This window comes from Grus americana, chromosome Z (genome assembly GCF_028858705.1).
Source record: "Grus americana isolate bGruAme1 chromosome Z, bGruAme1.mat, whole genome shotgun sequence".
Classification (NCBI taxonomy): Eukaryota; Metazoa; Chordata; class Aves; order Gruiformes; family Gruidae; genus Grus; species Grus americana.
This window is the reverse complement of record NC_072891.1, coordinates 13,694,460-13,838,638: the sequence shown is the minus strand read 5'-3', so window position 1 is coordinate 13,838,638 and position 144,179 is coordinate 13,694,460. Positions and strand designations below refer to the sequence as shown.

General features: G+C 39.1%; 1 protein-coding gene across 8 annotated transcripts; it reads left to right on the top strand.

Annotated features, from left to right (window-relative positions):
* The first annotated feature begins 48,635 nt into the window (after positions 1–48,635).
* On the top strand, positions 48,636–142,501 carry PRLR (prolactin receptor). Of its 8 annotated transcripts, XM_054809438.1 has the most exons (16): positions 48,636–48,735; positions 49,799–49,850; positions 111,644–111,715; positions 116,203–116,561; positions 117,099–117,212; positions 120,557–120,689; positions 122,804–122,973; positions 123,769–123,935; positions 125,526–125,667; positions 127,145–127,277; positions 128,503–128,672; positions 129,906–130,075; positions 131,052–131,196; positions 132,033–132,132; positions 133,082–133,151; positions 133,780–142,501. In XM_054809438.1, exons 5-16 carry the CDS (start codon positions 117,143–117,145, stop codon positions 134,773–134,775), a joined length of 2,466 nt encoding a protein of 821 aa, XP_054665413.1. In that variant the 5' UTR covers positions 48,636–48,735; positions 49,799–49,850; positions 111,644–111,715; positions 116,203–116,561; positions 117,099–117,142; the 3' UTR covers positions 134,776–142,501. The 8 variants fall into 8 exon arrangements, with proteins under 8 accessions (XP_054665413.1, XP_054665416.1, XP_054665417.1 ...); XM_054809442.1 differs by lacking the exons at positions 48,636–48,735; positions 49,799–49,850 and adding an exon at positions 94,262–94,291; XM_054809440.1 differs by lacking the exons at positions 48,636–48,735; positions 49,799–49,850 and adding an exon at positions 107,234–107,271.
* Positions 142,502–144,179: the final 1,678 nt, after the last annotated feature.

Genomic DNA, 144,179 nt, shown 5'->3' with positions numbered 1-144,179 from the left:
GTTAGCTGGCAAGATGCATATTATCACCATATGTGCTAGGAAAACCATTCAATTAAGGTCCTGACTGTAATAAGACAGCAATTGTGATCAACATGTTATTTTATTAGTAACTTGGTTTTTAGCATTGTTTTCCATAATTAGAATTAGCATAAATATATTTTAACATTTTATATAGTCATTCTTATGAATATTATTATAAGAACTTAGGGATTTGGAGTTGTTCTAGAGTGGGTGTAAACATGAACTACCATATACAAATCTTGTTGTTAAACATGAACTAACCCTGGATATGCTTGTATTTTTTCTGTTAATTAGTGTCTTTTCCTCTTTCTTATTCCTTCTGCTGTAGCAGAATGCCTTATATCCACTTAACATTGATTTTGCTTTTATCTTGAGAATACGTGCTAGCCTCCAAAAGCAAGGCTTTGTTGTTTATTCACTAGTCATTCTTTTTAAAGAATTTAAAAATTACGTTTGTCACATAAGTCATTATTCTTTTTTAAGCATTTGTAGTTATTATTTTCTGTGGTTTTAAGCTGATGTTTTTTAAGGTAGTTATGAAAATTAGATCCTTTCCTAACTATAGGGGGTTTAATCTGGTGTGGATGCAAAATACATGATGCAAATGCAGCTATGCAGTTACCATCTTTTTCAGAATTTCTAATAATTAACTCTGGGGCTTTTATATAGGTACATTTTTGTCTAATAAGATTAGCTGTCTGTTTAAATGTAGTTGTATTTCTTACAAAAGTCTTGCTCCTAGATGTGACTTCTGTTTCTGCATCATTAAGGTTTGAAATGGCTAATTAATGGTTTGGTTGTGTATTAACATTATTTTTAAATTTTTAAAAATATTTTATAATAGTTCACAGAGCATTGATAATGCAAGGTGCTCATAGTCTTTACAGACTGAACACTCTTTTTAGTAATACTTTAAACAGCCTTTCGCTTTCCAAAAGCCACTTTGTCTCTCTTCACTGTCTCACATCTGCACTATGCAAATTTTGTGTGGTTCGATCACCTGTGTAAGTAATACCTTTCTCAGAATTGAAAGGAGCAAATAATTAGTTATTAATAGTTTCACATAGGAAATATTTTAGTCAAAGTAAGTTTTCACAAGTTTACAGAAAAATACTAGTTTTTAGAATTTTTCTAACAAGTGAAACATGAGGACACTAAAGCACAGACAGAATTCAGCAAATGCTCTTTGTTTGATTAACTGTGGTTATTTTACTAGACCTACTATATCTTGCTTATAACTGTACTATCTTAGTATCTTAGAAAATTTTCTTCCCTGTGAGAGTGGTGAGGCACTGGCACAGGCTGCCCAGAGAAGCTGTGGATGCCCCATCCCTGGAAGTGTTCAAGGCCAGGTTGGATGGGGCTTTGGGCAACCTGGTCTAGTGGAGGGTGTCCCTGCCCATGGCGGGGGGGTTGGAACTAGATGATCTTTGAGGTCCCTTCCAACACAAACCATTCTGTGATTCTATGATTAAAATTGATATTGCCTTTCTTACTGCATTCTTTCAAAGGGCCCAATTTTCTTTACGAGTTATTTATTTAATATATATAATCTGTAGGAAAAAAAGTCAGTTTATACATTCTACATTTTATTCTGAAAGCAACAGAATTCATAGTTTTCCTGACTTCCCAGACATTGACAGATATGTGCCAGGCAGATAGAGAACACTTTCTATTGTATATTGGGTGTTTAAAAATAAAACTAAACAAAACCAAACACAACAAAAAAGCTCCCCCCAAAACTCCCAAACCCCATAATAATTTTCTTTACATTTTCAACTCCACTGTTCTTGAGGGTGGAAGGTAATTGTCATGGGAGCTTGTGTTCATAGTTGTGCTAACCTTTTCTGTCATGTAAGCTTGTACACTTGAGATATTTGAAAGGAAAAATTGAAAACTTGAATTTAACCATATTCAATAGCAGAACAATTATATCCGTTGAGTGATGTATTCTTGGTGGCCTGTGTTGCTAAGAAACAAACTGCTGTGTTCTCAGTTGATTAAATCCTTCTAAGTGTTTTTACCACATGGTATCTTGCAATGCCTTATTCAGGCTCAGACACCTTGAATCCATTGACTATGAGGTCATGCTATTATCTGCTTCTTTACTTACTTCGGTCTTGCTCCATCTAAACTAAAATCACTCAGACACCTCTCCATGAACATCTAGTATAAAGTTCCAGTTCAAAAGGGAACAAACCAAAACTCTTCCTATCTCCAGACTTACCTCCCTGTACTGTTTCTTGCCTTGATCCTGGTAATCTGTCTGTTACATGGTACTGGAGCCTGGGTCCCATCTTCAGCTCATTCTTGTCCCAGCAGCATTAGGACTGAATTTGCCTAGCGCAAGTTGAGTTAAAACACATGTGGGCACATAGTGCATTTCTGTCAAATTAGCACACAAGAAAAGATTTGTAACAGCTTTTTGGTTTTACATCTTATGTGGAATGATAGTTGGTATGTAGTCATATATAAAGTCTGCCGATACAAAGTTACGGTCAGCATAGTTTGAACAAATTTAAGCCAATAACTTTGATGTAGTACGAGGAATTATCTGGCTATATATACTTGGGTTTGGTTTTGGGGGGGGGTTTTGCCTATACTTACTTGAGAGTATTTCTAAAATAGCACCTTCCTTATTCAGCTGCAGAACTGATTTGTTTTCTCTTGTTTCACCATTTATCTTATTGTAAAATCCTTTTTCTGAAGTTTGAAAAATGTAGCCTTGTTCTATGTGTTTTTGTCTAAACTATTGCTGCAGTGTGTAGTTTGTCACCATCTCACTTCTATATCCACCTTTAAACCTGTTAGTAAACCTTTCACTTTGGACTCTCAATGCTTCCTCCCTGCCTCCCTCCCTCTCTTTCTATGCTAGCCATTATCACCCTCTTGTTAAATTTTCAAGTGCTATTTTTTTTGCTTTCTCTGTTATCTTTCCTATTAGATAGGAATTTGTGTAAACATTCAGTAATGCCTATATATTCCATGGCTTCTTACTATCACTTTTGCTCTGCTAGCTGCACAAAGTTCATAATGGTTAGATCAAGGTTTGCTGTCTATAATACCGATCACTGTATTCATTGCTGCCTTCTTCCCCACGTGTCTACATCCGTTTCTATCTTTCATCGCAGTTCTGCTCTTGACTTAGGTGAAACTGGAATTTTAATCCAAATATGTAAATGTAACCATTCGGAACAGCTCATGTATCCAGAGAAGATCCGATATTTATGAAGTCAATGAAACTGGTAGAATGTTATAAATTACAGCCTGCAACATCTTGGCCTTATCAGTTAGTGTTGTACGGCTGTGACACATCAGGCATTAAGCATTATCGTTCTATCTTTCCATGTTTTTCTTAACTTGATCTATTTCATTCATTATTGCCAGCTGTATATTCTCAGGTAGTACAAATTGTTTTATAGATCAGCTGTCACACAATCTCAACTACTTTTTACTGACCCTCACTTCCTATTCATTCTGAAATACTTTTAGGACACATATCAGAGACTTACTAGCTCTACTGATTTACAGTAGCAGTAATGCTCCTCCTTCTCAGAAAAAAAAAAATCCTGTGAAATTTTCATATTCCAGGCTAATTTGAAATTCTCAGCTTGTTTTATTAGACATGATTCAGTCATGACTTAGGGCACTAATTTGGATATATGGCTTATGAAATAATAGAGGATTTCTGGCTTCTACTTGCACAAACCATGCGTTTCTGGGTTTAAATTTTTCATTTGTTTCTCATTTTTAAATTCCATCACACTTATTTTGTTCTGCGGTTTCTGGATGGAAAAAAACACCATAGTACACTGTTATTGTTATTTCCAATGCTTCAAAGAGTCTAGATTTCATATTAGTTCTAAATTCAATAGAGGTTTGTTGGTCAGTCCTGCTGTTCACAATAAGATACTGCTTCACTGACAGTCAAATGCAGGACCACAACAACCTCCCAAGTTCTGTCAGAAGTTTTTGCCATGTGAGGTCTCACATCCTTGGTTATGTGAATGTTAGTAAGGTATACAGTGACAGAGAATTTCCCCCCCTCACTGGAAGTCAGTTGTCAATACTGTTTTATTATTTATACAAGGGAGTCTAGTTTTGCCCAGAACATTCCTAAAAATTTCCAAAGTTTGGGAGTTTATACAGGCTGTGGGTCATTCCCAGTTGTGAGTTCACTTGCAGACAACCTTTTTTGGAAGATAAAAGAGTTTAATAGTATTGTGTTCATCTGAGTGCCAGAGAGTGGTACTGGGCACAGTTAAGTTACGGAGTACAGCTGTAACCTCTGATTACCAAGTTTTATGTCTTGCTAAGCTTAAACTCAGTGGGAGACAGATTTTCAGTGTCCTTGCATTTCACAGAAACAACGTACATGTAATTAGCTGATCACTGGAACCTTGCGTGCATAGTTCTTGGGCGAGTCTGCTCTGTTTCCATGAAACTCAAGAATATGTGCATCTTTAAAATTGCTAGTGTAACAGATTTATTGTATGTTGACTTATTCTGAACACTTCTTTTCCCTGGTAACAAATTATAGATTATAATGCTATCATATTCTAATCAGCTTTTTTGTGTAGTACAGGGCTGTAGAATTTCCATGCATTTGTTGTTGTTTAAAGTAGCATGTATAACCTAGAAAGTCATCCAGAATTCATGGAATATTCCACACAGCCCTCCAGCAGTTATTTGAATGTCTAATTGTCAGTAATGTTGAAGTTCTGCACCTCACTTCTGTCCTCAGGGTGTCTGCCTACAACTTCTAACCAAAGGATATGATCATACTTCTCCTTCTGAAATCTTTGTGTATTGCCCAGTATCCACTTCCCATGGGATATAGAAGATGGTTTTCAGCAGCTGCATACATATACAACTAGCAGTTTCAACTCATCCCTGAAATTTCCAGGAAATGCTTAAATCCGCATGAATTACTGTCATGTGTAAGAGCTCCAGGAATATGTGGAATTCATTAAGCAAACCCACAAGTTAGGCAAGGTTACTGTGTCATGTAACTGATAAACACACTGTGAGCATTTGTAAATCAGATATCCTCTCTGTAATTCAGTGATAATAAAACAGCAGAAAGGAACTTCTCTGGGTCACTTTTCCTAATGCATTAGCTATTTCAGCAGAGAAAGCCCGTAGGTGGTTTTAATACCAAGTCATTACAGTGATACTGTTACGTGACAAGTCTTTTATTAGCATCAACAGGATAGACAGTTGACTACCTTCATTAAGATGTGAGGTGAGGCTTAAAAATAGGATAGGGTTTGCATGGTCTTGCATGTCAACTTCAAAACTAGTTCACTGGGTATAACGTATGTGAGTCACTTTTTTCAAAAACATTTCAAAAACTAAAAAAGTAAAAAAAAGTAAAACCATCTCCCTTTTTGTGATGTCATTAGTCATATTTCCACTTTCCAGACTATTACTGCATTTTCATATATGTTTCCTAATTCTGCTTGCCTTCTTATATCAGAAGCTGATGATTAATTCTTACTTGCGTATCACGCGCAAATGACATGCCTTTAATAAAGAACAACCTTAGACTATGTGCTCACCAAGACAAGAATATTCATGGCTCCTGAGTTTCAGAAATGTCCATCCCATATAGGAAATGGTTTTGTAAGTAATAGCAAAGGGCTTAGTATTAACAGAAGAAATAGAATGCAAGGAAGATTTTACACTGATTTTATTTTTAGCCTAAAATGACTTGTAGAAAATAGCATTGAATAGTATATTTTCAGCTGGACCATATCCTAAACCTGGACATCACATGTGGCTCTGGATGCTGTGGCAACTGCAACTGTGTTGTCAAGGAAACAGCTTTGTGCTCAGTGGGCAAAACCAATGAGGATTAAGCAAAGCTATATTATAGCTAAGCCTCGGTGACCTTATCAGGAAGAAACAAGATCTGTCTGTTATTCACTGTGCAGGTGTCCCTCAGGAGAGAGGGAGATATGCACAGGCAAAAACATACATGCAGTATACCTGATTTAAATTTCAGACCTGGATTATTCAAACAAGTGAATGCATTTCCCAGTTAGATGGATTAAAAGACTCCATTTGTGTAAGTAAAATGTTTATATAAAATAAAATTAAACAATAGACAAGAAAGTAATGTGACATGTTTTTCTGTAAGCTATGAAACGAGGAAGAGGTAATTGAAGTATGATGAACTCTGGAAGTCTTTTTGACTTTGTTGTACTTTTATAATCAGGCTAAAATTGACACACAAGTGTGTTACAACAATGTGTTAATTTCCCAATGATACGAAATAAAGTTTATAGAACACTGAGATACAGAACAGTTGTCAACAGTTTCAAGCAGAGAGCTCTTCTTTAGTAAAAAGAACTAATGCACGTGCCACCTAAGTAAACTCACACTCCAACATACATGTGTTATTTTATCCCAGGTTTTTGTACCTACAAGAATCAAAATCCAAATGGAGCTGAGATAAATAAGTGCAAGAGAAAAATGTTGCAAAAGTTTTCTGCTTAAACTTTAAAATATTATTCTCTTTTCGTCCTAAGGCAAAATAGAATGTTATGCTTTGGTTGAAGCTTCATAATAAATCAGAATGAGTGAACAAGCAACTAAATTTTACATGCTTTGGCAGAATCTCTGGAGTTTATTGTGCTTTTTTACATTATCACGTAACATCAAAGGTGATTAAATGTCTTTCTTAATTAACCCTATGCTCTAATTGATAATCTGGATTTATTTGTATTAACCATTTTATTTTTTCTTGTTTCAGTATCTCTTGTTGTGTTACATGCCCTTTAAAAAAATAAATAATCAATGTTAATTTATCTGCAGATGATGCCAGATGAACCTTTTACAATAGTGGTACTGTCCAGTGTCTTGTACAGAGAAGGGAGGAACTGAAGCAAACTGTGAAATGAGACACATCTGATTAGCATAGTGATTTTGCTTCTAACATTATCTTGTGATTTATATTCTTTCTTGGTGGGTTTTTTTCAAACAGAGGTTAATCTAAACTTGCCAAAGACAATGGATTTTGTCAGATTTAGATTATTCTTTTCTTGCATCCCACTCCTTTTTTTTCAGTGGTTCTGCATTTCTTTCTTTTTTGTATCTATTTAAAATATCTGATTTTTTCCAGACTTGCTGGAATTTTTTTTACCATTTCAACTATGTTACAGAAGAATTCTGTGTGTAAGATATTAGCTATTAAAGAGAGAAGTTCAGACATTTTGCAGCGTGTTTAAGGCCATTATAGAAAACTTGAAATTCACCTGATTTCATTGCTTCATTTCTGAGAGTTGCCACACTCCTGATAAGATTTTCTATCAGAACATCAGGGGAAGAAATGAAGCAAAGAGGACAGGGAAGACTTGGCCACTTCTGTGAGCTGAATATGTCAAGTCTTCTTAACTATGTAAAATGCGCAATAGAAAAGTTAGAGATGAGAGTGTATTTAATGCTTTCTTTTTTCTTTTTCTATCACTAAAATCTATGCTTTTGTTAAATAGTCTATCTTCTGTAAGAAGTTTGGTGTGAATTAAATTTAATTTTTAATCTAGAGCTCACTAATATGAATTAGCATGACCAGTTATCACTAATTTAGGGAGCAACTTTTTTTCTTTAAACCAACTAACTGCTTTAATAGCATGCCAGTAAATTACTGCAAGTTATCTACTTCCCTGCTACTTTCTGGGATAACCTGCAATCCTGAACAACAGGCAGAGCAGCAGCAGAATCTCCACTTGGGTTATTTGTGGACAAATAGGCAGATGAGGCTTTCCCTGCTTATGGAGTGAGTTAGACACATCCAGGACATGTCATGCCTCCTGTGCGTGTGCTGTGCAACGGATCGGTGTGTGCATAACAAGTCGAAGATATTTCTGGTGCTGTAGATTTACAGCAGGCCATCTGTGCATGCCCCAAAACCATGTGCCCACGTCTTCCAACTTATGTAATAGATATCTTTTCTTCCACGTGAAACACTGAAAAATACGATTTTCTCATTCCATTTTAAATTATTGGTGTAACTTTGGTCCATCTATTCTAAGTGCCTTGTACCAAGGAGATTTAATTTATTTGATCAAATTCAGACATGAATTCAGGAGTGGTCATTGGAAACATACCACTGTGAAATCAGATTAATTCCATAATATCATTATGGAAGAAATCAGAATTAGACCTACAGTATTCACGTCTAATTCTTCTTCATCTTTCGTCTTATGTAGCTATTTACAGTGTTTTACAGCGCTGTAAAATGGAAGAACAGTTTTATCAATTCAAAATGTTCACATTTGGCATATATTTAACATTGACATTAAAACCCCAGGAAAAATGAGACTGTGGAAGACCTCCAGTGTTTAGGCTACTATTGCCAAAGGGCTGAACAAAGAACTCTAGTTTTCACTGAAATAAATATGTAATATGAGCAAGTCAAATTAATTTATTCATATGTTCTTCTCGAATCTTTTCCATGTGAATTGTATACCCTTAGATTATAGTGCATTAATTTCATTGTTATTAAGAAATTATGTGTTTATAGGAATAAACCGTATTGTATTATTTTTGCAATTATTTTTGCAAAAATATTTTTAATATTTTCAATTTGGTTCATAAAACATACATACAAAAGTGTACCTCAGATGCTTTATTTTTCCTAACTTACCTTTAGATTTCTGATCTGATTTACACATTTAAAAGTAAGTTTCTCATGAGGGTAACTTAGTCGCCATAAATTATTTTCTGAACACGTTTTAATGGGTGAAACATTCAAACTTGAGCACAATTTTTCAGGTTATGAAATCCAGATTTTTTGGTGAGTATATTAATCAAGAGATGTGTACATTCTTCAAATAAATAACATTTAGCAATATGCTGTCACCCATCAGTTTTAAGTCAAAGACTGTCAGCCAAAGTAGCTATCTGTGTACAAGACAACTAAAGACACTTGTAGTATGTATCTTTGTACCACTGCAATAAAAGGTAGCAACAGATAATCCTTTTTTAATTCCTCTGCATACTTGACTGCATTTTTTAAATTTTTGTTTCCTCCTTTAGTACTTATAGTCTTTTCTATACAAAAATAATCAAACAAATAGAAAAATAGCCAACAGTAGGCTTTAAGATTTACAGATCTTTTTAAAAATCAATTCACTGTGAGTGTGTTTTTTGCATAAGTGTAAATAGTTTACATACTGATTTTCAATTTAGAACCCAGTTTAAACTTAGATGGAGAACCAAACCAAAATTTCAATTGTAAGACTGTTATCACTATGTTTCAATCCATTTCCTTGCTAAATTCAAATTGTTTGGCAGCAGCAGTAGTTAATCATATTTAAGATAATTTCACTGAGGCTTACTGTGATCCAACAAGCAGCCCACAAGCTGGACTGTGCTTAAAAATGCTCCCCTGTGTCTCACTGCCTCTTCCAGGAGACAGCAAATAGCTTTCAAGTAGTGAGTAGTAGCTGAATGCATTCTCCTTAGCTCAGAGAGCAAGGAGGCTGCTGCAGAGGTACAGAACTGTAAAGCAGTAGCTCTGCACTGGAGGAAAGGGAGGAGTGGCTTTCACTGCTGTCTTCTGCGTTTCATTTCAGAATCAAGGTAGTGTGGCTTAGTAACTTTTGGAAGCTGTGTAATACTTGCCAGGAATGCACAACTTACTACATCATTATTTCTTTCATTGTCAAACACCTTAAGAAAGAGGGCCTTTAGCGAGGGCTCAATGCCTGTTGGGTTTTTTGATCTCTTGATAAGTGTTGAGCACTTTTCCAGAATATTTATTGAAACAATGCACAACATGCATATTTTCCATTGCTACTTTTATTTAAAGCTCCAGTGTTTCAGTTTAATGTTGTAGAAGTTATAGAATGAAAGCCAAAAAATTATAAATAGAAAAATTGAGAAAAGAGGTTCAACTGATTTGCTAACATTCTTTGGTGTCTCCATTTAAAGTCTGCAATCTTGATAAAACCTGAGTAAATATTGGTGATGCCTCGCATTGAGAGCTACAACATTCTTTTGGAAGTAATAATGTTCATCTTTTTAACAGACCTTCGGGTTGGCTAGGAAGAACACACAGACAATCATTTTGATTACCAGTTCTATTTCTTTGAGGGTATTAACAGGCCCACATCCAAGAAGATTATTATTTCAGTGCTTGTTGCTTAGGATTTATACTGAGGCACATGGTTGCTAATGCAAAACTGTTGTGCTTCCTTAGGTGGTATTTAAGTCCTTTCACACAGAAGAACATAGAAATTGCTGTACTGGATCAAAGCTGTTATTCTTTTTTTCTGATATTCAGCCTATGATTTGAGTTGATAACCTGTTCTTCAGAGAAAAAGGCAAGAGTCTGTTGCATTTACAGAACAATCATCTTAATGAAGAAAATCTCATATTAGCTTCTCCCAGTCACTGCTTGTGAGGCTTGATTTATACGCAAAGACTGTGCTCTGTTGAGTTGGATGGAGAAAATGAAGGAAAGGTAAATGCTGCTGGGTAAAGGAAAACAGTAAGTCAGAGTGATAAAAGGAAGAGGAAAGACAGAGACCCAGAGATTGTAAATGACACAAGTAGCCGACAGTGTCTTCTGAATAGTCAGTATTTGATGGGTACTGCCTGAACAAGAATGGAGAAATTGGGTAGAATTCAGGATACAGTTTCAGGGAGAGGATACGACTGTGTCTGTTGTAAGTGTGGTGAGAACCTTGGATATATCATAAGGAGAAAGAAGAGGCTTTGGGGATATTTATTGATGCTAACTACATTTCCTGATACACAGCTTATTAGGTAACAGTTATAAGAGACCTATGTGTTATCTGAAGAGCTCCTGATGGTAAACAAGACAAGAACAAGAACTTTTCCCTTGAGAAAAAGGGAGCGTTAAGCACTTATTTTTGTCAATTTTCTATTTAATGGTTTTTGGTTTGAGAGTAATATTTTCATTGTATTGTTTTATTTGCCCTGATCATCATCTCCTTTCTAAATTACAGAGTCCAGCTTTTTTTTGTCCCTTTTGTATGGTAGTTTTTTCTATACCTCCTGTTATATTTTTAACGTATTTAAAATTCATGTCTGAACTTCTGCTGTTTTTGTATTCTTCCTGTTTTCTTTGGAACAGCTTGTTCTGGGGGTCATCAGTAAGAACGTGGAGAAGAAGGTTATCGGGAGTGGTCAACATGGATTCACCAGCAGGAAATCATGCCTGACCAATCTGATAGCCTTCTATGATGGCATGACCGGCTGGGTGGATGAAGGGAGAGCAGTGGATGTTGTCTACTTTGACTTCAACAAGGCTTTTGACACCGTCTCTCATAACATCCTCATAAGCAAGCTCAGGAATTGTGGGTTGGATGAGTGGACAGTGAGGTGGGTTGAGAACTGGCTGAATGGCAGGGCTCAGAGGGTTGTGATAAGCAGCACAGAGCCTAGTTGGAGGCCTGTAGCAAGCAGTGTGCCCCATGGGTCGGTGCTTGGTCCAGTCTTACTCAACATATTCATCAATGACCTGGACGAGGGGACAGAGTACACCCTCAGCAAATTTGCTGATGATACAAAACTGGGAGGAGTGGCCGACACACCAGAAGGCTGCACTGCCATTCAGCGAGATCTGGACAGACTGGAGAATTGGGCGGAGAGGAACCATATGAAATTCAACACGAGCAAGTGTTGGGTCCTGCACCTAGGGAGGAATAACCCCAAGCACCAGTACAGGTTAGGGGTTGACTTGCTGGGAAGCAGCTCTGCAGAGAAGGACCTGGGAGTCCTGGTGGACAACAAGCTCTCCATGAACCAGCAGTGTGCCCTTGTGGCCAAGAAGGCCAACGGTATCCTGGGGGGCATTAAGAAGAGAATGGCCAGCAGGTCAAGGGAGGTCCTTCTCTCCCTCTACTCTGCCCTGGTGAGGCCACATCTGGAGTACAGTATCCAGTTCTGGGCTCCCCCGTTCAAGACAGACAGGGAACTACTGGAGAGAGTCCAGCAGAGGGCTATGAGGATGATGAGGGGACTGGAGCATCTCTCGTATGAGGGAAGGCTGAGAGAGCTGGGGCTGTCTCATCTGGAGAAGACTGAGAAGGGATCTGATCAATACTTATAAATATCTAAAGGGTGGATGTCTTGAGGATGGGGCCAGACTCTTTCCAGTGGTGCCCAGTGACAGGACAAGGGGCAGCGGGCACAAACTGGAACACAGGAAGTTCCATCTGAACATGAGAAGAAACTTCTTTACTCTGAGGGTGTCAGAGCACTGGGACAGGCTGCCCAGAGAGGTTGTGGAGTCTCCTCCTCTGGAGATATTCAAAACCCGCCTGGACGTGATCCTGTGCAATCTGCTGTAGGTGATCCTGCTTTAGCAGGGGGTGTTGGACTAGCTGATCTCCAGAGGTCCCTTCCAACCCTTACCATTCTGGGGTTCTGGGATTCTGGGATTCTTTTTCAATATGTAGTTCTTAGAACTGTAATCAGTATTACTAGTATAGATATGTGTTTGATTTCTGTAGTCCATATGAACACTGATAACATTCTCTTCCATTCTGATTCTTATGCCTTGTTTTTGCTTAAGCTTTTGAGCAACTTTGGCTATTGAGAAGAGGTGTTTCTTTCTGTGTTTCTTTCTTAGTAGCTGCACTTGATTGTATCTCCAGTATATGTATAAGTAGTTTGGGCTTTTTTCCTTCAATGTCCACTAGGTTTGTAGTTATCAAGGGAATTTTATTTGCTAATGTGATTTGCAAAGTGGAAATGAAGTCTGTCCATGTTCTCTTGGTTGTAGAGCAGAGCTCACATACGAAACACAGACAACTTGCATATCTCATACGCTGGAGATTGTGGAGGTGGGACTAGAGGTTTTTGCTGTTAGCTCACTTAGTCATTTAGTTCTCCCAGTATAGTGCTCTCTGCTTGAGATATGAAGATAGAATGTGTTATTCTCTGACATCCCCCCCCCTTTTTTTATTTTTTTAGTATGCATCTTTCAACTTTTAAGAGACTAGGTTACAAACTCCCTACCTGTAAAAGCAGATAGGGTATTTAACAGAGCAGTGTGGTGTCTGGACAACCAGAATCACAGTTAGGCAAACAGATATTCTTTCATCTATTGGTCCTTTTAGTCAGGTGGCTGGTCTATTCTTGAGTGTTCAGGATTGTGGATTTCCTGGACTGCAGCTCACTTCTTAAGCAGTGTTGAATTCCTTAGCCTGTGGTAATGATTATTTTTTCAATAGGTCCCACACTGTTTAGTGGGGCACATTCATTAACTGCAGGCTAATGTTTCCCTTGAACTTTTTCCAGGAATTTTCAACTTACTCGTCACTTAAATCTAAAAATACGGTTATATGCAAGCTTCAGCTGAACCCAACAGAAGAAAACTAATTACTTGCATATTTTACACTGTACTAGATGCAAACAGCCATAGAATCAGAGAATCATAGAATACTTTGGGTTGGAAGGGACCTTTAAAGGTCATCTAGTCCAACTCCCCCTGCAATGAGCAGGGACATCTTCAACTAGATCAGGTTGCTCAGACCATGTTCCAACCTGACCTTGAATGTTTCCAGGGACAGGGCATCTACCACCTCTCTGGGCAACCTGTGCCAGTGTTTCACCACCCTCACTGTAAAAAATTTTTTCCTTCTATCTAGTCTGAACCTACGGTCTTTTAGTTTAAAACCATTACCCCTTGTTCTTTTGCTACAGGCGCTTCTTAAAAGTCTTTCCCTGTGTGCTGAGGACCCCAGAGCTGGACACAGTACTCCAGGCGGGGTCTCACGAGACCGGAGTAGAGGGACAGAATCGCCTCCCTTGACCTGCTGGTCATGCTTCTTGTAATGCAGCCTAGGACGTGGTTGGCTTTCTGGTCTGTGAGCGCACACTGCCGGCTCATGTCCAGCTTTTCATCCACCAGTCCCCCCAAGTCCTTCTCCATGGGGCTGCTCTCAATCCCTTCAACCCCCAGCCTGTACTGATACCAAGGATTGCCCTGACTCATGTGCAGGACCTTGCACTTGGCCTTGTTGAACCTCATGAGGTTCACACGGGCCCACTTCTTGAGCTTGTCCAGGTCACTCTGGATGGCATCCTGTCTCTCAGGTGTGTCAACTGCACCACTCAGCTTGGTATTGTCTGCAAACTTCCTAAGAGTGCACTCGATGCCACGGTCTGTGTCTTTGTTGAAGATATGATGAACAGCCCTGGTCCCAATACAGATCCCTCAGGGACACCACTTGTCACATTGAGCCACACATTGAGCCATTGCCCACTACTTTCTGGATGTGACCATCCAACCAATTCTTCATCCACTGAACAGTCCACCCATCAAATCCATCTCTCTCCAATTTACAGAGAAGGATTTTGTGGAGGACCATGTCAAAGGCCTTCCAGAAGTCCAGATAGATGACATCTGTAGCTCTTCCATTGTCCACTGATGTAGTCACTCCATCAGAGAAGGCCACTAGGTTGGTCAGGCAGGACTTTCCCTTGCTGAAGTCATGCTGGCTGTCTTGAATCACCTCCCTGTTCTCCACATGCCCTAGCATTGCTTCTCAGAGGATCTGTTCCATGATCTTCCCAGGCACAGAGGGGAGGTTGACAGGTCAGTAGTTCCCAGGGTCCTTCTTTCTACTCTTTTTAAAAACGGGTGCAATGTTTCCCTTTTTTCCAGTTGCTGGGGACTTCACCTGACTGCCATGACTTTTCAAATGTCATGAAGAGTGGCTTGGCAACTACATCAGCCAATTCCCTCAGGACTCTGGGATGCATCTCATCAGGTCCCATAGACTTAGGTATGTTCAGGTTCCTCAGGTGGTCACGAACCTGATCTTCTCTTACAGTGGGAGGGACTTTGCTCCTCTATTCCCTGCCTTGCAGTCCATCCACTCGAGAGGCGTGGGAAGAGAGGTTGCCAGTAAAGACTAAGGAAAAGAGTTGTTGAGTCACAGCCTTCTCCTTGTCCGTTGTTACCAGTTTGCCAGGCATGTTCATCAGATAGGGTACACTTTCTTTGACCTTCCTTTTCTGGCTGACATAGCTGCAGAAGCCCTTATTATTCTTTGCCTCCCTTGCCAAGTTCAGCTCCAGCCACGCCTTGGCCTTCCTGACCCCATCCCTACACAACCGGGCAGCGTCCCTATACTCTTCCCAGGATACCTGTCCCTGCCTGCACTGCCTGTGCATTTCCTGCTTGCCCTTTAGTTTGACCAGCAGGTCTTGACTCAACCATGCCAGTCTCTTACCTTCCTTTCCTGATTTCTTACACCTGGGGATCAAGAGCTCTTGCGCTCTATGGAAAGTGCCCTTAAAGATCTGCCAGCTCTGTTCTGCTCCCTTGTCCCTAAGGACAGTTTCCCAGGGGGTCCTACTGACTAACTCCTTCAACAGCTGAAAGTTTGCTTTCCTAAAATCCTGGGTTCTGACTTTACTTTTTGCCTGACCCCTATCACTCAGAACTGCCAACTCCACCAGTGCATCATCACTGCAGCCCAGGCTGCCTCCAATCTTGACATCACCAACCAGCTCACTTGCATTGGTAACCAACAGGTCCAGTATTGCATCCTCTCTGGTTGGGCTCTCTATTATCTGGCTTAAGAAGTTACCCTCAATGCACTCCAGAAGATTGCTGGATTGCCTTACAGCAGGTATCTGGGTCCAGATGTCAGGACACAAGCAATACTTACTTGCCTTACTTCTGCAACTTTGAAGTATGCTTTTCCTAGAAATCCTTTCAAATATCAGACTTCAGTTTTGGCTAGGACAGTGACCTTCACTGGTTAGAACAGGTATTAGGTCTGCAGGAATAACAGGTATTAGATAAGAGGTTCCTGTTTTGCTGACAATGTGAGCTTCACATAAACCTTTAATATAGTTTCCTTATCTGCGTGACTCTGCTGCTTCACATTACTTAACAACATTCTGTTCAAATAGCCCATTACTTCACTGGCATTCTGGAAACTACAGAAACCAGTATTACAGGGATTTTTAAAATAAATATTCTGATCCATTTAATTATATTGGGGTTTATTTTCGTTTGGTTCAGCTTTTTTAATAGTAGGGTTTTTTAATAGTAGGTTTTTTTAATAATAGATACAACTCTGTTTGTATCCTGCCAACACAGGAGTGTCAATGTCTTTGATTATTTTATTCAAGCTAAAAATTCCTTTTGGTTGATCCCTAAATTTTCTTCTTATTGCAATGTCTGTAGTAAGTTTATCCTGTGTGTTACCTTAGTGAAAGGAATGGGTAGGACATTAATCCCTTGTTGGGCTGCAAATCTTTGCCAATCCATGGGCAACATTGGTTTTCAAGATCTGTAATTCTTTAGTAGAATAGAGTAGAATAGTTCAGTTGGAAGGGAGCTCCAACGATCATCTAGTCCAACTTACGTTATTTAAGAATGATTCTTTTTCTTAGGACTCTTTGATGGGTCCAGTGTCCCCATTAAATCTCTTCACTGGGCTTTGGTGATTTTTTTCTTTAAGCATGGACCAATTATTGATCATACTGATTTGTTTACCTTTTATAATTAGATTCTTTAGTGGTAATTTGCAGTTCTTACGGAGTCTAATAATATATAAACCATTTGTAATGAACATTCTTTAAAATCAGAGTGAATTTTATTTTAACTGAAGAAAAGAAATTGGGAAGATTTATGGTTTGTGGTCCTGCTTTTGAATAACACCATGGGTCTTGAGAAGATATAATTAAAACCTCCGCTATTACGGGAAGAATGAGTATACCGAGATCACTGAGTGTAGAATTAGCAGTTTGTGTTCAAGGTTTGCCCCTTTGGTGTATTGACTGACTTTCATTGCTTTTTTTTCTGTCTGTGAGTGTTATTAGAAGATAGTTTAAATTTCTTGGTCTGGACTGTTTGAAATCAGCATAAGTCACTTTTGAGTCAGTGCAGCCAAACTATTCTGTTGGGTTTAAAAAAAGAACTTACAAAAAGCGTATCTATTTTTGGAAGATATTTAAATGGAAAATATTCTGCTTCCTCAGATATGAAAACCAAGTATATTTAATAAAGTAAACTTTTGTTAAAAATTTAGTATTTGTTATTGTGACTTCTTATTGGCTTCTTGAAAGAATAACTCTGTATTCTTTGTCCAAGTGCATTTATCGTATTTTTCCCATTCTTTTGCTCAATTAAAAAATATTTGTATTTTGAACTTTTCCATTTTTGTGACATAGAATATTGTCCATTGTGCAGTTTTGAAGTTTAAGTGACCAAAGGTGGCACTCCATTTTTTTGATCTTTTCTCAGCATCCAGTAATGATATGCATGATCTTTGTGACAGTTCTTTTGTTCCCACCTGTATCTTTTCTTATTTCTAATTCCTTTCATTCTTGTATATCTTCCTTATCTCTCTTCACTTCCTTGTGTTCCGTCCTGTGCATTACCTATGTTACTTGTGAAACTGTCTAAGCTCTCGGAAATCTAATGACGGGTGATACAATTCAAATCTTGATATTGATGCATAAAGGAGATACAATGCTATTAAATTGATTTTGATAGTTAAGTAAGATGCACAACATTAATTCAGCCTGAACCAGCAGCACAAGGAATAGCTTTGAGAGAATGGGATAACTAAATCGCAGGATGTTATTGATTCTGTGTGTTTCTTTTTTAGATGAGTTGTTATTTTTCTAAGATACTGCAAGAATAATTATTTTAATAAAATCATCTGTTTTGTTGGTATTTGATGCTCACTTACGTTTTGTTGCTGTGCAAGTTCTGTTCTGCAACTTTTCCCACAGTGAACTGAATTCATTTGCAGTGTTGTCAGACTGCAAATTACTGGGAAACAGATCTAGTACTTAGCTTATGTTCAGGGCAAAAGGAGGGGGACCCAGGCACGTACACTAGCAACTTGCTTTGGAAAACACTGGAATTAAGACAGGTTGCACATTTACACTCATAATTTAGTTACTTTGGAGGTGTGTTCCTTCAAAACGAGTGAGTACTTTTCAATTAGTTTTGGCAATTTGCAACAGTTCATTTTGTCATTCTGTTCCAAATCTTCTACTGTCACATATATTTGACACAGATTTTTTCAATATATCCCCTGTAAAGAAAGCTCCTCCTATTTTTTCCTGAAATGCTCTCATGGTGCCACTGAAAGGTCTTTATGGTACTTACAAGCAGATAAGATATAAAATTTCCTTTTCTATTTCTTTTTAACACGGCCACTCATTTTAAAATAATTTCCTTTTTTTTTTTTTTAAATTAAACCCTAGATTGGTGGAATTTTTTTTCATTTTTTTTTCCCCATGAAATGAAGAACATGGTGGACACAGTAACAGATTAGTTCCTTAATAATATAATTTTGTCCATTGTGCAGTTTTGAAGTTTAAGTGACCAAGGGTGACGCTCCATTTTTTTGATCTTTTCTCAAGCATCCAGTAACAATATGCATGACCTTTGTGACAGTTCTTTCGTCCCCAACTGTATTTTTCTTCCACCATGTTTTTATATGTGTACAATGTTATTAAACTAATTTAAAACCAGCCATTCTGTTTCCCAATTTTGCAGCGTAATTTTGTTGCGCTTGTGTGTTTTCAAACATTTGATATAGTATTTTTTGAGTTACCATACTCTGTTTAAATGGGACTTTAATGTTAACTGAACAATAAACTGAATTTTCTCATATCTACAAAACAATTTGGGTATTTTCTTTTACTCTTAACTTCTTTACTTGCCCTTCACTTCCACCAGTATAATATAAACTGTGTGATATTATTGTCTTAAAATTGAGCATGTCTAAGACAAAATTACCCCGTATTTGTTTGCTGTAAGATTAAAAAGAAAAGCAAATACAAAAACTAAAGGGAAGCAAGCAGATCAGAATTCCAAAGTTTAAGTGGAGAGCCACATAAGTATGAATATGAACATTAAATGTTTAAGAATTATTGTATGTTTTGTGGGAGGAGTATGCAATTTTCATCATGCACAGTAGGGACAAGTTAATATTAATTTTGTAGGTGCACTAGGATATGTAATTATGCAATAGTTTCTAAATATTTTTCCTGGTATCTCAACTCACTGTTCTACACTTTCAAGAAACTGAGGAGACTATGAAAGCATAGAATTTGCAGTATTCAATAATAAAAGGTATGCACAAAAAGTTAGAGGGAAATGCAGCAAAGTTTTTTTGCTAAATATTTATTCAGTTCCTACTTCAATCCTCCTCTGATTTTCTAGATATTGTAGCAGCCATCTCCTCTGAGAGTGTGAGACTATTGGCATTAAATGGCACAATGATTTTCATGCTCAGTGTTATGTAGCTTGCTTAGCAGTACTTTAGATCTGAAATAATGATGAACCACACAGTAACTATCTTGTTATTTTAAATGCAGAGTATCTGGGAAAGACAACTTAGATTTTAGCCTGGTGCTGGATGCATGAAACTCCCACTTTCCCATCACATTCATGCAGAGTTTCCTTTTATATAGCACTCTCTGACTTATTACAGCCTTCTGGAAATTATTTTGCTTTGTTTTCTTTAATGAGTGGAAAGGTAAGGGCATTGAGAGAAGGATTCTTGGTTGTGTTTTGTGGTCTCTTTCACGGTAAAAGAAAATATAAATACATGACAGTAGGTCTTGACAGAGATAGAAAAAAATCAAATGACATGAATTTTCATTATAAATATATGTCCAGTTACAATGTGATAGCCCTTGCTTGTGTCAAAACCGGAATTTACATAATTAGACATATTCAAAAAATCTGTATGCCATTACCATAATGAAAAAGCCACCATTTCTGTTCTAAAGAACTTCAAGAAACAAAATTAAGAGAGTCTGCCAGCACAGTGAATTTGTCCATCTTTTGCATAAAATTGTACCCTATGTTTAGTAAGGAAATTGTGATTTTTTTAAGTTTCTACATGCAGATTTCATTATAGTAGGTGAAAATTGGTGTTCTTGTCTAAAGCAAAATAACTATAAGAATTTCTCAAAAACAAAAGCATTGTTCCAATTACTCCTTGGAATTAAAATTGTAAATGTTTTTCTCCCCCGTACCCCCCTCATCTGTTTCTTTTCACAGGTCCCTGATTGACAAGGGAAGTTAAACTGCAAGCTCTTAGTATTTCTTTCCACACATCACTGAGATTATGTTAGGAATATTAAATGGATTAATAGCTTAAATAATACTTAATTTATGAAAGGTATCATGTATGCCATTTTACAGTAACAGTTTAATTAATAATACAAAATTATTTTTTCTGTTAGTAAAAATCTTAAATACTATGATTAGAGGAAAAAAATTGAATTGTTTTTACAGATTATAAAGGCAGGCGTCAGTGTATTGTGTGCCTGCTGTTAGGACTTGCTTTATTTGGTTACAATTAGTAAATATTAGTAAACATGAACTTTCAGACTGGTTCTGCCCTCCATGCTCACTGAGCTGCTTCTAAACCCAAGTTTACTCTGTCTCATCTTTTCCCAGCCTTCAAATCATGAAGAACAGGGCTGCCGTTTCTCCCCCAGGTATGTGCATTCCACATTCCTGGTTATGAACCTAATTAGAGAAGTAAAATAGACCAGAATGTGGAAGTTGCCAAAAATTATTAATAAAAATTGGCAGCAAAAATAAGATTGCTTTCAAATTGGGCATGTAGGGTAGGTGTTCTGTAGATAGACTCAAAATATATTTCTCTTAGAGACCTTAACATCCATCCTAAGATCCCGGAGAGTAGAGCCAAACATAAAATGTGATGTAAGAGGGAGACAGAAGGATAGCTAATTTATTTTATCAGGCAGTATTGCCTAACAGTGATTTCTTTAATTTTAATTTGAACTTCCCTTTGTATCTTCTTCTTTGAAGACTCCCACACAAACCATAAAAAAATGTGTTGGCCTTACTACTTGTATTTGTTTCGTACAATTTACACTTTTTTTATCCATCCTCAATCTTTCATTACTATTTTATTAAAAGAAGGTGTAACCCCATGTCTCATTCAGACTTTAGGACTTTAAGTCCTAAGTTCATCAAGATGAACAGGATTCTCTCATTGCTTTTTATGTCGGGGGGAAGACTGAAAAAAGGCTGGGTATCATACTTGGACATGGGTGAAATCTTCAGTCTCCAAAGATATGCCCCTAGAGGGTGTTTGCAGTTGTCTATGATGATGAGGCTCAGTTACTATCTCTATTTTTTTTTTCCCGATTTTTTGCTGTTTGTCTTTCAACCCCATCCCACTTGTTACTGTGACCACAATTCTTCCGACCAAGTGTGGATACTTACAACATCCTGCATAGACTGCCTGTTCATAGTCAGTGAAGAAATAGGCACGTCTTGGAGAAATTTGTCTTATCCTTTATCTAAAACAGGTAAGACAAGGCACATGAGCCTCTATTGACCATATAGGGGCTCCTATACAGCTTGGCTACAAGCTCAGCTATTGGCATCTCATTAAGTGAAGTGGATCCTGATTTTTCATTCTGAAAGTATTATCTCTTAGGGAGTATACAATCTACTCAAAGTTCAGCTCAGTCAAACTCGTTAAAGGGGGACCGTTACTTCTTTGTTCCAAGATGGGCAAGTTACAATTACTTGACAGAATTGACTGTGTTTTGGTGTCCTCTAGTTGCCTATCGTGCTTTCAGGATTGCTTCTTCCAACTACAGATTTCTATAAATCTTCAGATTTACCTTTTTTACATTTATTGAGCAGAAAATCTTTTGCCTTAATTTCTCTTTCCTCACAGATATTAATAAATCCTGAAACTTTGATATAGGCTACAAGTTAATGAATTAACAGTATATTCCCGCTTTCAAATATACTAATAAGACATGGTTGCATGAAATAGATGTAGACATAATAACAACTCTCGAGGGCAGAATGGGAAATCGTCTATCTTGTTTCTTTTTCCCCGGTTCTGGCCATAAATATATGTTGCTTACCTTGCATGTGAGCATAGCCAGCTCACTAAAATGTCTGCAAACTAGCCTGGGGAAACCAGAAGCAGTTTAGCTCATTAAATCTTTAATCTTGAGATCATATGGATGTTGTATCCTGGACAGTGAGGCAGGGTGGGGAAACTGTGTTACTGAGGGTGGGATGGAAGGAACTGAATCAAAAGCAGGAGGAACAGGGAAAAAGCGAGGAAGCAAGACCTCTCCCTTTCAGCACTGGCAAAGTGCTCATTTGTTCCACTCATGAAGTGAACTGTCATCTCCAGATTTAATACAGCTGCTCTTCACTAAAGAGAATAATTGAAGTTCATTTTTCCATAATTTGCAGTTCGTTATTGTGCTGTCAAGATGCATACCTGTGTCTTAGCCCACCAGAGTTCTTATTTCAAGTGTGATTTGTGAGATTCTGTATTCATTTTAAATGACTACACTTACATCCCCTTTTTTTAAGTAATTTAAATTAATTCTAATTAGGTCTTAAGATTAAAGGACACTGACAAGATATACCTGGAATAATAATATTTATGTTGATATTGAGCTTTATCAATGGTGTGAATTTAATTCAGTAGTGTTCAGTTATATCAACATAGTGAAAAATTGACTATAATTAAGAACGATCTTGTGCATTTGCTTTTGTTCACCTCTTAGTAAATTTTGCTGTAAACTGGCTAAAGACTCCTATGAGAAATGAATTAATAGATGTGGAACTACATGCAAAACCTAACTATCTCTAATAGGTTTAAAAAGAGTTAAAGGAAAATATATTTTATTCCTATTCAATAAAGCATAATATATGGTGATATTATTCTACACGCAGAATTTTCAGGTCTAAGGTAAAATCACTGTGCCTTAAGCTGCTGCAGTTACAAGGACTTCTTAATCTCTTCCTGAAGTATTTCTAAAAATTCTTATTGAAATATTACAAAATTGCAAAGATTACGGAAACACAAGAGAACCATTTATTATGCTTATTCATCATCTGGATGGGCTTACAGTATTTTATTAAGCACATTATTTTAATTTATTCTCAGGTATTTCTTCCCAAATTATTTCATCCCTTCAAGAAAAAGCAGAGGTAGAAGATCTTTCCTCAATGGTGCCAGCTTTTTATGTATTTTATGGATAAGTAGGAGATTTCAGACTCCAAGCTGATGACTAAAATTACAAAAACTGTAAGAGATAACTAAGAATTGATGGAAATATTTTTCCCGTGATTATGATGACTTATAGTGCATTTTGTTTCTGAAATGATATGATTGTAAAACTGTTTCCATTGCTTTTTTGGAGGATTTTTATGTTTGCATATTAAACTCTGTAAATGTCAACAAAGAAATAAATATTTCTGATCACAACCATGGTAAAATGAAAACAGTTCTTTCCCACACACTGCTCAGTTGACATGGAAAATTCCTTCCTCAGTGAAATCCTTAAATGTGAAGGTATTCTTTTATATATTAGTCCAGCTGTTTCTTCTTTGGCATGACTTCAGTAGGTTAACAGTAATTCAGAGATGTTTGTTTCCATTGCAAAGTAATAGTTTTTTCCTGCATTTGGTGGAAAATACAGGATTTGCATTTGGTGGTAGGTCTTTGCATGAGCTTTTGGCTGAGCAAGCTTTTTTAGTGCATCTGATTTGCTTAAAGTTGTACATTTATAATTTCTAATTGCCGTTTCACTGCTGTGGCAGCAAAGTAGAGAATACTATAAAGTTAGGTAATAGCGACTACATGTAATGAAATAGTTCTACAAAATTACCTTTAGATATCAAAGAAGACATGTATGTCTTTTATTTCTGGTATTATCTCTGGGCCCTATCGATGGTAATAGACATTGCACAAAAACAATGTGGTTTTTACAGTTACAAATTTTTGAACTAGCTGAGGTTTTGGTCTGAAAAAAATAAAAAAAAATGTTGTTAATTTTGCTATAGCCTTTTGCACTGTAGTTTCTGGATTGAGTAGTGATCTTGCTATGTGACTCAAACAGGAAATTTGGCTGCAATGATACTAGTGAGTTAGAGGTGTTCCAATTGATTCTACTTCTTATCTACCCAGAAACTGCATGTATGTTACTTAATTCATGGAAAACATATTTACTATAGCTAGTTGTGACAGAAACATGAAGAATTGGTTAATCAGAACCAAAAATGGGGGGGAGGGAGAGGGCAGAATAGTCCTGATCTAGGAGTGAAAAGAAATTCCAACTCCCCTTCATTTAAACTCTTTTGATTGATTCCCCCCCCAAGAATAAGTATACTTTGGTTTTGGAATCAAACAACATATAGAAATGAAGCATTTAAAGAGATACATGGATACAGTGTTAATTTCTTTGCATAATCAGAAATATATGCAAGAGTATTAAAGAGGTGGTTGACATCTGCTGTGACAGGATATATTTCTGCTGAGAATCCTTTCTGCTCTCACATCTTTGTTGTGCAGAGACTAGTTATGAATGCAGAGAAGAGATATTCCACTCTATTTCTCATCATGGATTGCAGGGCGATTGTACGTGCAACAGCTAAAATGAGGATTGGTGGAAGCAGGTATTTGAACATCACATCCTCCCAGCCTTTTCTGTCCCTAAGGTTTTTCCATCCCAAGGCTTGCTTTTTTGCTCTTAGTTCATCTATACCCACAGTTTTGATGGTCTCATACTTTAGACTCATAGTCTGACTGATTACTGAGTCATACCATTATACTATTAGCTGTACCAGTCATTTGAGCCTGTCCACTCAAAAATTGAAAAGTTGTCAACAAAAGTTCCTGTTTTGACAGAGGTTTTAGAAAACTTGGACAAGCTGCACCTTACCTGTCTGCATAGTGATGCAGAAAAATATGACGACTTAAATTGACATACAGTAGCCCAGGGGCCTCTGCCACAAGCATTTTCTGCAAAGCAGGCTTTACAGAAAACACCAACCTGTCTTCATCTTGTTTCTGGCATGACAGAAAAATGAAAGTGCCAGAAGAGCTTACCCATTAGAGCTGCTGACTGTCATGCATAGCAGCTATGCTGGGTGGCAATTCCTGTGATGTGAGTTCACTTGAGCTCCTGGCAAGGAGTGAGATTGCCCAGTGGGCTCAGATAATGGAAGTTGTAAGGGAGGGTAAATAGCAGCAGGAGAGGTGCACAGTCTGGTACGTAGGGAATATATATATTCTTACAAAGTTGTGCTCAGAGAAGTAAGTTTGTCATGTGGAAAATTAAGTAGGTAGGAAGGGCCTTTGAGTTAAAGCAAAACTCAAGAGTTCAACATGTAATTTTAATTAAATAATTTCATGATTGATTGGAATTAAAATCCAAGCTCCTGTGTATGTTGAAGAGAAGATGATTGCACGTATCATGATGCTCTTGAGATATTATCAATAACTACTAATGGCTTATTAATGTCTGAGAAAGGTTGGATGATAGTAGCTGTCTTTTTTTTTTAAGTAACTCAATTTCCTTTTTCAAAAAAGCATTTCTTCTAATCAAGTGTGAATGAAAACTGTTGTGTACAGAAAGTTCCGAAGTAAGAATTCATATAAATTGGTGTTTCTGGGTCATTCCTTCCTAGGCAAAATGAGTTATTTTTGAAGGATGTAACATAATAACCATACAGAATTGTTTTAGAGGGCCCATTAAATAGGAGTTTTGAGATCAGTAAGAGCTGGAAGGTCACAGTTTTCAATCCAAAAAACTTACTTTGATTCACTTAAACTTTGAACCCACCCATCGATGTCAAATCCATTGTCCAAATTGTCACCCTGGGGATTGGGTAGTTGCCAGTGACGTAAAGACTGTCCATAACATAATGGACAAAGTTTACTGGCTGCATATATAGCCATGCAAAATTCACCAGTGATGTATAATCCCTGTTAGGGAGATCTTACATCTGTTCTTTAAATGTCCTGGGAGTCTGTAGAACTTGAAATGATGCAACTCAGAAGTACTCAGCTTTTCTTTGTTCTGAGTGTTCACAGGTCACTTGCTGTGATTTTCCTTGTTCCTTGTTTGCTGCGTTTTCACTTAATTCAGCAGTTGTTTTACTTCTCTGAGCTATTATGCTATTTTCTTTATCTCCTTCAGTCTTGTTTAAGAAGGCATAAATGACTGTGGCAGCTACTCATGGTCTTGTCACATTTTGGGTTCAGTTTAGGTTACTTTTCCTAACAGCCAGCTACTTGGCCTACAACAGCCCAGGTAGCAAAATCAACTTTTGCTTTGGGCTGAATTTTCTATAATTTATTGTCTCTTAGTGACAGTTGTTCACTAAGGTAGAAACTGTCACCTAACTTCCTCCAATTTCCATATTCATATACAACTCATTTCTTGATTTTGTTATTCTTTTTCTTTTGAAAGTGCTGTATATTTAATGTGCATGATTATTCTTATTTTGGCTATCTTAAGGTATTTGAATTTTATGAAAAATTGAACACTCAAAAATATAAAAATAGACTGCAAATTAAGAAGTAGTCAAAATCAAAACTTCCCTTTTTATTTCTTTATTTGGCGTTTAGGTTGAACATATCTCAGGGTCTTTGATCTTTAATCTTTCTACATGCTTTTCTGTTTCAACCAGCTAAAACAGTTAAGATTTCTAATACACAGTCTGGGTTAGACTCTGCATTAGTAATTTTGAAGGCATTTTTCTAATTCTGAATTTTCCAGCTGAAATAAGAAGTTACTTTGATAAAACTTTCAGTCAGTCTCAGGCAACTATTTATATTCTGTTTGAATTGGGGGAGGGGTGTTATCCAAACAAAGATGGCTTTATTGAAAGTTTTGACTCCACTGAGAAAGACTTTAACCTTTTAAGTAGTCTTACTGAAGCCAAAGCTCCCTGGTGTTTATCTTTTAATTAGTTAATACGTGTTAAATCACACATTGTCTAGCATACATCAGCTAATATATGGGGCTGGGATTCTTTAACAAACATCAGCTCTCCTAATGTCAAAAGGCAAACAAAATTTCTTTCAATTCCCTGACTTTAATTGCCTTGTTTCCTGTGCTATCATAATTTCCAAGTATCATTTCACATTGCCTGCAATTTTACCTTTAATATTAAGCTGGAAGAAAAGAACTTCTGAATTCCTCAATAAATCATAAAGAACCAAAACAAAATCCAATCCCAAACCTTTTGTCCTTTACAAAATATCATAAAATTCAGCTCTTAGAGACACAATGATTTAGGTAGAGAAGCCCAGTTACCAGTTACATCAACACTGCAGCTGTTAATAGGCTGACCAAGACCTTTACATTTGGCATTTGCCACAGCCATTCCTGTTATTTTATTCAATACCCTAGCAGGGTGCATACTTAATAAGTAGGTTATTCAGGAAAGTATGTTTTTCTTAAAGAAATTAATCAGATTTTCTTTAAATTAATTGAGTCATTCCTAGACCATTGTTTTGATGCTTGGAATGATTTTAATGGACGCTGAGGATGGCTCAGCTCCTTTTAACGTTTTGTCCCCTTCAGTGTTGAAAAATATATGTTTATAATCTATATGTCTGTGTTACGTGACTAAAATTAGATCGGATTAATCAGAGTGTTGCTTTTCTTTATCCACTGAAGAGTGCGATGTGTTTGCCAGACAAAAAGAATTTTTAGAGGATAATAGGGATGTAGTAGTAATAGATTAGGCAGACAATGATCCTTAAATTGTAAATGACATCAGAAGTACTGTGATGCAAACTTTTTCTTATGATTATATGTGTGTATGTGCATGTTTGCATGCATATATATTCACTGTGTGCTATTTGAGCAGTGCACAGCTCATTCTGTAATCAGATTATTAGTTAAATCGTAGTAGAGTACTTTATACTCTGAGGGTATTCCCTTAATCCATTCCTTTAGCATGAAGAAAATATGGTAAGTAGCAGTAATGAACATTAGGCTCAAGGAATAGTCCCCTCCCCTGCTCCCCCACCTCTGCAGCTTTAGAAGTGAAGATACTTTACTTTAGCTTACAGGGGGGGAAAAACAAAAACAAAAACAAACACAGACACTCTTAAAATTCATACCCTTTTTTCTGCTGCCCTCTTAATTGTTTAGCTCCATTTTACTAAATAAACATTTGGACAGCTAGGAAGGTTACATTGCTCAAATATGTAAAACAACCAGCAGTAAAGTTTCATCTCTTATAGATTATCATACTTTATTTGCATTTGCAGCTTTGATGTTGTATAAAACACCACGTACAGTTTAATAGTCATACCATACGCTTAAAAAAATAAAATACTTGTTTATTCTTAGAATCATAGAATGGTTTGGGTTGGAAGGGATCTTTACAGGTCATCTAGTCCAACCCCCCTGCAATGAGCAGGGATATCTTCAAGTAGACCAGGTTGCCCAAAGCCCCATCCAACCTGGCCTTGAACACTTCCAGGGATGGGGCATCCACAGCTTCTCTGGGCAACCTGTGCCAGTGCCTCACCACCCTCACAGTGAAGAATTTCTTTCTAACATCTAATCTAAATCGACCCTCCTTCAGCTTGAACCCATTCCCCCTTGTCCTATCACTACATGCCTTTGTAAACAGTCCCTCTCCAGATTTCTTGTAGGCCCCTTCAGGTACTGGAAGGCTGCAATAAGGTCTCCCTGGAGCCTTTTCTTCTCCAGGCTGAAAAACCCCAACTCTCTCAGCCTGTCCTCATAGGAGAGGTGCCCCAGCCCTCTGATCAGCTTCGTGGCCTCCTCTGGACTCACTCCAACAGCTCCGTGCCCTTCTTGTACAGGGGCCCCCAGAGCTGGATGCAGTACTCCAGGTGGGGTCTCACGAGACCAGAGCAGAGGGGCAGGATCACCTCCCTCAACCTGCTGGTCACGCTGCTTTTGATTCAGCTCAGGATACTGTTGACTTTCTGGGCTGCAAGCGCACACTGCCAGCTCACGTCCAGCTTTTCATCCAGCAGTGCCCCCAAGTCCTTCTCCATGGGGCTGCTCTCAATCCCTTCAACCCCCAGCCTGTATTGATACCAAGGATTGCCCTGACTCATGTGCAGGACCTTGCACTTGGCCTTGTTGAACCTCATGAGGTTCACAAGGGCCCACTTCTTGAGCTTGCCCAAGTGCCTCTGGATGGCATCCTGTCCTTCAACCGCACCACAGAGCTTGGTGTCATCTGCACACTTCCTAAGAGTGCACTCGATGCCATGGTCTGTGTCGAAGATATGATGAACAGTCCTGGTCCCAATACAGATCCCTCAGGGACACCACTCATCACTGATCTCCATCTGGACATTGAGCCATTGCCCACTACTTTCTGGATGTGACCATCCAACCAATTCTTCATCTACTGAACAGTCCACCCATCAAATCCATCTCTCTCCAATTTACAGAGAAGGATTTTGTGGAGGACCATGTCAAAGGCCTTCCAGAAGTCTAGACAGATGACATCTGTAGCTCTTCCGTTGTCCACTGATGCAGTCACTCCGTCAGAGAAGGCCATTAAGTTGATCAGGCAAGACTTGCCCTTGGTGAAGCCATGCTAACTTCCTTCCTGTATATAATTTCAGTACAATATCAGTAGGCTTCCTATGCATATTAAAAAGTTTCAGCATTCCTTGCTGCTAGGCAGTCATTACAGCTGCATCGTTTTTAGTAAATTAAATGTACCTAATTAGCTTGGAGGCCAACTGACATGAAATATTCTATCTCCATACTTTTGAATTGCCTTGCCCTTCAAAACACTGCAGTTGCATCCAGACCGCCTACTGAGACTGGTCCCTTCTGCAAGCTCCAGATTTGGATCCAGATCTGCAGTTGTTTGGGAGAGTAGTAGATAACTTGGACCAAATCTGTGTCAGAACATTCCAGCAATTTAGCAGTATAGGCAATGATGTTCCAATGGCAAGGAAGGTTCCTGGATAATTTGATTTACAAGTGTGGATGTAACTACTACTACATGTAGCAGTTTCAGACTGTAAAGTTCTAATGAACTTGTTAGCATCTGAGTAATATGTAATGTCGTTTTAAATCACACTAATGTGCACTTTTTCAATGCTGTTGCCATCTCTATTGAATTCTACAATAACTTCAGGTTCAAGGGAGAAAAGACATTAATATTTTCCATTTGCTACCTTCAACATGAATCAGATTGACTACTTTTACTGGCACATTTAGAGAAAAAATATGGCACCTGATTTTTTTGTGTATGTTCTTTTACATTTTAATGAGTGTGAATGATTTTAACTATCCATGATGTTTTCTAATATATTAGTAAATATCTTATGAAATGTTTTGTTTTCATCATCATCTCAGTAGTTGAGCATTGTATCACAATCTCTGCTAAATCTTGACTGAAGAACAAAATAAGACCTTTGAGGTTTTGCAGTACTTATTTTAGAAGATTTTTACATTAACGAAGTGAATATTAAGTAATGTTAAACTAACACCAGTTAGCATGTAGATATCTATTAGCTTACAGGGAATATTCCTGTAAAATAATTCAATTCTAGGCCAGTCATTCTGGTATTTCTGTAATGGAAAATAACTACGACCTTAAAAATATTAATTTTTCCAATTCAAGAGCTGCAGGGTTCCATCACACCATTTGACAACCACTTTAAAAACATGAAATTGTAACTTACTGATGTAGTTTATGAATTTTTTAGACATGCAGAGACAGAAGTCTCTGTGCTGAAGAGTTAATGCTGCAAGCAGGCAACATGCAGTTAATTGAGAGGTTAACTGAAAGATATGGATCAGAGTCCTTTCCTTTTCATCATTTTGCTATTCTATCTGCTTCTTGCTTATGGTTTTGAAACTGTTTTTTATTTAGGGAAATTATGCTCCCACTGTATACTTTGTTATACAAATATAATGTGCTTTTATGTTTCTTTTCTGCTAAAAATATTTTAAGACCATCTGGATTTTGTGGTACTACTCAGTTAGGCCTGCTCTTTTACCACAATAGAGACTTCTTGAGTTGTCTCTGATCCTTACCTTCTTTGCTCTTTTGCACTGAGACAATTTTTTTTTTTTTCTCTTTAGCACCTACCTCACTGCATTTTAATTTGAATTTATTTTTCTTTCATCTGGGGCTGCAGCCCCTGTCTCACAGGTTTCTGTTACAGTGAGCTTCAGGGCGTCTCCAATCACAACCTGCTGGAAGCTTTCAGGAAGTTGGATTTTGAATGAACAGAATTCATTAATTCTTGCATGCTGAGGCTGCCTTCCTTTCTGTTTGTTCAGAAAGCTTGTTTATATCCATTGGTGAATTCCAAACTAATGTGCTCCTGTTTCACTGTTGTTCTCCTGTGAAATTCTTGTTTCCTAAGAATGCTCTTCCAACTTAACACTTCAGATCGTTTCCTCCAAATGGATATAGCTGATTGCGTTGTTTCCAGTGTCCAGGCAAACACCACCTCCTTTTTATCCCCCATTTGTCCTTCACAAAGAAGCTACATTGTTTAATAGTAATACATATTAATTATTCTACCGATTCTGTGCTGTAACAATTCCTAACAGGCTGATTGTACTGTCTGTACCAACGATATGAATAGATACAGGAGAGGCTCAGTGATGTCTGCTTGGACACTTGGTGTAAAACACTGTAAAACACTGTAAAACAGTGGCAGATAAATGTACTGAAATTTCTGGATAGTTTTTAAAGGGGACAAGGACATAGCCAATTATCATGGTGAGGGCCAGGTAAACACAATTAACCTAGAAAGATTAAGAAAACAAAGCTTCTGATGAACAGCTAATAGAATCACCTACCATTGATTTTGACTACTCAGATATCTTTTGATGAAATTAATACAGCAAAATAAAACCATCAGATTCCAAATCAGCACACTTCAACTCTGAAAATTAGTATGTAAGTTTTCACAGGAGGTAAGTCTAAGAAAAGACTAAAGGAAAACAGGTATCACCTTAAGTGCAGTATACTGTTATACTAACTACACACGCCTCCAACGCAGAGGGTATACAATGCAGGCAGCAACAGCCCAAACAAATTGTAAGTTATTGTTTGACCTCAAATATAAGAAGTAAGCACAAAGAAAGCAGAAGCTAGGTCAAATGGCAACAGATAAGTAGAAGAGAATTGTATAAACCAGGGACAGATTCAGACAAATCCAGAACACCTGGAGCACTCAAAATAAAGGAAACCACTGAATAATTAGACAAAAGTTAGTGGCTGTGTCTCTACCAGTATGTAAAATGAGGCAGGAAAATTCTGTAGCCCCAAGAACATGTGGCACCACACATCCCATATCCATATCATTAAACTCTTTCCTCCAAAACAGTATGGCCTTGTCCTATACTGCCTGTAGGGAACAGCAATTGCTCCATGCTACTTGCCAAACGCTCCTTTGCACCCTCTGGAAGAATGCTGATTTAAACACACTAAAACTGGACCAGGACCAAGCTGTTAAATAGTATGGACAGATGCATACCAGTGCTTCAGCTTGTGCCATGGCCTTATTTTGTTTACTATAGTAAATACTGCCTTTGAGTTCTTTTCACATTTTACTGTAGAATATATTTCTTTTCCTTACACAGATCCTTACATGCCCTGCCTATTCTTTCCCTCAAGGGACCAGTTTAATACAGCACATTTATCTTAGAATCATAGGAATCATAGAATGGTTTGGGTTGGAAGGGACCTCAAAGATCATCTAGTTCCAACCCCCCTGCTGCGGGCAGGGACACCCTCCACCAGACCACGTTGCCCAAAGCCCCATCCAACCTGGTCTTAAACACTTCCAGGGATGGGGCATCCACAGCTTCTCTGGGCAACCTGTTCCAGTACCTCACCACTCTCACAGTAAAGAATTTCTTTCTAACATCTAATCTAAATCGACCCTCCTTCAGCGTGAACCCATTACCCCTCGTCCTGTCTCTCCATGCCCTTGTAAACAGTCCCTCACCATTTGCTGCTATGAGATCTCCCCAGAGCCTTCTTTTCTCCAGGCTGAAAAACCCCAACTCTCTCAGCCTGTGCTCATAGGAGAGGTGCTCCAGCCCTCTGATCAGCTTCGTGGCCTCCTCTGGACTCGCTCCAACAGCTCCATGTCTCTCCTGTACTGGGGCCCCCAGAGCTGGACGCAGTACTCCAGGTGGGGTCTCACCAGAGCAGAGCAGAGGGGCAGGATCACCTCCCTCGACCTGCTGGTCACGCTGCTTTTGATGCAGTCCAGGACACGGTTGGCTTTCTGGGCTGCAAGCACGTGTTGCTGGGTCATGGTGAGCTTAGCTTCCTGGATTTAGTCCCTGTTTAAAGCCTTTGAATAGGAATGGATCTTCCTTAACTTATTAACAGCGTAGGCTCTCGGTTTTCTTACAATTCAAGGTTATCAGCTTTCCCAAGCACAAGACATGAAATGAGATGTGATTAAAGAAGGACAATTTGGCAGATGTGAAACATCTGTCTGGTACAGCAAGAGAAGTAAGAGAAAGACCAAGAGAATTTTAGTTCTCTAAAAAGTGGAAAGTCCAAAGATTTTAATTAGCTTTAACTGAAGAAGCCAGTCTCAATGAACTGCTGAATGCAGCTAATACCAAAAGGGAGAGCTAGTGGAATCTGTTTCATTTTGAAGGAGAGAAACAGAACAATGTAATCAAACTGCTTCTCAATAAACATCAAGAAGGGAACAAGCCGATGAGTAACTTAACAGTTCTGTCATGAACAAATGATGTCAAAGCAGTTTGATTTCTTTCTCTTAGAGGACAGGACATCTCACAGAGAAACAGTAAATATTAGATATCTTGATTTTAATAAGGCTTTCAATGCTGTATCACATTGCATTCTCATAAGCTAGCAGGGAAACACGGTCAAGATGAATTTATGTTAAGGTGAAAAAAGTAGCTGGAAAATGAAACCAGAGGTAGTTATCAATGGTTCAGCATCAAAAGTTTGTATCAAGTGGAGTTGTATATGTGTCTGTCCTGTATCCAGTACTAGTCATGATTTTTATTAACATCCTTAAACATTGATTTAATAAGTAAACAAATGAAAGAAAATTGGTGTGGTGGAGCTGCAATGGCAGATAATCAAAAATAGCCTTTAAAAATTGAAATCATGTTACAAAATAGTAGGAAACAACAAAACAAGAAAGGATGGTAAGTTATGAATTTAGGTAGGAAAAATAACCAGACAGCAATAACAATAATTCTGCAAAAATAAAAGGATCCATGGAATACAGCAGCTCACAAGCTAGGCAAGAGTTAAGCCTGTTGAGAACTGCTTGATGTGTTTCACTTCAGGTATCTGAATATGAAATTTGCACATTGAAACCATACTTTGTTTGCAAAAGGAAGACTTTCTGTTTCACCATATGTTTCAGTTATTCTTTGCAGATAAACATATTTTATCTGAGTTAGACATATGGCTAATTTCTGGTTTACTCATTCATGAGAAGGACAACTATCATGTTGGATATAAAGAGGAGTGCAGTTTGTAAGATGTGTATTTCCTTCTATTCTTCAGTAATGACTAAATTGAAGTACTTACTTAATTTTTGGGGTGTTTTGCTTCAAGAAGAGGTAAAATAATTTTAGAGAGTCTAAGAGAAAGCAGAAAGCTTTCTCAGAAATCCAGAGAAATCTATGACAAGGGAAAAACTTTAGTTCTTTGATCTTCAGAAGACAGGAGAATGAGAGTAGAGGGATATGATAACTATCTTCAAATACTTCAAAGCCATTCCAGAAAGAAACAGGTTAATCTGTTCTCTGTCTATGGTACACATATTAGTAGTTCTAAATCACACAACAGGTGATTTAGGTGAGAGATTAGGAAGACTTTCATGGAAGAGTTTAGGAGAGGTTATGGACAAGGTAGATTTTTTTAAGATTTCTAGGTTTCTTGGCAGATTGTGGAAATCCATCACTGAATCATTAAGAGTAGGTTACAAAAATGTCTTTCAGAAATGAGAAAATGCTTTGTGTTGGAGATAGAGCAGATGCTATTAGGGCTGTATCTGACCCTATTTTGCAGTGATTCTTAAAGTTCCACATTCAACAGCAGCATTGGCATAAGACTTTTCTATTTTTCAATATTTGACAGTATATAATGTTTTCATTCAGTCTTCATTTCCCTACATTAAGTTACACTTTCTTTAGTTATCCTTCATAGATTAAGAAGAACCCGTCTCATTTTTCCCTGCTCATTTAAAGTCAGAGTGCATTGCCTCTCTTTTCTTTTGACACAATTGACTGTGGAGCGAGACTGTAAACTGAATACAGCAACTAATAAACTCTTATTTTGTGGAAGGTTTGATCAAATTTGCAAGTTGTTTTCAGGTGGACCAGTACTGTCATGGTTTAACCCCAGCTGGTAACTGAGCACCACGCAGCAGCTCGCTCACCCCTCCCACTACAAGGGGATGGGGGAGGAGGATGGAAAAAATCCCACAAACTCATGGGTTGAGATAAAGACAGTTTAATAGGATAACAAAGGAAGAAAATAATAATTATAATTAATAACAACAACAACAAAGGAAAATAAAACAATCTGATGCCCAGTCTGTTTCGGAGCACTGATCCCACCTCCCGGCTCGCTTCCCCAGTTATATCTGGATCATGACGTTACATGGTGAGGAATACCCCTCTGGCCAGCCTGGGTCAGTTGTCCTGGCTGTGCTCTCCCAGCTTCTTGTGCACCTGGGAGGGCGTGGGAAGCTGAAAAGTCCTTGACTTAGTGTAGACACTGCAACTACCCAGCAACAACTAAAACATCAGTGTGTTATCAATAGTATGCTCATGCTAAATCCAAAACACAGCACTATACCTGCTACCAGAAAGAGAATTAACTCTTATCTCAACTAACACCAGGACAAGTTCCTAGATCCAGTTCACAATACCTGCAAAATAAATACGCAGATGTCACTAAAGAGGCATCAGAGCAGAGGAAACAAGCAGTGTAGGTTGTGATGAAGGGCATTAAAATGAGCAGTGTCAACATGAAAATGTACATGGATCAGTGGGGTCAGGTTCAAAACCCTGTCCTCCCAAATGTCATGGTTTAACCCCAGCCAGCAGCTCAGCACCACGTAGTCACTCACTCACTCCCCTCACAGTGGGATGGGGGGAGAGAATTGAAAGAGTGAAAGTGAGAAAACTCGTGGGTTGAGATAGACAGTTTAACAGGTAAAGCAAAAGCCATGTGCACACAAGCAAAGCAAGACAAGGAATTCTTTCCCCTCTTCCCACGGGCAGGCAGGTGTTCAGCCATCTCCAGCAAAGCAGGGCTCCATCACGCCTAACGGTGACTTGGGAAGACAAATGCCATCACTCTGAACGTCCCCCCCCTTTCCTTCTTCTTCCCCCAGCTTTATACGCTGAGCATGACGCCATATGGTATGGGATATCCCTTTGGTCAGCTGGGGTCAGCTGTCCTGGCTGTGTCCCCTCCAACTCCCTGTGCACCCCCAGCCCACTCACTGGTGGGGTGGTGTGAGGAGCAGAAAAGGCCTTGGCTCTGTGTAAGCACTACTCAGCAGTAACTAACACATCTCTATGTTATCAACACTGTTTTCAGCACAAATCCAAAACACAGCCCTGTACCAGCTACTGTGAAGAAAATTAACACTATCCTAGCCAAAGCCAGTACACCAAGCCATTAAAAAAATCTGTCTATACATTCCCATATACTAGTCATCATGCATCTGTCTTTGCTATTCTGAGAAGGTACAGGTAATTTTTTTTTTATCCTAAGGATGTCACAAACATCAATAACTTTGAGCCACGTAATAACCAATGGGATTGAAATTCCAGCTCTGGAGAATTAGCTGCTAGTAGTTTTTATAGGATAGGATAGGATAGGATAGGATAGGATAGGATAGGGTAGGGTAGGGTAGGGTAGGGTAGGGTAGCGTAGGGTAGGGTAGGGTAGGGTAGGGTAGGGTAGGGTAGGGTAGGGTAGGGTAGGGTAGGGTAGTTCAGTTGGAAGGGACCTACAACGCTCACCTAGTCCAACTGCCTGACCACTCCAGGCCTGATCAGAAGTTAAAGCATGGTGTTAAGGGTGTTGTCCAAATGCCTCTGAAACACTGACAGGCTTGGGGCATTGACCACCTCTCTAGGGAGCCTGTTCCAGTTTGTGACCCCCTCTCGGGAAAGAAATGCTTCCTGATGTCCAGTCTGAACTTCCTCTGGCGCAGCTTTGCACCATACTCACGTGTCCTGTCACTGGGTACCTGAGAGAAGAGCCCAGCACCTCCCTCCCCACCTCCCCTCTTCAGGGAGCTGCAGAGAGCCATGAGGTCGCCCCTCAGCCTCCTTGTCTCCAAACTAGACAAACCCAGAGTCCTCAGCCACTCCTCACAGGACATGCCTTCCAGCCCTCTCACCAGCTTTGTTCTCTCCTCTGGACACATTCAAGGACCTTCCCGTCCTTGTTAAATGGTGTGTCCCAGCACTGCACACAGCACTGCAGGTGAGGCCGCACCAGCGCTGAATACAGTGGGATAATCCCCTCTTTTGGCCGGCTGGTTTTGTTGTGTTTGATGCCCCCCCCCCGGATGGGGTTTGCCCTCTGGTCTGCCAGGGCACAGATCTTGGCTGCCCGGATCCCTTTCTGCAGGGCAGCTCTCCAGCCACTCCTCCCCCAGTCTGTACTTGTGCTCAGGGTTACTCTGTCCCAGGTGCAGAATCCGGCGTTTGCACTTGTTAAAGTTCATCCCATTAATCATAGACCGATGCTGCAATCTATCTAGAGTTCTCTGTCTTTATAAAGAAATGCATTTCTGCTTCCTAATTGCTTCAGCAGCCATTTACTTCAACTGACCTTCCTCTGGATGAGAAAAAATTTTTATGTTTGAGAAAAATAGAAAGAATATATTTATATACTCACCTTAAGTGTCGGAATATTGTTACAATAATCTTTACTTTGGTAAAATACCAGCCAAGAAATGGTCATCTAACTCAGATAAACCACACTGATCTGCTAACAGTAACTGATGCATATGGGTGACGGGGGAAAGAAAAACAGCCTATACTTGCTGAATATCAAGTGTGTTTTTATAACAGAAATATAATCTTGATTCAGATATTTGCGATAAAACACTGTTGAAGACTTTGGCCTTTTTTACCATTTCAAAGCTACAGCCTTGCAAAGACAATGCAGATATATAACATAGATCAAGTGTGATCAGTCATACTGAAGTTTTTGTTGGCATGAAGCTAGACCTAGTAAAACAGAACTGTACTACATTATATTGATAGTAAATAAGGAAATAGCATGCTTGGAGAGACAGATGAGATCTGTATCTTATTCCTTCATACTTTGAGTGACATGAGTTGTTACATCGTGATTCACATCTTGTATTATAGTTATGGCATATTATTATTGTAATTAAAAAAACATTTTGTAATAAAATAAATTGATAGATCATATTTTTAAAAAATTAAACAGTATTAAACAGAATTCATGTAGAACAAATGCTCTATATGGAATCTTCTACGTGATTCTAAATGATTGACTGAAAAACAGTATATTAAATAGTGACTTTAGACAACCTGTGCAGGAAATGAAAAAAACAATGAGCAGAATTTATGGGAGACTTTTATCAAATTTTCCAACTGACAGTCTACATTCTTGTTAGAAAAAAAATTTATTGTATTTTAAAAAGCATATACAGGAGAAAGGAGAAGGACAGTGAAAAATATGTATGTCTTCATAAATTTTTTAATATCTAGAACAATGTACCTTGCTTGATAGAAACTGCAATGCTGCGATGTAGTCTATCAGCAGGAAAATGAACTAATAATAAGGATGTTTTCCAAGGCATTATTTCTGTAAGGCATTTTAAATAGATGACTACAGAGAATGAATTCATATGTGTAATCCACAAACAATGAATGAGAGCAGTTCTTCTATATACTTAAAAATGCAGATTTTCTGTGGATTGCTCTTCATTTGCATATTACACTTGTAAAGACAGACTTTTAAATTGAGGTAGACATGTAAATACTTTGCTATGCCTATGAATGAGGTACACAGATATCTAGACTAAGTACTGGGTGCCATAATTTAAAATAAACAATTGCAACTCTAATTGCCTGCATCATAGTAAAAGGCAGGCTTTTTCAAGAATAGTGGGAAAAACTGTCTTCAGAATTGATTGGAAATGTAGAACCTCTATTATTAGATGTCTTTGAGAACAGGTTAGAGAAATATTTTTTATAAATCACTTTGGCACACTTGATTATACCTTAGGACTGAAAAGTGGTTTAAAGGGACCACAGAATACCAACTGTGCTCTGTGCTTAATTGTGTAAAAATTTTACCCCATTCCACAGGGGGTCTTTTTGCTTTAAAAAGCAAGAAGCAAACAGCATTCTCCAGAAGCTTGGTAGCTCCTAAATTCCTCCCACAAGGTGATTTGGCCTATACCTTAGATGATTTTCCTTTTCAAAAGCATTTCCTGTCTCTTGTATGTATGGGTAAGAGGAGAAGGCAACCAATTTCATACATCAATAATTTCATTTAATCATCTCTCTGCAAATAAAGTTGTGTGCATATGTCAAATACTGCACATCTGTTGTAAAGGGTGCTGAGAACAGAATGTATTGCAGTCTTTCAAAAATATTGTAAGACTGTGAACATAAAGCTGTGGTTTGTAACAAAGGAGCAAAGCTATCACAAAACCACATTCACATCTTTGTCTCCATTTAATTATTTGTGCATATCAGCAAACTAATAACAACAAAGGGTTTTGCTAAGAAACCAGTATTTTAATTTTGTACAACCAAAGCACCTTCTGCAGCAAATAGGTTATCTTTGTAAGAAAGCTTCTGATTGCACAGTAAGGAAAGATTATGTAGAACTGGAAAAGCAACATAACCCACCATAGACAGGCATTGAAGAGTGATGCTTGAGATGCCAAACTATATTTGAAAGTGAGATTGTGTCCCTACATAATTATAATTCATTTTCTTCTGCCATTTTGACATACATAGGATGAAAATCTCTTCTCTTGTCTGTGCAACAGGCTCATTGAAATGGAGACCAGCCTATTAGACAGTTAGCTTTGCCATCCTGAAGTGAGAAGCTATAAAAAGTTTTAAAACAAGAAATATTCTCAAGGAAAGAATCATTAATATATTAAAAAAAAAAAGTCTTATTTTGTAATAATGAACTACAGTTCTAAAAACCTAAACTTTCTGCATAATGATAAGACACTGTCTAAACCCTCTTCATGTCATTTGAGCTGGTCTTATATGGTGCCACTTACTGTCCCTGAGCACCTGGGAATTATTTTTCTAGCCCCTCATACCCCTTAAGTGGAATACTGTCAGCTGAATTCTTGCCTAAACTAGGACATAAATTCCTGAAGCTCATCTAAATCCAGACAAGGAGTGTGGCCATCATCCAGACAAGGAGTGTGTAGGTGCTTACCTTCTGCACCAGTAGTTCCTTCAGCACGTAGCTGCACACACCCAAACGCATTTAGGATGTTTGTTCTGCAGAGGTGACTTTTTCTTCTATTAGGAACGCCTAGTATCTATAGCTCAGGTGGCGTTGGTAGACAGTGTAGCCTTCTTGCCCCTATTTCCAGAGCTAGTTTTACTTTCTGACCATCTAGTGGTAGTCTAATGTAAATACTTCCATCAGTGACCTGGATGATGACACATCAGCATTAGCAAATTTTCAAGTAGTAAATTTAGAGAGCGGTGAGGTCAGGCTGAGAGGACAAGTGGCAGAGTTACAACCCAGAGGATCCTTAAGAAACACAAGGAGTGGGCCAAAAGAAGGTCCGTGTAGTTCTGCATCAAAGAGGGATTAAGCTCATGCATCAGTACAGGCTGGGAACCAGCTGGCAGGGAAGTAGCCCTGTTGAGAAGGACCTGGGATTTACAAGGGTTGCCAGGCTGAATGCGAGCCATTTCACAATGCACTCTTACTGTGAAACAGGCAACCATACATTGCGCTGTTTTACGGGGAGGGTAGCTGCATCCATAGCGCTGTGTTCCCCAGTACGAGAGACATGACAGCACAGTGGAGCAGGGGGCCCCCAGGATGGTTAGTGGATCGGAGCTTACAACGCACAGGGGGAGGCTGAGGGAAACGTGTTTGTTCAGCCTGAAGAAAAGAACATTAATGGAGGATCTAGTTACATTCTTTAATTACTTAAAAGGCCAGACTCTTCTAAAAAGTGTACGGTGTGAGAAGGCAGTGGTCAGAAGTTGCAGCAAAGGAAATTTGGATGGGACGTAAGGAAAAAATGCTCAGAGTGAGAGTGGTTAAACACTGTATTGGGTTAGCTAAAGTGGCTGTTGAAATCTCCATCTTTGTAATTCTCAAAGATGCTTCTCTCCATTGACTCATGAGAAATTAGGGACTTATGCTCTATCATCCCCCTCCATAGGTCAGAAGGTTGATTTTAGATTTTGTTAGAGAAGCTATACCTAAAATGGGTGCTTAAATTGAGCAGAGCGTGTTTGGCCTTAAAGGAGTATAGCAATACTTTGATTTGAAGAAACTCCTTTTGCTGCATTTACACTTAATTTTTTGTGCACTACATTTTCTGTAATTTCCTGATGGTAGTTCCTTACTCTTTTCTAGGAATACTTCCATGAGAAACAGCATGAATAGAAAAAATTAGCATTATTTTTTTCTATTTGCTTCTAACTGAGAGTGATTCATAAATAATCTTACAAGGCTTTGTATTTTTAATGATTCTGCCCAGAATTTTTTAAGTATTTATGGAGGTTTTTTCAAATATGTAGTTCTATTGAAAAAGCCATTTATTGTTATGCACAAAGAGCAAGGCATGTACATTCAATAAAAATGTCTTATTTTAGATTAAAGAAAACAATAAAATATAAAAACCAGCTGCTGTCCCTGCAGATAGGCAGTCTTACTGGGATATTAATGTTCAACTACCAAGAAAGCAAACATAATTCATTTCCAAGTTATGCTTGTCAGAGTGTTTTGAGTGTACATTATATTGTTTATTTGCCATGTGTTTTATTTTTTATTTTGCTTTCCATGGACGTTTTTCTGGTTAGTGTGTTTGCAAATTATGTGAAGTTATTGGTTTTCCAGTCTCCAGAATCTGTCTCTTCAGGTCGTATCTTTGTACGGTTTCATGTGTTAATTCCTTCTTTTCAGCCTGTGGTTTGTAAGAAATCATCGCAGCCATTTTCACTGCTGGTTTTCTACTGTCTGCCTGTCTGTGTCTTTGCAGAATTTAGCTCTTCATATCAATATGCAGAAAAAAGCTCAAAAACAAAGTACAGATACCCCACTAATAAAACATTCTTCCAGTTTGAACTACTACAATAGAACAGCATCTGTTAAAAACAAATTAGGCATTGTAACTATTTGTTTATTGTTAACAAACTATCACATTCAAAACTTGATTGAATCTTAGGAAGAAAAGTTAGTAATTACCAAGGAGAGAGACAATTATCATCAGTATGGGCAAGCTGGTTTTTCTTGCATTAATGCCTATCACTCATAGTGCACAAATAAGGGGGGAAAAAAGAAGAGGGGGGAAAAAAAAGGCAAAATACAACAAAGAAAAGGGTAACTAAGTAAAGATTAATCCTTAGTAATTATGTCAGTATCAAACTGATCAGCTAGAATGCTTTAAGTATGCTGATTGTCCTTATATGATTTCTTCTAATAAAAAAGTATGATTCTGGTCAAAAGATGAATCAGTCCCCTCGTATAATCCTGAATAACAATTAAATTGCTTTGGTTGAAAATTATTAAGTGGAACATTGGATAGCCCTGATAGGAGGGAACTATTTCCAAATCTCCTATTTTGGGGGCGGCTGGTTTTTTTCACTGGTTTCTGAATGACCAGGTAGTTAATGATTGCAGAGACCTCTTCCTTCAGGCTTACTGCATGGGAGTGGTTTGAGAATGTCCACATATGGGAGGAAAAGATGCATCATGCATGCTGTTGTTGTCATTTATTGATTTAAACTTTGCTAAGTACTGTTAGAGGAGTCATACTGGGTCAGATGAAAGCTCCATCTGGTTCAATATCTCTTCTCCAACCACTTGGGAAAGTGAATAATCTCAATTAAACATATATTTCTGTTTTATAAAGTAGCACGTTAATCATTCAAGCTAAGGCAAAATATAGCTGCTTTCTTGTTAAGATACAGAATACTCAATAGGCAATGAAATACTGCTCACCTACAACCTTCTTCTACACAGTGATTATTCAGATGTTAGGACGGCAGTATGATTCTTGATGATCATGTAACATGATTTTGAATAGCAATATATGTTTGGGAAGTGAGCATTACTTTCTATTTCATTATGGATTTAATACATTTATTGGAAATAATTCTTAAGGGAGAGTTTTCTTCTTATATAGATATAGCTCGGCATATAATATATAAATTATATGATATATATGATATGACTTGGAAAACTCCTAATATAAAAAGGCAAAAGATTTTTCAACTGTGTCAGATTGCACAGCTGTCAGGCCCAGAAGTTAGAGCAGAGACCTGAGATTGTTCTGGAGCAATGAACAGTAATACATTCAGGCACATTTCAGAAAAGATCTCTGAGTAGCCATTCTACTGCAGTCAGGGTTGAATATAAAGATCACCCAGGAGGCACAGCTCTTGGCCATAGGACTTACACTGATGGCCATCAGTAGAATAGCGTGGACAAGTACATTAGGGCAAGTCCATAATTGAACAGATTACAGAGTCAGAAGGAGTCTCATCATCATTACATAGTTCTGCCTCCTACATATTGCATACTTTATTGATTTCACATACATCTCCTCATGTACTTCAACAATTTCTGATTGATTTGGGAAGCAAACAACTCAAGACAGAGTTCTAACACTTTTGCATCTGAAGAAGCTAAAAAGTAAGAACAGAAGGAGGGCAATGCATAAAATACACTTTTACTAGTTAGTGCTCATAAGACAATCATGTAAGTTAGAAATTAAGCATTATTTATGTTTAGTGTCTTTCAAAAAACTGTATCTGCCCTACCATAATGGATAGGACAATTTCTCAGAATATTTTAAGAGACTGAATGAATTTAGGAGAGATTGTAAATAACTAGGAGACAAGTCCTTTAAAAGCCTGCTTTTTTTACCGCCTCTTTTTCCATTTGTCCTTTCAGACAACGTGTGATTCTGTTGGACATGCTGTGTTAATTAGATGTACACCTTTGTCAAAATGCATTCTGGTTTAGAAATGTAAGTGGGCTTTTTGGAACAGTAAAACTATTCAATAAGAAATGACTCATTATAAGATAGTGTAACTGTAGTTATAGCTCAAAGAGATCAGTTTTGGGTTTGCTGGTCTGTCTCTTACTGCCAGTACAGAGAGACCACGTTACTGGGTAAATGCTACTTTTGTGTTCATGGCATCATAGTTTATCAGTTAGATCTTATGTTCTTAACCCAGTATTTGTATATGTGCATCTCACATCAACCAAGCTGTTGTGATACAGAACTATTTTTGTTTATAATTTAAACAAACAACAAAAAAAATTCAGTTAGGCTTAATTTCATCTTTATTTCATGAATGTTCCCATGAGAAGAAAACCTATTTGCAGACAATAGATATGTTTTTCCTTTTCTCTGCGTGAATAAATGGGAGGGAAATAGAGGTTTTGACACAGAAATGTGAGAAATAATGAACTGAAATACAGATAGTGGATGCGGTCTCCACTTCTTCCACCATGTTCCAGATCCGCTTTAATAATAACCATAGTTAAATTGTGTGCCGACTGTGAGAAAATGAGATACTTGGTGAAGGCATTCATGAAAGCTATGGGCTTGTTGCAAGTCCACAATTAAAAGAGATAGGAACATTTCACTAATTTCTTCAGGAAGTAGTCAAGTCATCAGGCATGGTTTAATGGAGGAGGAAGCTGCCCCGTTGTACAATGATCCTATCCAAGAAAAAATAATTATTTTATCTTTATCAACTCAGCTGAACGTGCTGACTTTGTACAGCTGAATATGAATTTCAGGGGTTTATAGGGCAAGTGATAAAAGGCTGAATTAGATAATGTTACATTTAGTATTCAGTCTGTATAAAAAATATATCAAAGTATTTCAGCTACATATTGGACATCATGAGACATGGATGATTCCTGAAGAACAGCTCTCAGTGAAGACAGGCATATTCCATAAATTTATGTAAATACAAAGATGTGCTTATCTGTTCAAAACAAAAATAAACATATGGAAACAACTTCTGTAAAACTAGAATAACCGGTTAATTCTTTTGTTCATTAATTCCTTCAGGCCTTATAAGATTTTCAGTATTCTTCAGCATGGTTAGAGCTCGTTAAGTCTTCGCATTGTACCTCACTTAGTAGAAGCCCAGTTTTCTCTACTGCACCAACACAGATGAGGAGTCGCACTGGCTGCAGGCACGAGCAAGTGTGGTAGATGGAGTTCTTCGTCACTAGTTAAAGGACAACTTTCACACAAGATAAGAAGTGACCTCATTTCTGGCAGAAGTCCTGCCTGCCGCAGTCACGTGGCAGGCTCACCCCAGGAAAGTGTCGGGTCCCTCAGGACCAGAAGTCCTCCCTTCCTTTGCCCATGGCAGCTCCCACTGTGCCGTCAGTCGCACTGGCACGACCTCTGGACTCCCCGCAACTGCCTGGCTCCTGAAGCCATGCCTGCTTGCCAGCGTGGTCCCTGTGCACAGAGGCCACGCTGCGTGAGATCCCACTGTGTGGCCATCCGCTACGTGTTAATGCAAAGATCATCAGGGTGTCTGAGGGTAAAAAAGACCGGGGATTGATTTCTGTGGCCAGTGGTGATCTCACGTCCCAGAACAGGAGTGCGAGAATGAGGTGCCCTGAGCGCAGGCCGATGCAGAGCTCTGGGGAATGTTGCAGCGGCACAGGGCCCTTACTTGGATGGTGGTTTGGTTTGAGACCTGCAAAGGATATGTGCAAAAGATTCACAAATGTAAAGGCTGGAAATGTGGTATGTGTTATGAACAAATCTTGAAAATAAATGAGCATCGGTGCTTTTTGTCTATGACCAAAACTGCAGAAGAAAGAAGGGCTGCATTTTTGATGACACGGAGTGTATGCAGACTGTCCTGGATTTGCTGACCCTGGGGTACATCTGGGTAAATGAGAAGGCACGGCTTCAGTGGCCAGCCTTTCACGGGCCATGTCATAGCACGGGCTACAGCTCTGTCCAAATGGTAGCCACCACAGGCTATGGACATCCTGGTCAGAGGGTCCTTGCTGTGTACTTCTGGGGTGAACCTGCGGTGTGACGAAGAAAGGGGTAGGACTTTTGAGGCACGTGGCTGATGTGAGAGTCAGTGAGTGGCCATGGAACCAGCCACTGTCCCGTAAGTACATTTTGTCCATCTCAAAATTACTCACACCAGAGAGTTTTGGCTGCTGCTTCTGCAGAGGAGGTCATGGTAAAGAAAGGAGGCGGCAGCAGCAGCAGAAAATATCGTTATCTCTGTAGTTCTCTGAATTCTCGTTCCTATTTTTTTTCTTATATTTTTTCCTCTACATTTTAAAACAGAGGCTTGCCCTGTTTGCTTTCTTTTTTCTTTTTCTTTTTTTTTTCTTTTTTTGGGGGGTGGAGGGGGGAGCGGTGGTGGTGGAGGAAAGGCAGGGACAAACAGCCGCAACCCCTATACAAACTGTTACTCTCCGAGGAAGGCTGGAGGTTTTTGTAGATAAAGGCTGTGGGAAAGGGAAAGACAGGCTGCAGTCTCCAGACGTACGCCCTTTCAGGCTCACTGCCTGACCGTGCTCCTTTCAGCATTTTTCTCACCTGTAAAGCCCTTTCCTAAAACATTATTGCTTCCTTTGGCTGGTTCCTCCAACTTGTATCTTCTTTCCTGCCTTCCTCCCAGCCCTGCATACTTGCTGCTGTGACAAGTGTTTTGCTCTTTTTTGAGGGCAGTGAAATTCTGTTCTGCCTAAATGCCAAAAGTGTGATGGAGCGCTGATGCAGAATAACTTCACTGAGGTTGGTGAGGTTATACTGATAGAAATGTCATTATATTGAAAATAAAGTTAGGCCCTTGCTCTCAATTTGCTAAACCTTCCTTTCCATAAATGATCTGTTGATGCCTGTAAGGACTGCTGTTTGGAATTTAATAGCTTATTTTAACAGTTTCCAAGTCTACAAACTTTTCTAAACAAATCAGCCTCTGGAAATGAAATTATTATGCTTATGGACCAGCCATAGAAGACTCTTGCTCTGCTGAATATAGGGGCAGCTTATGATCCTGACCTAAACCAGATTTCTAAAGTGGATACGCCAGTTACATGACATGGGATTATTCAAGTAAATAATACTTTCCAGAGACTGGCCAAGCTCTATTCTAGACATAACTATGCTTTTTTCACCCTGTTGAAAGTCTGCTCCAATTTTTATTTTACTGCCTGACTTAAATATTTGTGTTCTGTTTCTACCTGTTGTCTTTGCTGCAGCAAAACAGCCACTGGACTTTTCCCGTGCTTACTCTCTTCTGTATTTATAGACATACATTATCTTTATAGGGGCATGTAAGTGCGTGTTCCATTTTCTGCCTCAACCTTTACTTTGCCACATTACACAAGCCAATTTCTGCCAGTCACTTTTTAATAAATAGGCTCTAGAGCCTTTACCTGGTCATCCTGGTAACCTTTCTTTTCACCTGTCCTAATTTGAAAGAATCTTTCTTGATGTGGGTGACCTGTGTTCTTTGCATATGAGATCTTAACTACTACCCTAAAATACTCTGCTTAATCTGGTGCTCCTTGGGATCACAGTTGCCTTTTCTTGGCAGTATTCCACCAGCGGCTGAGTGTGCTTATACAGACTTGCCTGACTGGCTTGAATATTGCTAGTGGCATAGCCACAGGCACACAGTACTCATTAAAAGCTGAAAAAAATAACTCAAAATCCTGGGGAAATATTTAAGAACTATCTCACACTGCACTGCCTGCTGCTACAGTTACCAAGGTTGCATTACGTCAGCTAGCTATAAACTGGATAGCACAGGTATAAATGTCTAAAGTTGTCCTTGTTACAGATTTCAGTGATAGTTCTTAACTCTCATCCCTCATCTTGTCTTTCACTACATCATTACTGATTTAGTTTTTGTTCTCTTTCTCCCATCAACCAGATTTCAGATTGTTTTGGTTAGGGGAAAATTGTACATGCACACCTTAACATTATATACTGCTCTTACGGAAATTAAGATAGCGATGGTGTGGACAGTACTTCTTGATTCACCTTCATTTTGAAAATCTTTTCCTTAGGGAGGATCTTACCTTTCTCTTCCTCCCCTCCTGGTTTTGATCTCCCTATGTTTAGCAGAGGCAAGCAGATGCAGAAAAACACCAACCAGCCACAGCCTGGTAAATTTTTTTTTGACTGGTGAAATACCTGTTAGGCTCTACCTTCTGTTCCTTTTTTCATTTCTGAGGTGATAGCATCTTTTCAAGCACACGTTGCCTGTTTACCAGGAGCAGTTTCATCCCTTTCAACACAGAGCGTCACTGGTGGAATTTGCTCAGAGCTGGCTGAACGCTGTGAGCATGTGATCAATTTTAGGGCATAGTTTTATGATACAATCAACTGAGTCTTTACTGCCAGCTATGCGTTCCGTTCCCCTATCGCCAGCATTTGTTTGACCTCAGAGAGAGCCTGTTCAGAAATTTAAAATAGGAGGGGGAAAAAGAAAAAAAAAAAAAAAGGAATTATCTTCCACCGGTTTAGCTCCTTGAAACTATTTTAACATGGAGTCAAATGGATAACACAGCACACACGATGGATGGAAGGGAGCAACGCAGGTGGAGATGCAGAGTGAAACTGTTCCTCTCGGCAGCAGTTGGCACTTAGCGTAGCCCAAACCATGCTGAAGAAACGCACCTGAAGTTTTATATTCTCTGTGTGGATAGATCACAAGGTACGTATGCCTTACTTGAAAATGTTTGCCTGTCTTGCTGAGAAACTGTTCGTATGATTACCGATGACTGATTGTTTGAAATAGTCTGCAGAATGTCTATTTGGTCACAAAATGTGAACAATTCTGACCTTGATTGGAGAGACTTTAATAACAACTTAACATCCACACCACAGAAATCTAGCTTCGTTAGGAAAAAGAATGTTCTTGCCAAATCTTTTTGCTTAAAAGAATTTTCACTACACGTGCATGCATTTTATTTTTATTCAGTCCACTGGCATGAATACAGAGAAGATAAAAATGTGATTCAAAGAAAGCATTAAAAAGAATATATAAAAATGTTTTCAGTTAAGTAGAGGAGGATGACTCGTGAATAACTGAGCCCTATTGCACAATCTGAAATCTTTTCAAATCACAGGAAAATGCTAACAAAATTACAAAAAAAAAAAACAAAAAAACAAACCCCACAACCGAAAAACCAAAACCCAAAATCCCACCAAACTTTAGTCAGCTTTTTGATGTAAACCAAACACCTTTCATTCTGTTGTAAAAAGAATTTTTTTTCTGCTATAAAGCATGGACTACCGGTGCACCAGGGGCATTGTGGATGCAGTTTATGTTAAAGTTTTCCTTTAAAAAAATAATCATAGAATAAGCATTTAAAAGGAGCCACAACAACCTGTAGAGTATATAGCTGATGCTTAAAAATATTCTTTTTCTGCTGATGGATTCCTGTGCTCCAGAGTATACCTCTCACCTTTAAAGCTGTCACACTCCTAACATTGCTTGCACTGAACAGGATTACTGTTTTGCCTCTAGCAAGGAACATAAGTGTTGCAAAACAGACTCCTCCTCTAAGAGGGAGAGCATGTACAAGTACACAGAGTTGTATTTCTCCCAGAGCTGCCTGGCTGAATATTTTGCAGTCAGAGCTGTAAACCTTACAGGCGTTTTCTTTTGTTCATCTTTCTACTTTTGGGTCTTTTTTCCCCTCTTTTCTTCTGGATTTTTTTATTTTTAATATATGTGAAACTCTCAAATGCTGGATTTTCATGTCGTTATTCAGGAAGAACTCATGAATTGACATGGGTCAACATACTTTTCGTTACCAGGCAAAAGTAAGTACTGCAGTTAAACCTGTTCCTGCTGTATATTTACCTGACTATAAAGGGTTCTGTGTTGTTGTATAAAGGACAGAGTAGACTGTAGTTGTATTAGCAGAAATAAAAAACTTACAAAAAAAGTAAAAGCAGCTCAACTTAATATGGTATGCTAAATATTTTATGGCTCACATTCTGAAAAAAAACCAAAATGCTTTTACTTGTCAGTCAGTGGTCTCTCTTTTAAAATACTGAAATAAGCTGGACACTGAGATGCCACTCCTGTACGTTTTTTTAAAATGACAGGATAGTGTTTATTTTTTTAAAGCATTTTTAATGCACTTGGTAATACTAATCTCATTATATTCCCGCTTTATAGCATTTATGTTCACTAAATATACCTTATTTATGTCATTCATTAATGAAAATATGCTGGTTGAGGAAATAAACCTCCTGGAGCTCCCATAGTTGCCATCGTATCTTCCACTATCTAATGTTCCCTAGCTATTATTTTATTCTTCCTGTGTTACCCTCTCCTACATTTGCTTATACATTCACTAGTCAGACCCTGTTGTGTGCTATTATCTTCAGAATGCTTTGGTATTGGCATAGACTGGCAGTCAAAGACTGAAGGAAAACGCAGATGTCAGAAGGAAAAGAAGAGCTGGCAACTGAGCTAGTGAGGAGTAAGGAAAACGGTGTGATTTGATCCTGAGAGCATCTTTTTAGCCAATTTTCCCTGCATTTTATTGAAACACTGTACTGTCATCATCTGTATATTTTCACTCTTCCACCAGTCATCTGGGAATTCATTAATAGTCTGGGAATGAATACAGTTTCCTTTGCTACGAGTTCCCTCTAGAGAGCGCAGCAGCCTGCAAGACAGCATGTGGATTCTGTGTCCGTGTTTCCAGCGTAAGCTGTCTGGTGCAGAAAGGCTGTGCTGCAGCTATCAGTCTTTTCTTCTTTTGAGAGTTGGCTTGCTATTATTGAGCTGAACTAGGCGCTCCCTTCCCCAAGGCAGGCAGATGGATTGTCCAGGCAGTGAACAAGTTTAAGCAACAAGTAATGCTTGAATGTCTGCGCAATGAATGCAGCCATTTACCATCTGCACTTTTCATAGCACCAAGTATCTATAGGCAGTCTGTGGGGTGACAGCACATCTGTCCTCTGTGGTGAAGTACTGCCTAGTTAAAGTCTGACACAAGGATTAACACAGACCCTCATTTGGCATGGAGCTTGCAGATCTTGAGGGAAAACTAAAATCTCAAGAAGTGCAGTTAGTATAAAAGCAATGATGAGTAAAAACTGATAGATAATCATAGCATTTTTCGTGTGGGTAAAATTGAACTGGAAATCTGCTAGAGTAAATTTTATTGTGAAAGATGTGATACTTTGACAGGGCAACATTTTCCAGTGGTCTGAGCTCAGAAGTATAGTGCAAGTGTCAGAATTTTCATCTTTATTTTTGAGACAGTCTTTATATGTTTTTAAGCCGTTTCCATTGGATTGTCTTTTTTTTGTTGATGCCCAGCTAAAGATCCTTTTTAAATGTGTCAAGTTCTCACAGGTCCAGCTGAATTAACACCCGTAGCAAATGAAGCTCAGCTATCAGAAACCGGGTGCTCAGGAACAAAGGTAGCTTTTGAAAGCTCTGGCCTTCATTTAGAGATTGTGGAAGTTTGACTGTTAGACATTCCTTACTGCTGTGAAGCAAATGGAAGTTCAGCCACTTTATTCGGCTGCATCAGGATTTCAGTCCAAACTTCTGCTCTCCCAGGCCTGTATTCTTCACCGGAAGAAGACGCAGGTTAATTACAGACTCAAAACAACAGAAAGACTTCGTTCCTACTACCTCTTGGTTTTGTCTTGTTTGAAGCTAATATTCTGGTACTTCCAGGCACTCAAATTTACAAGCTTTAGGTTGTTCTCTATATATTTATGTACCTGCTTATACATATATCTGTATCAATACATTTTTATCCTTAAGGCAGGATTTTGTTAGGGTTTTGTCCCAAACTCTTGTTACCCTTCTTTCAAAAATCTCCTCCACCCTGAAAGCCTTAGTTTTCTGTGGCTTCAGCTTCAGTGCCACTTTTCGTTCCCATTTATTCCTTCAGTACAGCTGCCTTTTGGGGAGGTTGTAGGACTTCACAAGGATCAAAGGGCAACTCAGCCTGTACCGTCAGTTCTTGTTGTACTAATTAATTGGGCTAATCTAATGCTCTAATAATTTCACTTACAAATACTTTCTCATTGACATTTTCCTGACGGGTCCCCTGCATTTCTGGGGGGATGCCTTTGTTCTCTGGTTTGGTCCCAATTCTTGTTTAGCTCTGATTGCTATCCTGCTTCCCCTTAGCCTGGCTCTGAGTTAGAAATCTCCTGCCACATGAGTCTGTACTTATTCCTGCTGCATGGGCAGCTAGGCTAAACTTGCTTAATTTGAGACTGATCTTAACTCTTTTAAAGAACCAGCTCATGTTATTTTAGTATCTTTCATTGATAGGCCAGCTTTAGCTGTACCTACTCCGCAATCCTGCCCCCACCCCATGTTATCACTGTGGAGCAATTTAAATAAACATTATGAAATCTTGTTTTTGTTTTGATGTGGTAGAAGTTGGTTTGTGAGTGTAAGTGAAAAACAAACTTAAAGAATTAATGGTCTGAGGTTTGTTTAGTAGTATCTTGTTCATGTTATTTACTGTATCTTGAGGGTCTGGCATTTACCATTTATGGACAATGATTGCCCAGAGAGGTTGTGGATGTCCCCTCCGTGGAAGTGTTCAAGGCCAGGTTGGATGGGGCTTTGGGCAACCTGGTCTAGTGGAGGGTGTCCCTGCCCATGGCAGGGGGGTTGGAACTAGATGATCTTTGAGGTTCCTTCCAACCCAAACCATTCTATGATTCTATGATTCTATGAAATCAAGGATTCAGATTTTTTTAATGAGCTAAATAATGAGATAAGGAAGGTTTCTCACTTTCTTGTCCTTCCTCCTTCTGTCATGGTTTAATCCCAGTAGGTAATTAAGCACCATGCAGCTGCTCGCTCACCCCTCTCCGTCCCCAAGGAGAAGGGGAGGAGAATGGAAAAAAAAATCTCATGGGTTGAGTTAAAGACAGTTTAGTAGGATAACAAAGGAAGATGATGATGATGATAATAATTTCTATATAGATATATACACATATATTAAAAACAAGTGATGCATGAATGCAATTGCTCACCACCTGCAGAAGAAACTCCAGATGCCCAAGTCTGTTTCGGAGCACCGATCCCACCTCCCAGCTCGCTTCCCCAGTTATATCTGGATCATGATGTTACATGGTGGGGAATATCCCTCTGGCCAGCCTGGGTCAGCTGTCCTGGCTGTGCTCTCCCAGCTTCTTGTGCACCTGGCAGGGCACAGTGAGAAGCTGAAAAGTCCTTGACTTAGTGTAGACACTGCAACTACCCAGCAACAACTAAAACATCAGCGTGTTATCAACAGTATGCTCATGCTAAATCCAAAATACAGCACTATACCCACTACCAGAAAGAAAACTATCCCAGTCGAAACTGGGACACCTTCCTATCTTTTTTGTTGCATGGCCTTTCTGAAAAGATCATGACCGCACTCTGAGAGAATAGTATGTCACAGTTCTGGTGGATACCAGTTGGTAATGGTTCATTTAACATGACCTTTAATCCTTGTTAAAACTTACTTGCTAAGATACTTTCATATCGAGTGGACTTTTTTTACAATCACTTTTTAGCCCTATATCTTTATCATAACTTCCAGTAGAGCCACAGGTAGTTCTGTTGGTGAGAATATCTTTGCAGACAATGTAATTGGGCTTTTATATAGCTGATTTTTCAGTTCATTGGCAAAACTGAACACTGTTTGTAAAGAAGTTGAAATTATCAGGTTTTCATAATTGTGTTTTGGCAAAGTGAAAAGAAAAAAACTTTAGGCTGAACCAAGCATTCAGCTAATGCTGTCTAATCTGAAAAAAACCCCTTTCATTTTAAAGCTTTATTTTTAGAAATAAAGTGAATTATGAAACTGTCATATTAAAAATGTAAAAGTTTTCTTCATAAAAACCTGTGATGACTAATTTCAGTGTTTCAGAATATTGTTTAGGTTTTCTTTCTCTTCTGAAACACTTTATTAAAATTGATGCAGTTTATTTAAATGTTTTAGCTCACTTTAGCTTGTGTGTCTGGATAAAAGTGCTAATCAAAAATTCCACTCTGTGTAAATTAAATCTCTGGTTTTTCTTTTCTAAGATTTACTGTCAATTTTGGTATGGGCTGGACTAGTACAAACTTTATTCTGAGAATCTTGTGACTACTTTTCAAATTGTTGCTTGTCCTGTTATGAGTAAGAAGGAATGCCTTCTAATCATGCAAGTACAGGGACTTTATGAGACTTGCAGCTGTTGTATCCACCATCAAAATCTTTCTCCCACTTTCTCAAGTGGCAATATTGATAAAGACCAAAATGATCTAGTCACTTCATCTTACTTGGGACATTGCACCCTACCTGTTTTTGGTTCAGGAATTACAAACTGTTACTGTCCTTTGGAGTTCAGTCAAATTGCATGGCAGTTTTCTACAGCTGATCAACAGAAGTTTTCTCAAGGAATAATTCAAACGTAGTGTATAGCAAGTGACTTCATATTCTCAGAAGAAGCATACGCGTGGTAGAATCTGCAGTGATAGCGATGTTTTATGTATATGCTGTATTCTTTTGGAATTTTCTCTTGGAGTAAAAAAGTTTTGCATTTTGAGTTACAGGATAGCTGGTGACCTTACAAAAGTTCTGTTTAATCTTTATTTCAAAATAAACTATATCTAGGATGTTTCAACTGAAGATTCAGAAGAGTTTGGATCAGAATTATTAAAATGAGAAATCAGGAAGCACTGAACCATGAGGAAATTTGTATTAGTTTCTGACTGTATGACTAAGGAGTCTACTTATAACTGCAATGATTGATCTGAAAGGTGTATATGGAGGTTAAATCTGGGCAAGCACATAATAAGTTTACTTTTACTTAAAAATAGATACCTCTTTTTCCATCAAATTCAAACACTCGGGTCAAACTTTATTTATTGTAAGAACATTTCTTAGGATGTACATTAAAGTGACTAGAAAAGGGAAAGAAGAGAGACAAGTTGAGAGACAAAACAATCCATTGTGTCTCAAATTATAGTCTTCACAAACACAGCCCACCGCCATGGAACAGTTCAAGTTGAGATCTGCAGTAGTTCAGACTTTGAAAATCCTCTGCAAGGGTACAGATTAATTTCTGCAAACTGCTTTATATGCATATTTTTCCATATTTTACAGAAAATTGTGAAATTGGCAGATAAGGGGAAAAATTAAAAAATCATTGGAAAGATACTAACCAGTGTAAATCTCAGAGCACCTACAGAAGTATTTGCCACACGTGAACATTTCAGAATAGCACTAAGAAGCTTCTGGAACACATACACTCATGTGTCCACATATTGTACCTATGGAGAACATGTGAGGTGCCTGTGAGGTGCTCCGGTGCCATTGGAGGAACTCCAACACGGTCTGTGGGGCAGCGTGAACCCAGACTACTCCTTAACATTTTGCCCTACCTGCAGCATGTACCTGCCGAGTGCAGCTGTGGCTCTGCCTGGTGACTTTTCCTCTGCTGCCTATACCCCCTATACATTGCAGCAGCATATGACCAACCAAGCAAGGTATGACTGGTTAGAGTCCTTTTAGGGCAGGCTGACATAATGCACCAAAAAGGAGCTAGGGGATTGTTTTACATTTCTAAGAGACCACTAGATAATTAACTTTTTTTTTTTTTTGTATTTTGAAGAGCCAAGGGCAATCTGCTTTGTTTTTGTTGTTTTCTCTTCCTGCCCCACTCCAGATTGCCGAATTAAAAAATGTGAAAGAATGATGAAAGAATGATGTTGAGAATACAGTTTTCTGAAAGATCTCTGCTGTTCAGGATTGAACTTAACCTATCGCCTTTGTATATAGGTTAGATCATCATTATGATCCCTCTAGCTTTACAGTTAATGATCTCTGAAAAGATTTCATTCAGCATATTTGTTACCTCTGATATATTTTGTTTTCCTTGCCTTGAGGAATTTTCTGATCTCCTGATTTTCAACCCCCTGACAACCGGAGGTACCAGAGTTTTTTAGCATGGCAATTCTCCTAGCACATTGATTGTTAGCTCAGGGTGAAGTCATTCCATATTAATAGTACTTTTAAATTGTCACATTTCCACATCAGGTGAACATGTGATACATAAGATTCCCTGTGAGCAAGTATGTGCTGGTTCATAAAAACAGTCAATAAACTTGGCACTGATAATTTCTGAGAACTTTCAGAACAACAGCAAGAACAATCAGGAGCAGTCGTGATATAGAAGTCTTATAATTTAGGACAGGATAGTCTGTTTGATGAATACCACGTTTTGGATGCTTCCGTATGGTGTGACCCTTCTTCCTTGGAGGAAACAAGACATGGCCTTTGGAAGAGCAAAGATGACTTGTAGCCAAATCTACATCTGCTCACAGCTTGATCCAAAAATTGGATTGCTGCTGTTGCTACTTCTTCACTCCTAAACCTTAGCTGGGATATCATGAGAGTTCAAGAAAGCCAATCCAAAGAGAGTCGGCTTTTCCTTTAAAAGATTAAATTTACTTCATCATGATGCAAAGAGCAAACAAAGAACAATACACTTCAGTTATGATAGGCAAAGTCATGTGCTATGGTGACATGACAGGTAAGTAGATCGTGATTGAATACAGAATAAAAATAGCAAAAATTCCTAAAAATACAAAAAATAAAAGGACATACTTTAAGTTAAGAACAAAAACTAGTTTTAAAAGCATTAATAGATTACCTGTTAAGATGGAAGTTTTAACTAAACTACCAGATTTAACTAATATACTAAACTACCAGGTTCAATGACACAGTCTGGCCATCCGAAGGTTGGATCCTTGTGTGGCACATTTATTTTAAGTAATAACATCATGTATCTTTGTCTAGATAAGGTAATTGGTTATGATCATACCATTTTGTCTTAAGGAAGAAAAAATTTGGCATTCAAGATATTTCTTCTAATCTTCTCTCCAGGAAAAGCCCAACCTCATGTGTCTTGTATCATCACTATACCCTAACCATCATGTACCTACTTAGCCTAAGTAAAGCCGAATTAACCCAAACTGCCTGTAATAGTTACTAATATATGTTAAGATACTACTGCTATGTAAATCTTCTCTCTAATGATTATTATATACTGTTTCCTAGATTATTTTATGTCAAATACCTCGCTTCATTCCTTGTTTGAGTGGTAGAAAGATAGATCTCTATTGTGATTCAGAAAGATGAAGAGAGAGTGAAGAAAAGCTGCAACTGAGACAAATGTCATTCGTATCAGTTAAAGAAGAACTTTGATACAAGATAGTGCAGGCCCCATTCCCCTGACTTCTGCTGGAAGACCTGCCCCTCAAAAGCCTGGTGACCATTGTCCTCAGAAGCCCTTCCCCATCTTGTAGCCATATCACCCACTCAGCCCAGAAGTGTATCAGATCCCTCAGGCCCAGGAAGTCCTCCTGTTGTCCATGAGAGTTACCATTTTGTCATGGTCATGGCCATACCCCATGTGATCTCAGAACCCCCTGTAATTGCTGACAGCTGAAACCTTGCCTTTTTCTTTACCCCAGAAGCATGTCAGAGGCCCTCATATATACATATATATATACACACACATACATACATATATGTATGCATGTGATTATAAAGATACATGTGAGAGTGTACAAAGTGTATAAATGTATGTTTGTATGTAGTTACACTTCTTTATAAATATATAAGGACTATATTTATAAAGTGTATACAAATTTAATAAGAGATAATGAAATTAAGTAAAAATTGAATGTAAATAGAAAATTAAATAAAAGGAAAGCTCAGCTGAAGGGTGTGGGGGTGTGTCAGAGAGCGGGGGGTCATGAAAGAATTTGAATATGCATTGGGCAAAGGGCTGAGCCTGTGAAGCTAACCAAGGAGCTGCCGCCCAGCCCCAGCTCATCGAAAGAGCAGGCCAGACCTGTGAATCTGGCCAAAAGGGCCCCTTCACCTGCCTTCAAACCAACCAGATCACCATACAGTATTCCTGGGACAGTCCTTCCACTTGGTCCTGTGCTAGAAAATACAGGTAACATTGCTCACTAAAGTAAAAAGCCAGAACAAAAACCCAGCTTCACAGGAACGTGTGTAGGGACACCTACACCCCAAAGGGTTTTCCTAAAAAGACCACATGCATTGGAAAGAAGACAACTGGGCTGGGATTTTGGAAACAAAAGTTTGCTGGAGAGGGTGGGAGACAATTTTTTCTGCATATCAGTGTGCTAACAGCTACTGCTAATACCACAAGACAGATTGTGCTGCATCTGTTCCCTTATCCTTACATTGATGTGGATTTTATAGCACTTTTTGAAAACATAATCCTGGCTGATTACGTAGAAGACAGAATTATTCTGTGAACTGTTTTTATTCCTGCTTCGGACCACAGGATTGAAAAAAAGGGACAATGCTTAAAAAAAGATAAACAGCTTTGAAAGAAAAGAAATAGTGACAATGAGAAGCAGGTCAGCATCACCCCAATGATCAATTAATAAATAAAGTTTAATTGAACATAACTTAAATTGATTGTCTGATGTTTGTTTTCCTATGTGCATGTTACTAGACTGCAGCATCTATTAAAAGATATTTACTATGCTCTCAGGGAAGCGGGAAGCTTTGAGGGTGTAATTCCTCTTTCTGAAACAGCCAGGAGTACTGTTGGTCTGAACAGAAACCAGGTGGCTGTATGGCTCAGAAACCAGGACACTTAGAATGTACGTAAGGCAGTGAGAAAGTGCTTTAGAAGTAACAGGTATTTGTGGCATATTCTAAACACAGTAACTGTTAAGCTCATTTTAATAGTGATGAACATGTTATCCAAATGTGCCTGGCCTGTGTGTCTAAAAGGCAGAATGGGTTCTGAAATAGCTGAGGCTTTTAAAACCGTTTTTTCTGCCTCAGTAATTACAGACCAAGCAGGCAATGGATGTTTTTAAACCAGCCTTTAGACAAAGTAGAATAATTTTCACCACTTTGTTACTAATAACGAAGCAAAGGCCTCTGTCACAGATGGCTTTAACGGGATGCTAGAAACCAAGATGTGGGGATGTTTTATAGCACACAGTTACCCTTTGCTACATTCAAGTGTTACTGGAGTTTATAATCAAGAGCTATAACCACAGCTTCCACAGTACTGTCAGGGTCAGACCTGTGGATGTGAAACCTCCACACTCTGCAAGGACTTGGAAAACCATGTCTGGGAATTGGTGTAAAATTAGAGTAAATATGCCTCCAGTCAGAAAGGAAGACCGTGTGAGGATGTCTAGAACAAAAGAAAGATTTTACAATGGTTACAAGCGGATGTTCACAGATAATAGTTGGAACTGTGAGAAAGGGTCAGAAACACATGTAAGAGACTACAGTCACCAAGCTATCGGGGGATGGTTTATTCCGATGAACTTTAAAAAGTGAACACTGTTGAGGACAGAATCTGCAAAATTGAAAAGTCTCTAACAGTAAAAAGGGAAGGGAGGGAGGGAGGGAGGGAGGGAAGGAGGGAAGGAAGGAAGGAAGGAAGGAAGGAAGGAAGGAAGGAAGGAAGGAAGGAAGGAAGGAAGGAAGAGCTCTTTGTAAAGTTGTGTTGCTGGCCCTAGAAATTTAACAGCTGGATTAAAGCTTTCCAGTCCATGATGCTTAGCAGTTGGAGCCAGAATGGGAGAAAAAGAGGAATGGTAAACTGCGGGTTTTAGATCATGCTCCCCAACAATGCTTGCACCAGAATTTCCCCACAAAACAGCAGTTAGAACTTTACCAAACAGCTATTGAAAGCCCCTGGGAGCTGCCAAGCCAGTGGGAGGTGGGTTTGCAGAAATACAATACCCAGACAGCTGGACTAGTATTAATAGTGCTGCTTGGTAAGACATGGCATTATTCTTTGCAGCGAGTCCATTATCCATCCATATGCATATTGCTGGAATGTATAAACAGTGATTAGTTCCAACAACAGAGCTTTAACTGTTGACCAGCCATAGGCCTGGTCTTCAGTCCTGCAATTAGGAAAACAAAGCTTAAAACAGATAAAAATTCTTGTACTTTTTGTACAGCTGGGAAGCTAGCAATTTTTTTGGAAGTTGCCAGTGACAGTTTCCCTTTTCAGCTGACATGCCTAGAAGGTTTATCTTGATCTGCGTCTACACAAAACCTTATTGAGCACCAGCTGGTTAGAGATTTATTGGTGTTACTATCATGCTTGTGTTCTGGCAAATAATAGCCAGTGAGGTCATTACAGCGACACCGTACAAAGCTGCATTATGTGCCACTGAAGCAACCTTATACTGATATAGGCAGCAGTGAAATAAAAACAAGTGAAAATAAGCATGTATTATTTCACAGTGGAAAGGAGGTTGTGAAGTTGCATCTGCCACCCTGGAAGGTGCTGATATTTTAAGCAAGCACGCCATCATGTAGTAAAGAATAACTAGCAAAGGGAGTAGTAAAATAATTAAAAGGACCCCTCCTTGCACGTAAATTATTAAAGAGCCCAAGTGGAGTAGAAGGTATATTCTTCAGCCTCTTTTCAAAAGCTGTATCATTCTTCCAAAGGAGTTTGGAAATTACTAAGCCACACATTAAAAGCGTGGCTGAAAACATTGTCAAAGATGTGATCAGATGTGTCTCGCAGGCTGTTGTGGCCAAGTTGCAAACATTGGCAAAACAGGTTGTCTTAACGGTTGTTGAGAGACACGTCACAGCCCTGAAGGGACAGCCTTCCTCAGACCCTTAAAAGGAAAAGGATGGGTAGTGCCAGGCTGCATTCCAGCCACAAGAAGTAAAAGAATAACAAACCCTACTGAACGGTAGAAAAGAAACAAGAAATCCAAAGGATGACTGCCCACTTTACCACTAGAAAAGGAAATATATTTTAACAAAGCTGATTTTTGTTTATGGCTGCTCAGAATAATGTACCAAACCCAAACTGGATTTGTTTGAAGTGGCCCCAGTGCAGACAAATGTCCAGAAGAGTGTGTTCATTGAGATGCCATTACTTTCAGCTATAACACAATTTGCCCCCCTCCGCCCCCCCCCGGACTTGAACAGGAAAGATTGTGTAGGTCTGAACAACTGTGCTGGATCTTTGCTGCAAAATTGTTGAAGAGTGAATCCGATTAATTACTTGTTGACACCTACTTTCAGCCAGCTGGATGTTACGTTAGGAGATATCCTTATTCTGAGTTTGTAAGGCACGGTCTGCTATGTAAGGTGTAGATGACCTGGGAGTTGCCTTCGGGAGTTCATCTTCTGTCCTAACAGGAGACATGTTTACTGCTGCATCACGTTCAGGAGAACCATTCACATTAGGGAGGCCTTTTGGTAAGTGTCATCTCTTACCTTTGTCACACTGCACAATATGGTTTTGTTTCAGAAATCGCAACCCAACTATCATTTATCTGAGGGATGCGATCTTTTGGGGAACACCATTGGGAACTTTTCTTAGTGCCTCTACACATGTTCTTGTAAAGCTGAATTTTTGTTCTGGTTTTCCGTTTTAGTAGGCAATGTTGCCCATATCTTGCAGCACAGCAGAGAGTCCAAAGACTGCCCAAGTAATACTGTATGGTGATCTGGTTGTTTTTTCAGCAGTCTGGTTAACTTATGGTCCCATAACAGTATTGTCGTCTTCTTTTTTTTTATACTGATATTTGAACTTTTTCAATTTCAGTACCTCTTAACTAAGCAATCTTTTATATGTAAATGATTTCAAATATAAATTCATATTTATATATGAAAATAAGTATATATGCATTTATACATATTTGTACACTCTTTTCTGTATATATTTATAGAGATATTTACATGGCTATATGTCATATGTCATCAAGAATATGTAAGGGCCCTTGAGAAGCTTCTAGGTGACCTGGAAGGCCGGTTTTCAGCTCCCAAATGATCACAAGGTGCACTGAGATCACAGGGTTTATACCATTAACAAAATGGCAGCTGTCACAAAATAGCAGCCCTGTGCTGGGCAGAGGGAGGATGTTCTGCTCTCACTATACTTCTGGGTTGACCAAGGCGTGGCCTCACCTGCCATCCAATCACACGAAGTGCTGATATCACATGGGTTACGGTTGTGTCAAAATGGTTGCTTCACATGGGCACGGTGATGTACGTTGGGGACGCCTAACCTAGTTGGGGGGCATAAGCCAGTCACATGACTGGAAAATGGGGGTCCTTGTTTAGATTCTGAGAAAGACAGAGGATAAGGGAGACAAAATCTTTTCAAGGACAGAATACCTAGTCAACAGTTGCTGTAGTCTGTTCGCAGGTAGTACCTCTGCACGTCTCTTGTGTGACAGTTTTTAACAGGTGGATCTGCTTAGTCACAAGAAGGAAACAAATTATAACAAAGATAATTCAGGTTTAACGTGATTTAGTGGCAGGAGAGTGAAGAATAGCTTTTATGATCATGGCGCAAATTTCTCTTAATCATCCATTCTTAAGGAATTAAAACTGAAAACTGTATCATCTGTGTTTTGATCACTTGATCATGAAGTGCTGGAAGACACTGAAATGAATACAGGAGAGAACGTGGAGATAAGCAACAGCAACATGGGTTCCTGATGAAAGGAAACAATCTTCTCAAAGCACTCCAGTTTCCTTCTAAAGAAGGCCAACAAGAGCAGCAGTGATGTCATACATCTGCACTGTGGTCAGGCTTTCAATACAGTTTCATGAAATTTTCATAAATTAGCTAGAAACACGTAGCCTAGATGAAACTACTGTGCCGGATGCATAGGTCCTTGGAAAACCATTTACAAGTGTTTATTGGTGGGTCGATGTCAGAACGAAAAGACAGATTGAAAACAGCTGCACAAGACTAACTCCTTGGTGTGGCAACCAATCACTATTTTGTTAGTGACGTGGATAACATACCAAGTGTATTTACTAGACAACAGTGAAAGGAGAGTTTACTGGAAAAGCGGAAGAGAAAGCAGTTATTTTGATAGGTTGCTGTATTGTTTCTGATGAAAAAAAGGTTACTCAGCAGGAACAAGAGCAAGGTGCTGCTCTTAAACACGGATACTCAATTGCACAAATACAGGAAAGAGGTAACAAGGATCCAAGAAGGTATTTTGTATAAATAAAGATTATAATTGTGCACAAGAGGAACAAGAGTCAGTAATGTCATCTTGCTGTGCAGAAAGTAAATACCATGCCAGGATTTCTAAATTGCAGTCTGGTTTGAGGTGTGCAAAGTGATTCTTTTATTCTCTTCAGTATTTTCAAGACCTCAACTAAAATAGTTTGCCATTCCAAGGCACAGTGCTTCATTAAAGATAGGCAGAGAGTCTGCAGGAGAGTAACAAGAAGATTTAGGGGTCTGGAGAATATGGCATATGAGAAAATGAGTCACAACTGAAATCTAAATAAGAGAAGACAAGGGTGATATATTTGAAGTGTTCGAAGTAGTGTTTCTTAGCTCTGCAAAGAGGCAGGAGTACTCTGTTGTTTTGTTGCTTTTAGACCGCAACAGAAGTACTTGGATTAAGTTGCAGCAAGGAAGATACAGATCAGATATTAAGAACATTTTAATAATAAAGATAATGAAGCAGTAGCCTACATTGCCTAAGGAGATTGTGAAATTTCCCTACTTGGAATTTTTAAAGAACAGTTTAAGCAAATCAGGAATGAAATTGGCATTGTTAATCCCTCCTCAGGGCACTTTGATGGTCTAGATGATCTCCTGAGACCTCTTCTAGTCTACAATTTACTGAGAAACTTTTATGCATGAAACTGAAATATGAAAAAAAGCCCTGGTCCTTATGGGGGACTTCAGCCACCCTGACATCTGTTGGAGGGACAATGCAGCAGAGCACAAGTAATCCAGGAAGTTCCTGGAATGTGTTGATGACAACTTTCTCCTCCAAGTGATAGAGGAGCCCAGGAGGAGATGTGCCATGCTGGACCTTGTTCTCACCAACAAGGAGGGCCTGGTAGAGGATGTCAAGCTTAAGGGCAGCTTTCGCTGCAGTGCCGACGAAATGGTGGAGTTCAAGATCCTCAGGGCAGCGAGGACGGCGCACAGCAAGCTCACTACCCTGGACTTCAGGAGAGCAGACTTTGGCCTCTTCAGGGATCTGCTTGGTAGAATACCATGGGACAAAGCCCTGGAAGGAAGAGGGGCCCAAGACAGCTGGCTAATATTCAAGGGTCACCTCCTCCAAGCTCAGGAGAGATGCATCCCAACAAAGAGAAAGTCAGGCAAAAACACCCAGAGGCCCCCATGGATGAACAAAGAGCTCCTGGGCAAAGTCAAACACAAAAAGGAAGCCTACAGAGGGTGGAAACAAGGACAGGTAGCCTGGGAGGAATACAGAGAAACTGTCCGAGCAGCCAGGGACCAGGTCAGGAAAGTCAAAGCCCTGATAGAATTAAATGTGGCCAGGGATGTCAAGGACAACAAGAAAAGCTTCTATAGGTATGTCAGTGAGAAAAGGAGGATGAGGGAAAATGTGGGTCCCCTCCGGAATGAAATGGGCGACCTGGTTACCCAGGATATAGAGAAGGCTGAGGTACTTAACGACTTCTTTGCCTCAGTCTTCACTGGCAAATGCTTGAGCCACACTGCCCAGGTCACGGAAGGCATAGGCAGGGACTGGGAGAATGCAGAACCGCCCACTGCAGGAGAAGATCAGGTCGAAGAATATCTAAGGAACCTGAAGGTGCACAAGTCCATGGGACCTGATGAGATGCATCTGTGGGTCCTGAGGGAACTGGCGGATGAAGTGGCCAGGCCACTCGCCATCATATTTGAGAAGTCTTGGCAGTCCGGTGAAGTTCCCACTTACAGGAAAAGGGGAAACATAACCCCCATTTTTAAGAAGGGAAAAAAGGAAGACCCAGGGAACTACAGGCCGGTCAGTCTCACCTCTGTGCCTGGCAAGATTAAGGAGCAGATCCTCCTGGAGACTATGCCCAGGCACATGGAAAATAAGGAGGTGATTGGTGACAGCCAACACGGCTTCACTAAGGGCAAATCATGCCTAACAAATGTGGCCTTCTATGATGGGGTTACAGTGTTGGTGGACAAGGGAAGGGCAACTGACGTCATCTACCTGGACTTGTGCAAGGCATTTGACACTGTCCTGCACGACATCCTTGTCTCTAAATTAGAGAGACATGGATTGGATGGATGGACCACTCGGTGGATAAGGAATTGGCTGGACGGCCACACTCAAAGAGTTGTGGTCAACAGCCTAATGTCCAAGTGGAGACCAGCAACGAGTGGCATTCCTTAGGGGTCGGTACTGGGACTAACATCTTTGTCGATGACATGGACAACGGGATCGAGTGCACCCTCAGCAAGTTTGCCAATGACACCAAGCTGTGTGGTGTGGTCGACAGGCTGGAGGGAAGGGATGCCATCCAGAGGGACCTTGACAGGCTGGAGAGGTGGGCCTGTGCGAACTGAATGAATTTCAACAAGGCCAAGTGCAACGTCCTGCACGTGGGTCAGTGCAATCCCAAGCACAGCTACAGACTGGGTGGAGAATGGATTGAGAGTAGCCCTGAGGAGAAGGACTTGGGGGTGTTGATTGATGAGAAGCTCAACATGAGCTGGCAGTGTGCACTTGCAGCCCAGAAAGCCAACCGTGTCCTGGGCTGCATCAAAAGCAGCGTGACCAGCAGGTCGAAGGACGTGATTCTGCCCCTCTACTCTGCTCTGGTGAGACCCCACCTGGAGTACTGCATCCAGCTCTGGGGGCCCCAGTACAGGAGAGACATTGAGCTGTTGGAGTGAGTCCAGAGGAGGCCACGAAGCTGATCAGAGGGCTGGAGCACCTCTCCTATGAGGACAGGCTGAGAGAGTTGGGGTTTTTCAGCCTGGAGAAGAAAAGGCTCCAGGGAGACCTAATGCTGGCTTATCAGTACCTGAAGGGGCCTACATGAAAGGTGGTGAGGGACTGTTTATCAAGGAGTGTAGTGACAGGACAAGGGGTAATGGGTTTAAGCTGAAGGAGGGTCGATTTAGATTAGATGTTAGAAAGAAATTCTTCACTGTGAGAGTGGTGAGGCACTGGAACAGGTTGCCCAGAGAGGTTGTGGAGGCCCCATCCCTGGAAGTGTTTAAGACCAGGTTGGATGGGGCTTTGGGCAATGTGGTCTAGTGGAGGGTGTCCCTGCCTGCAGCAGGGGGGTTGGAACTAGATGATTGTTGAGTTCTCTTCCAACCCAAACCATTCTATGATTCCTATGAAATTATTAGGTTTCACATTCTTTGAAACAGGAACCATATCTTTTGTATTTGTACAGCGCACAGCAAAGCAGTCTAAGGCTAGAGACTGTAGTCATTATAGAAACTGTATAGTAATAATGATATCTAATCAGCATGTTGTGTTGGAACATAATTGTAAAACTGTGAGTCACTATGCTATCAGTGCTGTGGTAGGTTGACCCTGGCTTGCTGCCAGGCACCCACCAAAGCTGCTCTATCACTGCCCTCCTCAGCTGGACAGGGCAGAGAAAATATGACGAAAGGCTCCTGGGTTGAGATAAGGACAGGGAGAGATCGGTCATCAACTACCATCATAGCCAAAATAGACTCAGCTTGGGAAGATTAATTTAATTTATTTCCTATTAACACCAGAGTAGGATAATGAGAAATAAGAACAAATGTAAAAACACCTTTTCCCCACCCCTCTCTTCTTCCCAGGCTCAACTTCATTCCTGATTTGTCTACATCCTCCCCCTGAACAGTGCATGGAGAGGGGGAATGGGGTTGTGGTCAGTTCATCATGTTGTCTCTGCCACTCCTTCCTCCTCACACTCTTCCCCAGCTCTAGCATGGCAGCCCACCCACAAGAGACAGTCCTCCATGAACCTCTCCAGCGTGGGTCTTTCCCACAAACTACTCCAGCGTGGGTCCCTTCCACAGGGTGCAGACCTTCACGACCAGACTGCTCCAGCGTGGGTCCCCCATGGGGTCACAAGTCCTGCCAGCAAACCTGCTCCAGCCCGGGCTCCTCCCTCAATGGGCCACAGGTCCTGCCAGGAGCTTGCTCCAGAGCAGGCTTCCCATGGGGTCACAGCCTCCTTTGGGCATCCCCCTGCTCCGGTGTGGGGTCCTCCATGGGCTGCAGGTGGATATCTGCTCCACCATGGACGTCCATGGGCTGCAGGTCAACAGTCTGCCTCACCATGGTCTTCTCCATGGGCTGCAGGGGAATCTCTGGAGCACCTCTTCCCCCTCCTTCTTCACTGACATGGGTGTGTGCAGAGTTGTTTCCCTCACGCGTTCTCACTCCTCTCTCCCAGCTGCTGCTGTGCAGCAGTTTTTACCTTTTCTTAACTCTGTTATCCCAGAGGCGCTACCACTGTCACTGATGGGCTCGGCCTTGGCCAGCGGCGGGTCCACCTTGGAGCTGGCTGGCAGTGGCTCTGTCGGACATGGGGAAAGCTTCTGGAGTCTTCTCACAGAAACCACCACTGTAGCTCCCCCACTACCAAAATGTTGCCATGCAAACTCAATACAGCCATGTTTCAGGATTACCTGGCGTCATTCAAATTGTCTCGGCTAATTTGAACTTTACTGGAAACTGTGGCAGTGACTGGTATAGGTAAAAATCATGTTTTGATACGATCTGTAATAGAAATCAGCCATGATAAAATCTAATTTATAATTTTAATATGTTTTTGTCAATATAGTCACAAACTCAATTTAATTCAGGAATGATTGTTATCCATATCGTATTTGCAGGGCCTTTAAAGTTTGTTTTCTCCCAGAGCACTGAGCAAGAGGTTCTCGAATCAGATGGTTAATGATATTGCATGCCATTGACCTCACGGGGCTCTTGGATTTCTTACTGCTTTTTTATATTCATCAATTGCTCTACAATCATAGAAAGTGTAGCAGCTGTTCAGCCTCTTGATAAAGGGGAATACTCCCTTAAATGAATGATGTCCAATCTGTTGTGAAATTTCTTCATTAAAATGATTTTTTAATGTACTTTTTTAGACTCTGTTTAACTAGTACGAATGTACTGTATTAGCAGTACAGCACTTATATGCCACTGCGCGGTGTTTATTGGCAGCTGTAGTCTAGAAGAGATGATACGCTGTGACAAGGCTAACAAATGCTTTATCCTGAAGAACTACAAAGCAAACACTTCAGAAACCAAAGCAGTTTAGAGGAGACACTTCAGGCAGCAGATGGAAGTGGGAAGCTATTTACAGCACACAGTAATATTACACAACAGATTTTGGAAGAAAATGTGGAAAAGAGTCTTTCATTAACTAAAACTGTAAGGGAAAATGTCTACATTACACAATGCTACAAAAGCAGAATATATTAGCTGCTGTGGAGGGTCACATTAATGCAGTGATACTAATTTAAATGCTGAAGCTAATTTACTCAGAACTAGCTTGATATCTGTGGATGGCACTGACAGGTAGACCCTTAATTTTCTGTTTCAGACACAAGAAACCTGAATATGATTTCAGAACAACAATGTAAATTAGGGGTGAACTTGTTGAGGTAAAGAGGTGCTTGATGGTTTAAAGCAGGGTGGGTTTTATGAGACTGAGGTCTTTAGAAAGACACACTCCTTGAAGCAATGCACCATCTGAATTCATAAAGAGCATGAAGGGATAGCATAGCTGTTGAATAGTGTGGTTTAATATCCGGTTTTGCAAACAAATTCTGAACTCATTTACGGATGATTTTCATTTAAAAATTGCATAGTAACTTCTTTAAATGATTTTATAATTAAGATTTTAAGATTAATTTAAACTGTTTTCTTTCTAAAACAAATTTGCATGTTTCTTTGTCTCTTCCACAATATTATCTAGTTTCTTTCAATATAACTTCTTTCAGTCCCCCTTTCCAACATCCTGATGCATAATGGAACATATAAACTCATGACATATATGAAGAAATATGGATGTAAAATGTTGGGAAGTTTTATTTGCAGAGACACAAATGTTCCATGGGAATATTAAAAAAGGTCTTTTTTATTATTACTTGGAAGGGAGATGTTTCTCATTATAATTTTTAACCAGAAATTCTAGTTAAAGTAGTTGAGAGGCTAGGTCACTCATTCTCATGGGTTTTTAGAGAATCAGCTCCAGGTCCTTGCTTTCTTTCAACTTGAGGAGAGCCTTTAACTGTAGTATTTTATGCCCCAAATGATTTATCTTACCCATAAGGATAAAAGTACTATGATACCTTTTTTTTTTCCAGTTTGAAAGAAGTCTGAATAGCTACTACAGAATTGTTTCACCTCACATCACCAAGTAGTTAACTAGTGTTAATATTTAATATTTATGAAAAATGAAATCGTTTAATTTCTTTTGTCAGTAGTTCCACTCTTTGTAAATAATACAGTATAAACTGTAGCAGGGATCCTGGCTGTCCAGCATTGTAGATGAATGAATGTTTTTGCTGCTGGATTACATTTTGCCTTTTGCTCTCTAGTTCAATTAACATTTAATAACCATACAAAGGGGAATAGTTCAGGCAGGCCGAGTTGAGATACAGAAGTTGAGACTCATTTATAACTCAGTAGTAATGGCATTGGTTGGGGTTTAAGAGATTATCTCATGGTCCCTGGAATTTTTAAGGGTCAATCCTAATCATGCATACTCTGGTTGGAGGCCATGAGAGGGTCCTGTAAAGAGAGGTAATGAACGGACACAATGAATTAGCTGAGTCTGACTTAATTTCTGCAGGTACATCCTGTGGCAGGCAGGGAGTGGTGTAAGGAGGAAAATTGAACTAATTTGGGGGGAAAGGTTGGTTTGCTGCTGTATCATAGAAAATTAACTGTGATGGGCTCTGTAAATCTCAGAAAGGGCTAGATTCCTGTGTAAGGCTGCTAGAGATGAGATAAGCTAGTGATGGGGCCTAAGGATGCATTAAAATCATGGAGTATTACAGAAGTAGGACAAGCACTGTTGTGAACCTCTGGGAGGAACAGTGAAGAAAATAGGGAAAGATGTTTTTTTAAAATTGCGTTCAAGTGGGATTTAGGAATTGCTACAAAAGAAAGCAGTCCAGAAAGCCTGGGACATAGAAATGGACATGGCTGGGAGATTTTATGCCTGATAGAAACAGCAGTCTAAGTCTTGGAGTATGGAAGCTAAGAGGCACCCCAGGAGAGGTTTCTGGAAGTCTTTATTCTGGGAAATGATTGCTAATGCATAGTGAGGAGTGTTTTAATTTTTCTTATTGTTGTGGAAGGAAGGGATAGTACAAAAGGATTGTGTCAAGGCAATACAGCATTGTTGAAGGCAATTCTTTGAGGGAGAAATGTAGCTGGACTGTGCCCAAAGAAACAGGGACAAGACATTCCAGAGCACTTCACATTCAAGTCTTCATATCATCAGAAGAAGGTGGAATTACTAATAAAAAGATGGAGACGACAATTCCACTAAGGCCAGGAGCTCTAGCTCAGTTCACTGTAGCAAGGAAGACTTGCATTCCAGTTCTTAATCTGAATCAAGTAACAGGAAGTCTTGAGCCTCTATTTTTTATAATCTACTATTGTGCTGTTTGAATATTTGGGAAAATGTGTTTTCCTTAACAGGACAAACTTGTCATGATCTTTGTTTTCCTTCAAAGCTGAATCTATTGAAGAGCAATGAAAGCTGTTTCAAGCTGCAGTCCTGCCAAAGAATCTCAATCCTCTACATCTGTTAACATCTGTTCACCCAGTGTCAGAACTCAGGTTTGAGTTCTGTTCCTCAGTATTCCAAAATCCAACCCTGAATGCTCCAGCGCCAAAGTCTTGAAATATGGTCCTTCGCAATGCACAAGCTGGCAGGTCAATGTGCAAGAAAATACATCATTCACTGTCACTGCTGAGAACATCCTGGAAACAAAGCAATGGTGAACACCTGATTGCTGTTTCCTGGCTCCAGTAAAAATTAATTAGCAAATTCAAACCAGAACTCAGGAATGCTCCAGAAGGAGGAGAAAAACATCTTTTCTCCTCTCTTTTCCTGTTCCTGCAGTAGAAGGTCAGCTGAGCAGCAGCACACTAAACTGAGTTACCGGCTAATGCCGGAAAGTAGGAATAGTGGAGGAAAGAGTTATTCTGGAGTGTAGGCACCAGTCTCAAGTGGAAGGGTTGTCTGTCCCCTTTCAACTGAAAACTATGTTTTCTTGTGGATGCAAGAGATGGAGATGACTTGATTTAACATCACTGTGTAGTACTGGAGATTTAAGAAACATTATGATCACAAGCATAATGACTTTAGGATAAGTGACTTTAAGGCACCTACCACTTTTTGGGAGTTTGGTCTGATGTTTGATGTGAAGTAAGAAAGAATATTAACCTTGAATAGGTGTGAACTAAAGAGTGTTTCCATTATACATGACTTGTAATAGCAATGCTAAAGAAATTCCAGACCTAAGCATTTATTTCATCACCCTGTCCTCCAATTCACTATCACTCTGTCGTGCCAATACAGCTGTTTGTTTAGTGATAGTATAAACTGAATCACCAAGATGACTCAGGCTTTAAGAAAAATTGTAGGTTATTTTTTAGTACAAACCCTTTCCTTGATTGCCTCACAGACCCATAAGCAGCTGTATCAACCCAACTGAATAAGTAGGAAATGGTAGCAGGGGAAGGGCAGTAAGTTTAGTTAGGAAAGCTTCCTGAGACAGCGGTATTGGTGTACATCAGTGTGTTGTAGAATTACACCCCTGGCATTTGGAAGAGAGGTCAGTGTAACCTACCCTCCTTGTATGAATGATGTCTGTGCCTTCGTTCTGACCACTGATAATGGATGGTGCTTGACACAAACCTGAAATTTCGAGTTTCTTTATACAAGAAATCAAAACTTTATATGTACTATGCATCCAAAGCCAGGTAGATATGATCTAGAGTGTATGGATTAGATTCCTTAAATAGGAGATATTTTCACTGGAGCTTAAGGACTTTGTCCCCCCACACACCTTTATTACTATTTTTTCGCCAGACCCTAAAGGTTTTTTTTTTTTTCCTGACTGTGGGAAGACTGGTAGTGACGGCTTAAGGACCAACATCATGTTCCCAAATTTTTTACTTCTCAGACTTTTCTCATGCTATCCCATTGCATGGGGATCCTACTGCTACTTAATTGTAACAAACATGCTTGAGAAAAGTTGCTCTTTGTGCTCTTTGTGTATTTAGCAGATTTTAATCCTCTCAGGAAAATATCTCCTTGGTTCCACAAATAACAACTAACTTTTTGTAGCTCACAGGGCTGTGTGTGGCTCTTTTCTGTGATTCTGGAGACAGGTTGCTGAACCACAGGTCACTCAGGCTTGGAAGCTCTTCTTCAGTTGTATGATGGACTCTTTTTACAACTCTTGCCTCATAACTCCATGAAAATCTGGGTATGACATCACAGTTGTACTAGGATTTGTAGTGTGAGCTGTCTTCATTCAGACAGGCGTGAGGGAAACTTGTTGCAGGTAACAAGCAGTACTCATGAGTACCTGAAAAATGCCTTTACTGTATTTCCACTCTTGTGTTTTGCTGTTCAGCTAACTGTTGCTAGCAGAATGCTTACTAGGTTCAACAGGTCAGTGACTATGTAGGACCAGCCTTAATGGCAACAAAGAACAGCTAAACATATTTTAATAATACTTTGATAGCAGTCAGTAAAGAACTAGTTTTTCATTGGCTTTTACATTGTCGCCTTGATGTTAACGTTTAGATACGTCCTCATACTTGAATTAAAACTCCACAGGGATTATTCTTAGTGTTTGCCTGAAGCAAAGGTACTTTAAACAGATTGGGTTTCAGTGGCACTGCTTAAGAGTTTAAATCATCTCCACCTCCTCCCTTTTGCTTTGACTGATACTCATCTGTTTTGTTCAAGGAGCTAAGATAACAAAAAAATAGCTCTACAAAAAGAAAAGTGATTGGTTTTAGTTCCTTGGACCGATTCATTGCATATTCAGGTGAGTACTGAAATGATGCTACAGAGAAGGCAGGAATATCTGGAGTTTGTTGGGCAAGACTGCTGAAATTAGTTCAAGTTATAGAACTATAGCATATAAACTGACTTAACTGCTCAGCATCACCAAAAAAGACAAGAGGAAAATTATCCCCTACTACAAAATGTGATTTTTTTTTCATAGGTTGACATTTGTAATTTATAAGTAGGTTGGAGGTTGTTCTAGCAATCTCTCCCTATATATAGAAATTTCTTTTGAAGATAGTAGATGTCCATTAGCCATGCAGACCCCCTTTTCTATTTTACAGTTGGAGTAACTCTGCATGTTAAAATCCTGTGCCCTGTTTTGTTTTGTATATCATACCAGGCTTTAGGTATTTTCTGCTGTTCTAATCCATATAAGGAAAAAGCTAGTATTATAGTGAGTTTTATGATAATAACTTCAGACTGGTATAACTAGTATGATTGCCTCTCCCTTGCTCAGAAAGTCCAATCTCTTTCCTAACTGATAATCTCAATCCTGTTGTGCTGCCAGAATGAAATAAGCATCTATATTGTTTAATCAGTCTTGAATGTTGAGCAGTCAGTGTCCAGTGACTGATGACTGGCAGCTCATTAACTGCCACATAAACTGTCTCATGGGAAAAATTAAAGAGATTAAATCAATGAATTAATGAGTTTGTTACCATTTATTCATTTTTTATTTCAGCTACATAGTTTTAATAGAGTTAGTTAAACTTACTTGCTTTTCTTTACTAATGCAGTTCACAGCCTGCTGGTGTAGGCACTAGTGAGGGTTAAGCTGAAGTAAGAAACCTTTTTGTAAATCAGTGCCATGCTACAAACAGTTTAGTCGCGTTTCATGTAGCACTGGTAGATTAAAAACTGCTTCCGGTCTCCTTGCTTCTGCTGCTTTCCCCACGGGGAACCTCCCATGTTTAGCTTGGTGGGAGGCTAATTTTCTATCCACCCGGAAACCCAGGTCCAGGCATCCTTGTCCACAGAATGGGCTGTTCATCAGGCAGCGCAATCCTGCTAAGCTATGGTGTAGCTTAAGAGTTAGCTCTTGGCTACTGTCCTAGCCCAAAGGCTGCATGAGCATTTCCCAGTACTTGGGACACGAACACAATGCAGAGCAGCAATGTGTGTCACTGCAGCCGCTGGCCTGCCAAGCGCAGCGTTCCACGTGGGGCAGATGATGTGCATGCCCCTCTCTGCCTTTTGTTGCACAGCTTGGTCCCCAGCTGTGCTGAAGAGATTTGATTCAAGAAGGCGGTCATATTTTTCTTTAGAGAATCAGTTAATCAAACATTCTGGAGCATTTTACAAAGAAGATATCTTACCATGTAAAACATAAACTGAACTCAAATGACATGAATTGCACTGAAGCTATCTTCTGTGTTGCCTAAAATATACCTCTGAAGTTAAAAATACAGAGGCAAGACTCTGTGTTAATTTTACAGTCAAGCAAAGACTCTGTTTCTTTCTTTAGCTAGTTGGAGAATTCCACAGGCAAGGCACATGATACGGTAGGCAATGGCATGGCACCAAGCAATGAAGATTGCAGGTGCATGGAAAGTGCAGTTTGTTCAAAAGTCCAGTTAAAGCTGAACATAGAGATCCCCTGGAGACATATTGAAATAATACTGATTTACAGGTATGCTTTCTGCTAGAAAACTGTTAACTAATGTAATCTTCATTTGATCTCTAAAACTTAAAAATAGCCTGACCCTGTTACAACTGACCAGAAGTCAACAAGGATAAATTTGGTCAGAAGACTGTATATTTAAACTACTACATTGTTCTTTAAAAAAATGTATCATAGTGATTCTTAAAGGCCAACTCTGAGGGTTGATCTTGTTGTGGTAGTTCTTTAGAAAAACAAAATGAGAAATCATTCTGTCCTGAAGATTTTTTTCCACCAAATATTTTCACAAGAAAACACTGCTTTTCTTCTGAATGTAGATATATTTCAGATTTTTTAATAGACAAGGAGCTTTTCACAAGCTTTTTAAAAGGGCCCAGTACTAGTACAGTTTCATCTTGTCCATGTCCTTGAGTGTTTTTCTTTGTTTCAGATATACATTGATGTTTCTGTATGAGAATTATATACTCTAATCCTCTCAGCTCCCACAGAAAATGAACATGATCTAGCAGGCAGAAGGAATTAGGTGTAGATGTAGTTCTGTTGAGTTCAGTGTAAGAACACAGATAAGCCAATTTTTTTTTGGCAGAATCAGGCTTTGCTGGATCAGAATAGGTCACAGGATTTAATGCAGACAAGCTGAAATTTAGATTACATCAGTTGGTTCTGAATTTGATTTTGTTAACCACAGCAAATCCAAAATGAAAAAGAATCCTAAAGCTGTTCTTGAGCTACAGGGAGCACTTTAAGTCCCAAAGCAAGATTTCTTTGTAAGTGTTCTTGAAGGTCTGAGTTAAACTAATGATGTAATAACATTCAGGACAATATGTTTTGTTTGAAAAACATCTTAATTTTGTCTTCAAAGTGCTGTTTAAAACAGTAGTGCTTCAAAAATGGATTAAAATACACACTAAATTTCCAAAGGTAATAGTGTTTCTTTAGAGGTGTTTCCAGAAGATCTCTGGAGAGGGCAATACTGCACTTGCTTCTGCTTGATTAATTCTTGATGATGAAAGAAATAATGAAATCGCTTCTCAGTATAGTGGCCAACAGTTGTCATGGAGGTAAATAAGGATGAGAAGAAGGTAATCATATATGGCAGTTTGAGTCATACAATAGCTGTACAGTGTGTTAGGAGTAGTTAGGTACAAATGGTAGATAGCAAGTAGTGATTAATGAAGGTAATTTTTATAGAGTGGAGACTATCACTGAGAACTGCTGAGGCTTCAGAGGGGATGAGCAACTCTGGTACTGTCAGTTTGATGCTGTAGGCTAACAGGAGATCTCAGCAAGCTTGCCTCCATAACAGGATAAATTTGTTTACAGTCTCTCTACAGCATTGCAAAATGCGTTCTCGTCTATTCACTATGTTCCTACATTTTACGAATGCTGAAGAAATAGACAGATGCAGGGATCTGCAGTATTTGTGGGAGAGCTGAAGTTGGTGTCTTAATGCAAGGAGAATCAAGGACTCAGTCTGGTTATTCAGAAAGAATAGGTGACTCAATTTTTAAGTAATTGTATATAGCGAAAAATTATTAAAAGCCTTTTCATCCATGGCTTAAAGTCATAGGAACAGATCACCAGAAGCTAAACCCAGAAAACTTAAAAGTTAACACTACCATTTCGGTTCTGAGAGTGATTCTCCCCGCACAATAAGTTACTGGAGATAATGTCTAAATAAGGACTTTATGGTAGGCATCCATAGGGAGAAGTGAAGCATAAGCTGAAAATCGACACGATATATTTTTTGTGTCAATTAATAGGGGAAAAGCCAAGACACTGCACTTTAGCCAGGAGATTTGGAGACAAGGTTTCTGAAATCAGTGGAGGCTGCTTGAGAACAGAGTGTGGTAAGATGACACTATTACTTCTGCCCTTTTTCTGGATGATACATATTATCTTGAATTATTTGGTTAAATGGATTAAATGTATTAGCCTCAGATGTGCAAGTGGTACTAGATGTTCTGAATTTTCCTTTTGTCCTTGAACTCTGTGTCTGCAAACAGCTTGGGAATTCCTTAAGTAGTAAGAAGTAGTGTGTGGAGTGCTGGGATAGAGCCCTGCTGCCAGTATCCCTGCAGAAACTTCAGCTATGGGCAAACTACTGCTGACATAAAATTACTGTTAGCCTAGGGTTATAGAATGTTTCTATATTGTGTTATTACCAAAAATGTATATTATCTTTGAATTTGAGTTTTAAATGCAACATTACTCCAAGAAAAGTAACTCCCAGTGTTTTAAATTAAATAACACACCTGCCACACAGTTCAAGTATTGGAATAAAACACCTACATGTTATTAAATATTTAGATTTTGTGTTTCATGAAAGAGATACAGGAAGGACTTCAGTGGAAACACTTGCAAAAACACTTCAGAGTTTGTTAAGAAGCAGATTTAGGATCAAGTCCACTTGAAAAGAGTATTTGCAAGTCAATTTTATTTAATATAATGATATACCCTATGGCTTTGAACTGGATCGGTTATTTTGCTGTTTGGGTTTTTTTTCTTTGAGCTACACATAGTGTTACATCTATGTATGTAGGTAATTTCTTTTCAAGTATTTTTCTCAGGTTTATGGAATGAAGTTGGACAAGCAAACCCTGAAGGGCCATCTGAAAACTTCATATTTCTTTAGAAACTATTATCACCAAAAAGCAGCGGGGTTTTTTTCAACAATTTGTTTTCTAAAGAGCTGTGTGTGTTTGCTTGGCATTTTCATTTCTATATGAATGTGTATAACTTTGTGGGGTTTGTGAGAATTTTATCCCCTGAATAGAAGAAACAAACCCGAGTTTATAGCTTGAAACTCTATGTGTGAGAAATAAGGTATTTCAGTAAAAAAACCACAAGCCCCCAAAACATTTGCTTTTAAAATTGCAGAACATTTTTGAAGCAGCTGAAATGATGAATTGACAAACATCTGGGCTATAGCCAATCTTTATAAGACAATACCAGAATATAATTTTAAAGATCTGAGAACCACAAAAACAAGGGTGTTTTAGACACAGTGACAGAAAGCCAGGCTGCTAATACAAAACATACTGCCTACAGATCTGAAAACAGTGCCCTAAATTGCTAACACACAGCAACACATAGAGTCGGGTTTCAACATTGTCCTTCATTTCATAAAGTTGTACAAATTTCAGGAGATATTTAACTTTTCTCCAGTATTCATTTTTACAGTTACAAGTCACTTGATATTTTTGTTTTTTCAAGGTTTCACACAAGATTTCTTTTTACAAATGATTTGTTGAGTTTCCAAGTCATGTACTAATGTAGGGGAATGGGCAATCATCTCCATCACATAGGTGTGTAGAAGCAGTGTAAGAAAGCAGAGCATGTAATTATAAAGTCTGTTTTTCTTGGATATTAGGAGATGACTTAAGAATGTTGTGTATATAGAATCTATATTAAAGGGAGTTTGGGAGAAAAAGATGCAAGCGGCTACGCACTGGTCAGAGTAATTTAGAAAATATACAGAACTTTAGAACAGTTCTGTTAAGTTAAAGACAGATGCAGAAATAAAGGGAGAGTAGAATGAAATGCTGAAGTAGTCTGAGCTAGACTAATCTGAAACCCGTCTACACAGAAGTGCAGTAAATCTGATCTAACTTCAGTAAAGTTAGATAAGTTATCGTTTGTTGACACATAGGAAACTATGGGATTGAAAAGGGGGATTTAGAAAAGGATTTGTAGGGCTGCACCTCAGTAGATAATAACACTAGCAATGAAAGGAGACCTCTTGCGTAGAAGAGGGTTAACTTTGAAATTCAGCAAGGTGGGTGTTGGATCTGAATCTTTAATACTTGTTTTAATCACTTGGACACAAAAGCTGGGAATATGGTGATGAAATTTCCCAGTTATGCAAAATGCACTCTCGATATCAAAGTGCTGTACGGGAAGAACCAGGTGACCCTGAGAACTATATTAATGTAAACAACATGAAATTCAGTAGTACAAAATGCAAATCCAATTGAATGGAATGCAAGGACTGAGAGTTTACTAATAAGAAAAATTATGGTTTCAGCCAGAAGCTCATTAGTTGGAAATGCAGGCAAATTATTTTGGCAAGTACAATCCCAGGATCTTTGGCCTGCCCTAGCTGAATTATTTCTAGCAGAATTAGAGGAGGTTAATGATGTTATGCAAAGTTCTAGTGAACACATCAAAATAATTTGTGAAGTTCTACTCATTCATATTCAAGAAACATGAATAAAAATTGGAGCAGATGCAAAGAAAGGCTCTATTCTTAATATTCTAGTAGCCTTTCTTACAAGATACCTTAAAAATAATCTGTTTACCCTAGCAAAAAGTCTGAGAAGGAATAAAATCATAGAATCATAGATTGGTTTGGGTTGGAAGACCCCATGGGCAGGGACACCAGGGCCCCATCTAACTGTCTGCTGTGTGAGAGGGGATATCGTATCTCTCCCTAACAGGTTGTACAGCAGACGAAGAATGCCAAGGGGATGATGTAAAGCTAAGGACAGAGAGGAGAAGAAAATGCAAAACTCTTTGAACTATCTAAGCCACAAGAACAAGGTAAAATAGAGAATAAACTTTAGTGGGAAATTGGAAGATGATTCTTTTCCGCTAAAGCAATTAAAGGTTGGATCACCTCCCAATAAGAACAGTCAGAGCCAAAGTAGCTACTTTTAAAATGTATCTTGTTTAGTTCATTAACAGGCTTATGCAATATGATTATTCATAATAGCAGGTGGCTTGGCTGAATCAGATGGTTTCTTCCACCCTCTGCTTCTAGTTGTTGCCTCTGTGAGGGTGGATCTGTAGAGAAGCCTGTGGATGACTGATCACTGATGCATTACAGATCTACCTTAACTCAAACGTGATTTTTTGAAGACTGAACCATGACGCTAGTGTCAGATCTTTGGAATTGTCTGGTTCAGCTATTTTTTTGGTTGCCCGCAGCACATATTTTCATTGCAGGTCTAGGCAGTGGTCAGAGCTGGTTCATGTATGCAGGGGTATTAGAGTTTCTCACTCTTGAGCTTTTAACATATCCATGACGAATATGAAAAGCTTAATTATGCCTTTGTGAGGCTAAGGTGCTGCCTGTGATGGGAAGGAAGTGCTTTATGGCAGCTGGGGAAGCCGTGATCCCGTCAGGCACTGCAGTTGGGATGGTTGGGCAGCACCGGCAGGACAGGTCTGGCCAGTGTTCCCGCAGCTTTGCTGACTGTCTTTCGAATGTCTGCAAGTGAAGGGAGTTCCCTGAGAAAAAATGGGAGGAAAGGGAAAAGACAAAGGGGTATAATCCCACCTTTCGGACTCCTCTTCAGAGTTGCTGTTGCCCATGTTAGTTGTAACTGTTACTGGGTTTATAAAGCTCTATTTTGTTGACCTTTTGCTTAGATTAGTATAGGTTACCACATTGGTAAGTGGGGTGATTGCTGTGAACTTGCGTTTCTCTTTCTATGCACTATTGCTTTTCTTCCATGTGTATAAGCCCTACTAAAGGTTTTGGGAGCTTTGCTTGGGGAACGTGCATGTTTAAGTGCCAAACTAGAGAACTATGAAGGAGAAGTGCTCTATGTGTTTCCGTAGCCCAGCTCTGTACAATGGAGAGAAGCTTTTCTCATTGTTCTTAGTTTCTTACCCCATTTTTTTTATCAGGCATCCAGTAACATTCCTGACTGTGACCAACATGGTGGAAATAGGCAATGCACCCTCGAGTGGGAGTAGTAATTACATAAACACTTCTGGTGTTAATGCACTTCCCACAGAACTCTTGGAGCCCTTGTGTAATAATTTTCTGCAATAAAAAAAACTGTATAAGCATTAATCATCAAAACATAGCAAGATCCTGTAGTTTGGTGGGTCAGGCAGCTTGCCCGGGTTCCGCAGAGTGCAATTTGACATTTTTCAGCATTGGCAAGTTCAGGAAGGGTTGGGTTGGGTGAGTGTACTGGGTCTGGCTGAGATGGAGTTAATTTTCCCCACAGCAGCCCTCACAGTGCTGTGCTGTGTATTGGTAGCTAGCGAGGTGTTGATAACACACCAGCATTTTGGCTACTGCTAAGCAGTGCTGGCACAACATCAAGGTTGTCTCTCCAACATCCACGCCTCACCAGCAGGCTGGGGATGGGCAAGATCTTCAGAGGGGACACAGCCAGGAGAGCTGATCCAAACTGACCGAAGGGATATTCCATACCATATGATGTCTGCTCAGCAATAAAAACTAAGAGAAAGGAGGAGAGGAGGGGGCAGTAATTGTAAGGCATTTGCCTTCCAGAGCAACCTCTAGGTGCACTGAGGACTTACTTCCCAGGAGGTGGCTGGACATTGCCTGCTAATGGGAATTAAAGAATTAATCTTCTTGTTTTCTTTTGCTTCTATGTGCAGCCTTTGCTTTTGCTTTACCCAAAGCTGCGGGCTTATTTAACTAGAAAGCCTGGTGAGAACACGTACATTTATGCATACTATTCAAGGAGCTGAATTTTCTGTACTCTCTTTTGTCTCCCTTCATAAACTCTTAGAGAAATGTAACATAACACAATTTTATTTTACAGTGATCAGTCATGCAACTGGCTGTAACTTTTTAGGACTGGGTTTGATGCTGTGGCTGAGTTAAGCTAGCGAATGCTTATGTAAAAGAGGAGGTCCTGTTCTCCCACTCCTCCCTCCACTCCTTTATTCCTACCCACCAGTGAGCACTACCTCCTTTGCACTTTCTTTGGTGCTCACTGGACCTCGTATGAAGCTGATTTAACTCTCTAACCTGACAGAAGTTCTTTGTCAAGGTAGTTGTTTGTCAGTGTGGAGCTCAGCTGGCACATGGAGAAGTGGGAGCATGTGTCCAGGAGCAAGGAGGGTGAGGGAAGTGAGACCTCCCCACTTCACTATTCTGCCCAGCCAGATTGTTAAAATGTCCCAGCTGCAGTCTCAAACACATGATATGCTGCCCAGCAAGAAACTAGGTAGAGACGAAAGTTTGTGATGGTGTCAGAGATAGGTATGTTCATAATTTGTGCAAGGTCTCAGCCCCGCAGTGCTCAAATAAGCCTAGTGACGGTAGCCAGGTTCAGCCATGAGCCCATGTGTTGGGTTTGCATGGCCAGGTTTTGGTAGCGGGGGGGCTACAGGGGTGGCTTCTGGGAGAAGCTGCTAGAAGCTTCCCCTGTGTCTGATAGAGCCAATGCCAGCCGGCTCCAAGACAGACCCACCACTGGCCAAGGCCAAGCCCATCAGTGCCTCTGTGATAACATATTTAAGAAGAAGAAAAACACTTAGAGAGCTTTTGCAGCCCGAGAGAGGAGTGAGAAGATGTAAGAAACTCTGCAGACACCAAGGTCAGTGCAGAAGGAGGGGGAGGAGGTGCTCCAGGCGCCGGAGCAGAGATCCCCCTGCAGCCCGTGGTGAAGGCCATGGTGAAGCAGGCTGTCCCCCTGCAGCCCATGGAGGAAGGATGAGGGGGTGTAGAGATTCCACCTGCAGCCCATGGAAGACCCCACGCCGGAGCAGATGGAGGCACCTGAAGGAGGCTGTGGCCCGTGGGAAGCCCACACTGGAGCAAGTTCCTGGCAGGACCGGTGGACCCGTGGAGAGAGGAGCCCACACCAGAGCAGGTTTGCTGGCAGGACTTGTGACCCCGTGGGAGAGACCCATGCTGGAGCAGTTTGCTCCTGAAGAACTGCACCCTGTGGAAGAGACCATGCTGGAGAAGTTCATGAAGGACTGTCTCCCATGAGAGGGACTCCATGCTGGAGCAGGGGAACGATGAGAGGAGTCCTCCCCCTGAGGATGAAGAAGCGGCAGAAACGCCATGTGATGAACTGACCGTAACCCCCATTCCCAGTCCCCCTGTGCCGCTGAGGGGGGGCAGAGGTTGAAGCCGGGAGTGAAGTTGAGCCCGGGAAGATGGGAGGGGTGGGGGGAAGTGTTTTAAGATTTGATTTTATTTCTCATTCCTCTACTCTGTTTTGCCTAGTAATAAATTAGATGAATTCCCTCTCTAAGTTTGGTCTGTTTTGCTCATGACGATAATTAGTGAGTGATCTCTCCCTGTCCTTATCTCGACCCACAAGCTTTTCGTTACACTTTTTCTCCCATCTAGTGAATAAGGGGAGTGAGAGAGCGGCTCTGGTGGGCACCTGGCCCCCTGCCAGGGTCAACCCACCACAGCCCAGATGGCCAGACAAGTCCATAGAGATGAAGCTGGTCAGGGATCAGGCCAGGAGCTCAAGTTCAAGGCTCAGGGTCAGCATCCAGATCAGCAGGGTGCCTGGCCCAGCACAGGCTTGGCTGCAACTCTGCTGCAGCACAGCTCAGGTGGTGGCCAAGGGTGAGGCCCTCAGCTTAAAAGCCACTGCGGAGTAAAATGGGAGAGAGCATCCACCGAGGCTTCTCAGCAGAGCTTGCCGAAAGAACTGTCTTAAAGCTAGACACTTGCACCATTACTGAAGCTGACCTCGAGCCCAGGCAACCAAATCCCCAGCCAGGGGGAAGGTAGAAGGGGTGCGTCAGAGCTCTGGCAGCTTTATAAAAGCATGCATTAGCTCAGAGCTAGAACTGCAGTGAAGTAATAAATGTTTTGATGTAGAGGGGACTGTGCAAAACTTTTTATCTTCCAGTGCCTACAGTATCTGATTTTTATGTTCTCGACAGTGTAGACAGAGAATCAAATAGTACAATAACTCTAAATACCATTTGCTTTCTCCAGAAACAAGAGAACGGTGTGTTTGGAGAAGGATAGACATTTTCTTACGGTTGGATTTACCCAACGTGTAGGGATCATAGTATGTCCTTTTGCACACAATAAATGGAAAATTCCCACAGATGAGCTATGCTGTGCATTCACAATAGGCAGTCTTGTGCTCTGCTATGTATCTGCTATGAATGGGAAAGCTAGAGTATAGGATCCTGGATTTTTCCTTTCACATATTTGTTAACCAGCCGTAAACAGAATTTATAGCAATTCATATGGGACTGTGGTTCTAATTCAGACTTATAAAGCTTTTAAAAAATAACATGTATAAAACAAGAAAATACATATCTTTAGAAATTCTAGTTCTATCCTTCACTTAATTAGCGTATACAGGACAATGACCCAGTTAATGAATGATGAATTACGACATTTAAAGAAAAATTCTTGTCTAAAACCAGCTTACATTTACAGTGTTCTGGCCTTACAAGAAGAATGTACTTGTCATCATAATACAGTGGAATTATTCCCTAAAGGAAATTGAAATAATATACTTGGTCTTTTGAAATGTCTTTGGGTGATCAGAGCTCTCTGCTGACTTAATTTTACAGAAGATTTTCTGATATTTATTCTGCTTTAACATATTAAAACTGTATTTGGTCCACATTACATAAGAAAAAAGTTTTAAAATCCTGCTGTCATCACTTAGTAAATAATTATGTGGCTGTCCATCAGCAGTCTTGACCTAGTCTTACAGAATATCACTGATGTAATTCTTCCTTCATGCTGCCTGCTGTCCTGAGTTCAGTAAGACTGTTTCCAGAACAATGTTCTGTTCCAGTATCCTGCAAGTCAGCCAAGACTAGATGACGATAGGAGAATAAAAAGGTTGTACCTGAGTCATTCTTAGCAGTCTACATGTGTAGGTGATGAATATTTTTTCACTACAGTTAGAAAACACCTGATGTTTCTTTAGATGAGAATAAAATCAGAATATATCTATAAGGAAGAAATATTCTGGAGGTTTCCTTTTTTTTTTTTAGTTTATAAATTGTGTGTCTTTTTTTAAATTATATGTAAATAGAGATAACATGTAAATGTGTGTAGTTCAAAGCAATTCCCTTCTCTCTATACTTTGCTGTACAAAATGTGATGATGTTGCTTTAGTCACTCGGTTCTGTTTTAAGATTATGTCACCTGCTAGAACAGTGAAACTAGATTAGTAGTGGCTGCTTTAACTTGATCAGACAGCTTAAATGAAATTTAAAACATAGATCCACTTTTCTGTTACGCTTCTAAAGATGAAAACATATTTATCTCTTCAAATTCACTGTCCCTGTGCATGAGATTTGAATGTGTGTGCAAAGGTAGCTTTTGATATTCTGAGTTTTGTAAAAGTCCTATTCATGCAAAACTAAAATTTACAAGACCTCCTGAGTGTAGTGAAGATGTCTGCCCTAATTCCCTAGGAAATCTAATTAGAGGTATGTTAACCTGTGTTTTTCTGCAGTTGTCTCTCTGTTCCTATTCCCCCTCATGTAAGTAACAGTCAAAGGGTTTTGATCATTGTCTTTCATTGTCTAACTCAACTCACTCCAGTCTACAGTAATGAAATAACTTCTCACTTCAAAGTACAAAGTCTTTGATTTTGCTTTTGTCAGTTAGGATAGAAAACTTCAAAGAGTGAGACATCTCTCAGAATCCTTGTAAACTCTTTCAGATAAAGCTAGTCTCTATGGGGATCTGGAACAGCATGATCAAGATCAGATTTATTCTGTGTAACAGCAGTAACAACAACAAAACAGTAGTAACAACAACAAAAGGGCCCTTTCTAAAGAAAAAAAAAAGGCCCTTTCTAAAGCAATTGCAAATACCTACTGATTGCTGCCATCCTCTAAATTAACAATCAGATTTGACATGAATTTATCAACAGCAACCCTTGCCATGTCTGCAACTGTTCCTCTTTTCTTTTCTCTTTTCTTTTCTTTTCTTTTCTTTTCTTTTCTTTTCTTTTCTTTTCTTTTCTTTTCTTTTCTTTTCTTTTCTTTTCTTTTCTTTTCTTTTCTTTTCTTTTCTTTTCTTTTCTTTTCTTTTCTTTTCTTTTCTTTTCTTTTCTCTTTTCTTTTCTCTTTTCTTTTCTTTTCTTTTCTTTTCTTTTCTTTTCTTTTCTTTTCTTTTCTTTTCTTTTCTTTTCTTTTCTTTTCTTTTCTTTTCTTTTCTTTTCTTTTCTTTTCTTTTCTTTTCTTTTCTTTTCTTTTCTTTTTTTCTTTTCTCTTCTCTTCTCTTCTCTTCTCTTCTCTTCTCTTCTCTTCTCTTCTCTTCTCTTCTCTTCTCTTCTCTCCTCTTCTCTCCTCTTCTCTCCTCTTCTCTCCTCTTCTCTCCTCTTCTCTCCTCTTCTCTCCTCTTCTCTCCTCTTTTCTCCTCTTTTTTTTGCCCTGTACCTTCCTCCTCTGCTATTTCTAGCATATACCATTGGTGTTGCCCTATCTTCTGTAGGACACTGCAGGCCTGACTTTAATTCAGCTCATGATGCACTCACCCAAAGCCAGGACTCCCTTTGCCGGGCCATATGATAGAGATTACGCCTGCAGCGTGGAATGCCTTACAAGAAAAGATGGCATGATATGACAGGGTCCCTTGCCTCCATCTGAAATAATTCTTTGGAAAAAGCATAGCGCAAGGCTGCCAGTCCTTGTTGATCTAATCAGCCTCCTCCATTTGGCCAGAGGATCTCTGACAGCCTTGCATGTGTCTACTTGCTAGCTCACGTGGTTTCCTTGGTGGCTCAAAGCATATTCAGCAAGCACTGCAGTGGAGATTTTGCTGTAAGAGCATGACTAGGCATGGCATTGAGCTTCTGTCCTGATTCAGGACTGTGCCACATCCTTTGTGGCATCGTTAGGAACTCCTTCCAGAGCCATGATCAATTGCACTGTCTTGGGATCTTTGTCCTCTGTATTAGGTGATAATGAAATGGTTAGAAATATCTAAATATTTAATATTTAATGCTTATAAATATCTAAAGGGTGGATGTCTAGAGGAAGGGGCCAGACTCTTCTCTGTCGTGCCCAGTGACAAGACAAGGGGCAACAGGCACAAACTGGAACACAGGAAGTTCCATTTGAACATGAGGAAAAACTTCTTCACTCTGAGGGTGACAGAGCACTGGGACAGGCTGCCCAGAGAGGTTGTGGAGTCTCCTTCTCTGGAGATATTCAAAACCTGCCTGGATGCGATCCTGTGCAACCTGCTGTAGGTGATCCTGCTTTAGCAGGGGGTGTTGGACTAGATGATCTCCAGAAGTCCCTTCCAATCCCTGCCGTTCTGTGAATCCGTGAATCTGTGAATCTGTGAAACAGGCTCACTGGAGCTCTACTCCTTTTCATGGTTGGCTAAATTTTGTCAGACAGCTCCTTCCAGAGGGAAGGGGATTTTTTTGAATGTGGGCCAACTAACAGGCTGGGTAGAGGCCAATAAGCTCAATAGCATCAATATTCCTTGCTAGAAGGAGGACTGGGTGTCCCAGCTGGATGGATCTCATTGATTCTGAATTGTATCTCATTGATTCTGAATTGTAAACCTAGATGATTTGGTGGCTAGGGAAGATTTTGTTAGAACAGTGGTGTATCATGGTAAAAGGATACCAACAGCTGTGTGAAAGAAGTTTTGCCACTACCCTCTGAGGAGATACCTAGAGTGTATCTTGAAGGCCCTTTTTATTCTTCTCCATCACATTATGGTGATGTATTCATGCACATTTACAGGCTCTGTAGTTCTCCCCAAAGCGAGGGCCTCTAACAAGAGTTCTTCCTCCCCACTCCTCTTCCATTTGTCTCTGTCCTCAGATTTGTGATAGTCATAGTTTCTTTACTTTTGTCTTACACTTGTGTCCAGTCCATTTGTGGCATATAGGCAGTGATGTCCATGTGGTAGGTGGCATTTTCAAAAACTTGATTCTACCTGCAGAAATGCCTTGAATAAAATAAGGAAGATGTTATAATCCACTTGGATTCATGTTGCCTTTTCATCCGGCCCTGAAATGATGTATTGCAGCATGTTCTCCATTGCGCAGGAGGATGCTATGGAAAGTATAGTAAGCATTGGGCACTCAAGAGGTTTCACTGTTTGGTGCTCTCAGGGAGTGTCTTGAACATGCAGAAGCTTGTCTCTCTTCTGAATGTTACTGCCAGAAACCCTCTGGTACTTCAGATGTAGAAAAAGACAGGGCATCCTCCATTGCTTACAGAATTTCTGTTCTTGCTGGCAGAACAAAATGTTCCTTTTACATAATAATGAAACTCTCTTGTGTTTATACATAAGCAAAGAATTATATCCTTTTTGACAATGAGCAGCAGGCCTATCCACTCTATAGATTGTTTTACTGCTCTTCTTTCTTCTTTTTTTTTTTTTCTTAAATCAAAACCTTATCCAGTCCCTCTGTAAGCTTCCATTTTAGCCTGACAGACTTAGGTCATTAATCTTTCTGCTGTGGTCTGGAAAACATCCCCAGACTTGTTCCCAGATGTTTTGTTCACTTTCTTATCCAAAATGTGCACCCTGTTGGTGAATCTAAAATTTTAACCCAATCATGGGTACTTTTTTTCACAGTGCCATTATAAACTGCAAGTTTTCCAGATCATTTGCAAACTCAATGCATAAATAGCTTCACTAAATCATGAAATTTACCAATTTGAATTTTCCTGATTTGTTTGGTATATTTGTCCACCACCATCACTACCACCACACAAACACATACTCGTTTTATTTTCATATTAATTTGTGTATCTGCAGGGAATAGAAGAGGTAATTAGCTTGTATTGGAGGACCAAGACTACTTTTAATGAAGGCACATGTATTTGCTGAGGAGGTCCATTGGAGCAAGGTCATAACCCCCATTTTGAAAACCTCTCAAGCTTTCATTCAGACAGCAGCTGTTCTGCTATGCGCAACATGGGGTCTACAGGATTTCTGTATGCCATGATGTAAGCCACAAACATTGACTTCTTAGAAGTCTGAAGTAAAAAATCTAGGTTGTTTGTTCACGACCTAGAAGCGCGTTCTTCTGGCAACTGGAACCTGAGAAATGCTGATATCATGTGTTAAAAAAGGAAGACACTTTTATTTTTAAATAGTTAACTGTTATTTGTGCTGCTCATTACTTTGATTTACTTCCCCAGACCTTCAGAACAATGGAAACTACTTTAGAATGCTTAAGACATCCTCGTTTCCTCCATCACAGCACCTCTGCTTGGTTAATGGCTTTTAGAAAACTCTGCATTCCAAGTAATGTGTAAATGATATATGACATGCTATTCCATCTTTTTGGTTGCTGTAGCAACATCACACTAAACTACACATTAGTAAGTAGTCCAGGCCAGCAACTGTCTTGTTTTCTGAAGAATGGATTACACATAACGAAGACTATTAGAAACAAATACTAAAACAGATAATTGACTATATAAGTAGTTCTAGCGGAAGAATGTGCATGAGAAATCATTGTATTGATTGGGTTTAGAATTGTATCTGTATATTAAGCTCCATACATAAATCTTTCAAATTTCCCTCACCTCATCTTTGTCCATGCAAGTACATATCCCAATTTTTATATGCATGCAATGAGGAAAAAAAACATGCTTCGAGGGCAGGTAAAGGCTGAGAACTAGAAGTTCTTTGTGGTGACCTATGTATCTCTGTCCTGTATCTGCAATACTCAGTCATATGGTGTTTCTGCATATAATATGACAATACAGATTTTAGGAAAATCAAGTAGAGAGATTATATCTGAGAAACAGCTATCAAAACATCCTTCCCATGAAAACATGAGATATTAAGGAGCACTAGTCAGGAAATTGAAAACAAAATTTGAATGTTTAAATAAGTTCTAAATAAGAGGTAATGTGTTTAAATTTTGGTATAAGCAAAAAGGAAATATTTCTTATATGTAAAGCTATGATTTTATTTTTATTATAATAGAAGAGTCTAATCAAAGAATCCTTACTAGTCCAGATCTAATTCTTACAGAAAAAGAAAATAAATAATACAATTTCAGAAAAAGTCTCAAATATAATAACAATGAAAACTGTTGTGCACATGATTCCTAGTATCTACCTCTTTTTTTCTGCTCATCCTTTCGCTGCCTCTGCCTGCTAAGGCCAGCAATGCCAGTCTGCCTTGAGCAGAAAGGTGGGGGAGCATTGCAGCAAACCATCAGTGCTCCAAGCCTTTCACTGAGACGAGTGAAATGTTGATGGTGGGGCTACTTGCTCTTCTTTGCTAGGAGAAATATGGTATTGGTGTTGATGGTTTCTTTGTCCCCTTCTTTAGGATACAATTTGAGCCATTTTTATATGTTTGCCAATGTTCCGCACCGTGCTATTTAGTCATTGGTCTGCCAGTTTACATTACATCCAAGTTAACTCTACTTGCTTTTACATATTTTGGATATTGTTCTTCATTACCTTCATTTTGCTCAGCTCAGTGTAGGCATTCTTTAACTCGCCATGGCCGAGTTGTTTATAGCCCTTGGATTTCCCGTGTCAGCTTGTCCCCCTTTTCTTATCAACCCACGCCTGAACTCCTCTGCACTGCAGCCTGTGTCCTTATTCTCAGGGTTCTGCTATCGGACCAGGCTTCTATCCCTCTACATGGTGTCATTATGTCATTATTAAATATTTCATCATATCAGAATAACTACATTACTAACATATGTAAAAAATACAATTATACTGTACAAAAAAAGAGAAGTAAAATAGATTAGAAAAATTATTACTATGCCTAAACAAGCCCCCCAAAAAAGGTGCAGGCAGGCCAAGAAAAGTTCAAAGTAAGCCTGACAAGCCTCGGTCCTGTGGGCTTGCAAAGTCTGCAGCCTGTCACTAGCAATGGCAATAGTGTGTTTTCAGGGCCACAGGGCTACAGTAGAAGACAACTATACTTTTAGAGAAAAATGGAATTGAATTTGAGATACAATTTGATCTTGTACCACAGTCTGACAAGCATCAAGGTGCTGTGATTTAAAGTATCTGTAAACACAAAGAAATGGGAAGTCTCACCTTAAATTAATATCTGGAACACCAAGTACTGATAACTTGAACTGGCATGGATTTTTCAGTTTGCTTGTCAAATAAATGCAATATAGCTATGGCAAATATTCAGTGTTGCTATTCTTGAAAGAAAAGAATTGAAGCTGTTGTTCAGTTGATAAACCTCTACTTAAATAATCCCTCCATAGTTAGCTTTTGTGAATTATAGTTCATCAGAATGAGGAAAGGGGGATTACATGGATTTGACCATAAAATAAAAAAGAACGTGGTTAGCTTAAAAAGTTGCTTGAAATTCCTCTCTAATTAGCAAATACTTAAAGTTTTACTTTCAATGATGACCCTGAATGTATTGATATGGGTGCAGTCTTCACATCGTTTGTTTCCTGATTTCTGAATAGTTGTTCTCTTTTCTTACATCACAATTTTCCTCTTGTTTGAAGATGTATCCCTACTTACTATGTTAAAATTATTCCAGTTAAAGTTGGCACAAGTGGCAGTGAGATGAGGGGGATATTCTTGGTCTTCTGTGAAACACTGTGATTTTGTTTTTCTTTAATTATGCAAGTTTTTCATGCATTCCATTTCATGGAAAACCTGTTAATTTGAGTTGTGTGGGGGTTTTATATTTTGCCCAATGAAGCAGGAAGCTACTGGATGGAAGTCAGATGTGCTATGTGTATCTTCAGCTAACGCTAAATTCAGTGAGATTTCTCTGTATATACTGGACTGAATGCGGACAATGCAGAGCAAGAGATTAAAATGTTGGTATAGCAGGTAAAATATCTCAGTATGTAACTTAGAGGACTGCTTGCCATATTTTCATTACTGGTCATTGTTAGAGATAAGATAATGGCTTAGATGAGCTTTTGTCTAACCAGTTAGAGAAAGTGCAGAGATTTACAAAAGAAAAATGTATATGAATATTTTTTTTCCCCAACCATAGCATTCTTAAGGGATTGATTAAAATCAGAGTAAGTTCAGTATTGCAGATTCTTTACATGCTAATTACAAAGTGTAGTTGACTTAATTGCCTATGCTTACCAACTGCTGGTGTCATTTCCATATCCTACTTCTCTCAATGGAAAAATCATGAGCTAGCATTCACAGACACTGAAAAGAGTGAACTAAAAATGAGAAATAAATCAAATAAATGCTTTGCACTATAAAAGGGAAAAATGAAGACACCAAAGTCTTTTGTTTTGGAATTTGTTTTATTTTCTGATTTAAGCTGAAGATCTTTTTCAGGATTCATGGAATATTTTAGTACTGAATTTGGTGTTTGGCATTAAAAGTGCATCCTGGCAATGTCATGGAAGGAATAATTCTGTAATTAATCATAGAATCATAGAACGGTTTGGGTTGGAAGGGACCTTAAAGATCACCTAGTTCCAACCTCCCTGCCATGGGCAGGGACACCCTCTACTAGATCAGATTACTCAGAGAGTTTCATCTTGCATCTGAAGAAATTGAATGTACATGTTCACTGTATATATTCCTAGTAATTTTATTCTCCCCTATTTCAAGTTGACTTGCCATTTTTTATTCTCAGTAACACTGATGTTGACAGCAATAGTTACAGCAGACAGTTTTGCAAGTCATGTAAGTAGTCTTACAGGCAACTCAGTCTTCTTGCAGTGTCCCTGTTAGAGTATATCTGAGCTCCACTTCATGCAGCTGCTATTCTGGGAGAAGAGTACCTCATAGCCAACACTTCTTTTGTCAGAAGCAGTTGTAATAGCTTAATTTAATTGGAAAAAGTATGGGCAAGAAGAAGAATCTGTATTCTTAATACAGAACTAGGAAATAAATATTATTCACTGTTTAAATGTACTATTAATAAATAACAGTTGTTTTCTTGGGGAAAAAAGGAGGTTAGACAAAATAAGACATTTTAAAGATGTGTCCATTTCAGACAAGCAATATCATAATTAAACTTTTCCTCCGTCAAATCTTCATCTTCATCTAAGATCAGATATTCTGATCTTGCATCATACCAATCTTAATTATAAGCATTTTAGATAGCATCCATAGTTTTCCTGGTAATCTCATTATTAGGTATCAGTATAATCAAGCAGAATAGAGGAGGATAACAATTTAAATTATGATTTGGAATGTCAGAGAGTTACCAGGGACCAATTAATTGGCTTCAGGCAAGATAATAAAGAGTTTTCACTAGATTTCATAATTAATATGCTACTGAAAGTAAAAATAAGATCCAGCAAGTTGGAGATGATTGCAAGCTTGTGGAAGGTACCAGGAAGAAGCGGATAGAAGTTACAGTGCAAGGCACTGTATGTGTCTAGTAGGGTATTTTACCTTCAGATAGGAACAATCTTCTGAACTATCTCCTGTGAGATTTCCACATGTCGGTAGGTGCCTAGTGTGGCACTTAGGCAAAATCAAAGCATATAAATCCATCATTTTCAAAATCTATCCAGCACTTGTAAGTTCCCTAGGTGTTTAAGCTTAGGCTTCTGCATATGTGCCATTGGTGTAGCTAGAAGGACTGACTCTGTTCAGCATGCTGAAAACATGCCCAATTCATGCCAACAGTACAACTCCTCTTTTCCCAGTTATAAAATACATTATACTCCTGACCTAAAGTAATTTCTTACCGTATCCTTAAAGTTTGCAGACCAAACCTTGGGTCCTATATGCAGAAGCATAACAATAATAGAGCACAATTCTCCTTCCTCATGTACCAGACTCCTTGGGATTTTCCTGTGGCAGCTCCGGCTGCCTCACTGGCCCATCCCAGGACATCTCTTCTTCCTGGGTAGCATTAACAGCAAGAGCTGCAGAAGGAGCTTGATCTGTATGTGTACCCATCTGCTGAGTCTCTGTTGCCCTGCCTTTGCTGCAGCTCTTCCTCTGCCATGCACAACCTGCAATACAGTGGAACAAAAATCAGCACTTGGGATCTAAAGCTTGGACAAGCGGAAGGTGACATTTATTATCCAGGCCCAAACTATTAACCAAATTAGTATCTCTTCCTCTTCAGGAGTGTGTGAGATTTGTTTTGTCAGCCAGCAAAAGCTCTTTGTTTCATTGGTATTTAAGAAGTGGTTGTTATTTTAATTGAAGCTCAGTTACATATTCTGCATTAGTAGGTCCTAGTTCATCTCATATTTATAATCTTGTTTAAATAAAACCAAGGTTAACAGGATACTGATAGAGATTTCCCAAGGATTTTTGGAGTTCAGTGACTTGAGTATTTTGTCTCTAATAATGGCTCCTTTATTTTTAAGTAACCTTTTTTCTCTTACCAGCTTACCCATGTTTTTTGCTCTTCTTTTCTCTATCAGCTGTACGTATAGAAAAGAAATGGTTGAAAATTGGTATGTCATGATAATAAAACTGAAACACGTTATTGCAAGCTCATTTGTTCATAGGTATTTTATGTGGTATTGTGTGCATCTGTTGGCAAATGTCTATATTCAGAGCTGAAAGAGTTCCTGCATTAAAACAGTATTCTGCTGCATTGACATAGTCTTCAGTGATTTTTTTGAGAAATAAATAGATATATCTGAATGGATCAATGCATCTGTGACCGAGTCACAGGTTGTAGCTTAAAACTTACAGGAAATCTTTTGGAAATAAAAAACCCCAACAATTATTACTTGTAATAATACATTCCACTTTTTTGTTGGAACATTTTTAAGCCCTGTGCTTTAGGCAGCAGTCGTCTTTCCTGTTGTGGGAAGGGCTGAAGGTTTGCACTTACAGCACGGAATTCTCTGCTGCCGAGATTCACTTTTTCATGGCATTTTTATGCTACAATCAGTCTCAGTTCTGAGTTTCAAGTAGGCTTTTATCTACATCTACACTCTAGAAGTGATTTCCTAACTTATTTTCTTGCTAGTTTTCCTCATAGCTTCCTTAATTTGATCTGCTGTTTTGCTTTCAGCCTTGTGTTTGTCTACGTGGTCTTTCTTAGCCAATAGGGCATTAGACTAACCAGGACAACCTGGTCGTTTCTTCTCCTCCTTACCTTGTTGAGTTGCGTTCTCCTGTGACGGAGCAGAGGTGCTTGCTTTACTCTAAAGGAGCTCAGATTGGTGAGAGCAGACAGCTGAACATTTTGTGACTGAGCAGGGTTTTGGTGCTTTTGTAGAGTCAAAGCAGTAAAAGAAAATACTTTCCTTCTTCTCATGGCTGCAGAATTTATTGTAAATGTGCTTTACAGTGGTGGTGTATGTAAATCTGAGGGCTTCTTTTCCTGGATGTGTAAATCATTAACAGAACAGTATGTGTAGTCAATAGTCAGCTTACGTTTTAAGTAAGTAATGCTTACTTTTATCTAGGGCATGTGGTTACAGCAAAGCATAAAGGTTCAAATTGGCAATACCTCACCTCTAGCTGCAAAAATTACATCTGAAATGTTATATTTTATACGTACAGTAATTGTTCAAAATATAAATACTCTTTTTCCTTATAGACAAATCCAGCTACTGAAAAGCCGCTCGTGCATAGAATCTGCTTAAACTAATCTTCTTTTCCTGCTTCACCCTCTTCTCTTGGAGTCAGTCCACTCAGGCCCTTTATTTCCTGTAAGAGAATGTAAGCGGCTTGTCCTCACCCTTGAGGACTCTGCGGTCTCGCTGCAGTTACTCATAAACCCCCTCCCTAACCTGTGGCTCCTCTTTTGTGCTATCATCTGTCAAGGTTATTGTTCTGTGCCTGTTTCAATCAAGTGCATTTAGCTCAACGTAAACTTTAGTTTTCCTCTTCCCTTCCTTGGAATAAAAAAACATTTGAGGGGCAAGTTAACACTTGATCTGGCTGAGACAGGCAGTGAAGACTTGAATTTATAATCTGAGTTTTGTGAACTTCGGGTTTAGTTCTTTCACAGAGGTTTTTATGGAAGAATCAGTCCCCCCGTTCTTGTCTTCCAAGAATACTTTTATCAACTCTTACTTCTTTTAGAAGGACTTCCAAACTGCTTCCCAATTTGTGATTTTCTGCTTGATCCTTCTTAGCTTGTAAGGCATTAACCATAGAAGTGCATCTTAATCTGAAATTTGCAAAAATGCAATGTTATACAAATTATTTTTATCATTTGCTTGTTTAAGAATATTATGAAGTGCAAAAATAGCTTGCATTACTTCATTTTAATCCTTAAAAATCATCTAAAAACCATAGTAAAGCAAATATTTTTTAAAGGAAAGGCTACGTTTTTACTTTCTTTTTTTCTTTCTTTTTTATGCAGGAAACAATGTACAATATTTGCCATACAAGCTTTGATTGTGAAATAAATAACCTTCCAAGTTTTATTTTCAGCTGTATTCAATGTATTTCACTCACTGTGCCCTCATAGAAAATGGAAATAACATTAATTTCTGTACAGTTTATGAAGTGTGAGAGAAATTATGAAGTTCTTACAAAATTTGGCAGGGGAAATTGTAAGTTGTACTCAGTTTTTTTTTTGTATTGGAGTTACCTTGGTGGAGTTGAAATCAGCTGTTTACTATAAGGGATGTACAATGTCTGAGCTTATTTATAAATAGTTCCTATACCTAAATAAGGGGAAGGATCTGAAAAATTATAGCATCTGATGCTACAAGTTCTTCTATAGTCTTTTCAGAAAATGCAGAGTAGACAAATGCAACCAGAGAATGGAAAGAACAAATACATAGATACTGGTATTCAAAAATGGAGCAGGTACATGTGTCAAGAGAGGAATCCCAAGGACCTACAAGTAGCAGAAGGAATGTTTTACATTAAATTTGAGCTTGTTAAGCTATAGGACAAACCCCGTAGCTAGCTAAGATGAACCAATCCTGGGACAAAAAGTTGTGAGTTATATTAACGGGTCTGATATTTTCTTCTAGATCTGTTCTTTTCATGCCTTCTGAGTACAGAAGATGTGTTTAGACTCCCTGTGCAAAGCTGAAATGGTTTTGCATGTTGATCTGTGCAAAGAGAGGGTCTGTTCCACCTGTTGGGATGCCTTGGAGGTCAACAGTGTTCCCAGGAGCGTGCAGCTGGCGGGCTCCATTTTGTCAGAGCCCCAGCAGCAGCCCGTACGCAGGGACTATGTCACAGGACAAGCACAGCTGGATCAGTTCAGGACGGACAGACGTGAAGAACATGAATGTCCAGTGCACTGAGACCCAGCCCAGCAGTCAGGTGGAGAAAGGACTCAGCCAGCACCAAGATACCCACTTTGTACAGAATATTTTGAATTGTTAAATAGGGAATGGTGTGTGAGTGTGCAAGGTGCCAGAGATTCTTTCTGTTGCATTGAACAGAGTGTCTTACAAATCAGAAAAGACTAAGTCAAATTTAGATGACTTTTTTTCAAGTTAGATTCTAATCTCACTAATTTTAGCTTGTTTCATTTGAAGTAACCCTGGTATCTTAATGGTTTATTTATTAAAGACAATGGGGAAACACTAAGAATTTGCATTAGGTTTTCATTTCAGCTGTTTATACAAAAAAAGAGGGAGACTATTATTTTTATCTTCAAATCAGTTTAATAACTGAAGGTACTACTGCAGCCCTGCTGCACTATCATATTAGAATCTTTCTGAGCCATTTCCAGACTGTTTCCATATGAACAGCATGCGTTTATTTAAAATAAAGATGTTACATTTCCTGTGATCTAGAATATGTTCTGAGTCAGAGTGCAACTTTTTTAGTTTTTCTCAAGTATTCACAGGCTACTTACATGCATGTTGCATGAGAAAAAGGGCCTTGCAATCCCCTTACAAGTAAAAGAATCCATCACCACCAGCAAAACTACTTGCAAGGGTTATACCACATAAGCACAAGCCAAAAAAAAAAAAAAAGTGAGAAAGCATATGAGAATCTCAAAACCTTCTTTTATTTTCTATTGCTGAGTAAGGGCAAGATGCTGCCTTCTCTCTACACATAAAACTTCGTTGTATCCATCCTTGAGGAAGTAGCTTCAGTCTCTTGCCATAGTAAAGAGAATAGAATATGTGCTCCCAGGGCCATGGGTAGGTGTCTTGAGCCTTAGGATCTCAGGGACTAAGAACAATGAACTGATAATTAGTTATTGATATAACTGCATTCACTTCAACAGTTTTAACCTAAGCATTTGCTATCTAGTGATCTTACTTCATAGGCAAACAATAGGCTCCATTCTTCCATCACAGGTCAGTTTAGTGAAATGCTAATTTACTACCCAGTGAATTGTCTCTTATTCTGCAGCTGTAGGTGTAAATGAGCACCTGCAGATTATTCCTCTCTGCAAGGAAGGGGACAGTGGCTTTAAAAGGAACGGACTAGACTGGGGAACATGCAGCTCTTATGAAAATGACAATGGAAAATGAATTCCCACCTATACTGATCTTTTTCATCTGAAACAATAGGCAGCTGCATCAAACTAAGCTCTTTATAATCTTGTCAATTTCAAGAAGTACTTTTCCCATAAGCATGAAATGTTCTTGAACCATTTCTTTTGCACACAAAGGTTGAATAGGCTTTATTTTAGCAGTGAGTTGGCACTTTTTTGTGCCCGCTTATCCTTGTGTAATTTTTGGAGTGTTCATCCCAAATTGGCTAGGGAAGGCTGTCAAAATGTAAAGTCCTTTTCTGAGCCTATAACGAAATCCCTAATTTCAAGACTGTTTCATTATCAGCCATTTCTTCTGAGAGTATGAGAGCCTACAGGCTGGTTTGCATTCTTTGTAGAACTCCTGGTACTGTTTACCTTACCTCCCTACTGAGACCACCTAGTTTATTTGCAGCAAAGTAGATTTCTAACTGCATCTATACACACAACATATGAAGAGAGAGATGATCAAAAGGCACGGTGTAACAAGGCTAATAGTTAAGTGTCAAAGTATGACTTGGTAATTATCTCACACATATCTATTTTTAATAGTTTGGTGGGGGTTTTTTTAGATCTGTTCACTGTCACAGTTGACAGTTCTATGGGAGCTGATGAGATTTCATTTATTTTAAATAACTCATTCCAGAAAAATTAGTTAAAATTATTCTTTCAAGTTGAGGCTGCTATTCAGAAACACCAGTAGCTCACTAGGGTTCATTTTTCATGATCCATTTGAATTTTGTTTCCTTTTGTAGAGGTATACACGTTAATATTAAGTTGCTGATAACATACCCTTTTTTATGTAGGTCAAGCGCATTTGTCTTTTTCCTTGATTGCTGGTTCTTAGCCAATGTGACTGAAAGAACTGCAGGTTTTGGTTTACATTGTTTTCATTTGCTTCTAGGAGGGAAAAAGGGCCACAGACATCATAGAATGAATATGCAGTTACTGCACCAGAAAGTCAGCCTAAAATTCAGATAAGTGGTCCAAGAGAGTAAAAGTTTTGGATTACAACCAAAGAGTGGCAGTAGGACAGTAGAGCTATAAACAGAAAGGCAAATATGAGCCTGCATTTTCCTGATGGTAGTCTTCCAATACCTGCAGGGAAGTTCTTGAGAAGATGAGGACAGGCTCTTGCTGCAGTGCATGGCAGGAGGACAAAAGACAACAGGCATATATTGAAACAAGAGAGGTTCTGAGTGAATATAGGGTAGTATTTATTCACTGTGAGGACAGTCAAGCAGTGGAACATGTTGCCCCAGAGAGGCTGGAGATCCTTGGAGATTTTCAAGCTGTGAATAGGTAAGCCCAGAGCAACCCGGTCTGGTCTCACAGGTGACTGCTTTCAGCAGAGGATGCATTAGAGACCCCCAAGCTCCCTTCCAACCTGACATATTCTTTGGTTCTGTGGTCCTGTGCTGTTTTACTTAACCTTAATAGGTCCCATGAAATTTAGGTGACACTGCTTTTGTTTTCCATTTTTAGTGCATTTCTTACCATCTGCTTCCACAGAGGCACATTGTCTCTTTCTGGGTGCAGCATTTCCTGAATTCAATCATTCCTATGTGCATGTCCCACACAGTTACCTCTGCTTTCAGATTCTTCACTAGCAGTGACCCCAATAAGATGTAAAACTTAAGTAGCTTATACTTAACTGGTCTTTTTAGTCTTGGCAATAAGATTTACCTGCCACATCTAGCTCAGAGTAATGAACACATGCAGGAGAATATGTGGATACCATGCTTCCTAACTGTAAACCTTGTGGGTTTGTTTACTACATACTAGGTAGCTCCAAATTTTCACAGCATTTCATGGAATTCTAAACACATATGTTGTATTTGGTTTTCCACGTTCCTAACTTAGACAGCTGTTGTATGTCTAGAGTTAAGGTCAACTAGCTTTTTTGGCTTCCTTACTTGTGTTCAGGCAAATACCATTGCTTTGTTCTTCAGGATTGTTTTTAGAACGTTTTTCTGAATGGAAAGTTAAACAAACATATGCTTCTGCATGTTTAATTCGACAAACACAGATGGTTGGCTAATTTGAGCCTCCAAGGATGGTGACTCCACAAGCTCTGCTATGCAAACTTTCACTATTTAATACTCAGCTTGTGAAATATTAATTAAATTGCTGAGTAATTGATTTCTCTCTTTAAAAAAATTGCAAAAGACAAGTTGCTTTGTCCCTTTTCCCCCACAATAGTCTTCTTTCTCAGTCTCATCTCCCTTTGGCATGTGCGCGTGTACAGATACACACACAACAGCAGACAGAAGTTTTCCTTTTATCTCTGTCTTCCATAATTCTCCTGACTACTACAGCATGTCTTCTCTCTTCTTTCTCTGCAGAGGACTGGTCTTGATCCTACTTTATTCTCCCTTCACATCTTATTCTGCATCTCATCTGAATCTCATCTGATTCACTGACTCCATCTCTCTTCTCTGTGGTGATTACCTGTGAATCTACACCTCCAAGCCTTTCCTTTTGCCTTTGGTCCAAACAAAAATATTGGCCTCTTTCTCTGACATTTCTTTGTGAATTTGTCACCAGCAGAGCAAGCTAGGAAGTGCTCAAGGACAGTTCCTCATCAGTTTCTCAAATCCTTTGTTTCTCATGTTCTTCCTTAACTACTGTAGAAGACTGAACTAGCCTGCCAGTTAAGCAGCAAATCACTTTTCACATCTGAATTTAGATCCAGGCTGTCATGCACATTCCTTCATGCTGCTATTCTAAAATAGTGTGTTTCCTGCCCACCAGATCTCTTCATGTATTTTACATTAAGCAGCCACTGTATAATAAACAGAAAAACTGGGCAAGGAGCAAGCAAACCTCATTCTTTCACAACCAAGTACTCTAAACACTAATAGTCACATTCTGTCCTGGTTATCTTTTTTCTGTCCCTGTAACTCTTGCATTCATAGCCAGAATGGAAACAAGAAGGGTAGAGAACAATTCTAGCCCAGATTACTCTATGTCATAAGAAATAAGATATTTGGGATTGAATTTCGCTAGGATGAGATGATAATTTAACTTACGCCTCCTGGTTTCTAGGCAAATGACCAAATAGGTCTATTTTTACCCAAGTGAGGCAATAATTTGTAGACCACAAGTTTTTTGAAAAGCTTATGCCCTGTTTGCTCAGGTGGCAACCCATAAAAGAGATCTGCATGCTCAGAGTGAACAGAAGCTCTGTTACAGACTTACCAGAAAAATAAAATTAAAATATCTCTAAAATTGCAAAATTATCATTGGAGGTTTTGATATGTGAAACTGCTCTTGGCTTACTAAGGAAGTTAGGCTAACTGATCTCACAGTCTATAGGCTCCTTTCCTTCCAATATTGTAATATCCTGTTGCCCAGTATAAATCATATTTAAAAGAGGGGAAAATTCCCCAAAATAATAGAAACATGCCATTTTTCTAAAAATTGTCAAATGAATGGAAAAGAGAGACTCTAAATAGTGTTCCTCCTCATGTGGAAGGAAAATTTTGCAGAATTTAATTAACATTGTGTTCCATTTGGCAAAACCCCATTAGACCATCAGCATATACATGCTGGCCATTCAAGCCAAGTCACGCAGAAGTCACCCCATCGGGGTAAGTTTATCTCCAGCTCAGCCATAGCTTGTTGGCCAATGGAGTATCATAGAAGATGTCAGAAAAGAGGAAGCTGGTGGCTTACAGTGGCAAGGTGAAACAAATTCTTAGAAAATCAGGCTTTATTAGTTCCACTGCTCATGGAAAAACATGGTTTTTTTCCAGGCTGGTCTCAGCTTTAATCATGTGTTACAGCCACGTTTTAGAGCTTAACTCCTCAGTATTGCAAAACTGTTCCTGAAAGAGCTTTTTCTTTTCTTTTCTTTTTTTTCTCACAAAACTACTGATTCACTGTATTCAAGAGCACAAAGTGTTAGCAGTGGCCAAGAAATGTTTGATGCAACTGAGGGTATAAGGGATAAGCAACGTCTCTAAGCCACTCATCACATCCTGGCACCATCAACATAGGTCAATACCACTGTGTAGAATGGAACTATTTGAAAATAATTGTGTTGCATACCAGCTGTCTGTGATTCAAACCTCATCTCCTGGCTTGAGAACAAGGATGGTACATAAACCATTATAAAACCCGGGATGAGTATTCTCTTCCTCTGTGCTGCCATAGTCATAGCTGGCACAGAGCCCATCTCCTCAATTCAAAATGTCCTTAGTCAGGTACTCCACCCAGACTTCATAACCGAGTACTGCTTTTATCATATAAGTAGGAGGCTTTGCTGGGTTTTAATGTCAAACATAGTTGTACAAGTTAAGCTGCAGGAAAAACACAGACCTGCATATTTTATAGATGCTAAACAAAACACAGACTCATGTTCCTCAGTAACGAGAAGTGTGCTGTCACTCTGAGCTTTTTGTAAAGTGATAATCATTAAAGTGTTGCGGGATGTAATTTCAGTGCAATCACTGAAAATGTCACTCAAATAGAAATGCCAGGCATATAATTGTTAGGGGTTACCAACCTGCATGCTAATGGAGGGAGAGAACAAAATATCAAGAAATGACAAAGCTTTTATTTTCCATGCAGTTAGCCAAACACAAACAAATGAACATTCTGAAGAATGATAGTTTGTTCCCAGGTTGAGCGTTTATATGACTTATTTAATGGTTTGGCTGTAAAGCAAAAAATAAAGTGGTTTCTAAAGGAATTCGGTCATTGGCTGCTGCTTTTGTTATGAACACAGTTCCTCTAAAAAAGGAATCAGATTTTGACTAATGGAAAAATATCATATAAAAGAAAATAAAAAGAGATTCAGGATTAGAACCAGAATTTCCTGAACCTCATTGCCAGTTCTGATACATATTCACCAGTGGAAAATGAATGTTGTGGAGCTCTAACGCAAAGTTCTTCTCAGAGCTGGCCTCATAATCTCTCCCTTTCTCAATGAATGGAATTATTTATATATTTTAGCTTTGTTTTTGAGTGTTGTCCTGAAAGGTTAGACTAACTTAACTTTAAAGTACCTGGAGTGCTGTGTCCAGTTCAGGGCTCGCTAGAAGAAAAAAGACGTGGGCATACCAGAGTGAGTCCAGCAAAGGACCACTAAGGTAATTAATGGACTGGAGCACCTCTCCCATGAAGACAGGCTGAGAGAGCTGTGTCTGTTCAGCCAGGAGAAGAGAAGGCTTGGGGAAATCTCATCAATGGGTGTAAATACCTGATAGGGGAAATAAAGATGGACCCAGGCTTTTCCTGGTATCCAGGGAAGGACAAGAAGCAATGGTCATAAACTGAAGTATAGGAAAATCCCCTTAAAACATAAGAAAAATCTTATTTACTGTGAAGGCAGTCAAACAGTGGAAAGGGTTGCCCAGATTGTGGAATTGCTATACTTGGAGATAATCAAAACCCAACTGGACATGACCCTAGCCAGCCTGCTCTAGGTGACCCTGCTTTGACCAGTGGGGTAAGACTTGACAGTCTGTGAAGGTCTTCCAACCTCATCCATTCTGTGATGCTTTAAAATGTTTACTAAAGTTTCTGCCACTTGGTTTTTTTTTTTTTATTATTTACAATGAAATTGCTACTAGCAATAATTCTGCTCATGAGTAATCCCTTTAATCTAAAGTCCTCAAAGTATCTTGGAAACATTAATTTCTATCAACATGGAAATTTTAAGTGTAGCTAAAAAGATACACCTCTCAGTGAGATTTGGTGTCTGCCTATTTTGCAGGTGCGCAAAAGATGTCCAGCATGTCAGAGACTAAGCTATTGGCAGGGATGGGAGCAGAACTCTGCAGCTGAGTTCTAATTCTCCCTCTTCGTCAGCAGAACACACACATGCTTTCTGATACTCACTTCTATCTTCCCCACCTCTTGGAAGATATATTGAAAGTTTGGCATCCTCCATGATTCTCTGCCCTTGAACGTTTTTTCCTCCGCTTATCCACAGATTTGTGCTCCAGAACACATGCTTGCACTGAGGAGACTAAAAATAGCATCAAGTTGTATGCAGCAGCAGCAGCAGCAAGTCTCTAAACTGAGAGTCTAGTTTTAAAGCCTTTGAACCAATGGAGATTCCTATCAATTTCACTTGCAGACAGCATGCGCAAATGCCTCTGATTTTAAACAGTTGCCCCCTGTATTTCTGCAGTGTTTTTTAAGTTAATGATATTACTGGTGCTAGCAGTGCTTCCTGCTGATTGTTTACATATCCAATTGATGCATTTAACCCATAATCTAGAGTATTTGCCCTGTCATGGTACTGCAAGCACAAACTATTCCGTATTCTTTTTAGTTCCTTGCAATGGATTTATTATATAAGTATTTAATTCACTGAGCAGCAAAAATGCATGAGTGCAGGGAAATAAAATTGATTTCATATCAGAGTGTATACTAGTGAACTTAATTCCACAGCAAAACTGGCCTTGAGAAGCTGCTACTAAGCCTTCAGACTTCTGCAGGAAAATGCTTACTTCCTGAAGAATTTGAGCAAAAATTGTATCAAATCAAGAATCACTCCATAAAGTTTTCAATAATTCACATCCATTTAGTGTGCTACCATTTTAAGACTGCACTTAAAATTATATAGTTTACATGTAGTAATTCGTATTTGTAGGTACTATATCCTCAGATGCTACAATACTTATGGTTAAAGAAGAATCTAAATAAAGCAGGTCGCATTACGTCTCATCACAGAGAAGACTGAGAAATCTTGAGAAGTAATTCAGATGAGTAGGGCTCTCAAAGGAGTAAAGAGGTTCATACAGACAGCATAGTAAAGGACTAAGGCCATGTGCTTGATTGTTGAGCCTTGTGAAGTATGAGCAGATCATTCTTAGAAATTATGCGTGGTAGTAACACCAAAAATAGATCTGTCTGGTCTTTGAAATTCTCATGAGAGTGAATGAGTGAGTTTTAACAGGTGAAATTGTCAGATGTGGAGCATGCAAAGAAAATGTAGTATTAATGACATGAAAGTCCATCACATGGAAAAACAGGATAACAAATGATTCCTGGAGCACTGGTGGTCTTAACAGCCTTTTCCTCAGAAGAGTCTTGCCTTTGCCGCATAAAGGGTCTTAAGACTGCTTTGTTCTTGCATCTGCTATTTGCAGTTGTCCCATGAATACATCATTGACTTACAGCAGAACTTTAATACTATGCGCAAAGAAAATATGCACGTATATCTAGTGTCACAAATGTATCTGCACAGAATGTGACATTGTCTGCAACTAATTTGCCCTCTTAAGGTCCTATTGCTATTTGTGCTGTCTTGAAAGACCACCTCGAGGCAACCCTCAAAACCCATTCCTCATCCAGATAGCAACTTGGCAAGCTGAGTCCCCTACACTCTCTGAGCTGCACCTGGGACAAAACTCCAGGGAGGAGGAAGGAAAGGTGCCTCTTTTACCCACTTTCATGGCTGGTTCTTAGAGCCCTAATAGTTTCTGTGTGCTTGAGCTGATTCGTAGCTGCTTTATTCTCTGTGCTGGTGACAGCCACCCAAGACTATGGTATTGGCAGCTGTGTCAGAGGTGTAACCATCCTTTTCTCATGCACTCTGAAGGGTGCAAAAATTTCAAGTGGAAGAAGACCTTAAGGGAGACAGAGATCTGACTGTTCTGGCTGAAGGGTCCTACCATGCCCAGTTAAACTAACAACCTGAATTGGAATTGAAAGTCTGGTGCCAGTATCTATTAAACAGTGTCAGATCATATATTCAACATACTGTCAGGGGAGCAACTCAAGGATTAAATTAAAAGTGTAATTTAAAATGTGGTATTATTCTTCAATGATTTTTCCATTTAAATTATATAAAATATGCTGCTACCTAGGGCATGCAGCTGAGAGGATGCAGGCATGTGACCATAAAATGCATCACTGAAAAGGCAACTTGAAAAGATGCAGGTAACAATAACGGCTGAAGGTGTGGATCTAACTTTCAATAAAAATTACTTTTATATCAAGTGAAAAGGTCAGGCTTTATGTAAGCAAGGATTTAAAAGCCTGTGTTGTTATTACCTAAAGTAAAGCCCACAGTTACAGCATTTTTTCGTCCTGCTATTTCATAAATGTCAGCATAAGGTTTTTATTTTAGGGATTGTGGAAGAAATATTGTGGATAAATGCAAAATGAATGTTTTTACCATTTGAAATATGATTGGGTAACTGGGTGCCCACAAAAAATTATAGTTGATTGTAATGGGATATAAAATAAAGTGGGTTGATATTAATTATGGAGTCAATAGTTGATTTCTAGTGATCTAAACTACCATGCTTAAAATTATTTCAGCTGTTAGTAAAATTGACTAGTTTGCTGCAATTTACCATGAAGTCCACCATACAGAGTGGAAGGTTCCTGATGAAGCATGAAGATTCCTGATGTTTATGTCTTTTCTTTGACTCTTTGTAAATATCAAACACTTCTAAAAGATATGTCATTGATATTTCAGATTTATTGCCTTCACATTTTCTTTTTTTTGACATTTTTGTGAGATAACCTTTGTCTGAATAAAACATGCAGATCTGACATTTCAGATGCTTGGACATAAAAAGTCATCTTTGTCTACCTGCAGTTATTGAAACTTTTGAATTTTGGTCAGAATTTTCTTTTAGGTGAAAATCAGATGGTTTTGCTTGCAAGCAGTTCTGAATTGACCACTCCAACATGCCACCTTCATACTTTCCCCTTTGGCCCTAAACTGGATGGCGGTTTTATAATCTCGAAGAAGCATGCCATTTCAAAGACAGAGGACTCCACTGTTGTCTCCAGTGTTCCAAGGTGCAATCATTACCCACTATAATATGGCTTATAAAATTTGGCAATTACCGTACACATCATAGGTCCAATCTGAGACTGAGTGCAAAGAAGGAAAAATTTCACAGCCACTGAAGGTACACAATAAACAGTGAATCAAGAACATTTACTGAAAAAACAGATGCAGCCGGATGCATTGATACATGCTATAACCAAAAGTCCTTCATTTCATTCTGAGTCTTTTTTTCACAAAATAACAGGAACGTACTGAAGAAAAGTGTTAAAATAGATTTTGCTCTAGTACAGAATATATTGTTTATTCCTTGAAATCTTTTGTTCTCCAAATTCTGTTTAGTAGCTATTTCTTCATTATTTAACCAAGAAGTGAGCAAACTCTACAGAGGAGTAGCACAAACTGAAACATTCATGTTAAATCTAATTGGATATATTTGGTGTTCCAGGAGAGGTAAGGGAGAGGCATTCTTATGTCATTAGTTTGTTAAAACTAAATACTATCCCTAGTCTGAAACCTAATAGCCCATATTTAGTTAATCTTTATTCGTGAAGCCATTTGTTTGCCTTTGCTGCAGAATGAAGATTTCTCTCTCTTTGCAAAATGAATTTCTTCAGGCAGTTAGTTTCTTGACACGTTTTATTTACTCTGTCAGAGATGCAAATATTACCTGTTAGAAATGCATTCATCAGTAGGAGACACAATACTCTCCTTGCAGTTTCTAAGGAACAGAGCAAGTGAGTTAATGAATGAATGGGTTAATGAATGAATGCATTAATAAATTTACCTTTAACCTCCTGAGACTGCAGTTTAAGTCTTTATTCTGTAAACAAGTACAGGAAAGTCTCACAGTTTGCAACCTCAGGGTCATTTCCTTATACTGCAAAACAAAAGAAACCCACCCCCCAAAGCCAAAACATCATGATAGAGAATGTCCAAGGAATAGCAGCCTGGGATGAAGATGGGGGGTAGATCAGGTCAGTGCTATACTTCATTCAGTTTATATATTCATCATGAAGAAATTAGAAAGGAAATTCATCCTCCTGATCAAAGGATGAATTCAGTTCCTTCAGAATGCATATTGCAGCTTTTAGGAGCTTCAGTATTCTTCCACTGCAAAACTGTAACTAAATAAAGATATTTTTGCTGGAAGGTGAGCATCTATGTGAAACTTAACAGAGTTGTGATACAGCAGTATTAATACACTTACTAGTTTGGCATGTAGAAAGTTCAGGGTAGTTTGAAAATTTGACTTTCTGTAATGAGACACTCCTCACAAGGATGCTGTGTGGTTTTTACTGGCATTAATCATGCCACCTGTGTAAGCACCTGTAGGAAATAATCTGTTTATAAAATGTGTTAAACACTAGTTTACTCGGGAATTAGGTACTGGAGGAGGTCTACAAAATGCCACCAAGATTAGAGCCAGGTGTGATAAAGCTACTTCTCTGCGTATCCACATATTTCTGTATTAAAGGGAGTATAATGCTTTAGGTTAGAGGTGCCAAAAGAATAATTATTTAAGCTCAGGAAAGTGAATGTTGAAGGTTATATATTGTTTTATTCCCATTATTGTCAGCAATTTCTCTCAAATAATTGTAAAATAAGATTTTTCCCTCAGTTTTAGATTACCAGGATAACATCGTTTCATTCCTTTAACTAACCCCTGTGCCACTTGATCTGTATGTGGCATTAGTGGTAGCCTTTAGCATGAAACCACAAAGCTCTTTCATCTACAGGTTGGAAGCTCAGGGAATATGTTTGAGAAATGTTCGTGTTCACAAATAATAGGACACTGAGTGTTTTTATCAGTTTGATTGGAGTAGTAATTTTTGGTAATTTTCTTTTACAGAGTAACTCTACTGTCACTTAAGCAATTCGAGTGTAAATGTACAACATGTACTCACAAAGAGACAAAGAAACAGCTACTTTTACGACCTCATACTGAGGACCTTCTGAAAAAGAGAACACTGAAACAGCAAACAATTATTTGTCCAATAGTTTTCTCTGCTCCCACTGATATTGTTAATTACTGAGCAAATTTGTGATTGAACATTTATTCCCCTGCAGCCCGGTTCTTTCTGTCACAGTCTTACCACAGTCATAAAGCTTTGAGGAGAGTCTCCAGACGCAGACTCAGCCAAAATTGACTGCCTCAGTGAGAGGGAATAAAGAAGCTGAGCTAGCGCTGAGGTCACAGCTTTCTTCAGCATTACCCTACTGATGCTTCCAGGCACTAGGAACTGGAAGATGCTTCTCTTCCACCCAACCCCATTGCCTGCGCTCACCAAGAAAAGGCTATTTGGGGATGGCATGCAGTGGATGGAGATTTGGAACTCAAAGGGGATATTGGAATACATTCAAAATGACAACTTTATCTGACCCTTTACTGTCCAGTGCCAACAGATTATTTGTTCTTTCCCCCTTCTGTGTCCTTCCTCATTGTGTCTTTCCCTCAGATTCACTCCATAAACCTTTCACACTTTTCTCCATTACTGTGTTCCCTTTACTACTTTTAGAGTCCTGTTCCTTTGCTTCCTGTAAAGTTTTAGTCATTTTAGTCTCTCTGCAATAAACTTCCTCACCTCTACATCAACATCTTCCCTCAGGAATGTCAAAACAGCAAGGCATTTCGTGCCATTACATTGCTCATTGAAATTCTGTGTATAATTAAAGATTATAAAAAATTTTTCATTGCAACATGTTTTCATTGCAACAAAAAAGTTATAATAAAACTGCAATTATTTGCTTAGATTTCAGAAGATGTTCTACTGGAAAATTTCAAACCAAAATACTTTATGTTGATTTTTGGTAGTATTTGTTCATTTTGGAATTTTGAAAATTTGCATGCATTGGCTTTGGTTGAAAAAGAATTTGTGACATTCTGAAATAACACTCTGCAGTGATTTTTCTAAAACTGATTCTTTATAGGCTGTTGCACTTTATGGGATATTTTGAAAATATTTTGCAGTGAAAATAATCTTTAGTTTCAAACCAAAAACATTCAAGTTTTGACCTGCTCCTTATATCCCTTTCTTATTAATTGTTTATTTGTATTTTCAGTTCTTAAGAACAGAAACTCTTCTTTGTACAGTACCTAAGACAGTGGGATTCTATCTTTGTTCTCAGAACTATCATAATAACTATGATTTGAATAATGATTATTTGATGTAGAAATACTTGGGTGAGAGTTGTTGTCCTGGTTAATGCAGGAGGTAAGGTGAATTCTATCATGATCCTTTCTGATCATGTGTTTATGGCACTATTGTAGCTTTGGTAAAAAACATGTTTTATGTCAATCATATTATGTAGGAATGCATCACCAGTTTATGATATTACTTCCTTACAAAAGCAGTCATGAAAGCAGAATAAAATTTGCTGTTAAGATAGAACTGTATGTTTTGATATAGTACCAAGTAGTAGAAATCAGAAAAAGTAGAGGAAAGTTTATTTAGTGATCATAACCATATATTTTCTCTTAGAACTAGGCTTCCTCTCAAATGTGCAACAATTGCATAAATTTTAAAATGTCTCTGTGAAGTGATCTAGATCTACAAGACAGCTTCTTTTTGGGAGAATTCTTCTACTTAACCAATCTTGAGTCAAACTGTGTTCCCAACATGCGTGCTGACAACCAGATTTCTGTCCTCACTAAAACAGGGAGCACTTACTGAGCTTCATTTTTACACTGCATTTCCCCTTATGTCATGGTTGAGTAACTTCAATGCAAATGTTATTTCTGCCATATTCAGTTGTATGTTATCTATGCCATTTTATGCCATAAAAAAGAAACTGTTTATTGCCCCCAATTAAATCTGATCCTTTGTAATGGCACAATGTCTAGGTGCCAAATAACTTAGTGGTATTTTCCTTGTTCTCATTAGTTTTACTGAAAAGAAGCCAAACAAAAGAATACCCTGGTAACTGAGTAATATGGTTTCTCACCTGGTCTCCAGGTGATACAGATCATTCTTAATGTCAGTTGTAAAAATATTCTACATTGTTTCAAATTGTTTAAAGAGAGAAGATTTTGTAAGAAATAGTATTATGAAGTTAATAATTTCAAAGTCAGTAATTTAATGTATAAATAGTTTTTCTTGCTCTGGCAGATAAGTTGCCCATTGAAGCTCATCTAAATTATTTCTTCACAGCATAGTGTATTTATATGGGATGACAAAGAACAGTTAGTTAAACATAGTGGCTTTTTTTGGTAAAACATTTAATTTCAGTCTGTTAGAGGCAGCTGAACCAGGTAGCCGTATAGATGTGAGGCTGCTGTAGGTCCATGTCCTCAGGTTCTGTCAGTAGTGAAGCTGAGTAGCTGCTCCCGGTGGGTGGGCACACGGACACAATAAATACACACAGGGGCCACACACATCAACAAAGATGTAGCGTATACATTTAAAGGTATATGTGTGTATTTGCACACACCAAAAAAGTATCGCTGTAGTAGCTGGCCTTAGATGCTCAGTTGACGCAGTAACTGGCCCCAGATCCTCTGGTCTCCCCAGTTGCGGGGGAGCTGCAGATGAGCCCCAAGGTTTGCAAACCCACTCCTCGCTGGCTAATCCAGCTGAAAGTTCACCAGCATCCAAATGTACCCACTCAGAACAGAGCACACCCAGACAGAAGACAGTTAGAAATAGGACTTAGTAAGAATATAGGGTAGACTACAGTGATCAGGCACACATCACAGTCAGACAAGCCACTAGTTTACGCTTAACTGACCCCTTTTTTCCCCCTTTCACCTTATTTTTCCTTACTTGCTTCTCCCCAGTCCACTTTGATCCCTTCCTTTCCTCCCCAAATTCTTTTCCCCCTGCATCTCTTTATGAGTGCTATACCTCCTTCAGTCTGTGAGGTATATGGGGAAGGGGATTTGTTTGTTTGTCTCCTTCTGGTAGGTTCCACACAAGGGACAATGGTCTGACTGTGCTTTGGGAGTCCTTGGTGTAGCCGCTCCCCCGTGCCCCATTTTCACTGATTAGGCTGCTAGGGTGCCTCCCCCGACCCCATCAAATTTTATCTGATCCTGTCCTGGTCTTTGTGTAGGTGGTGATTAGCCTTTAATCGTATAGCCGAGCACAGGACACTGGTAAATCTAAACTGCATCCTAAGTTGCTACAAAATTTTGTGCTTTTATTGCAACAGATAAAGGAAAGAGTGTACAGTAATACAGTATTTCACCATAGTCACTATCGCTCTCAATGTTTAAATGTATTGTCTTAGAGTGTCAGTATCTGAATCAGCTAATACAAAGAGTGATTTTTTTTTTTGCTCTTTATGTTTTAGGAATAAAGTAGTGACACTTCCAGTAATATACTAATCCTGGAAATTTTTCTCTTGCAGATTATCGGGTCATCTGACATTCATGAAAGAGAGGAACAAAAATCTTCCTCCTTGCACACATGAATCCTTTAGGTTGGAAAATGAACTTTATATTTCATTACTACGCTATATATAAATATATATATAAATATATAAATAATATTTAAAATTATTATAGCAAGATAATGACTGTGGAGTTGGGCATGGTAGTTGGTAGAGATGAAATTCCATCATATTTCAAGAGCAATTTTCAAGTTCTAGTGTAAATTGTAACTTTCAATCTCTACAATTTCACTCTCTACAGCTTATGTTTTTCTTGTCTGTAAGAGACTGCTATAAAAATAATAATCCTGAAATTACAGCTAAATGTACAGACCACCAGGGAAGAAAATAGAATATTCGGGAGCTGTGAGACTCATAGAGGAAGATTGCTATTGTTAGCTAAATCCTGTTTTACTGGGAAAACATAGGCAGTAGAGGTGGTATTCAGAAAAGAAAAAAAAATAGTAGGAAAGGATCAGGTTTTAGTTTCTGTTACATTTCTAGTACGAATCTGAGCAGAGTACTTGATCTTTTTCTACCTTGGTTCTCCATCTGTAAAGTAGGGACAATGGTGTTTTCTTCTTGTTGTCCTAGCTTTTCTTGTCAGATTAGATGTTGAGAGTTTTAAAAAGAGTTTCAGGCTCAGTTCTGTAAAATCAATAGTAGTTAAGTGCATAAATACTTTGATGGAGAAGTAAGTGTCAAAACTATTTTCAAGAATCTAGGGTTTCATGATTCTTCTTTTTCAAAAATACCTTAAGTCTTTCAGACTGAGGAGCACATGTCCAAGTTGTTCCATTCATCATCACATGTTGACTTCTAATCAAAGGAGGGACTACAAAGGGTCCTTAGGAGGTTTGTTTAAGAGAGAAATTTAGGAAAAATATATTAGAAACCCTTATATAGGCTTTTCAGGTGAAACCTAAAAGAACTTGTAGGTGCTTCCAGTCTATGCAACACAGAAATATGAAGTGCTTGGTCCCAAGAAATTAATGGAATTCTAGGTTTCCTTACATAGCCAACAGCAGGAACTAAGCATCCTCACAAAGCACGCCACAAAACCTACGTGCTAAAAACAACCACCTGGAATCAGTCCCAAGACATTCAGATCAGAGACATGTCTGAACTCTCTATCTTCTCCAGAGCCTATACCTCTCCATGAAGGCTGTACTGCGTGCCTGAGGGATTCAGAATTTGGAGACTTCCAAATAGGGGTCGTTCAGAGAGGGAAAGCAGATCTCTGGACACACTGCACATCCACAGCTTTTAATTTGCAGTGTAATCCCAACCATCACTGTCGTTCAGAAATGCATCTAGTGATACCGACACCCAGATCTTGATCAGGGACACATATCAGCATTGGCATCTGAGAACTCGGTGTGGGAAGGCAAACTCATGTAATGTCCGCAGTATAGTCGAATGTATGGCCAGTAGGATTCTGGACGGTCACATGCAGACTGTCACATTCTGTTCTTTATTTGTACTTGGTTTCATACAGCTTTTCAAATGGTAATGAACTGTGGCGTTTTGAGACTCCTTCAACTGCCTTCCCCCAGGCCTGAAAGACGAACGTTGTTTATCATCATAACTAGTGGGAATGTGAATCTTGTTTAGCACAGATCGGTAAAGTAGTTTCAGCTTTAGATTTCTTTAGCAGCACAAGCAAAGCTTGAGATGGACATAATGTCATTGCCAGTGGGTGCTATACAGTTGTTCCGCTTCCTGCAAGCCTGAAAAACACTGCAGATAGAAAAATTTTCCATCTGTGCAGAATGGAGTAAGTACTTGTCTGTCAATCTAATGAAATTTATCCATCAGCATAGCCAAGAAAGAGAGAGAAAAGAATGTGAGAACTAGAAATCAATTAGGATAAGGACATTTTTCTCTCCACCCTGCTGCACAGCACCTGATTTCAGTATTGGTATTTAACTTTCAGCTTCATCTAGTAGTATTGTAAGCACAGTTTTCAAACCTACAATTTCATAATATTATTAATTGCAGAGTAGGGTTATTGTACAGGAATATCTAGCACTTCTGTGCATTCTAAAACCCCAATAAACATTTCCATTTGCATCAAGGCACACTGTTTTCTGGGATGCAATGTGTAGCTGTTGAATACTATGTAAAGCTGTGTTAAAAGGCAGAAATTCAACTATAATGTCAGAATGTAATAACTTTGTTGCAATTAAATAAAAGCCTTCAAAAAGGAGGCATATGAACTTTTAATTATCAGTTACTCAACCCTTGGTTTTGCATGACGTTCTGGCAAATCAATGTCCACTGCGTCCCTTATAAAAGAATGCATTCAGTCCTAAAAGTGAGGCATTCCTTCACAGCATCTTCAATAATGCTAGTTACCCTATTATTATACATTTTGAAATAATAGATAGGGGAGACACACTTTTGATATAGTTACGACAAAGCAGGCACTATTCTTTCTATGAAAGCAAGTATTTTTTAAAAAAGAAGACATCTCTCCGGAAGCCTTATAAACGATATTTGAACCACAAATACCAAATTCCAGGCAACCATGGAAACACAGGCACTGGAACAAATGGAATATGGTTAATATGCCTGGAGCCTCCTGGTCACTGCTCTTCTGCTGCTTACATTCCTTCAGAAAGCAATACAAATACCAAGATGAAGCTTTTCTACGATGCTTTTAAGCATGATCTTCAAATAAACAGAGGTTCTGATAATTCTTTAATAGAAAATATTTTGGAAGCATTAAATCCTGAATGTACAATAGGACATACAGCCATCTCATACTTCTGCAGTTTTCTAACTGTTAGTAATTCAAGGTATGTAACTTGAATCCAGAACACTGTCCTGGAAAGCACATATTGGATCATGAAGTCCAGTCCTCAGCTACCACAACCAACCATGTCATATATACTTCGTCATAGATCAGACTACCTGGGAAAACTAAATGGGACTTTTTTTGTTTGGAAGACTATTCCAGAAACTCACTGCTGTGATGGTAACATTTTTCTCTTAATTTTTTAAGCTGATTATGGCCATCTATTCTTGTTCCAACATTTGCTAGAGTTTAGACATTCTTATATTCCCTCTTTTAATGCTAATCTCCTACTGTCTTTATAGAAGACAACCATCCTTGCGTGGAGTAAAAAGCCAATTCTTTAAATCACCATCATGAGACAGCCTCTGTGTCCCCTGCTCATCTTTGTAGCTGTGATCTAAATCTGTTCTAAGTAGGTTTATCTGATTTTTTTTCCCCCAAGTATAGGTGACCAGAATTGTACATTGAGTTTAGTCTGTGGTACCAGTAGGTCCATATTCCTCCCCTGTATCTCTCTTGTTCTTTTTCACAGCCAGATTACAGAAGTGGTTCACAATGATATCATTTTTAAAAAACAAATGGTCCCAAGGAAAATTACTTGGGCTTAAATGCATTCATTTCATCCTGTTTCTATTAATTTGGTTCTTTAGATCCTCAGTTTCCAAAATTATCCTATTTTCCTTGCAGAGTGCTCTAATACAGCTCTTTCTTGATGATGCTTCTCTCTTTTGCCTTACTGACAATTTTCATTCTTCTACTGAGTGCAGTCAGTTTCTCTTATCTGTCAATTTGTCACACAGAAAAGAAACATCAGTAAAAGAAAAATCATGGTACCAGTTCCCTGTAGGGAAGCATAGTATGACTCTCAGTTTGAAAGTGCTGTGTTTTCCAACTGTTATAACTATTTTTAGAAATAATAAAATACTGTAAGTGGTATCATATGTACACGAAACTTTTACTGTTTATAGTTCATTATTTCACCTTCACTTGAGAAAAATGTGCCTTGTTCTTGCATGAGTTCAATGGTCTGTGCTCCACATTATTTAATACCAAATTTTCAGCTCATTTCTGAAGTTAAACACTAACGTTTATGCCTGCAGTTTGTTTACAGTCATAAAATTTGCATGTGCTTACACAGAACTGGAATTTCTTTTAAATGGTTTGCTCTCCACTGACTCTATATGCACAGATTGCTGTAAGTGAGTTTAAAACTAACCCAGATGCAATTTTTGCAGCCTGTAGCTCAGTTACATATGTGAAATGTGCCTGGATATTCAGAAGTGATATATGGAAATGTAGCCCGCTGTTGTTCTTCTCCACATTGTCCACAGTAAACATGTTTTAGAGTCAGTTAAATTAACGGATACATTTGCCTTTGTGCTTGAAAAACATTTATATGCTGACAGATTATAGTTTCTTGATACAAAAAATTAATTGCATAATGAAAACTGAGTCATCTGATAAACCACAAAGAATTTTTCCTCAGCAAAGAGCTTGTTCCCACGCTGTGCTATACTGAATGGGTTTCAAGCATACAAGTATCTGTCAGATATCCTTGGTAGGAGTGGAAAGCTGAGGTAAGGAGTTTCCTAATTAGGTAGTAAATTGTTCTTTAGTTTCTAAGAGTGAGGTTGGCTACCGAGAATCTAATAGCAGACTTCAGTCACCATCTCCAAGCAGGAAGCATATTGGTGGGAGAAGCAGGAGGTCGGCTTTAAGCCGTTCTGTCTTTCCCCAGGCTAAGCAAACGGATTTAGCAGCAACAGGGACTCCTGATCACCCTCGGCTGTAACCTGAATTCTGAGGACATCTAGTGGCGTCAGCCCACGGCAGGGACTGGGTCTTCACGGCTGGAGACTTCCCAATGGCACCTCTGTATTTCAGCCGAGTTCTGCAACACTGCTTCTGGCCTTTACTGGTTGAAGAAAGAGGAATAATTGCCTCCCAATTGGCATTTTCACCTGATAAATTAACTGTGAACTTATGCTACTTTTTCCTTGTTTTATTTTCTCTGATCTTGGCATTTCCACTTCACTGCAAAATCAAAAGCAGTAAAAACAAGTTGAATGCACAGAAGAGTAGCACTCTTCAGCTCAGGTGATCCAGAATTCAACATTGCCAGTCCTGGATATTCAGAAGTCATGAGATTGGCTCAAAAAATAATAAACTTCTAAATAATTTTTTGATATTTTCTATTTGCCTTCTGTTTTCAGCACTTTTCAGAGTTCAAATACCTTGAGTTGTTCTTTGTATCAACAGGGGGAAAAGTATTTTTTTGTTACTTAAAGGCTGATATCTCAGGTAAATTAATGAGTCTAAAAGTTAGAGCTTTAAGAAAAGCACCCAGTGCTTTTGGCTATCCCAAGACGCCAAATAAATATGCAAGATTAGTTAATGCTATGGAATTGTAATCCTTGCACTGCTAACCATTTAAAGACCTTCAGGAAGACGTACTTACTACTCTGTGATTCAGGTTTTCTACTTGTGAAGTGGAACTGTAGCTGTTGCCACACCTTTTTGAGAAATAACAAGAATCAATTAGCTGCAATTCCAAAAGGATTTTGATCAAGCCAAGTGATGCATATTACATGTTAAGCATTGTTACTGACTATTGCATGATGTCCTATTTTCCAGTGAGCCCCTGAACTGATACTTCCTCCTGAGGAGAAGCAGACATCATGAAGCAAAAATTGACATCATCAGTTCAAATTATTTTGCTACTTGCTCTGACTGTAGTGGGTCTGAATGGTAAGTACAAGACTTCCTAAACCACTTGGTTTTCCTTAAAACACTTCCTTCAGAAAAGTCTGAGGCTTTACCCAAACTATCCTGACCACCACTGGAGCCTGTACATATTTAAATTACTTTAAGGGAAGAGTGACTGACGTCACCTACCTGGACTTGTGCAAAGTATTTGACACTGTCCCGCATGACATCCTTGTATTTAAATTGGAGAGACATGGATTTGACAGATGGACCACTCGGTGGATAAGGAATTGCCTGGATGGTTACACTCAGAGAGTTGCAGTCAACAGATTGATGACCAAGTGCAGACCAGTGATGAGTGGTGTTCCTCAGGGGTCGGTATTGGGACGAGCACTGTTTAACATCTTTGTCAGCGACATGGACAGCGGGATCGAGCAAGCTTGCTGACAACACCAAGCTGTGTGGTGCAGTCAACACACTGGAGGGAAGGGATGCCATGCAGAGGGACCTTGACAGGCTGGAGAGGTGGGCCCATGCGAACCACATGAAGTTCAACAAGGCCAAGTACAAGGTCCTGCACGTGGGTCGGCGCAATCCCAAGCACAAATATAGGCTGGGTGGAGAAGGGATTCAGAGCAGCCCTGAGGAGAAGGACTTGGGAGTGTTGACGGATGAGAAGCTCAACATGAGCTGGCGATGTGTGCTTGCAGCCCAGAAAGCCAACCATATCCTGGGTGTGGTGGGTTGACCCTGGCTGGAGGCCAGGTGCCCACCAGAGCCACTCTCTCACTCCCCTTATTCACTAAACAGGGGAGAAAAGGCATAACGAAATGCTTGCAGGTCGAGATAAGGACAGGGAGAGATCACTCACTAATTATCATCATGAGCAAAACAGACCAAACTTAGAGAGGGAATTCATCTAATTTATTACTAGGCAAAACAGAGTAGAGGAATGAGAAATAAAATCAAATCTTAAAACACTTCCCCCCACCCCTCCCATCTTCCCAGGCTCAACTTCACTCCCGGCTTCAACCTTCCCCCCCTCAGCGGCACAGGGGGACGGGGAGTGGGGGTTATGGTCAGTTCATCTCACGGTGTTTCTGCTGCTTCTTCATCCTCAGGGGGAGGACTCCTCGCATCGTTCCCCTGCTCCAGCATGGAGTCCCTCTCACAGGGTGCAGACCTTCAGGAGCAAACTGCTCCAGCGTGGGGTCCCCCACGGGGTCACAAGTCCTGCCAGCAAACCTGCCCTGGTGTGGGCTCCTCTCTGCACGGGTCCACAGGTCCAGCCAGGAACTTGCTCCAGCGTGGGCTTCCCATGGGCCACAGCCTCCTTCAGGTGCCTCCACCTGCTCTGGCGTGGGGTCCTCCACGGGCTGCAGGTGGAATCTCTACACCCCCTCATCCTTCCTCCACGGGCTGCAGGGGGACAGCCTGCTTCACCATGGTCTTCACCAGGGGCTGCAGGGGGATCTCTGCTCCGGCGCCTGGAGCACCTCCTCCCCCTCCATCTGCACTGACCTTGGTGTCTGCAGAGTTTCTCACATCTTCTCACTCCTCTCTCCAGCTGCAAAAGCTCTCTCTCTCAAGTGTTTTTCTTCTTCTTAAATATGTTATCACAGAGGCGCTGATTGGCTTGGCCTTGGCCAGAGGCGGGCCCGTCTTAGAGCCGGCTGGCATTGGCTCTATCAGACACAGGGGGAGCTTCTAGCAGCTTCTCCCAGAAGCCACCCCTGTAGCCCCCCCGCTACCAAAACCTGGCCACGCAAACCCAACACACTGGGCTGCATCAAGAACAACGTGATTGGCAGGTCAAGGGAGGTGATTCTGCCCCTCTATTCCACTCTCATGAGACCCCACCTGGAGTACTGCGTCCAGCTCTGGGGGCCCCAGTACAGGAGAGACATGGAGCTGTTGCAGTGAGTCCAGAGGAGGGCCACAAAGTTGATCAGAGGGCTGGAGCATCTCTCCTATGAGGACAGGCTGAGAGAGTCGGGTGGTTCAGCCTGGAGAAGAGAAGGCTCCGGGGAGACCTAATTGCAGCCTTCCAGTACCTAAAGGGGCCTACAGGAAAGCTGGAGAAGGACTGTTTACAAAAGCATGGAGTGATGGGACAAGGGATGATGGCCTTAAGATGAAGAACGGTAAATTTAGATTAAAGGAAGAAACTCTTCCCTGTGAGAGTGGTGAGGCACTAGAACAGGTTGCCCAGAGAAGCTGTGAATGCCCCCTCCCTGGAAGCGTTCAAGGCCAGGCTGGATGGGGTTTTGAGCAACGTGGTCTAGTGGAGGGTGTCCCTGGCCATGGCAGGGGGATGGAACTACACAATCGTTGAGGTCCTTTCCAACTTAAACCATTCTATGATTCTATGATTCTGCTTTCTTCTAAAGTTTGTATGGAGATTTTGAAAATGACTTGAGTCTTCTTTTCTTTTTATAGTATTGATTTAATGATTATGTGGTGGCAATGATGAAAAGCACTCACACCATCCCTACAATCATTCCATGCTTGTCACCTTCTTGGGAATTAGCATCATATGAATAGTAACACTATTAGAGATAATGGTATGGAACTTTAATGAAATAAAGGTATGTTTAGTTTGAAAAGCCACATGCTTTTCATGTCAAAATGTGTGTAAATTTATAGTCTATGTTCTTAGTAGAAGTTAATGACAAGAATCATAGAATCATAGAATACCAGGTTGGAAGGGACCTCAAGGATCATCTGGTCCAACCTTTCTTTGCAAAAGCACGGTCTAGACAAGATGGGCCAGCACCCTGTCCAGCCAAATCTTAAAAATGTCCAATGTTGGGGAAGTAGTCTTAACAGGAAATATTCTTAAATGTATTGGGATTGCTAGGGAATATTTAAATAATTAATGAATATATTCAGGTTGCTAATACACAAAACACTACATCCAGCCCATTGATGTTTTCTTTTTATGACTTGTCTAACCTATAATTTACCCCAAATATGTGCAAATAGTGGAATTTTGATTCTGTTGCAAAGTTGGAGGTGACATTTCATTTTAAGATAATTTGAAGATAAAAACTTTGCATATTTTAGGAAAAAACAAAAGGTCATGCATTTACTTCCAAGCTCTTTAGTTTAATGTTGAGATAACTGTACACATTTAAGCTTAGGTAAAAATGAATTTTCATTTGAAAAAGAGAAGTAAAATCATTTCAGTAGCTATTTTAGAAGTTTGAGGTAAAATATATTTACTTTTTTTTCCAGACAGATTTATTTGCCAAATTCAGTCCATAATTTCAAATAATTTTATTGACCTCAAAAAAGCATTCCTTGCTGAATTTATCATTCAACAATAACAACAAAAACCATTATCCAACTCTAATATAACTAGCTGGATTTCTGCACTTCCCTAGGTCAATCATACCCGGGAAAACCTAAGATAATAAGGTGTCGTTCTCTAGAAAAGGAAACCTTTTCTTGTTGGTGGAAGCCTGGCTCAGATGGAGGATCTCCTACCAATTACACCCTGTTCTACAGCAAGGACAGGTAACAAGCAGTGCATACCTATTCTGTAAGTGATCAAGTGACCATTATGACAGAATTAAGGAAAGATAAGAATAATTTATAAAGGTGTTTTTATGAATCCTTGTTAAACCTTAGACAGCCAACAAGGGCTACATGAAACGAATGGCTTTCCCTCGTTGGAAGAAAACATGAATACTACCAGCCCTAAACCTTCAGCCTGTCCCTACTGAAACTCATCTGACCTAATATCCCACTGGTCTAAAGACACACTGGCCAGGGTGTAGTTTGTCCATCTTATCAGGAGGCACACAGCTTTTAGCTGAGTGGCATGCTTCATGAGGAGGGGAGCATCAAGGCACCATGGGGCCATGGGGTCCACCCTGGGTGGCAGGGTAGGGCCTCTGTCCAGGGCCTGTCCCACCACCCCACCCAGGGAGCAGGGTAGGCAGGGGGCAGCCCAGCCCTGGGCACCTCCGTGGGGACAAGGACAGGCCGAGGCTGGGCTGGACCAAGACGTCAGTCAGTCTGCAGGTTGGGGCTGGCTCAGCACGGCCAGTGGCTGGGAAGGGCAGGGCTGTGGGGACCTGGAGACCAGCCCTGCTGCGCTGCGCTGGAATGGGGCCCTGGGCTGCAGGCAGTGTGTGGGGAGGCCCTGAGGAGGCTGCTGGTGCTGTGGAGCTTTTCCATTACTGTGCACAGCAAAGCCCCATCTGAAGAAAATCTATAGAGAGTCTTTGCTTCCCCTTCTGGATTTGTAGCCACCTTGTGGTTCCCACAATGGAGTAAAATCAGACGTGGGTATTACATCTCAAAAGTTACTGTTCTGGTAAAGTCTGTGGCTCCCTCATCCTGTTTAAGAATAAAACGTGTATAATTAGCAACTTTGCTTAACCTGTGCTTCTTTGCATAACTGCCCTTTGTTCCTGAAAACAAGAGGTCTCAGAACAGGGCCAAGTAGGCAAGCAGGCTCAAGAGATTAAATTTCATTGAATATATACAATGAGGTTCAGGATAGATAAGGTAAAGCCTCAGACTTTCCTGCTTCAGTTAAAAAGAACTCCAAATAATTTGGTATTAATTGATCAGGAAAGATGCAGTCTTTAATGAAGTTGCCACACTCAATAATGATTTGAGAGCTTTTATTTTATGAAAGTCCAGATGTTTCAATCTCAATCAAAGCAGAAATTTTAATGAACGTTCTAAGTCACACCTATCACAGCCCAGAACAATCTTGCTTAGGGATTGACAGAAGTGCTTATCTGTTTCATTAAATGTGCTGAACGCTGCCAAGCACTCCAGATCTGGGCCATGGTTGCCTTTCTTAGCTCATCATCTCTCAGGTACAGTTCCCTTTTCTTTTCTTTCTGGGACAAAACTGCCTGGAAACTAAGAGACTTTGTTATTATCAGTGCATAGAGCATAACAGTGGGACCAAAGTGCATCCTTAAACCATGTCAGCTGGTGCTTTGGGTTTGCGCAGTTCTTCACACCTGGAATAGGCTCTGAGTACATCCCCCAGTTCAGCTTTAATTAAGTACAAAACAATCCCTCTTAAAAAAGCCAAAGACTCCTATAAAGGTAACAGGAAAGAGATCATGAATTAATCAAATATTTTTTTGTTGACACAATTGTGATGGTGATGATGTTAAAAAGCAGATAAATTAGCATCTTGCTGAAAGCAAAATAATCAATAAAACACTCCTCTGCCATAGGGCACATCATGTTACTTTCCAGGGGAAATATGTAAAGAAGATAAGAAAGAAGATAAGATATTTAGCAACTTTTCTTCTTTAGTCAAAGCGAATGTGTTTAATTTGCCTTTTAACTTGCTTTCCAACATTTTTTAAAAGTGCCTTGTGCTATCTCTAGAAATTTCTCTTTCCATTCTTTTGTCGACATATTCCTATGTATAAAAAAGGGGATAAAAGCATTCATCCTGAACAACTGCATTAAAAGTAGCAATGAAGCACTTATGGTAATAGCATTTGACACTCACCAAAATGTTTCCCAGAGATGGGATTATATACAGGTTTAAAGCTAAACATTTCAAATTTCTTTGCAGAACCTAGGCCATTACTAGAATATTATCTGTTTCATTTCCTAAACTTCTAACTTTTTAAATAATTTTATTTCAGTGAAGAAAAAATCTATGAATGTCCAGACTACCGAACGTCAGGTCCCAATTCCTGCTACTTTGATAAAAAACACACTAATCCTTGGACAACATATAATATCACTGTAATGGCAACGAATGAAATTGGAAGTAACAGCTCAGATCCTCAGTATGTGGATGTGACCTCCATAGGTAAAAAGGGAAGAATGAAATGGAAAACAAACTAATTGGAGATGTATGTGGTTTTTAATCCCAGAACAAGTGGTGGTGAAAGATTTCTTTCCTCATGATGTGAAACTTGCTATGGAGTGTTTATCTACAGATGACCTAAAATTTTCATCTTCAATTTATGTGAAAACTGCATTTTACTTATAAATTAACTACGTATTTTACTGTCACTTTACTTTGGCTGAAAAATTGGCTCCAGTTTCTAGTTATCTCCAGTATTTTGATTAGACTCAATGACAATTTTGTAGGTGCCTAGCACTGTAGATCATAAAACTTTCAAATTAGGTTAACCTACCTAAATTTTCCAAATGTAAACATCTTTATGGCTGCTGGTATTGCAGTCTTGGGAGGGTAAAAATAACTGCCTGAGCACTCTGCGGGCTTTTTGTAGTATTTCATATTCCTAACTCCATTCTGCTTTCTGCACACATAATCTACACATTGTAATGATAAATGTACTTAGCATTTTTAACTATAAAATATCTGATATTTTAATTTTGCAAGAGTGGCCTAATGAAATTATGATTTGTATTTCCTTAGCCTGACAAATTCAGAGTAAAGTCTAAGATTTGCTGATACTGTGGTAAATCAGTAGCCAGTTAAACATTATCGGGGGAAGGGAAAAAAAGGCTATTGTACTATTCCCTTACAGAAGTGCTGAATGATCTGAAATTAATGTGCTGAAATACAAAATCATAACAGAGGTGCGTTTTCTGAGAGAAAACCAAATCATTAATGGCAAACTTTTCATTTATACAGTTCAGCCAGATGCTCCTGCAAACCTCTCTCTAGAAATGAAACCATCTGCTAGCATAATGTACCTTTGGGCAAAATGGTCTCCCCCTCCATTAGCCGATGTCAGCTCAAATTCACATGTATATCACTATGAGCTACGACTAAAACCTGAGGAAAAGGAAGAGTGGGAGGTAATGGAAAAAATATATTTATTGTATAAATGCTTTTTCAGTGAGTTCTCTTGTCTGAATTTAAGTGATATTATAAAAAATTTAGTTTCTATAAGGATAGAAAAATTAATGTAACCAAATCTGATTAAAGAAAGAAAAATACTGTAGTTGTTTGTAGAGACAGTGAAATTCAAGGTAATTGTAGATTGTCCTAATGTCATGTACTAAAAAAACTTATTTAGTCCACTGATGTAATATTTAATTGTAATTTTCATCAGTGTGTCTGTTCCCAAATGTCACAGTAAGAGACTGCCGAGTTCATATAGTTCAAACCAAATCAGGATCAAAGCAGTTTATTGATTCATTAAGGTATAATTAACAAGCAGTCAGTTAACTATGCAGTCAAGGCCAGTATCAGCAATGCAACAGATAAATCAAAATCCTGGGCACTTAAAAATGTTAATAGACACCTACAAATTTATAAACATACTTCTATAACTAGTCCCAGAAATATACTACAATATACAGAAATTCCCCTCTCCCAGGAAGGGTAGGTTACAAGGACACCCCACCCTCCTAGGCATTCAAACTCCCCTACTTACACCCGTTTCTGCAGGGGACACAGATAGATGGTTTCACTTAATGTGAACCCGCGTCCCTTCTTACAGTCTACTAAGACACACATCAGTGAGAAAGCAGCCAGACGGTCACATGCATATACCCAGGTGTGGGTTCCTGCCTGCTGCTGCCCATGCTGTCTGGAGTGCAGCTGCTCACTGCATGACAGACAGAGGCTGCTCTGCCCAGGCAGAGGTCACGATGCTAGCAGAGCAGCTTTTGATAGCACTGAGCTTCAGCTACTGCTGAAATTTCCAGTTTCCCCCACTATTACAAATTTTCATGCCTCTATAATACTGCTTTTCAAGCTGACCCTTTTTGTCTCAGAAGTCTCTCAGTTATTCCTTAATTGCTGTTTAACTGGGCTGAGAGTCAGCATTATCATTCTCTTCAACATGATCAGCTGGGAACAACTCCCCTCTCAGAAAGTATGGAGTGTCCTACTCACATGCACTATTTCCATTGACATTCCTAGCTGTTGCCCTTTTGCTAGGAGTGGGCCAACAGTACTCCCACAGCTGAGATACCAGGACAAAATATCATTCTTAAAGCCATAGTCAGATGGCCTCAACATTACCTAAATTGTTAATGCCTTAATGATGGAGAATGCTATGTGTCTTGAAAGACTTCTGAAAAGAGATTGAAAGGGCCTGAAATAATCAGCACTAAAACTAGCCACTAAGAAGCCTTACACAGAGAGTTTATCTGTGAGTTGGACTACCTATAGCGTTCGTTGCATTGTGGATCTGATAGAGTACTAACTTATAAAAAGTCTACAGTTGAATATGTTCTCGAGTATCAGAATCTCAGTGTTACTGAAGTGAGTTTTGCTGTTAAGTCACTACCTTTGCTTCTTTGAAATTTACATCTTATAAAATACTGGACTGAAATCCTTGCCTTTCAGAAGTCAGTGACACAAGCCTACTCCTTTATAGTTTATTTGTTAAAGGGGCACAATTCTTTATTATTTTTCCAGTCCATTTTCTTTTCCAGACAATATCTCTTGGAGAGCAGACAGAGTACAAAGTGATTATACGACAAGCTGGAGTGAAATATGTTGTTCAGGTCCGTTGCATGTTAGACCTTGGAGAATGGAGTGAGTGGAGCTCCGCAAGATGCATTCAGATCCCCAAAGGTGAGCAGATGATTGCTGTTACGTGTTTTTAAATTCTAGCCAGTTCAGTGTTGTGAAAGGTGCCTAAATGGCAGCCCTGAAAACTCATTTCCTCAAACAGATACTTCATAGTGTTGGAGGAACAGCTCAGTGCATCTTACCATGCTTTGTGTGTAACTGTATTCAGTCTGCTTGATCTGCTCAGGATCCTCTGCTGAAACTGGGTATGACAAACGGGCTGGGATTTACTAGGAAGTCACTTCTGATACAGGTGCACCTAAATAATTTATTGTTCCTGTCCCTCTATTTAAAAATTATGTTGATTTCATCTGTAGCTATAGATATCAGGAAATGGTACTTGTGTAAGAATCATTCATTTGTTCATTAGTAACTGGACTGAAAACACTGCCATGTCTAAGAGAGTATAACACTTGCAGCTACTATCACCTGGAAATAATTATCTGTGTTTTACTGGGTTGGAGTGGATGCATTAAATATGCATGACATCCTATCTTGCTGTCAGACACTTTAGCCAGGTTGTCTCAAATCTTCTTCTGTCACTAATTGTATCATTCATTATTTGACATGGAGATTGCTGAAGTACTGTTAACAGAAAAATATTTTTTAAATGTCCCATTTTCAGATCTGCCTTAGGCAATTAGAAATTTGGAAAATCAATGCTCCTACTCTAAATAGTAGAAAATATATATTATTGATGTAATAGGACAACATTTTGCCACAAATACGTAACTGCAAAATTTTCAGTCATATCAGGGTTTTGATTAGCATCATCCCATTTCAAAATTTAAGCATTTTCCTCTGCCCTACTCTAAGTGCTTTGCTTGAGTCTATAAAACCATCATCAGGAATCCAAATAATTATAAATTGCTTGGCAGCAATCAGGCAAGTAGCCTGAGTTCTGAGCATAACTTCACTTTACAAGGAAATATGAGAGCTACTTCTTTGTATCTTTGAAGTCAGCTGAGCATAGGTACTTCAGAAGAGAGTTACTGGCAAGGACATAAACAAATGGGAAAACACGTTCCGTGTTTTTTTCCTGTAAAAGCCAAAACAAATGACAGCATATTTTTTTTACAATCAGAAGCATCTTCAAATACCTTTTTTTTTAAGAAAAAATGGTTTCTGTAGAAAATGGATTGGATAGCAGAGTATATTTTAATGATTTCATAGATTCTGCTATGACAGTATTTGAGCACCCCTTATCAGACTTGGGGACAGAGAAGAGCCACAGCCAGGGAACTAAAACATAGTTCTTCAGCATAGCTGCCATGGGAAAGGATTTTGAATCCAGGTCAAAGTAGCATGCTGCCACCCTAACCACCTAACCCTTTCCTATGCTAATATGAAGCAAAAGCTTTTCTTTCCTTGTAGAAAAAAAAAGGTATTTTCCTGTGCTCTGCTTGGCATTGTTTTATGCTTACATGGTTGACATAATGCATTCAACTAAATAATTAGTTCGTTTCTTTATCTCTTACAGGAGAGTCACCTCCTGAAAAGCCTACGATAATAAAATGCCGTTCTCCAGAAAAAGAAACATTTACTTGTTGGTGGAAGCCTGGATCAGATGGAGGACATCCTACTAACTACACTTTGCTTTACAGCAAAGAAGGGTAAAAGCTGTGTATAATTATTCAGTGTTTTATTGGAAGGACCTGGAAAATCAATCCTGATTGATTTTGCATTTAGGGGATGTCATTTTCCACAGCACATGGTTTTGTCCAAGTGACATATATTCTGGAATAGCACTAGCAGCAACATATTTAAGGTTGAAATAGGACCTCTTTAAAATGTTAAGTTTTTCAAATATCTGTGAATTCTTCTGCCTTGAAAGACAGACTGCCTTGAAAGTAGCCATGGCACAGCAACTGCATAATAGTATGCAATACAAATACACAGTCCTGTAGCTTTTTGGCCACACAGCCCCAGAAATAAAGCTTTCCAAAATGACCAGATATTAAAATGTTCATCTTCTGATAATGCTTATTTTGCACAAGTATTCATAGGCCATAAATGTCTCCTGGCTTCTGCAGTAATCTTAGTCCTGGAACTTAGATCAAGTGCCAAACATTCATTTTAAAGGGGTAGTCAATATTTTGTTTGAACTATTTTGGTTCACCCAGCACTGCTCAGCCTTGTGCTGACCTAACTGGACGCTAAACTCTGTACTTGTCAGCTGAGAGCCAGGTCTTAGTCGAAAAAGACAGATACTGGTCCAGCCAGCCAGGGCAGAGTCTGAGATCCACATCCACAACTTTCTCTTTTGATATTGTTCATCTCAGAGGAGCCTGGAAACAAGTACTACATACTCAACTTTCTCTTCTATCCCTGCTTCCTTTGGTGAGCTTAGGAATGGATTTGTAGGGCAGATACAAAGCAGATTTTTTTGAGGAACAGGCGATGAAAGCCCAAACTGATTCTGGAAGTATATTAATGTAATATGCAGAACTCACATAAGTGTGAAAGGAACATTGGAAATACTTAGGTTTTAATAGATGGGTTGGAAGACTTCAGCAATCACTTCTACTGGCTCTCTGGAATCCCTAAGGGCTATGCAGTGGACGTTCAGAAAAGTAAGAGCTGCACTCTACTAGTCCTCTGCTGCATCTACAGCAGCCTAAATTCTTCAGGCTTTGTAGTCTTTATTTTGGGGAGAAAATGCTTACTACAGTCTCTGGAATTGTCTGATAAGTCTTTAGTCTGAAAGCAGGTTTCTGATTTTCTTCACATTGTCAGGCATGAAAATGTGATCCAGCCCTAAATAATGCTGACCCACTAGTAATCAAAGTCAGGTGTCTTAGTCTGTGTAACCTAATCACTGTGATTCTTTCATTTCAGAGAACAACAAATTTATGAATGTCCAGATTACAGAACTGCAGGCCCCAACTCGTGCTACTTTGATAAAAAGCACACCTCATTCTGGACCATATACAATATTACTGTGAGGGCAACTAATGAAATGGGAAGTAATGTCTCTGATCCTCGTTACGTGGATGTGACTTACATAGGTAAGAGATAAAAAGTATTCTCTGTGGAACCAAATAATTCAATATATGGGTTTTGACACAATTTTACTTCCAGCTCTTTGCATATATAGTATTATATCCAAGTTAAAAACTTGTAAGAACAGATAAGATCTTCTCTGGTGTAATAATAAATCAATATTCATCCCTTTACCATTTTATTTTCAAAGGAAACCTAAAATTGCTAAAAGCTTTAAAACTGCATTCCGATAACCATTTATTGGTTTTCCATATTTCTTTCAGTCAAGCCCAGCTAAAATCTTTTTCCGCTCTACCAGCAACTGAAATTAAATTGATCTTTTAACTAATAACACTTAAATTTTATTACCTAAAAATAGTTTCCAGACCCAAGAGAAGGTGAATTAATACTTTTTGTAGCAGTGTACTGATAATCTCTTTTCTCAGACTTTTTCCACAGAGTACCTGTGGACAAATGTTTAAGTTTTTATCGAAGGGAACGGAACATTGTCACTGATAACCATTTTGTTCTCAAGGGTCTGGCAACTGGAAAAGGGCTCCTGGAGAAAAGGTTTTACATTTTACCTCTTTGCCCTGACTGCTTACTTGATGAAGCTTTGCATCAGACAGTGGTAAAATACATGCATGATATGCAGAAGCTCTACCTCTGAACTGAGGAAGCTGCAAGCCTAACTGTAGCAGAAACCTGCGTTCCATTTTGGTTTATTTTTGAGATACAGATAGGGCTTTAGTATAACTGGTTTGTTTTGTTTTTAAATATCCTTATGTATGCTTGTAGGGATTATGCTGTTGTGTTTTCTGAATGTAAAAGATGGGGGGACAGGTTTCATCAGCTACATTTTGTGTTTTCAGCATTCCTAAATGTATATGCCAACTTTGATAAGATTATGGTAAAACACAAGTTTCATAACGAAGCATTAAAGATGTTAACTTTGAAACATAGTTCTGGGGAAAAGCAACAATAAATGGTAATGTAAGAAAAAATTATTTCTAGTAATAAATTATTAAGGCAAATCTCAATGTGAACTCAACATATTTACTGCTCTTCATCTTTTCTTCACATTCATAAATCCATGCTTACTTTATCAGGAAACTCTTGATGTCTGTATTCCAGCACAAGTTCTAAATTACTAGACACAATGGACATGGCAACTCACCACTCACACCATTTTATATTTCTTCGTAAGATGCAAGGAAAAATCATTTAGACTCTTATTGTCAGTTCTTTTATTTTAACAGTACAGCCAGATCCTCCTGTGAATGTAACTCTGGAATTAAAAAAGCCGATAAATAGAAAAACATATCTGGTCTTGACATGGTCTCCACCACCGCTGGCTGATATCAGATCTGGATGGCTGACCCTTGAATATGAGTTGCGACTAAAGCCTGAAGAAGGAGAGGAATGGGAAGTAAGGATGATGCAAGTTTTTGCTGTATTATGTTTTCTGATCATTTAGATTTTGTCAGCTAGGTCCCATGCCTCAATGCAACGAAGCAGGCACACTGAATAGTTCATCCTTTTTCAAAAGTGCTTGTGTGATCTATGATTTCTAAGAATACTGGTATCTCAGATGCTACTGGGTGATAGCAGGTGATAAAGTACTTATTTTTAATTATGGCCATTATATATTAATCATACTGCATTACAGTTTAAATTGTTTGTTCTCATTTGGTCAGGCTTCTTTTGTGATAATTTGGTCTTAACCACAAGCACTTCTTAAGTAACAGAAAGCACAGTGACATTCTGTAAAATCATTTAAATTTGTACAAATAGCTATTAGGTGATAGTTGTTACGGCCACATAATAATTGTCTATAGCCAGGATCTGCAACTCAAACAACTGGGCAGCAAACGAAAGTCTCCAGCTATCGGTATTTGGCTGCATCCCCTTCTTCTCTGCTGCGATACTTCCCATACAGAGATCTTTGTATCTCCTCCTTCCTTCGCCCTGCCACTGCACTTCCCAGCCCGCTGGCCATTGCAAGATCCACTTTTCACTACCCTGTGCAGTTCCACCAACTCCACATTCCTTCTTTTCTCTCTGCATTTTCTTAGCCCATTGCTGTTTCTTGCCTACTTCTCTCATCATTGCAGTTCCCACCATTACCACAGTTCCTCCCTATTTGCCATACGCTCATGATGTGGTTTTGTAGTAGTTTAATTTGCACAGTATACCAGAGCCAGATTTCGTTCCCACTGAATGAGAAATAAATTAGAAATAAAATAAATGTACCATTGTTCTACGCCTGCATAACAATTATTAGGAAGCTATCCAGATTCGTTTTATATTCCCAACTTGGTTATCAAGACTTAAACCTAGCTGTGATTTTCACAGAAAAATGTCTCAACTTGATATGCATTTTACAATTTTTATTCATTTTGCAGACTGTTTTTGTGGGACAGCAAACACAATATAAAATGTTCAGTTTAAATCCTGGAAAGAAGTATATTATACAGATTCACTGCAAAGCAGACCACTATGGATTATGGAGTGAATGGAGCCCAGAATATTATATTGAGATACCTACTGGTGAGTGGCCAGGCATTCCTTCAGTAATTGTTATTACATGGAAGTTCATGTAATACTTTTGTTAGCTGTTTGTGGCACCCGTGAAGATTGACATCCCACAGTTTTTCTAGGACAGGTAAGAACATCATTACTAAGGTAGCTGAATTCTCGGCATCCCTACACCATACCCAGTTAGCTTTCCCCTTCATTAATTTTTGGAGTTAAGAAGGTGAATAAATTTCTTTACTTACTTAAACTATGTCCTTTCTGTTTATTGCCTCATTTGTTCTCATGATGGTAGTTTTTAATTGAAAGAATACAGGTAACTGCATTAAAACTGCTACATAGACTGCCTTCAGATAGTAACAGCTCTTCAGTATTCTTTATCTGGAATGAATTTGAAATAAACACCTCGATGTAAGAAGTTTATGTTACAATAGAAATCCTTAAAAATATCTAGTCCTTGATCATTTAACCCACCATTTAATTGATTATATGATATTTATTTGATAATGAAATGACTACAGTATTGACATAATTGGATTTGAACCCAGTTGCTATAATGCCTGTGACAAAATTTCCCTCTTCATACATTTTTATATAATTTTTCCAAGAGAGTTTATTTCCTGCACAGTGCCATTAATAAAAAGTATACTTATTATCAGTTATTACAATGATTGTTGAGATCCATCTATGCTAGTAAAAGCCTCTACATTCAATACCAAATTTGGGAGTTTATACCAATTTTTAAAATAAAAGTAATTTGAGATAAAATAAATTTTATTTTTAAAATAATTTTTGCATGCTGACTATGCATATGCTAGATATGTGTCCTTAAATAATTGTTTGTTTCCTAGACTTCAGAGTAAGAGATATGGTTGTGTGGATCGTTGTTGGTGTCTTGTCATCTCTTGTATGTTTAATCATGAGCTGGACAATGGTTTTGAAAGGGTACAGGTAAGTCACCAATTTCACAATTGCATTGAGTTGAAAATCTCAATAAACTTTTCAAAAAGAAACTTCTACCATTCAATTCAATTTCCTATAGGTTTCGTGTTCTCTTATAAACTCTAAGTTACATGTATTTGCCTCTAAATTCACCACTGATAAAGAGGTATTTCTGTTCTTTAGGGAAGCCAGGCTAAATTCTCAGTTGGTAAAGACATGTCTCTATTAGACCTGACCATCATGGTTAGCCATGTAAGTAGTCAGCATATATCATATGGAGTATCCCTGCTCCTGTAGATGATGTGCCTTTTGGTTTTGGCCTAATTTTCTAAAGGAAATAAGGTTATATTATGAGGTTCTTTCTGCTCACCTGTCTGTCAATTCCCCAAATAATCTACTAGAACACTGGCTAATTTCAGTCAGATCTGAAAGAGAAAGGTGTCACAAAGATTATCACTTTTGTACAAGTCTTGCAAAAAATACTAGCTGAGTAGAAGAACAAGATAGAAACCATTGATGGAAAAGCCATGAGAAGTCATTCATCCTAAATCCTGTTTAGTAGTAGTCAGCTGGCAGTCAAGTATGTAGATAAATGCCCACTAGTCCTCCAGAACTGTGCCTCACATAGCTGTTTCTTGGCCAGTGATGAAGTTACAGTGATATTAGAGAACTGGAGGTTAAGGGATAAAGGACAATAGAAGGACATTAGCAGTGTTATTTTCCAGTTGAGTAAGTTTTGTATTGTTCTCTTCCTTGTAAATACATCTAAGGGTAACTTATGAACTGTAACTGCATTTGTAAATTACCCGGCTTGAGAGGCAGACAGGAAATGGAGGTCCAACAGGGAGGCATCAGATATGGGAGAAGTGTTTAACACGTTAGTCACATTCTGAGGAAATGGGAGAACAGAGAGATAGGACCCATACTTACACCTTGTGTGTTTGTTCTGTTTTTTTAGAATGATAGCCTTTTTCCTACCACCAGTTCCAGGACCAAGGATAAAAGGCATAGATACGCATCTGTTAGAGGTGAGTACCACTCATAACAACAAAAGAATTGACCATTATTACTTCTCCAAATTAGATACTAGCAAACACGATTACCATAATAAAGTGTAAACCAGCTTCAGTTTCTTTAATCAATGTTACAAATAGGTGACACTTTCAGGTTGATCTTGTGAAGGCTATGTGTGAGAGACAGTCTTGCCTTGCAGTAGTAGGATGAGGGCATTTGAGAACAGGGTTTGTGACCGCAGCTGTCTCCTGGGATGCCACAAGAGCCAATGCTTGTGTGTTCTTCCTAGTAGTTCTTATGGAAGTTGGTCTCCACAGTCTCTTACCATGCTGAGGAGACAAGACGTGGCTGCTCTATCATCCTCCTTCATTTTCTTCTTGGTAAACCCATGAGACCTTCCAAAAGCTCCCTAGTCCTCCCATTTTAGAAACATGAATTCTGGGATTGTGTCTCCCCACTGAGGGAACTCAAGAAATTTTCTTCTTTCACTGTTTTCTGTAACAGTAGAAATCCAGTTTGGGTCTAGAGATAAAACTATTAAAGTATTTGTATATTAAATATGTAGATTGTTCACAATTGTTCTAGTCAGATAAACCCTAAGGTTAACAGTGAAAACATATATCTTATTTATTCTGCCCTTAGACAGGAAAATCTGAAGAATTATTGAGTGCTCTTGGTTGCCATGGTTTCCCTCCAACATCAGACTGTGAGGAACTACTGATAGAATATCTGGAGGTAGAGGACAGTGAGGACCAGCAGCTCATGCCAAGCCATGACAAGGGTCATACCAGTAAAAATGCAAAAATGATACCTAAGGAAACCAGCAGTGACTCGATACGAGGGAGCTGTGATAGCCGTTCTCTGCTTGCTCAGAAGGGCAGGGAGTCCCGTGCCCTTCCATCAACACTTCAAACACAAGATGTAAGAGATGTTCAAGAAAATAAAGGAGGAAAAAAGACCTGTAAAATGCATCATATAGCCTCAGAACAGGAAACAGTCCTTTTTAACGACGACAGTACAAAATCATCCACATGGCCTGCAGTTCAGTTACCTAATAATCAGCCTCCTGTGTTTGCCTACCACAGTACTGTAGATGCACATAAGATAATACTGAATACCACAAATGTGAACATTGCACCAGTTTTGGTGGAAAATGAAGAAAAGCATCAGTCACAATATCCTATCACTGAAACTGTCCACAACAACATGGAAAAGCAAAGAGAGATGGAGAATTTGCTTTCGAAAACTGACCAACCCACAGTGCGGGCCAAACAAAACAGACCTAATCCCAGGCCACCTTTTTGGAATCCTAAACTAATGGATTATGTAGAAGTTCACAAAGTCAGAAAAGAGGAGGATCCATCACTATTCCTGCAACATAAAGGAAATAGAGGAAAGACTAAAAAATCCACCAAAGAGTATACCAAGGTCTCAACAGTTGTGGACCGTAATTTTCTAGTATTAATGCCAGATGCACGCATCCAGCACAGACCCGTGTCACCAGAACCTGCAACGGAAACGCGTCAGAACTGTCAACAAGGTCAAGATGAGAAAAATACATTTCCAAGTGAGCACAGAAGAGACAACAGTGGATCAGACTACATGGACCCAACTTCCTTTATGCCCTCCTTTAAATAACTAGTAGTTAGTACAGTACATACTTAGTAGTTATGTACAGTAAAACAAAACCATATAGCAAATAGTTCCATAAAAAATCCTAGCCTCCTATGTGTATTATACAGGGAATAAAATAAACTGTGGGTTGAGGTAATAATCATGGAAGTAAACCTTGGATCATTAACACATGTTTCTGACACAGGGAAATGAGGAAAGGGATATTATCTGCCATGAAAAATACATTGTAAGCTAATTACTCAGCTCTGCGGAGCTTCTATTAGTTGATTAAGCCTGAGGGAATACTGCAGATGCAACGAAGATGAAAATTGTTACCGGTCAGTCAGTACACCATAGTGATCTGAGCAGTTCCTAAATGAGATAAATCATTGCACAACAGCATTCTGATCTACAATGTATTTTCTTCTGAATACACTCTGACACTAGATTAAGTTTTCTTTACATTTTTTCTCAATCCTTAAGAAAAAAGCTCTTATATATGACAAATCATATATAAAAAAGAATATATTCAAAAATTACAGTAAAATAACAAATTCTTCTATGTTTTTGCTTTGTTGCAATGTGACCAAAAATTTTGCATCCCATTCATATCCTAATCCAATCAAACCAAACATGAAAAAAATAGCAGGATATTTGATATACTGCCTTACTGTATATAATATACAATTCTACTTTAGTACAAGCCCATATGTTTAACAATGTATTTTTAAAAGCTATTTTTCTATTACCAAAAAAAAGGCAAGATAAAATATTTTTTAATTTCCCAATGCTATTTAGCTACTTAGGAACTTTTCTGTTTCCTACTGCTGAGGCAGCAGTAACAAGTAAAGCTACCATTTCTATACAAAGCATAAAATTAAACTTTATATTAATAAATAATATGAAGTAATTTTTAAACTATATTTCTAATATATTGCAAATTTATTCATATTTGAATTGTAAATTATTTATTTCACATGTTTTTTATCACCTGTAATTATAAATTTAAAATAGAATCTAGGTTTTGAGAGCAAAGCTGCTTTCCCATTGAATTTGTACTCTGATGCCAGTCATGAATGGAACGGTGTTCTCCTGCATCCTTAGACATTGCATTTTTCTTTGAGTCTGGAAGGAAAGTTTGAAGTCAGATTTTTTTATAGTGAACTTATCAACATTGATTTTGGAATCCAGCCTCCAAAGTGAAAGATATGAGGCATAAAGTTTGAGTCAGAGCTCTGCTGAAATAGTGGTGGGAAAGAGGAAAGGAGTCCATGTACTTGGGCTGGACAGATGTCATAGAATCCTACAATCAGTTGGAAAAGACCTTTAAGATCAAGTCCAGCCATTAACCTAGCACTGCCAAGTCCACCACTAAACCATGTCCCTAAGCACCACATCTACGCATCTTCTAAATGCCTCCAGGGATGGTGACTCCACCACTTCCCTGGGCAGCCTGTTCCAGTGCTTGATAACCCTTTTGGTGAAGAAATTTTCCCTAATATCCAGTCTAAACTTCGCCTGGCACAACTTTAGGCCATTTCCTCTTGTCCCTGGAACAGCAGTGGGAACAGGTCCACTAGCTTCAGTGGAAATTGGAAACAAGGTAAAGGAAATTGTACTGTACATGTGAAGGAAAGTGTATTTACTATAGATGAGCTCTCTTCTGTTCTTGTCCTTCCTGAGCAGCTTTACATTTCTCCAGCTTTTCATGATTTCACGCACCGAGCCAGGCAGTATCAGGTAACCTGCTGCAGAGCCAGCCAAAACTGTCTTTCAGATTTTGAAGGTCACAGAAAGCCACATCTAACTTGGCAAATCAGATTCTCACCTTTTACCTTCATGCAATGGAACTGCTTGAGGACAGATCAGCTGAGCTGTCTAGCCCTTCCGCTGGCAGGACTTTAGAATTTAACTAATTGCCTGTGTGTCTGTAAACATATGTGTTAGTGTATACTGTAACACTTACTTTAGGCATCAAATTTAGAGTCTGTGTCCTCTATAGAGGCAACATAGTGCCACTTGCAGAGGTTGATCAGAGCAGTTTGGGTGCTCTGCTGAATGTGTAGGGAGGTATCTTAGATTCTTAATTCAGCCACTTATTTAACATATGAAGACATGAAGTGACTACTCCAGAGAGCAACCAAACATAAATTTTTTTTTTAGTTATAGTTAACAACAGGACAATTTTACTGTGTATCTTACAAATTTTCTAGAGATGCTAAAAGTACTGCAAAGAAACTATCAACTTACCAGTCAAAACCGGAATGTTTTGCAGAGTAGCAACTTGTGTGTGTGCATGTATGTGAGCTGATAGTACACTCTTATTGGCAGTGCTTCATTCACATTTCAGTTTTCTGACTGACTCTGACAGGGCTGATCCAGATCAGACACATTCTCTTTCTTTATACAGATAGACATATCTGAGCCAAGCTGTTGTTTTCTACTTCTAATGCTGTGCATAATGACATAGAATCATAGAATATCCTGAGTTTGAAGGGACCCATAAGGGTCATCGAGTCCAACTCCTGGCTCCGCACAGGACCAGCCGAATCAAAGCATATGACTGAGAGCGTTACCCAGATGCTTCTTGAACTCAGTCAAGCTTGGTGCTGTGACCACTTCCCTGGGGAGCCTGTTCCAGTGCCTGACCACCCTCTCAGTGAAGAACCTTTTCCTGATATCTGACCTAAACCTCCCCCGTCGCAGCTTCATGCCGTTCCCTCGGGTTCTGTCACTGGTGACCAGAGGGAGGAGATCAGCGCCTGCCCCTTCACTCCCCCTCGTGAGGAAGTTGTAGGCCGTGATGAGGTCTCCCCTCAGTCTCTTCTTCTCTAGGCTGAACAAACCAAGGGACTTCAGCCTCTCCTCATACGTCTTCCCCTCTAGACCCTTCACCATCTTTGTTGCCCTCCTTTAGACACTCTGCAATAGTTTCATGTCCTTTTTGTACTGTGGCGCCCAAAACTGCACGCAGTACTCGAGGTGAGGCTGCACCAGTGCAGTGTAGAGTGGGACAATCCCTTCCCTAAACCGGCTAGCAATGCCGTGCTTGATGCACCCCAGGATACAGTTGGCCTTCCTGGCAGCCTGGGCACACTGTTGACTCATGTTCAACTTGCTGTCGACCAAGACCCCCAAGCCCCTTTCAGCACGGCTGGTCTCCAGCATCTCATCGCCCAGTCTGTATGTACAGACAGGGCTGCCCCTTCCCAGGTGCAGAACCTGGCACCTGCCCTTGTTAAACCTCATGTGGGTGGTGATTGCCCAGTTCTCCAGTCTGCCCAGATCTCTCTGCAAGGCCTCTCCACCCTCGATGGACTCAACAGCTCCTCCCAATTTGGTGTCATCTGCAAACGTGTTGCTCACAACACCTTCTAGTCCTACATCCAAGTCATTTATGAAAACATTAAAAAGAACTGGCCCTAACATGGAGCCCTGGGGAACCCCACTGGTGACTGGCTGCCAGCCTGATGTAACCCCGTTTACCATAACTCTTTGGGCCCGACCCATCAGCCAGTTGCTCACCTATCGCACTATGTTTTTGTCAAGCTGTATGCTGGACGTTTTGTCCAGAAGGATACTGTGAGAGACAGTATCGAAAGCTTTACTGAAATCTAAAAAAATGACATCAGCTGGCTTCCCTTGGTCAACTAGATGGGTGAGCTTGTCGTAAAAGGAAACTAAGTTTGTTAAACAGGTCCTTCCTTTTACGAACCCGCGTTGGCTGTGACCAATGACTGCGTTGTCCTTCAGGTGTTTTTCGATAACTCCCAGCATAATTTTCTCCATAATTTTACCAGGCACTGAAGTGAGACTGACAGGCCTGTAATTACCAGGGTCTTCTTTCTTGCCCTTCTTGAAGATTGGAACAATGTTTGCCAGCTTCCAGTCAACTGGGACCTCTCCAGACTCCAAGACCATTGAAAAATAATTGAGAGAGGTCTCACAATGACATCAGCCAGCTCTCTGAGCACCCTAGGATGAATCCCATCGGGCCCCATGGACTTGTATGCATCCAGGTGGAGCAGCAAGTCCCACACAAGTTTGGGGTCAGCTGGGAGTTTATTGTTACTGCAATCATGGTCCTCCAACTCGGAGCAACTGGGGTCCCAGAGCCCATCATCAGTGTTGAAGACAGAGGCGAAGAAGACATTAAACATCTCTGCTTTGTCTATGTCCCTGTTTGTAAGGTGACAAGCTGCTACAGGCCTTTTGTGATGCATCTAGTGATGCATAGAGGCTAGTGAATCTTATCAAGCCACAGCCTAAAGATTTTCCCTACATAGTGGATTTCTTAGGATAAAACACAGGTGGCTACACAGATGTTAGAAACCAAAGAAAGCATGGGATAAGATGTCAGCAGCAGGCTGTTTATGTCGTATCGGTTACTTTGGACCTGAGGCAAACAGACACAACTTTTAGCAGATTTTAAGTCTATGATTCATCCTGCCTAACCGTAAGTATCTATATGTGCACCTCCAGTAATCCACACAGAAGAAGAATGGAGTGGAAGAGTTTCAATACTTTGCCATAAATTGCTACTGCAGCTGCAAAATAGCTATAGCCTAAATTACATTGTGAGGCATCGAATCTCTCCCACCTTTGCTGATGTCTCAATATGCCATATCATCATGGCTTTCTGCGAAAAGGGAAATTCAGCCAGAATGGAAAAGGTACATTTGCTCATTGCTCTGAGGTAGCTAAGCTTTTTGAGGAATTTGCCAGCTAAATACATTTGAACACAATTATCATAAATCTGTTTCATTCTTTAAGCTGAAGAAATGTGCAGCATGATTATTTTTCCCTTGAATTTGCTTTTATTTTTTAAAACACTTTGTTACTGCCAAGGTGGGAGCAACACCTTCTGAAAGTGGCCTTTTAACATCTGAAAGTACATTAAGAAGAGAATAAACTAGTGTTCTGTAAAATCAGAATAACCTTCAGCTAAGTGTGTGGGCCTTTCATTCTCTCTCTTTGCAACAATATTTTTGCTTGCAGCTCTTTAAGGAATAGCTCTTTATTAGGAAATATGTGAGATTTTGCAGTTGTACACAGTCGATTGTTGCAAAATCATGACACACCAGTGGGGAATAACAGGATCTCTAAACCTCCTTTGATGTACAGAGGGATGATGTATGTAACAGAATTTACCCCAGGAACAGGAATTAGCCCTCTCATTCTTGCACTATTAGTCAAATCTCTCACTTGGAATAATTATTTGAAAAGTTTGAACTGTGTTTTCAATGTCAAATTTATGCATGTGTCACTTTAAGTGTGAATTACTTTTTAGTAGCATAAAAGCCCTAAAAAGAAGCATAAAGGCTCCCCAGAAGTAATGAATTCTATAAAATTCATAAAATTGAAGATATAAATTTTTAATGAATTACCTTTCCTTTGAACTCTAATTTTATTAACAGTTTTTCTTTGGCATTAAATTTTCTAATTTGACTTTTTTCTTTAGCAAAGATATATTTTATATACAATTTTAGTATTCAATTCTAATATTCCTAACTTTTAAAGAAATACAATTTATTGAAGTGGGACATGTGCTCCCAAAACTTATCACATAAAATGCAGGCCTGAAGAATGGTCTTGATGATACTATGTAACTACAAGGATTATTTATACAAATGCAGTAAACTGACCTTATCTAATACTAGTAAGAGGATATATGTGTTTATGGAACAAACTGTAGAACAAATATGTGATGATAATCGATTTATGTTAAAGAAGTGAATTCTGTGGAATATCTGTTTATGTGTCTATGTTTAAATGGCTGGAAAATACACAGTTGCTTTAAATGTCATTAAAGTGTTTAAAGTGTAGTAACAGCAGGTGTTCAAAATGAATAAGCAGATATTTTTTGTGATCTCTGAAGCATTGTATATGTGGAGTTCACATCATGAAGCCTGTAACTGTATTTCATAATTTTTCATGAACTGTAAACAATTTAAAGGTGTTGTGCAAGGAAACCAGTCATCTAAGCCAGTTCATGGATATCAGGCATCTTCTACAAAGCCATAAAGAGAAAGAAATGAAAAAGTGTCATGAGATCAGGCACTGTACTCTCAAAGAATTGCTACCTCAGATTTTTTTTCTTGCTCCCTTTAAAAATGCAGACAAAAGTATTTTACTTTGTGTATCAAATTGTGAATCATTCTATGAAGATTAAAAAAATCTTATTTGTAAAGTTCAAATTATTTTTGTTAGCTAACAGCTTGTCATGAAATCATCACTTGTGTTGCACTGGTAGTACTAGGATGGGATATTTGAGATGTGTAGCAAAATGAAATGCTTTTAATGTGAAAAAATAACAGATGAATTTCCATATTGTAGGGAAAGCCATACTGACCAGCTTGGCAGCCAAGCATCAGTCCCCTTCCTGGGCTGAAAAGTTTTTTGCCACTGCCTGTGTGCTCAGCTCACTAGGACTGGATGAGCTGAGTTGTCAGAGATGCTCTAATTCTGGATCTCAGCAATGGAACTAAGCATTTATCAATACTTGCTATTTAGAAAGACCTATTTTCAGCTGAGTTCCTGAGAAGTAATCTTCAAACTGTTCCTAAATGAGTGAAAATGGAGACTAGCCCTGCTCTCAACTATCTCAAACCCTCATACTAAATTCATACTCCAGTTCCTGAGGGTGTGGAAAGATGGACTGAATTACATTAATTGGAACAATCTTGTGGCCCTGCCTTAAAAACCATTTTGAAACAACGAAGGGAATTTCTTCATCTTTCCTGTGTATGTAAAGTAGGAGATTAAAGATAAATGGAATACAGAAATACATAATATATGGAGATAGAAAGAGAGACTTAATGAAGGGAAAAGGGACACTGTTGCTGCACATGGCAGAATGGAAGAGAAGTACAGTCACTACGGGATGGTACATATATAGGTAGAGAAATCAGAGGGGATAAACATGCATTTCGATTACAGCAGAGAAGGGAGGGAGAACAGAAAATGCTAGCAAAGAAATCAAATGTAAGAGCAGATAGGAAAAAATGAGTACTAGTAGAACTGAGTGATAAATGAGTTTGTAAGAAAAAAAGGAAAACACTTTTATATCAAAAGTGGGGATATGCCCAGCTATATTAGATAGTCCACAAAAGTAGTACAGCCTTATTAAATGCTAAACAGTTGGCAAAATGCTGAAATCAGCTACGGATCACCTATTATATGTGAGCAGAAGAAGTCCTATACATGGGAAGTGGTCATTCACTTTCTATCATTTACAGGAGTTTCTTCCACATATCTGACATTTGTCCTGGGCAAACAGAATACTTGAAGAGCTACACTCCTCATCTGATCTGCTGTTGCATTTCGTACATTCCTAAGGAAAAAAATCAAGAGAAATTAAGTGTACCACACTGTTTTTAAAAGCAACCTTCAATTTTTCAGACAGAACTACAGATGAGGTGTATGGTGTATTTATTCATTTACATTGTCTCACACACATGCCTATTATTCTTAAGCATTCTTCTATTTTTTATTTATTAAAGATAATGTAATGACTCAGAAGCTCCAAGAGAAAAAGCACTTTGTGGATACTAGTAAATGGTTTCTTTGCATTTCTGGGCGTTGTTTAGTTTGTACCTGTGACAATGTATCTGTTAACATTTTCCTTAATCAGAAAGTCCCTGCCTTGGTGATAAATTTGGAAAATTACCAAGTCAGGCTTAAAATACATCTTTTCCATTTAAATTATCAGATACTATTGTACCTGTCAAAAGCAGCACTGATATGCTAAAAGCTGGGGTGCACATAGAAGTTAGATATAAGGAAGTCTTTTTTCACATCTTCCTCTTTTATTTTTGGAAGGTTTAACATCCTGTTCTACTTTGTGATCCTGCTTGTCTTGGACCTTGTCTTTATTTGATTTTTTTTTTTTTTTACAATGCTGCTTCTGGGTCTGTTTTTGTGAGCTGCTGAGTACCTTCACCTCATTTTGACATCAGTAATGGAAAGATTTTACTTCAATTCCTACAAAGACTGCAATGGTCAGTTTTACAGACGTGTAGCACTAAGTAGAATTTTTAAAGGATGCTGGAAGTCTTTGTAGAAGTTACTTGTAGAAAATATCCCTTCAGTAGGACAGAAAATTATACATGTCTAGGAAAGGGCAGATTTTTCTACATGTGCAATGCATACAGAAATATAATGATGTCAAAACCAATTTTTTAATACTCATAATGCTGTAGACTACTCTTAATTCTCATTCCTGTGTCCTTCATTCTAAAAGGAAGAGGAAACTACTGCTCAGATATACTCAGAAAGAGCTCCTGGGTTGCTTTAGTGTTGTTTATTTTTCATCTTGGAAAGTAATTTTTTAAATCTGACTATAAATACAATTCATCATCTGGAATAACACAACCATCAGTTCCATATATGCATTATATTGCTCAGAGATACTCAGCACTCTCTGGGCTTCTGAAATCTTTATATTGTGCTTCATATATTTTTTTAGTCATTGTGTAAAATATAGCAACACTGAGGGTGCTGGTCTGAAAAAGTATTGCCCAGAAAAAACACGTCAGCAGTTGTTCACTAATTGCATTTGTTCAAATTTCTGCTGTGCTGTTAAGTGCAGGTAGAAGTCTCTGGAACTTCCTTTCTCTCAAAGAAACATATTTATAAATTAAATTGCATGTTCTGAATAATATGCAGAATAAACAATATACTTGCCAGCAAAGAAAGAGATGATCCGATATTTAAAGCAAACATATTTCCATTTGCATAAACCATTTCATTGCTAGCCTTGCAATACAAGGTAGGCATTTTTTCATTACGGTTTCAGAATTTGTATGCAATGTGGAACATTCGAGTTATCATAGTGTCATTACTGTGGCAACAGAATGACTTGAAGCACAATTATTCTATGAACCAGATCCAAATGTTTTGTAAATTTCTAAAATTTGAGAAAGTATAGAAAGTAGATTTCATATGCAGTATGTACATTGGTTGGAGAATACTGGTATAAAAATAGTTGCTCAGGAATTCTTCATTGTTTCTAAGTGTATTTGAAGGAAAATGCTTCAAAATGTATTTTTTAAGTTCTTAATATTGAAAATGCTGGCTTTAATAAAATATGTTAGCAATTTAACTTGTAAGATCAATATTGTTACTGAAGTCTGTAGCTTTCTGATGGATTTTTCAACCTTTTGTCATTGTAAAATCTCTTTGCACTGGTATTCACATTTCAATTTAATAAAACTTCTTGAATAAAATTCACAAATTCTAGCTTTCTTCATGAAATATAACAATTCCAGTATATAATATCTAACAAGAAAAAAGGAAAGGCCAGACATCCAGCACAGTCTGTGGGATGGGCTCCCACTGTTCTGCGTGTGCAAGGCCCAGTGAGAGATGCATTTAATGCACTTTGCATGCACTGAGCAATTGAACCAGTTAACACGGATTGCTCATGC

Coding starts and splice junctions, on each gene's coding strand:
- PRLR (XM_054809438.1), top strand. CDS start 117,143: ATGAAGCAAAAATTGACATCATCAGTTCAAATTATTTTGCTACTTGCT. Junction 120,690..122,803: donor CTGTTCTACAGCAAGGACAG/GTAACAAGCAGT, acceptor ATTTTATTTCAG/TGAAGAAAAAATCTATGAAT. Junction 127,278..128,502: donor TTGCTTTACAGCAAAGAAGG/GTAAAAGCTGTG, acceptor CTTTCATTTCAG/AGAACAACAAATTTATGAAT.